Consider the following 144,179-nt stretch of genomic DNA (forward strand, 5'->3'; position numbering starts at 1 on the left):
CTTACTTAATCACCAAAGTGATTTTGAATTAGTTTTTTTCATCACATATTGTGCTTCACATTAGTAAGAAATTGTGGCTTATTAAGTTTGCATTTATTTATTAAAATAAATTATTAAAATTTTTTTGAAATTCACCATTTTAAAAATTCGAAATTACCTAATTTTTTGTCACTTTTTTTACTACTTTATTTAAAGAAACATGTATAATTACAACATGGGTATAAAGAGTTTCCAAGAAGCATATAAATAATTCATAAATACAGGCGGTCCCCTACTTAAGGACACCCGACTTACAGACAACCCATAGTTACAGACAGACCCCTCTGACCTCTGGTGAAGCTTTCTGAATGCTTTACTATAGTCCCAGGCTGCAATAATCAGCTGTAAGGTGTCTGTAATGAAGCTTTATTGATAATCCTTGGTCCCATTACAGCAAAAAATGTTTAAACCCCAATTGTCACTGGGGCAAAAATTCTTTTTGTCTGGTTCTACAATTATAAAATATACAGTTCCGACTTACATACAAACTCAACTTAAGAACAAACCTCCAGACCCTATCTTGTACGTAACCCGGGGACTGCCTGTATCCATCAACTTATTGACTTCCTTATTTCCATACTATACTTCTTAAATTAAATTATCACATTAACATATTTACTATATATATACACACAAGTATAATCCAAGTTTTTCAGCACAAAAAATATTGGCTTATACTTGAGTCTATGAAATAAAAAAAACGATCTACTTACCTTTCCGGCGCCCCCCACAGGACATCTTCTATCTTCTGATGCTCTGGCTACGTCTTCAGATCCGCTTACTGACATCATAGTGTGTACACCGCAATCGGCACACACTATTGCTGACATCACAGTGTGTGCCGATGGCGGCGTATACACTACGATGTCAGCAAGCGGCTGACGTCATGGTGTGTATGATCCAGCAGGCGGGGATCTGAAGATAGAGCCGGTGTATGCGACGGCAGCGCATGGGGACCCAGAGCCTGAGCCAGAGAATCAGAAGACAGGAGAGGACCCGTGGGGGTGTCGGAAAGGTGAGTAGAGAGTTTTTATTTTATACTCTGGGCATACTCAGGTCAGGGGGCTGCTGGCTGTATACTAGGTGGGTACTGGCTATATACTAGGGGCATGTGCTGCTAACAATATACTGGGAAGCAGGAGCTGCTGGCAATATACTTGGGGCAGGTGCTGCTGGCAATATACTGGGGACAGGGGCTGCCTGGGCTTTCTACTGGGGGGGCATGTGCTGGCTGGCTATATATTGGGGGCAGGCTATATAATAAGTGGCGTCTGTGACCAATGAATTTTCCCAGTTTGTTATGTTAAAATTAGGTACCTAAACTTAGGTACTCGAGTATATATACGGTACATATTATTCAATATTAAAGGGCACTTCCCCAGCACGGAGACTCCCAATAATTAATATTCCAACATCTCCACAACCAGTGAAGGGAATTAAAAAAATAAAGAGAAAGAAAGAAAGAAAAAAACAAAAAAAAACAAAAGAAGAAAAACAGAAAAAAATAAAAAACAACATCGTTTTGGACATTTATCAAATAATAATTACTAGTAAGTTTACAATAAGCACAGACCAGTCATCCCTTCCAATCATTTAAAAGGAGTTTCTTTTGAAATCATACCAAGCTTTAATAAAAACTTAAATTCATTATTTGTCATCTGCATGTTCTAAGAGGTATTTCTGCCCGGGGCTTACCAATCTATACGGCATCGGGACTTTATCAGGCACACTTATCCACATTTGGTGGACCCCAGTACCTGATCTTCTAACAGCAATATTTATTTTAGTTTTTTTCATTCTGCTCTATGTCACCATTGGTAACCACAATTCTAATGCCCCAGGAGCTCTTTATATCTTCCTCCTTTCCATTCATAACATCCAAGCCTGTTACCAGATAGATTTACAACTCAAATCAGTTACTGAATAACATTAACCATATGTCTCCTGTATGCTTTCATCATTTTACACAACTCAAATCAAACATCGGTTTTTAAGTATTTTCAAAGAGATTTCAGAATTGACTTTTTTGGGGATCATAATTGTTTCTAAGGATATTTGGAATATATAATATTAGCAATCACCTATATACAGATTTTCAAATCTGCACCCCTCCAACTATCCGAAAGAGCTTTTAGGAAGTGTGTTAACGCTGTCAGTAAACCTAAAATTTACACATTCACAAAGGATAAAAATAGAAAACCCACCTTAAAATGTGTTATGTAATTTTGCATGGAGACACCCCACATGTGGACGTTACTTGTAGGGGCGCACAGAGAGGCGCAGAAGGGAAGGAGGGTCATGCAGTAGCCTGTTTAGCATCATAGAATTAAGTGAGTTTTAGCTGGTTCAAGGGCACTATAATGTTTCCATGTAAGGGCTTATTTTTGGTAGGATGAGATGCATTTTTCAGTGGAATGATTTAGATTTTTTCCTTTTTTTTGGGTGTTCACGTATACCCTAAGTAACATGTTAGATGTATTCTATGGGTCAGTACGGCAGCGGCAATACCAAATTTATATATTTTTGCTTATGTTTTACTAATTTGGTAGACTAACACATAATGTGGCACAAAAAGTATATAATTTTTGCATCACCATTAATAGAGTGGTGTAACTCTTTTAATTAATGGTCTAAATAGTTTGTTTTTGAAGGAAATGTTGAACTTTACAACAGTAGAATTTTTTTTATTAATATGCTTTTTTTGTTCACTTTTGATTGCATTTTATGTTGGACAAGATAGGTAAAAATGTTATCTTTTTTTTACATTTTTTTTACGCACGTTCATTGTGCGTTTTGTTTTATTGTACAGGTGAGTACAGATGTGGTGATATTATACATGCAGGGTTTGTATGGTGAATTTCACTTTTTTTTAATTTTGTATGTAAGTGTTATACGTAACAGGCTTTGGATTAATTTATTAGTTTTTTTTTTATTTTAAAACATTTTTTTTTACTTTCTTTTGCTTTCTTACTTGTTCCCCTATGGGACATGAAAAAGCAATTGTTTGATCCGTTGCTTGTTCATTATAATACCCTGCAATGCTGATGTATTACAGGGTGTCAGAACTGTCATCTTATGCTGATGCCATGTCTTCTATTGCCAGTTCAGCTCTGTTGAAGAGCTGCCGCCCCATTTATGTTGCCAAGTCCGACAGACATGTGGTGCACACGCCTTGAAGTGAGTGCACATTAGGCGTGTGCAGCGAGCAAGCTCCGGTCTTCATGAATGCGTCGCCTGCTGCACGATAGTAAGGCAAACTGCAGTAAATGTGGGCCAATATTTTACTATCGTTTAAGAAATACAATATACAGGCAGTCCCCGGGTTACGTACAGGATAGGTTCCATAGGTTTGTTCTTAAGTTGAATTTGTATGTAATTCAAAACTGTATATTTTATAATTGTAGATCCAGACAAAAAAAAAATTTGCCCCAGTGACAATTGGAGTTCTTTTGAATTAAAAACGTCCTTCAGAGCACAGCACTATGGCCACGATGATACATATTTTGTTTGTGGGAGGGTGTTATGTAATACTATATATACTATATATTTTTATACTAAATATTATTATATATAGTTGATATCATTTTTTATAATGATATTTTTGTTTATTTATTTGTTTGTATTTTTTGAACTTTGACTTATTGTATTGTCACACTATACTATGGATGCATTTATCCCTTACACAATACATTGTAGTACTTCTGAACTGTGATGTATTGTATTTGTTAGGGTTTTACTGACAGTTTGCCTATTAGAACCAGCCTTTTACTGGGCCTAACAGGCCACCATAAATGGCCGACACACAGGTCTTAAGCCATAGCAACCCTCTGGCACTCCCCAATTGCATTAAAGCGGCCAAGGGGAGTGACAGATGTAACCCTGTTCCCTCTGTCTCTTTCCTTAGCTGCCATGATCTTGCTTGATCATGGCAGTTAAGGGGTTAATCTGCCCAGCAAGTAGAGTATGTAACAACTGGTATCCTGCTGCAGATCATGCTGGCACACTGATAGTGCCAGAGTGTTCCAGAGGAGGAAATAGATTGTCCACATGTGACAACAGCTCTCTAATTAGGACAATCTTTTCCGTCCCATGTCCTCAACCAGTTCATAGGGATGTCCCAGATGTACTGTAAACCCTCATCAGCAGTATATGTGATATATACGTCGTCTCCATAGCAGCCTCCACTCGTCGTCCTGATAGCTGCCTACACATGTCGTCTCCATAGCAGCCTCCACGCGTCGTCCTGTAGCTGCCTCCACACGTCGTCTCCAAAGCAGCCTCCAGACACCGTCTCCATAGCTGCCTCCACACGTTGTCTCCATAGTAGCCTCCACATGTCGTCTCCATAGCTGCCTCCACACGTTGTCTCCATAGCTGCCACCACACTGTGTCTCCATAGCAGCCTCCAAAAGTCGTCTCCATAGCTGCCTCCAAAAGTCGTCTCCATAGCTGACTCCACATGTCGTCCCCTTAGCAAACGATCTGTGCCAGGCTCATTTTTCGGGTGTTTCACCAGATACGTTATGGAACTTGGTCACTCTGTTGCCGCCATGCTATGTTATCAACTAAATATACCATCAACCTTTTGTTCACATAGGAAATCATTTCAGCGCTTCTTGCTCACCTCCTTTGGTTCCTCTCTGCCGCCATAACCAGGCCAAATATTGATACGTACAGTGCTACACGTTACCTCGCCAAAAGGAATTTTTTAAATTGGTTTGAAACCTGAGTCCATTTGGGGTATGTCGCCAAGCCACTCTCTAGCCTGCCGCTGCTGCCGCTGCCTCTGCATGCCATCCCCTATAGTGTTAGGGTCAATTATTGGGTGTTTTAGATGCTATCTCGCCTCACTCGGTCACTGCTGTTGCCCATAATTTTGGCATAATGGTGTGATTAAGCAGCCTCAGAGGCATCCATGCATGCTGCCCCTGCTGTTTCCTGTCCATTTCCGGCCAAGCTTCCCTGTGCAGAGCCTTGGTCCCCTTGAAAAATGCACTCGAGCATTTTAGTGCTCGCTCATCTCTAATTGTAGTGCTTCTGTACTGCGATGTATTGTATCAGTTAGTGTTTTACTGACAGTTTGCCTATTAGAACCAGCCTTTGATTGGGCCACCGTTTATGGCCGACACACATTATGGCGGCCAGGGGGAGTGACAGAGGGAACCCTGTTCCCTCTGTCTCTTTCCTTAGCTGCCATGATCTTGCTTGATTGTGGCAGTTAAGGAGTTAATCTGCTGCGGATCATGCTGACACACTAATAGTGCCAGGGTGTTCTGGAGGAGGAAATAGATTGTCCAAATGTCCACAGCTCGCTAATTAGGACAATCTTTTTTGTCCCATGTCCTCAACCAGTTCATAGGGATGTCCCAGATGTACTGTAAAAACTCATCAGCTGTATATGTGATATTAATCTGAATGTCACAAGAACAAGGGTGCCATGTTTACTAATAAATGGCATGGCCGCTTCCTAACGCTTATTTTTATATAATGGGAATTTCAAAATAGGCTTCGAAAGGCTAAAGAGTCTATAGAGAGCTTGTGTATCCTGTGTGAGAGAATGCAGAGAGTCCTGTGCTCACTCCGGGTCTTGTATAGTTATTGGATATAACACCAGAATGTGTGTCCTACCTGCAGCACCAACCAATGGTGGGAACTGGGCTGTTTTCAAGATTAGTGTTGGTCTCAGCAGTCAGACATCCACTAACCTCATTGTTATTCCATATCCTATAGATAAACTATGACACTAAAAGGTAGGAACAAAAGCATTCTTGCTAGATACTGTACCTGATGAAAGTTGAGTCGTCATGTTAGAGGCCAATGATGTCCTAGAAGTCACCATCGTGGCTGGTTGTGTAGAATTAGGAGGATGTGAGGTAAGACTTGTAGCAGTAGATGATGAAGTAGTCACATTACTTGCGGACACTGGGGACACTGTGCTTGTACCTTAAATAGGAAAAAAAATATGACTCTCTCATAGATTCTAAAAATATCCTTAAATGTAGTAGAAATTAAATGCTCTACTAACTAAGCCACAATCATGAACACCCGGTCTAATATATTGAATGTGAAGATGAGTTAGAGGAGTTGTCCAGGTTTGTATTGTAGAATAGAGGCAATATGAGGGTGCGCTCGTGAACCACTAGTTAGACCAAGGAATGATGCAGTAGGATCAAATCAACTGATTTCTATTTTCAGATAAAAACATCCAGAAGGTAAAGTGTTTCGGGTTTAGTACCCTTCGTCATAGCAACTATAATAAGATAACAACACAAATTGTAGACGCAGAGGCAGGGGAGAGACTGGAATATAATTTACACAAATCAAATCAAATAAATTGAATAATGTGCATATAGTGAGTAAAAGGGTTATGTATATGGTAAGTAAGAGGAGCATGGTGAATGAATAGTACAAGTTAGAAAATTGGTATCATATGGGACAAAGATGGGAAAAGGATGAAAGCATAAAGAGGCATGGTAAATGAGAGTATGGAATTTAATGAACTACAAAGCTGATCGGTGATGGTGTGGGACATATATATATATATATATATGGGGACAGATGAATGTAGTCCTGGGTGGGTGCTAGTAGAAGAGTCGGAGAGAAGAGTTGGAGCAGGCGGAAAAAGTAATTTTTTTGGCGCCGCCAGCTAATAAATAGGTCGGAGAGCAGAACATGCGGTGTAAGCGCCACAAAACTGGCGGATGCCCCATAGTAAATGTCCCCCAATGTTTACACTACATTTATGTAGATACCATGAGAATACAATGTTAGGCTACATTCACACAAACGTATGGGGGACATATATACGGCGTATATACTGTATGTCCCCTATACATTTTAAAGGCCTCTCGGTGCCGTACGGGAGTGGTACGGTGCGGCACACATTTGGCAACGTACCGTCCCATAGCCTGTAGAAGGATAGGACATGACCTATCTTTTCTACGGAATATGGCACCGTGCGCTGTATATTCCTATGGAGAGGGGCGGGGCTGAGCACCGCTCTCCCCTCCTCTACCCAGGGTCGATGTGTGAATGTAGCCTTAGGCTGCGGTCACACAGTGCATTTACATACATTACATAAATGGGAATTTCGAAAAAGGCTTTGAAAGGCTAAAGAGTCTATAGAGAGCTTGTGTATCCTGTGTGAGAGAATGCAGAGAGTCCTCTGCTCACTCCGGGTCTTGTATATTTATTGGATATAACCAGAATGTGTGTCCTACCTGCAGCTCCAACCAATGGTGGGAACTGGGCTGATTTCAAGATTAGTGTTGGTCTCAGCAGTCAGACATCCACTAACCTCATTGTTATCCATATCCTATAGATAAACTATGACACTAAAAGGTAGGAACAAAAGCATTCTTGCTAGATACTGTACCTGATGAAAGTTGACTCGTCATGTTAGAGGCCAATGATGTCCTAGAAGTCACCATCGTGGTTGGTTGTGTAGAATTAGGAGGATGTGAGGAAAGACTTGTAGCAGTAGATGATGGAGTAGTCACATTACTTGCGGACACTGGGAACACTGTGCTTGTACCTTAAATAGGAAAAACAGATTCTAAAAATATCCTTAAATGTATTGCTGTATTGCTAACATAAGATTTAACATCTTAAAGGACACCTGTCATCAGGTCTCTGCCACTAGTCCTGCCACTACTACCATTTGGAGCAGCTCACAAGGATCCATCCCAGCCTTTATCTAGTTATTTCATACATGAATCATTGTAATATAATCATTTCTTTATTATGTAAATGAGGCTGGTCACATGGTCAGGGGCAGTGATGTCACCCCTATTCCCCCTCCCCTCTCCTCCCCCTGCTCATGTCTGTGTGTAAAGTCTAGTAATGTATAGTTAGTGTCTGTGCTGCATCCGCTGACATGCTGCATGCTCCTAATACACATGTGAGAGACACAGACATCAGCTACACAAGTACCTGACATGTTCTGCTATATCATGGCTGCCTGGAGCTGTTGTATCTCTCCTATACACACACAGTCTGCAGGGGGCACCAGCACCAGGAAGCACCAGGAGGAGCCATTGCACCATTATACAGCCTCACACCATTATACAGGCTGTCAGTCAAGCACTGGGGGTGTGGCTGTGCCTCCCACTCATGAATAAGGTGGACAGCTTGAATATGCTAATGCCTCATTGGACATTTCACAGGTCATTTGCATACAGCTTTAGGACCTCATTGCTTAGGTTTACAGCCATGTAGAGGGACAATGAAGGGGCAGAGGCAATGCTCTCTAATGGCAGTTTATAAAAATATATTTAGTTTAGGGGGTTATTTTGCATGACGGGTTCTCTTTAAGGACACGGCCTAAAACGTCCTTCAGAGCACAGCACTATGGGCACGATGATACATATTTTGTGTGTGTATGTGTGGGGTTATTTTGTACTATATATACTATATACTTTTATACTAAATATTATTATGTATAGTTGATATCATTTTATATATTGACTATTTTGTTTATTTATTTGTATGTATGTATTTTTTTTAAAACTTTAACTTTTTGCATTGTCCCACTATACTTTGGATACATTTATCCCTTATACAAGACATTGTAGTACTTCTGTACCGCTATGTGTTGTATATGTTAGTGTTTTACTAACAGTTTGCCTATTAGAACCTAACAGGCCTAACAGGCCACCGTACATGGCCGACACACAGGTCTTAAGCCATAGCAACCCTCTGGTACCCCCCAATTGCATTATGACGCTTATTTTTATATAATGAGAATTTTCGAAATAGGCTTTGAAAAGCTAAAGAGTCTATAGAGAGCTTGTGTATCCTGTGTGAGAAAATGCAGAGAGTCCTGTGCTCACTCCGGGTCTTGTATAGTTATTGGATATAACACCAGAATGTGTGTCCTACCTGCAGCACCAACCAATGGTGGGAACTGGGCTGATTTCTAGATTATTGTTGGTCTCAGCAGTCAGACATCCACTAACCTCATTTTTATCCATATCCTATAGATCAGTGATGGCGAACCTATGGCACGGGTGCCAGAGGTGGCACTCAGAGCCCATTTTGTGGGCACCCGGGCCATCACCCCAGCACACCAGACAAGACTCAAAGAATTTTCCTGCAGTTCCAAGCAACTTAAAAGATGCTGCTTTCAGTCATATTTTGATACTTTCTTCGCTACTTGGGACTGTAGGAAGAGGGAGATTTAGACAGGGTTGAATTATTTTAGGACCTCCTGCTGGCCCTCCGATCCTGGGTACAGAGGGACACTGGAAAGAAGCTAAAATGATGAAAGTTTTCCATCTTTCTACTGTGTTGCTGTCCTCAGGAGGCCAATATGATTGAAAGTTGTTGAACAGGGAACAATAGGTTACTGTTTTAATTTTTGGTTGGCACCTTGCGATAATTAAGGGGGGTTTTGGGTTGCAGTTTGGGTACTAGGCGTCTAAAAGGTTCGCCATCACTGCTATAGATAAACTACGACACTAAAAGTTGTACTGTACCTGATGAAAGTTGAGTCGTCATGTTAGAGGCCAATGATGTCCCAGAAGTCACCATCGTGGTTGGTTGTGTGGAATTAGGAGGATGTGAGGAAAGACTTGTAGCATTAGATGATGAAGTAGTCACATTACTGGCAGACACTGGGGACACTGTGCTTGTACCTTAAATAGGAAAAAAAAATGTGAGTCTCATAGATTCTAAAAATATCCTTAAATTTAGTAGAATTTAAGTTTTCTACTAACTAATCCACAATCATGAACACCTGGTCTAATATATTGAGTGTGAAGATGAGTTAAAGGAGTTGTCCAGGTTTGTATTGTGATCTGTAGGATACAGGATAAATATCTGATTTGTGGGTGTTTTTTTTGCTGTAACCCCCATTGTCACATAAACAAGGGTCCAATTCTAATTGATGGATTGGCCACGATTTCTTCATTTTATTGATGGAGTGGCAGGTTGTGCAGTCTTCCTCCATTGGGAACGTTACGGTACAGTGTTACAGTATCTCCAGTCATCTCATATATGAGAGTTCTCGCCAACTTCCAGGTCTTGTAAAGTTATTTTTATGTAAAGGCATATCTATATATATATATAAAAACCTGCCGCTCCATTCATGAGCATTTACACAGCATTTACGTAAACGCAATGTTTTGATTGAATTTAAAGAAGTAACATGGGAACGCGACATGAGGCTGTTGTTTTTACATTGCGTCTACAATAAGTTAACATCTCGTTGGTTTAAAACACATTTGCGTAAACGTAATATTTTCCTATCATTTAAGAATTGCAATATGAAAAGAATGTTAGACTGCAGTCACATGTGTTTCTATCACATTAACACTGCATTGAGCAATCCACGTTTACATAAATGCAATGCTGCAAAGCGAACATGATAATTACACCACAGTAAATTCTGTGTGAATGCTGTATCAGGCTGCATCCACACAGTGCATTTACACTGCATTTACATCAAGTTAACATAATAGCGTATTTACGGTAACTTAATTTAAACACAATGGCCGACATTTATGAAAATGTTTCCCCCAGTTTTCTTTCTGACTATGCACTGGAAAGAAAGTGCAAACTTCTTGTAGATGTAATTATGAAGTGTTACAGCTGCACTGTGCCCGACAAGACGACTTTACATTTAGGCACTGGCGCACCCAAGTGAGGCTACGTTAACACATTAAGGTCTTCAGACGCAGTTTTTGCTGTCCATACTAGGAGAGGAGTAAAAACAAGAGAAGGAGTAGCATCTTTCCATTATTTGTTCTCACCCATTAGCTACTGATAGAAGTATAATATGGCCTAAGGGATGTATAAAATGTCCATAATATACATGGAGTATAATCTAGCCCAGGCCAAAATATACCCGGGGTAAAATCCAGACCAGGCCAAAATATACCTACGGTATAATCTAGCCCAGGCCACTTTAATACTGTGTATAGTGTGAGGGCATTCTCTGGTCTGTTACACTGGAATTTTTTTGTCATATGCAGAATAGGGGATAACAATCTGATTGGTGGGTGTCTTACTGCAGGGACCCCCATAATCATGAGAACAAGGATACCATCCCTACAAATTAATGGAGCTGCAAGTTTAACATGTACTTTATCGCAACATATCAAACTGTTAGATTGTTGAAAACTTGATGAGCGCTACATTTCAGTACCTCCAGAGATCTCATGTATCTTCTGTGAGAGTGCAAATAGTAATGTGCTCACCAAACTCCAGATCTTGTATAGTCTCTGAATGTAACAGCAGAATACATGCTCTACCTGCAGCTCCAACCATTGCTGGGACTGTTTTTATCATTAATGATGGTCCACGTGGTTAGACGCCCACCTAACTGATTGTTATCCCATATCCTGTGGGCTATAAGAAAAAAAAAACTTAGGAAAACCTCTTGAAAGAAACCAATCTTGCCAGATGACGTACCTGAGGATGAGTGACTGGTCGTGTTGGAGGCCAATGATGTCCCAGAAGTCATCATCGTGGTTGGTTGTGTAGAATTAGAAGGACGTGAGGAAAGACTTGTAGCATTAGATGATGGAGTAGTCACATTAGTGGTAGACACTGGGGACGCTGTGCTTGTAACTGAAACAGGAAAGAAAATATTACTTAATGGGGCCCATTTAGAGAAGAATGAGCATACTCGTCCAAGCTTGATGCTCGTTCGAGTATTAGCGTACTCAAAATGGCTCGTTGCTCTGACGAGTATTTTGCCTGCTCGAGAACAAGCTTTCACTTAAGGAAACGCAGTGAAGAACACAGTGAACACAGGATCATTTAAGGATCATTTTAGTGAAGAACACATTGCAGATGTATAACACGGGTCATTCTCCTTTTTGAAGTTCCATGAATATTCCATTGAATAAAAAAAAAACAAGAAACAGGACTGACTTCCTTATTTCTCAATAAAATGACGGACGCAGGTTTTTTTTGCTCGTTTCTCGCTCTCCACCTTCAAAAATCCATAACTTTTTTTGAGGGCCTATTTTGTGCAGCACACATTTGGCAACGTACCGTCCCATAGCCTGTAGAAGGATAGGACATGACCTATCTTTCTACGGAATATGGCACCGTGCGTTGTATATTCCTATGGAGAGGGGCGGGGCTGAGCACCGCTCTCCCCTCCTCTACCAGGGGCCGATGTGTGAATGTAGCCTTAGGTTGCGGTCACACAGTGCATTTACATACATTACATAAATGGGAATTTTGAAATATGCTTTAAAAGGCTAAAGAATCCATAGGAGAGTGTGTGTATCCTGTGTGAGAGAATGCTGAGAGTCCTGTGCTCACTCCAGGTCTTGTATAGTTATTGGATATAACCAGAATGTGTGTCCTACCTGCAGCTCCAACCAATGGTGGGAACTGGGCTGATTTCAAGATTAGTGTTGGTCTCAGCAGTCAGACATCCACTAACCTCATTGTTATCCATATCCTATAGATAAACTATGACACTAAAAGTTAGGAAAAAAACCATTCTTGCTAGATACTGTACCTGATGAAAGTTGACTCGTCATGTTAGAGGCCAATGATGTCCTAGAAGTCACCATCGTGGTTGGTTGTGTAGAATTAGGAGGATGTGAGGAAAGACTTGTAGCAGTAGATGATGAAGTGGTCACATTACTGGCAGACACTGGGGACACTGTGCTTGTACCTTAAATAGGAAAAACAGATTCTAAAAATATCCTTAAATGTATTTCTGTATTGCTAACATTAGATTTAACATCTTAAGGAAACGGCCTAAAACGTCCTTCAGAGCACAGCACTATGGACACGATGATACAGATTTTGTGTGTGTGGGGGGGGTTATTTTATGCTATATATACTATATATTTTTATACTAAATATTATTATGTATAGTTGATATCATTTTATATATTGATTTTTTGTTTATTTATTTGTATATATGTATATTTTTTTAAACTTTAACTTTTTGCATTGTCCCACTATACTTTGGATACATTTATCCCTTATACAATACATTGTAGTACTTCTTTACCGCTATGTATTGTATATGTTAGTGTTTTACTGACAGTTTGCCTATTAGAACCAGCATTTGACTGGGCCTAACAGGCCACCGTACATGGCCGACACACAGGTCTTAAGCCATAGCACCCCTCTGGCACCCCCCAATTGCATTATGACGCTTATTTTTATATAATGGGAATTTCGAAATAGGCTTTGAAAAGCTAAAGAGTCTATAGAGAGCTTGTATATCCTGTGTGAGAGAATGCAGAGAGTCCTGTGCTCATTCCGGGTCTTGTATAGTTATTGGATATAACCAGAATGTGTGTCCTACCTGATGCTCCAACCAATGGTGGGAACTGGGCTGTTTTCAAGACTAGTGTTGGTCTCAGCAGTCAGACATCCACTAACCTCATTGTTATTCCATATCCTATAATGTCCATAAATGTCCATAATATACATGGAGTATAATCTAGCCCAGGCCAAAATATACCAGGGGTAAAATCCAGACCAGGTCAAAATATGTTTGGGGTACAATCTAGCCCAGGCCACTTTAATACTGTGTATAGTGTGAGGGCATTCTCTGGTCTGTTACACTGGAATTTTTTTGTCATATGTAGAATAGGGGATAACAATCTGATTGGTGGGTGTCTTACTGCAGGGACCCCCATAATCATGAGAACAAGGATACCATCCCTACTAATTAATGGAGCTGCAAGTTTAACATGTACTTTATCGCAACATATCAAACTGTTAGATTGTTGAAAACTTGATGAGCGCTACATTTCAGTACCTCCAGAGATCTCATGTATCTTCTGTGAGAGTGCAAATAGTAATGTGCTCACCAAACTCCAGATCTTGTATAGTCTCTGAATGTAACAGCAGAATACATGCTCTACCTGCAGCTCCAACCATTGCTGGGACTGTTTTTATCATTAATGATGGTCCACGTGGTTAGACGCCCACCTACCTGATTGTTATCCCATATCCTGTGGGCTATAAGAAAAAAAAACTTAGGAAAACCTCTTAAAAGAAAACAATCTTGCCAGATGACGTACCTGAGGATGAGTGACTGGTCGTGTTGGAGGCCAATGATGTCCTAGAAGTCATCATCGTGGTTGGTTGTGTAGAATTAGAAGGACGTGAGGAAAGACTTGTAGCATTAGACGATGGAGTAGTCACATTAGTGGTAGACACTGGGGACGCTGTGCTTGTACCTGAAACAGGAAAGAAAATATTACTTAATGGGGCCCATTCAGAGAAGAATGAGCATACTCGTCCAAGCTTGATGCTCGTTCGAGTATTAGCGTACTCAAAATGGCTCATTGCTCGGACGAGTATTTCGCCAGCTCGAGAACAAGCTTTCACTTAAGGAAACGCAGTGAAGAACAGTGAAGAACACAGGATCATTTAAGGATCATTTTAGTGAAGAACACATTGCAGATGTATAACACGGGTCATTCTCCTTTTTGAAGTTCCATGAATATTCCATTGAATAAAAAAAAAAACAAGAAACAGGACTGACTTCCTTATTTCTCAATAAAATGACGGACGCAGGTTTTTTTTTGCTCGTTTCTCGCTCTCCACCTTCAAAAATCCATAACTTTTTTTGAGGGCCTATTTTGTGCAGCACACATTTGGCAACGTACCGTCCCATAGCCTGTAGAAGGATAGGACATGACCTATCTTTCTACGGAATATGGCACCGTGCGTTGTATATTCCTATGGAGAGGGGAGGGGCTGAGCACCGCTCTCCCCTCCTCTACCAGGGGCCGATGTGTGAATGTAGCCTTAGGTTGCGGTCACACAGTGCATTTACATACATTACATAAATGGGAATTTTCGAAATATGCTTTGAAAGGCTAAAGAATCTATAGGAGAGTGTGTGTATCCTGTGTGATAGAATGCAGAGAGTCCTGTGCTCACTCCGGGTCTTGTATAGTTATTGGATATAACCAGAATGTGTGTCCTACCTGCAGCTCCAACCAATGGTGGGAACTGGGCTGATTTCAAGATTAGTGTTGGTCTCAGCAGTCAGACATCCACTAACCTCATTGTTATTCCATATCCTATAGATAAACTATGAAGTTAGGAAAGAAACCATTCTTGCTAGATACTGTACCTGATGAAAGTTGACTCGTCATGTTAGAGGCCAATGATGTCCTAGAAGTCACCATCGTGGTTGGTTGTGTAGAATTAGGAGGACGGGAGGAAAGACTTGTAGCAGTAGATGATGGAGTAGTCACATTAGTGGTAGACACTGGGGACACTGTGCTTGTACCTTAAATAGGAAAAAAAATATGACTCTCACAGATTCTAAAAATATCCTTAAATGTATTTCTGTATTGCTAACATTAGATTTAACATCTTAAGGAAACGTCCTAAAACGTCCTTCAGAGCACAGCACTATGGACACGATGATACATATTTTGTGTGCGTGTGTGGGGGGGTTATTTTGTACTATATATACTATATATTTTTATACTAAATATTATTATGTATAGTTGATATCATTTTATATATTGATTTTTTGTTTATTTATTTGTATGTATGTATTTTTTTTAAACTTTAACTTTTTGCATTGTCCCACTATACTTTGGATACATTTATCCCTTATACAAGATATTGTAGTACTTGTGTACCGCTATGTATTGTATATGTTAGTGTTTTACTGACAGTTTGCCTATTAGAACCTAACAGGTCTAACAGGCCACCGTACATGGCCGACACACAGGTCTTAAGCCATAGCACCCCTCTGGCACCCCCCAATTGCATTATGACGCTTATTTTTATATAATGGGAATTTCGAAATAGGCTTTGAAAAGCTAAAGAGTCTATAGAGAGCTTGTGTATCCTGTGTGAGAGAATGCAGAGAGTCCTGTGCTCATTCCGGGTCTTGTATAGTTATTGGATATAACCAGAATGTGTGTCCTACCTGATGCTCCAACCAATGGTGGGAACTGGGCTGATTTCAAGATTAGTGTTGGTCTCAGCAGTCAGACATCTACTAACCTCATTGTTATCCATATCCTATAGATAAACTATGACACTAAAAGGTAGGAAAAAAACCATTCTTGCTAGATACTGTACCTGATGAAAGTTGACTCGTCATGTTAGAGGCCAATGATGTCCTAGAAGTCACCATCGTGGCTGGTTGTGTAGAATTAGGAGGATGTGAGGAAAGACTTGTAGCGGTAGATGATGAAGAGGTCACATTACTTGCGGACACTGGGGACACTGTGCTTGTACCTTAAATAGGAAAAACAGATTCTAAAAATTTCCTTAAATGTATTGCTGTATTGCTAACATTAGATTTAACATCTTAAAGGACACCTGTCATCAGGTCTCTGCCACTAGTCCTGTCACTACTACCTTTTGGAGCAGCTCACAAGGATCCCATCCCAGCCTTTATCTAGTTATTTCATACATTAATCATTGTAATATAATCATTTCTTTATTATGTAATTGAGGCTGGTCACATGGTCAGGGGCAGTGATGTCACCCCTGTTCCCCCTCCCCTCTCCTCCCCCTGCTCATGTCTGTGTGTAAAGTATAGTAATGTATAGTTAGTGTCTGTGCTGCATCCGCTGACATGCTGCATCCTCCTAATACACATGTGAGAGACACAGACATCAGCTACACAAGTACCTGACGTGTTCTGCTATATCATGGCTGCCTGGAGCTGTTGTATCTCTCCTATACACACACAGTCTGCAGGGGGCACCAGCACCAGGAAGTACCAGGAGAAGCCATTACACCATTATACAGCCTCACACCATTATACAGGCTGTCAGTCATGCACTGGGGGTGTTGCTGTGCCTCCCACTCTTGAATAAGCTGGACAGCTTGAATATGCTAATGACTCATTGGACATTTCACAGCTCATTTGCATACAGCTTTAGGACCTCATTGCTTAAGTTTACAGGCATGTAGAGGGACAATGAAGGGACAGAGGCAATGCTCTCTAATGGCAGTTTATAAAAATATATTTAGTTTAGGGGGTTATTTTTCATGACGGGTTCTCTTTAAGGACACGGCCTAAAATGTCCTTCAGAGCACAGCACTATGGACACGATGATACATATTTTGTGTGTGTATGTGTGGGGTTATTTTGTACTATATATACTACCGTATATTCCGGCGTATAAGACGACCTGGTGTATAAGACGACCCCCCTACTTTCCTGTTTAAAATATAGAGTTTAAGATATATTCGCCGTATAAGACTACCCCTTTTCCAACGCATACAAAACACCGGTAAAAATTAAAAAAAAAAAAAACTGATTTGAATTTAACATGGTCCTTTTTTTAATGTAAATTCTTATGACATGCAGGTATATAGCAGGAAAACTGTCGCTCATAAACATAAGGCATACAACAACAACATTACCATTACAGCACAGCCCCCAGTAGTATACAGCACAGCCCCCAGTAGTATACAGCACAGCCCCCAGTAGTATACAGCACAGCCCCCAGTAGTATACAGCACAGTCCCCAGTAGTATACAGCACTGCCCCCAGTAGTATACAGCCAGCCCAGCATTAATAGAAAATAATAAACTTATATACTCACCCTCCGGTGGCCCCGACCTGCAGCGCTGCTCCCCCGATGTCCGCGTGGGTCCTCTTCTGGCTTCGGCGCCCGTCTTCTGTCTTCACTAACTTCGTGCCGGGCGCCGCCATTGTTCTCCCCTGGACGGCGCCTAGTATGACGCGCCGCTGCTGACGTCATACTAGGCGCCGCCCCGGGGAAAAGCATGGCGGCGCCCAGCAGAAGAAAGAAGACTAACGGAGGGTGAGTATGCACCCCGATGTCTTTTTGAGGCTGCTGGCAGCTTTTTGAAGCTGCCGGCAGCCATCGCTGTGCAAACACACGCGATCAGTGCTAGCACCGATCGCGGGTGTTACCGGTAAGACTTTGCTGCAATATGCAGCAAAGACTTACCGGCTATGGAGAGGGCTCAGCCCGTGAGCCCTCTCCATGCACCGGGACTCGCCGTATAAGACGATTACCGGCGTATAAGACGACCCCAGAGAAGACAGAAGATTTTTCTGTCTTCAAAAGTCATCTTATACGCCGGTATATACGGTATATATTTTTATACTAAATATTATTATATATAGTTGATGTCATTTTATATATTGACTATTTTGTTTATTTATTTGTATGTATGTATGTATTTTTAAAAAACTTTTACTTTTTGCATTGTCCCACTATACTTTGGATACATTTATCCCTTATACAAGACATTGTAGTACTTCTGTACCGCTATGTATTGTATATGTTAGTGTTTTACTAACAGTTTGCCTATTAGAACCTAACAGGTCTAACAGGCCACCGTACATGGCCGACACACAGGTCTTAAGCCATAGCAACCATCTGGCACCCCCCAATTGCATTATGACGCTTATTTTTATATAATGAGAATTTCGAAATAGGCTTTGAAAAGCTAAAGAGTCTATAGAGAGCTTGTGTATCCTGTGTGAGAGAATGCAGAGAGTCCTGTGCTCATTCCGGGTCTTGTATAGTTATTGGATATAACCAGAATGTGTGTCCTACCTGATGCTCCAACCAATGGTGGGAACTGGGCTGATTTCTAGATTAGTGTTGGTCTCAGCAGTCAGACATCCACTAACCTCATTGTTATTCCATATCCTATAGATCAGTGATGGCGAACCTATGGCACGGGTGCCAGAGGTGGCACTCTGAGCCCATTTTGTGGGCACCCGGGCCATCACGCCAGCACACCAGACAGGACTCAAAGAATCTTCCTGCAGTTCCAAGCAACTTAAAAGATGCTGCTTTCAGTCATATTTTGATACTTTCTTCGCTACTTGGGACTGTAGGAAGAGGGAGATTTAGACAGGGTTGAATTATTTTAGGACCTCCTGCTGGCCCTCCGATCCTGGGTACAGAGGGACACTGGAAAGAAGCTAAAATGATGAAAATTTTCCATCTTTCTACTGTGTTGCTGTCCTCAGGAGGCCAATATGATTGAAAGTTGTTGAACAGGGAGCAATAGGTTACTGTTTTAATTTTTGGTTGGCACCTCGCGATAATTAAGGGGGGTTTTGGGTTACAGTTTGGGTACTCGGCAACTAAAAGGTTCACCATCACTGCTATAGATAAACTATGACACTAAAAGTTGTACTGTACCTGATGAAAGTTGACTCGTCATGTTAGAGGCCAATGATGTCCTAGAAGTCACCATCGTGGTTGGTTGTGTGGAATTAGGAGGATGTGAGGTAACACTTGTAGCATTAGATGATGGAGTAGTCACATTACTGGCAGACACTGGGGACACTGTGTTTGTACCTTAAATAGGAAAAAAATGTGAGTCTCGTAGATTCTAAAAATATCCTTAAATTTAGTAGAATTTAAGTTTTCTACTAACTAAGCCACAATCATGAACACCTGGTCTAATATATTGAATGTGAAGATGAGAGGAGTTGTCCAGGTTTGTATTGTGATGCCCCATCTGGAGGATACAGGATAAATATCTGATTTGTGGGTGCCTTTTTGCTGTAACCCCCATTGTCACATAAACAAGGGTCCGATTCTAATTGATGGATTGGCCACAATTTCTTCATTTTATTGATGGAGCGGCAGGTTGTGCAGTCTTCCTCACGCTCCATTTGGAATGTTACGGTATAGTGTTATGGTATCTCCAGTAATCTCATATATAAGGGTTCTCGCCAACTTCCAGGTCTTGTAAAGTTATTGAATGTAAAGGCATAACACATGCTCTACCTGCCGCTCCAACCATTGGTGGGACTATTTTTATCATTAATGATGGTGCAAGTAGTTAGACGCCCACCTACCTGATTGTTATCCCATATCCTGTGGGCTGTAAGATAAAAAAAATTAGGAAAACCTCTTGAAATAAACCAATCTTTCCAGAGGATGTACCTGAGGATGACTGACTGGTCATGTTGGAGGCCAATGATGTCCCAGAAATCATCATCGTGGTTGGTTGTGTAGAATTAGAAGGACGTGAGGAAAGACTTGTAGCATTAGACGATGCAGTAGTCACATTAGTGGTAGACACTGGGGACGCTGTGCTTGTACCTGAAACAGGAAAGAATATATTTAAAGGGGTATTCTCGCCTGGGCATTCACATTCAGTTTCACTAATCTTCCATTTATAAACATTTCTTCAATTAGATGTTATTAAAAAAAATATTCCTGTGTGAAGATAATTTCTCATAAATGTAGTCATTCTGTCCCTTAGAAACGAAATGGCTTCCTCGGTTACGACCACGTCACACTCTGGCAGCAGTGGCCAGACATGAGCTATTGAGTCTTGTCTGACCTCCTGGATTCAGCAATCATTACCACAGGACGGCTGTGGGTCATGTAGTAAATCCCGGACATTTCATATATAAAAGCAATTTGTTTCTTTGTGCAATTCCTCCAGCAGACGTGGCCGTATCCGAGGAAGCCATGTCGTTTCTAAGGGACAAAATGACTACATTTACGAGCAATTATCTTCACACAGGAACATTTTTTTTAATAACATCTAATTGAAGAAATGTTTATATATGGCAGATTTATCAAACTGAATGTGAATGCCCAGGCGAGAATACCCCTTTAACTTAATAGGGCCCATTTACTAAGGCTTTGCACCACTTTGCGACACACTTTTTTCAGACTGTGCTCTATTTTCAATAGGAAATTCTCTTGCACAGGTATGTAAGTAGCAGGTGCGTTGCGATTGTGTCGCACGTGACCCTTTTGGCGCAGCTGCGTTGGCTTCCATGCAACACAGTTTACTGATTCGGGCTGAGCGCGGGATTTAAGTTTCAAATTGTGTCACAAGCCCTAATTCTAACATGCACCACTAAAAAGATGGTGAACTCTGTCAGACCTGAGCGGTGACAACAAAGACAAGTTTCTTAAAAATACTCAGGATAACAAATTAAAACATTCTCTAAGTCAGTGGTTCTCAACCTTTCTAATGCTGTGACCCCAGCAATACAGTTCCTCATGTTGCGGTGACCCCAAACCATGTACAAGAATATAACCACTATAATACTGCCCCCCTATGTACAAGACTATAACTACTATAATACTGCCCCCTATGTACAAGAATATAACTACTATAATACTGCCCCCTATGTACAAGAATATAACTACTATAATACTGCCCCTATGTACAGGAATATAACTACTATAATACTGCCCCCTATGTACAAGAATATAACTACTATAATACTGCCCCCTGTGTACAAGAATATAACTACTATAATACTGCCCCCTATGTACAGGAATATAACTACTATAATACTGCCCCCTATGTACAAGAATATAACTACTATAATACTGCCCCCTATGTACAAGAATATAACTACTATAATACTGCCTCCTATGTACAAGAATATAACTACTATAATACTGACCCCTATGTACAGGAATATAACTACTATAATACTGCCCCTATGTACAAGAATATAACTACTATACTACTGCCCCCTATGTACAGGAATATAACTACTATAATACTGCCCCCTATGTACAAGAATATAACTACTATAATACTGCCCCCTATGTACAGGAATATAACTACTATAATACTGCCCCCTATGTACAGGAATATAACTACTATAATACTGCACCCTATGTACAGGAATATAACTACTATAATACTGCCCCTATGTACAAGAATATAACTACTATAATACTGCCCCTATGTACAAGAATATAACTACTATAATACTGCCCCTATGTACAAGAATATATCTACTATAATACTGCCCCTATGTACAAGTATATAACTACTATAATACTGCCCCCTACTTACAAGAATATAACTACTATAATACTGCCTCCTATGTACAAGACTATAACTACAATAATACTGCTCCCTATGTACAGGAATATAACTACTATAATACTGCCCCCAATGTACAAGAATGTAACTACTATAATACTGCCCCCTATGTAAAAGGATATAACTACAATTATACTGCTCCCTATGTACAGGAATATAACTACTATAATACTGCCCCTATGTACAAGAATATAACTACTATAATACTGCACGATATGTATAAGACTATAAGTACTATAATACTGCTCTATATGTACAAACCTATCACTACTATAATACTGTCCCTATGTACAAGACTATAACTACTATAATACTGCCCCCTATGTACAAACCTATCACTACTATAATACTGCCCCCTATGTACAAGACTATAACTACTATAATACTGCCACCTATATACAAGAATATAACTACTATAATACTGCCCCCTATATACAAGGATATAACTACTATAATACTGGCCCTATGTACAAGAATATTTCTACTATAATACTGTCCCCTATGTACAGGAATATAATTACTATAATACTGTCCCCTATGTACAGGAATATAATTACTATAATACTGCCCCCTATGTACAGGAATATAACTAATATAATACTGCCCCCTATGTACAAGAATATAACTACTATAATACTGCCCCCTATGTACAAGAATATAACTACTATAATACTGCCCCCCTATGTACAAGAATATAACTACTATAATACTGCCCCCCTATGTACAAGAATATAACTACTATAATACTGCCCCCCTATGTACAAGAATATAACTACTATAATACTGCCCCCCTATGTACAAGAATATAACTACTATAATACTGCCCCCTATGTACAAGAATATAACTACTATAATTCTGCCCCCTGTGTAGAAGAATATAACTACTATAATACTGCCCCCTGTGTAGAAGAATATAACTACTATAATACTGCCCCCTATGTACAAGAATATAACTACTATAATACTGGCAACTATGTACAAGAATATCACTGCCATAATACTGCCCCTATGTACAAGAATATAACTACTATAATACTGCCCCCTACTTACAAGAATATAACTACTATAATACTGCCTCCTATGTACAAGACTATAACTACTATAATACTGCCCCTATGTACAAGAATATAACTACTATAATACTGCCCCCTATGTACAGGAATATAACTAATATAATACTGCCCCTATGTACAAGAATATAACTACTATAATACTGCCCCTATGTACAAGAATATAACTACTATAATACTGCCCCTATGTACAAGAATATATCTACTATAATACTGCCCCTATGTACAAGTATATAACTACTATAATACTGCCCCCTACTTACAAGAATATAACTACTATAATACTGCCTCCTATGTACAAGACTATAACTACAATAATACTGCTCCCTATGTACAAGAATATAACTACTATAATACTGGCAACTATGTACAAGAATATCACTGCCATAATACTGCCCCTATGTACAAGAATATAACTACTATAATACTGCCCCTATGTACAAGAATATAACTACTATAATACTGTCCCCTATGTACAAGAATATAACTACTATAATACTGCCCCTATGTACAAGAATATAACTACTATAATACTGCCCCTATGTACAAGAATATAACTACTATAATACTGCCTCCTATGTACAAGTATATAACTACTATAATACTGCCCCCTATGTACAAGAATATAACTACTATAATACTGCCCCCTATGTACAGGAATATAACTACTATAATACTGGCAACTATGTACAAGAATATCACTGCCATAATACTGCCCCCTATGTACAAGAATATAACTACTATAATACTGCCACCTATGTACAGGAATATAACTACTATAATACTGCCCCCTAGTTCTAGTTCCCCCTCCTACCAAGGGCCGGCTCCAGGTTTTAGTTAGGCCCCTGGACGACAGAGCCTCAGGGGGCTTCTTTGCAGTGAACTCACGTGACAGTATTTAAAATTCAGAATCTCAAACAGTCTCCTGTTCCCCGAAATATTCCCTAGTTTATCATCCCAAACAGCCGTATCATGGTCAGGGCAGTTTTGAGGTCATTTAACCAACAGGACGAGCCTATAAATGTGTGCCCCTCCCCTCTGCCAACTAATTAAACTAAGGCTTCAACTCAGCTGCTGCAGAACCTCATAATACACCCCTGAGCTGCTGCGAAACCTCATAATACACCCCCTCAACTGCAGCAGAACCTCATAATACACCCCTGAGCTGCTGTGGAACTTAAAAATACACATCTCAGCTGCTGCGGAACCTCATAATACGCAGTTCAGCTGCTGCAGAACCTCCTAATACACATCACTGCTGACACAGAACCCTCTCTCCTTTTCATGTACATACAAACCAACAGACAGTCATTCATGCAGCAAGTATAGCTACATGCAGATACATACATACAAGCATGGAGACAAACACACACAGACAGATACATACAGATACACATGCAGGCAAACACATCATCACACAAACCATACACTCACTATATGGATCAGTTATACACATCCATACATGTCACATACCATCACACTCCCTGTTGTGTCTGCAGCAGCCCTGGTATCACACGGAGGAGTCTTCAGGCTTTACTCCTCCACCTCTTTGTCCTGATTTCTGAGCTGCCAGACTTCTGCTTTACTGCAGCTCCGCTAGTTTTCATCCCACCTCCTGCCCCCAATTCAGGTCCCCCCTCCTGCCCCCACTTTTGGTCCCCCCTGCTGCCCCCAGTTCTAGTGCCCCCCTTCTGCCCCAGTTCTAGACCCCCCCCCTCCTGCCCCAAGTTATGGTGTGTCCCCCTCCTCCTGCCCCCAGTTATGCTGTGTCCCCCTCCTCCTGCCCCCAGTTATGGTGTGTGTCCCCTGCTGCTTCAAGTTGTAGTTTCTACTCATTATGAGCAGAGCAGCCCTGTTCGCGACCCACAGGTTGAGAACCGCTGCTCTAAGTCAATGTTATTAACAAAAATAAAGCGTTTCACAAAAATAATTCAAAACTGTCCGTATCAGTCCTGCTGTACACAATTTTGGTTACTCTTAGGAGATCCGGGTCAGGTATAACTTTGTTCATCTGTCTGACACTGAGAGCTGCTCTCTGCCTCTAACCCTCACCCTTGAATTTACGACACGCTTACACACAAACACACACTCACATTCTGTTGACAGCTGCATGAGGAGAATACAGCTACAGACAGATAATGTCTTTATCCAGGGGAGGGGGAGCCCCAGCAGATCTGACAGTGTGTGTTATAGATGAGCTACAACAGTATGTGTATGTTTGCCTATAATAGTAGAGCTGAGAATGTCATGTGTAATATCCATCTCATGGATCTCATCTATCTCTCTTTCTATGTTTCAGATACTAGTAAATGTTAAGAATCTAAATAAAAAAGTGTATATAAACCTGTACCCTGATAAGCTAAGCACATTGTCAGCACACAGCATCTCATAGCACTAGAGGGATCATGAAGTGTCTGCTTAGAAAGTCTCTGCTCACACTCTGTCATTTTACACTGGCCATCACTGAGAGAAAGGAGCTAAAAAGCAATAGAAGTGAGTAAATTTGTAAAGGGGTTTAAAATCATCTTTATTGTGAAAACATCACTGGGGAATTGAAAATTGAGTATTTTCTTTCATGGGCAAACCCCTTTAATGGAGGATTTGGCTCTGTTAAGTTAAGCAAGTCTTTTGTATATATGCTGCTGATAGTAGCATAATATGGCCTATGGCCAAAATATACCCGGAGTATAGTCTAGCCAGGGCCAAAATATACCCGGGGTATAGTCTAGCCAGGGCCAAAATATACCCGGGGTAAAATGCAGACCAGGCCAAAATATACCCGGAGTATAATCTAGCCCAGGCCAAAATATCCCCGGGGTAAAATGCAGACCAGGCCAAAATATACTTGGGGTATAATCTAGCCTAGGCCACCTTAACACTGGGTATAGTGTGACTGAGGGCATTCTCTGGTCTGCTACAGTGGAATTTTTTGATGAGCGCTATATTTCAGTACCTCCAGAGATCTCATGTATCTTCTGTGAGAGTGCAGATAGTAATGTGCTCACCAAACTCCAGATCTTGTATAGTCACTGAATGTAACAGCATTCTACCTGCAGCTCCAACCATTGGTGGGAATGGGACTGTTTTTATCATTAATGATGGTGCAAGTAGTTAGACGCCCACCTACCTGATTGTTATCCCATATCCTGTGGGCTGCAAGAAAAAAAAACTTGGGAAAACCTCTTGAAAGAAACCAATCTTCCCAGATGATGTACCTGAGGATGAGTGACTGGTCGTGTTAGAAGCCAATGATGTCCCAGAAGTCACCATTGTGATTGGTTGTGTAGAATTAGGAGGAAGTGAGGAAAGACTTGTAGCATTAGACGATGGAGTAGTCACATTAGTGGTAGACGCTGGGGACGCTGTGCTTGTACCTGAAACAGGAAAGAAAATATTACTTAATAGGGCCCATTTACTAAGGCTTTGCACCACTTTGCGACACACTTTTTTCGGACTGTGCTCTATTTTCAATGGGAAATCTACTTGCACAGGTATTTAACTATACCTGTTGCTATTGTGTCGCACGTGACCCTTCTTTTAGCTCGGCTGCGCTGGCTTCCATGTGACACAATTTAAGGGAGTTGCCGCCAAATGATCTGACTGGTTCGGACTGAGCGCAGGGTTTAACTTTCAAATTGTGTCACAGGCGCAAGCATTTACATGCACCACTAAAAATAAAATAAATACACCTTTATGTAATAAATACACCTTTATGTAATAAATACACCTTTATGTAATAAACATGGAGTTTTCTGCTAATAAAACCTCATGCAATGATTGATGTATCGTTTCCCCCTGTAACTGAGGCTCTTATAAGATGCCCCAGTTATAGGAGAAAAAATATAAATAAAAAAAAAGAAAATTTAAAAAACAAAAACAAATGGGGGACATTGAAAGTAAAAACACATACACAAAAAATATTGATAAATATTCATAAAAATACATTCACATTTCCCCATATAATAAAAAAAATTCCCATGCTACACTAGAAAAAACTAATAACTTTTTCATACTTTGATATACAGAACTGTGAGGGGTGTATTTTTTTTGATGTTTTCAATGTTATAATTTTTAGGACTGTGCTACCTTTTGATCAATTTTTATTGAATTGTTTATATTTTTCAAAATTGCAAAAAAGTGCCATTTTCGACTTTGGGCACTATTTTCCAGTACATGGTTAAACACAGTGATAAAATGTTATTATCTTTTGATAGATTGGGCATTTTCGGACTTAATGGGGCACATTTACTAAGGGTCCTGCGGCAGCGTATTCCTGAATATTTCCGTTTTGAGCTGAATTGCCCCGGGTCTTGGCGCACGCGATCGGATTGTGGTGCATCGCCACTCCGGCTTTCATGCGACAGAAAGCGAGGGGCATGGCCATCAGACAACCTGGCGGATTCGGACAAACCGTGGAATTTAAAAAAAGAATTGTGTCACATGATCAGCACTCACATGCATCAGGAAGAAGAAGGTGAACTCCGGCGGACCTCGGTGCAAAAGCCTGCTGGATATCTGGAACACAACCTTATTGAATCCCGGCAGACCTGAATCCACGTCCGACAATGCGCCGCGGGATCGCGACTGGATCGGGTAAGTAAATGTGCTCCAATGTGTTTGTGATTTTTTTATTATTATTTTTTTAAAAACTTTTTTTAATTTCTATTTTTACTATTTTCAGACTTCCTAGGGCACTTTAACCCTGCAAATCACCCATTGTAATGAATGGGTTAAACCTGGTCTTCGGAAAACCCAAAGCTGTCATGGCGACCGATCCCCAATGACGTCACAGGGTGCAATGATCGTCACGGCGCCGCCATCTTTTTGTGCAAGCACCAATATGCAGCAAAGACTTACCGGTTATGGAGAGGGCTCAGCCTGTAAGGGGATAAGGGGCTAAATTACCTATATCATTTGAAAAGATCATTGAGTTGTATATTTTTAAAGATCTGTTTTGTTTGTCCTTTTGCTTTGTTGTGTATTTTGTAGTGATGTGTTTTGTAACACTGTGGAAGAATTATACTCCCACACAAATTATATATTAACCCTTTAACGCTCTGCGCCGTAGCTCTACGGCGCAGAGGTATAGGGAATGTATGAAGAGGGCTCACGGGCTGAGTCCTCTTCATACAGAGGTGGGGTTGTTGCATATTGCAGCAAACCCCCACCGCTAATAACCGCGGTCGGTGCTTAATGGCTTCTGCAGATTCGTTACAATGAGCCAGTGGCTCATTGTAATGAATAAGCCGCAGAAATGCCATATATTGGAATACTGTAGTATTGCAGTAAATGGTAGGAACGATCTGACCATCTAGGGTTAATGTACCCTAGATGGTCTAGGAATTAGTGAAAAAAAAGTTAAAAAAATAAAAAAAATTAATAAAATATTAAAAATTCAAATCACCCCCCTTTCGTTAGAACTGATATAAAACATAATAAACAGTAAAAATCACAGACACATTAGGTATCGCCGCGTCCTAAAATGCCTGATCTATCAAAATATAAAAACAGTTACGGCCGGCGGTGACCTCCGAGACGGGAAATGGCGCCCAAATGTCCGAAATGCGACTTTTACACCTTTTTAGATCACATAAAAAATGGAATAAAAAATGATCAAAATGCAGCACAGACTTTAAAATGGTAGCAATGCAAACGTCGGTTCATTTTGCAAAAAATGACCCCTCACACAGCTCCGTGCGCCAAAGTATGAAAAAGTTATTAGCATCAGAAGATTCCGAATTTTTTTTCTTTTTTGTACACATTCGTTTAATTTTTGAAAATGTATTAAAACACAATAAAACCCGTATAAATTTGGTATCACTGCGATCGCACCGAACCAAAGAATAAAGCTGAGGTGTTATTTTGAGTGCACTGTCAAAGTCGTAAAAACTGAGGCCACAAGAAGGTGACGCGTTTTTTTAAAAAAAATTTTCCACATTTGGAATAAATAACATTACGGGAAAGTAAAATGTATTACGCACAAAATAAGCCCTCACACTGGTCTGTACACGTAAAAATGAAAAAGTTATGGATTTTTGAAGGTGGAGAGCGAGAGATGAGCGAAAAAACCCTACGTCCTTAAGGGGTTAATAGATATATATGGTGTACACTAAATAGGGTTTTCCTGACACTTCATGACATTTGTTCTCTGTTTGTAGAGTTGTGTTGGATGTTTTCCATATTGAACCAGAACCCCCCTTTAAATGTAAGAGTATGGAGAAAATTTCATTAAGAATTTGTAAAACTTAATTTTTAAATGTCTCCTTGTGATTCTAATTTTGTAGTTATAAAATTATTCTTTACAGGAACTATTACATATTAAGTGTAGTAAAGGTTGTGAAATTGCATAGACAATGGTAAGATCTGGTGGGATTTGCTATTTGGATAAGGATACATAAATGGCTAACTACCGTATATACTCGTGTATAAGCCGAGATTTTCAGCACAAAAAATGTGCTGAAAAACCTCGCCTCGGCTTATACACGAGTCAATGATAAAAAATAAATACATTAATACTCACCCTCCGGTGTCCCCGATGTTCCTCGCGGCTCCCGATCCCTGTCGCGGCTCCCGCTAGGAGCCGCGATGTGGATCGGAAGCCGCCGGGAGCCGCGACAAACATCGGGACAACGGAGGGTGAGTATTAAGTTTATTTCTTTATCTGTATAGGGGCTGCTGTATACTACTGGGGGCTGTGCTGTGTACTACTGGGGGCAGTGCTGTATACTACTGGGGGCTGTGCTGTATACTACTGGGGGCTGTGCTGTGTACTACTGGGGGCTGTGCTGTGTACTACTGGGGGCTGTGCTGTATACTACTGGGGGCTGTGCTGTGTACTACTGGGGGCTGTGCTGTATACTACTGGGGGCTGTGCTGTATACTACTGGGGGCAGGCTGTATACTACTTGGGGCAGGCTGTATACTACTGGGGGCAAGCTGTATACTACTGGGGGCAAGCTGTATACTACTGGGGGCAGGCTGTATACTGCAAGGGGACAAGCTGTATACTACTGGGGGCAGGCTGTATACTACTGGGGGGCAGGCTGTATACTACTGGGGGCTGGCTGTATACTACTGGGGGCTGGCTGTATACTACATGGGGGCTGGTTGGCTGTATGCTACATGGGGGCTGGCTGTATACTACACCCTCGGCTTATACTCGAGTCAATAGGTTTTCACAGTTTTCAGTGGTAAAATTAGGGGTCTCGGCTTATACTCGGGCGGCTTATACTCGAGTATATACGGTAGTTTAACTTTATATAACAGTCATGTATTACATTTTTCTATGGAGAAAAGTTACTGATTAGTTATTGTTATGTCTTTAAATGACTTAAATATAATTAAGAACCGGTTGGACTCACTTTGTGAGATGTATGGTGGTGTATCCAATTTGAAAAACCAGCGTCCGGTAAAGTTGACGTTACTGGTGGAGGAAATATTGATCATGGCCGGTGTCATGGAGCCGGGGATTGTGTAATAGCTGCTGCCGTCAATGTTGTTTAGCCCAGCCTGAAATACAAAATATTTTGTATTATAAAGAATAACAGAAGTTTATCCATCAACATTAAACTGCTAAACTAACTCATAACATCAACTGAAAAATACTGAAATATCAATACTCAAGTTTCCCACTAAAATGTATTTCATTAATATTTTATGAGATTGAGAAACACAAGTATCAAGTATTTGTCAAGTAAGAAAAGAAAGTGCAAGAAAATACATTTTTGTACAATAAAACATGCGCTCCCTTCACTTGTAAATAACGTTCATACTGTACGATCTCCCTCACTTGTTGTGACTAGAGATGGAAGAGTTCTGAGTTGCAGGAAAACTTCGATTTGCCACAAATCCAAATTTTGTGGTGAATCGTGGGAACAAAGTTTTTTTCCCCCTTTATAAGCAAAATGGGCGCAAGCACAATGTGTTACATGGGGCAGAGATTTCTGGGAAGAAGAAAGGAACAACCTTGATGACATCTGCAGACCTGTAAGCCAATCAGCGACCAGCAGGTTTATGTGATGTCACAGCCCTATAAAAACAAGCAGCCATTTCCAATCTCCTCATTTCACATTGTATGTGCTGTCTGTAGTGTCCAGCTGCTTGTCCTGCTGCTGGAGTGATTTTTCTCAAAGTCTAGGGTGCCAGTTCTTGTGGTTATGTATACTCCACATTTCAAGTGTTTTTTGTTGATAAAGTAGATATCAAGAAATACGTGTCAAATCTACATAGTTGATTAACTACATTTTTAGATAGAGAGGTGGCAGGTAAAGCAGGCACAGGTCACAGCACAGTAAGGGGATGTTGCAGTAGGGGTGACTCTGATAGGCCAGAACTGCCGGTGTCATCTAGTGGCAATGTGTTGATGAACAACCCAAAGGTTCTCTATTGGTTGACTAGGTCATTCATTTCCTCCCAAATGATATCTGACAACCCCAGCCAAGAGTCCGTGGGTTCGTCAGATACAACCCTTAGTTGGCATGGCCCAGGAACAGGTCAGCGGTGCTCACCTGTCCTCAACCAAGCTCTGTCCTGCTAATTTCCCTCGGCCAGAGATCTACAAGTTGGTCTTGGCTCTGCGCCACTATACAGCGAGGACGAATTCTTTGTGGACAGTAAGCAGCTGCTTGGCAGTGAAGAGGTGAGGAAGACATACTGCTTCAGGCAGTAGGCGGGAAAGTAGAGATGTGGAGAGTGGTACAGGAGGTTATGTTGCACTTGCAAGTAGTCAGGCTGTACGTACTGAGACCATTGAGGAGAATAGCAGTGACAGAAACAAATCGATGATGATTTAGCCGATCGCTCTTGGGAGCCGGTGAAGGCAGGGCTTCACCATCATCGTCAGAACTGCCGGTGTCATCTAGTGGCAATGTGTTGATGAACAACCCAAAGGTTCTCTATTGGTTGACTAGGTCATCCACTTCCTCCCAAATGACATCTGACGACCCCAGCCAAGAGTCTGTGGGTTCGTCAGATACAACCCCTAGTTGGCATGGCCCAGGAACAGGTCAGCGGTGCTCACCTGTCCTTAACCGAGCTCTGTCCTGCTAAATTCCCTCAGCCAGAGATCTACTAGTTGGTCTTGGCTCTGCGCCACTATACAGTGAGGACGAATTCTTTGTGGACAGTAAGCAGCTGCTTGGCAGTGAAGAGGTGAGGCAGGCATACTGCTTCAGGCAGTAGGCGGGAAAGTAGAGATGTGGAGAGTGGTAAAGGAGGTTATGTTGTACTTGCAAGTAGTCATTCTGTGCATACTGAGACCATTGAGGAGAATAGCAATGATAGAAACAAATCGATGATGATGTAGCCGATCGCACTTAGGAGCCGGTGAAGGCAGGGCTTCACCATTATCGTCGGGAGAAGAGAGTGTCAGCTTGCGCTTTAGGCAGGGAAGCAGGCAGCAAGTCGCTACTGTGGCCATTAATCAGCAGAGTGGCAGCAGTGCGAGGACGGGAACCAAACGGTAGCGGGTTATAAAATCTGATTTGCAGGTCCAAGTAAGCAGTGGTACAGGGACTCAGTGAGACAGCAGCGTTACTTTGCTCTAGCTTTGACTAAGGGCATGTGATTTTTCTAAGGGCTGCTGCTTAGTATAAATAGTCAATTTATTTAAAATGTCTTAATAAATGAAGTTACTATTTTTAATTGCAGAGATGGGGCCGATCATTTTCTACCCGAAAAAGTATTTAGTCAGCCATAAATTGCGCAATTTCTCCCTATTAGAAAGATGAGGCCAGTAATTGACATCATAGGTGGAACCTCAAATAAGAGAAACAAAATGAGAAAACAAATCCAAAAAATCACATTGTTTTATTTTTAAAGAATTAATTTGCAAATTATGGTGGAAAATAAGTATTTAATAAAAAAAAGAAAACTTCTTCTCGATACTTCTTTTGTTGGCATTGATAAAAGAAGGGGAATCGTCAACGTCAAAAGTCTTCACAAGGTGTACACACACACTTTCTAGTATGTTGCCCCATTCCTCGAGGCAGATATGCTCTAGTGCAGTGATATTTTGGGCTTTCACTGGGAAACACAGACTTTCATCTCCCTCCAAAGGTTTACTATAGGATTGAGGTCTGGAGACTGGCTAGGCCACTGCAGGACCTTGAAATGCTTCTTAGGAATCTGCTCCTTGCCCTTGTGGTTTGCTTGGGATCATTGTCATGCTGAAAAACCCAGCAACGTTTCATTTGCAGTGTCCTTGCTGATGGAAGGAGGTTTGCGCTTGAAATCTCACAATGAATGTCCCTAATTATTCTTTCATGTTCACAGATTAGTTGTCCTGGTCTTTTTGTAGAAAAACAGCCCCAAAGCATAATGTTACCCAAAGCCCCACGTTTCAAATTAGGTATGGAGGTCTTCGGATGCGACTCAGCATTCATAGTGTAGTATATACATAAGGCTGGAAAAAGACACAAGTCCATCAAGTCTTACCTTTAAGCAAAGTATTCACTCTCCTCCAAACATGATGGCTTGTGTTTCTATCCAGACGTGCTACTGACCATATGTCTCGAAACACTCTTCTGGAACATCTAAATACTCTCTGGCTAACTTCAGATGGCTCGGATATATGTACCGGCTGAAGCAGGATGACACGTCCGGTGAAAGTCTATGTTATGTTGATCCCCGCTTTCTGCTGGTCACTCACTAGGTCCCCCATGATATTTTGCATGGAACCCCTGATCGAAGGAAATTATAAATGGTCTTGTAGGTCTTATTGCACCCACAGTTGATTTCTTCACATCAAGCTGCTGCCTATTGCAGTCTTCTAAGTCTGGTGCAGGTCTACAATTCTGTTTCTGGTGCTTTTCGACAGCTCTATGGTCTTCACCACAGGTAATTTTGGAATGTGATTGTTTGAGGTTGTGGACAGGTGTCTTTTATACCAATAACAAGTTCAAACAGGAGCCGTTACTACAGGCAACGAGAGGAGGACTGAGGAGACATTACTACAGGTAATGAGAGGAGGACAGAGGAACCATTATTACAGGTAATGAGAGGAGGACACAGGAGCCATTACTACAGGTAATGAGAGGAGGACAGAGGAGCCATTACTACAGGTAATGAGAGGAGGACAGAGGAGCCATTACTACAGGTAATGAGGGGAGGACAGAGGAGCCATTACTACAGGTAATGAGAGGAGGAAAGAGGAGCCATTACTACAGGTAATGAGAGGAGGACAGAGGAGCCATTACTACAGGTAATGAGAGGAGGACACAGGAGCCATTACTACAGGTAATGAGAGCAGGACTGAGGAGACATTACTACAGGTAATGAGAGGAGGACAGAGGAGCCATTACTACAGGTAATGAGAGGAGGACAGAGGAGCCATTACTACAGGTAATGAGAGGAGGACACAGGAGCCATTACTACAGGTAATGAGAGGAGGACACAGGAGCCATTACTACAGGTAATGAGGGGAGGACACAGGAGCCATTACTACAGGTAATGAGAGGAGGACACAGGAGCCATTACTACAGGTAATGATTGGAGGACAGAGGAGCCATTACTACAGGTAATGAGAGGAGGACAGAGGAGCCATTACTACAGGTAATGAGGGGAGGACACAGGAGCCATTACTACAGGTAATGAGAGGAGGACAGAGGAGCCATTACTACAGGTAATGAGGGGAGGACAGAGGAGCCATTACTACAGGTAATGAGAGGAGGACAGAGGAGCCATTACTACAGGTAATGAGAGGAGGACACAGGAGCCATTACTACAGGTAATGAGGGGAGGACAGAGGAGCCATTACTACAGGTAATGAGAGGAGGACAGAGGAGCCATTACTACAGGTAATGAGAGGAGGACACAGGAGCCATTACTACAGGTAATGAGAGGAGGACAGAGGAGCCATTACTACAGGTAATGAGGGGAGGACAGAGGAGCCATTACTACAGGTAATGAGAGGAGGACAGAGGAGCCATTACTACAGGTAATGAGAGGAGGACACAGGAGCCATTACTACAGGTAATGAGGGGAGGACAGAGGAGCCATTACTACAGGTAATGAGAGGAGGACAGAGGAGCCATTACTACAGGTAATGAGAGGAGGACACAGGAGCCATTACTACAGGTAATGAGAGGAGGACACAGGAGCCATTACTACAGGTAATGAGAGGAGGACACAGGAGCCATTACTACAGGTAATGAGAGGAGGACAGATGAGCCATTACTACAGGTAATGAGAGGAGGACAGAGGAGCCATTACTACAGGTAATGAGAGGAGGACAGAGGAGCCATTACTACAGGTAATGAGGGGAGGACACAGGAGCCATTACTACAGGTAATGAGAGGAGGACAGAGGAGCCATTACTACAGGTAATGAGGGGAGGACAGAGGAGCCATTACTACAGGTAATGAGGGGAGGACAGAGGAGCCATTACTACAGGTAATGAGAGGAGGACAGAGGAGCCATTACTACAGGTAATGAGAGGAGGACACAGGAGCCATTACTACAGGTAATGAGAGCAGGACTGAGGAGACATTACTACAGGTAATGAGAGGAGGACAGAGGAACCATTATTACAGGTAATGAGAGGAGGACAGAGGAACCATTATTACAGGTAATGAGAGGAGGACAGAGGAGCCATTACTACAGGTAATGAGAGGAGGACAGAGGAGCCATTACTACAGGTAATGAGAGGAGGACACAGGAGCCATTACTACAGGTAATGAGAGGAGGACAGAGGAGCCATTACTACAGGTAATGAGAGGAGGACAGAGGAGCCATTACTACAGGTAATGAGGGGAGGACACAGGAGCCATTACTACAGGTAATGAGAGGAGGACAGAGGAGCCATTACTACAGGTAATGAGGGGAGGACAGAGGAGCCATTACTACAGGTAATGAGAGGAGGACAGAGGAGCCATTACTACAGGTAATGAGGGGAGGACAGAGGAGCCACTACTACAGGTAATGAGAGGAGGACACAGGAGCCATTTCTACAGGTAATGATAGGAGGACAGAGGAGCCATTACTACAGGTAATGAGAGGAGGACACAGGAGCCATTACTACAGGTAATGAGAGGAGGACAGAGGAGCCATTACTACAGGTAATGAGGGGAGGACACAGGAGCCAATACTACAGGTAATGAGAGGAGGACACAGGAGCCATTACTACAGGTAATGAGGGGAGGACAGAGGAGCCATTACTACAGGTAATGAGAGGAGGACAGAGGAGCCATTACTACAGGTAATGAGAGGAGGACACAGGAGCCATTACTACAGGTAATGAGGGGAGGACACAGGAGCCAATACTACAGGTAATGAGAGGAGGACACAGGAGCCATTACTACAGGTAATGAGGGGAGGACAGAGGAGCCATTACTACAGGTAATGAGAGGAGGACAGAGGAGCCATTACTACAGGTAATGAGAGGAGGACACAGGAGCCATTACTACAGGTAATGAGAGGAGGACACAGGAGCCATTACTACAGGTAATAAGGGGAGGACACAGGAGCCATTACTACAGGTAATGAGAGGAGGACACAGGAGCCATTACTACAGGTAATGAGAGGAGGACACAGGAGCCATTACTACAGGTAATGAGAGGAGGACACAGGAGCCATTACTACAGGTAATGAGGGGAGGACAGAGGAGCCATTACTACAGGTAATGAGAGGAGGACAGAGGAGACATTATTACAGGTAATGAGAGGAGAACACAGGAGCCATTACTACAGGTTATGAGAGGAGGACAGAGGAGCCATTACTACAAGTAATGAGAGGGGGACAGAGGAGCCCTTACTACAGGTAATGAGAGGAGGACAGAGGAGCCATTACTACAGGTAATGAGAGGAGGACACAGGAGCCATTACTACAGGTAATGAGAGGAGGACACAGGAGCCATTACTACAGGTAATGAGGGGAGGACAGAGTAGCCATTACTACAGGTAATGAGAGGGGGACAGAGGAGCCATTACTACAGGTAATGAGAGGAGGACACAGGAGCCATTACTACAGGTAATAAGAGGAGGACAGAGGAGCCCTTACTACAGGTAATGAGAGGACAACAGAGGAGCCATTACTACAGGTAATGAGAGGAGGACAGAGGAGCCATTACTACAGGTAATAAGGGGAGGACACAGGAGCCATTACTACAGGTAATGAGAGGAGGACACAGGAGCCATTACTACAGGTAATGAGAGGAGGACAGAGGAGCCATTACTACAGGTAATGAGAGGAGGACACAAGAGCCATTACTACAGGTAATGAGAGGAGGACAGAGGAGCCATTACTACAGGTAATGAAAGGAGGACAGAGGAGACATTACTACAGGTAGTTAGAGGAGGACACAGGAGCCATTACTACAGGTAATGAGAGGAGGACAGAGGAGACATTATTACAGGTAATGAGAGGAGGACACAGGAGCCATTACTACAGGTAATGAGAGGAGGACACAGGAGCCATTACTACAGGTAATGAGAGGAGGACACAGGAGCCATTACTACAGGTAATGAGAGGAGGACACAGGAGCCATTACTACAGGTAATGAGAGGAGGGCACAGGAGCCATTACTACAGGTAATGAGAGGAGGACACAGGAGCCATTACTACAGGTAATGAGAGGAGGACAGAGGAGCCATTACTACAGGTAATGAGAGGAGGACACAGGAGCCATTACTACAGGTAACAAGGGGAAGACAGAGAAGCCATTACTAGACGTAGTGAGAGGAGGACACAGGAGCCATTACTACAGATAATGAGAGGTGGATAGAGGAGCCATTACTACAGGTAATGAGAGAAGGACAGAGGAGCCATTACTACAGGTAATGAGAGGAGGACAGAGGAGCCATTACTACAGGTAATGAGGGGAGGACACAGGAGCCGTTACTACAGGTATTGAGGGGAGGACACAGGAGCCATTACTACAGGTAATGAGAGGAGGATAGAGGAGCCATTACTACAGGTAATGAGGGGAGGACACAGGACCCATTACTACAGGTAATGAGAGGAGGACACAGGAGCCATTACTACAGGTAATGAGGAGAGGACACGGGAGCCATTACTACAGATAATGAGAGGAGGACAGAGGAGCCATTACTACAGGTAATGAGAGGAGGACACAGGAGCCATTACTACAGGTAATGAGAGGAGGACAGAGGAGCCATTACTACAGGTAATGAGATGAGGACAGAGGAGCCATTACTACAGGTAATGAGAGGAGGACAGAGGAGCCATTACTACAGGTAATGAGAGGAGGACAGATGAGCCATTACTACAGGTAATGAGAGGAGGACAGAGGAGCCCTTACTACAGGTAATAAGAGGAGGACAGAGGAGCCATTACTACAGGTAATGAGGGGAGGACACAGGAGCCATTACTACAGGTAATGAGAGGAGGACACAGGAGCCATTACTACAGGTAATGAGAGGAGGACAGAGGAGCCATTACTACAGGTAATGAGAGGAGGACAGAGGAGCCATTACTACAGGTAATGAGGGGAGGACACAGGAGCCATTACTACAGGTAATGAGGGGAGAACAGAGGAGACATTACTACAGGTAATGAGGGGAGGACAGAGGAGCCATTACTACAGGTAATGAGAGGAGGACACAGGAGCCATTACTACAGGTAATGAGAGGAGGACAGAGGAGCCATTACTACAGGTAATGAGGGGAGGACAGAGGAGCCATTACTACAGGTAATGAGAGGAGGACAGAGGAGCCATTACTACAGGTAATGAAAGGAGGACAGAGGAGACATTACTACAGGTAGTGAGAGGAGGACACAGGATCCATTACTACAGGTAATGAAAGGAGGACAGAGGAGACATTACTACAGGTAGTGAGAGGAGGACACAGGAGCCATTACTACAGGTAATGAAAGGAGGACACAGGAGCCATTACTACAGGTAATGAGAGGACAACAGAGGAGCCATTACTACAGGTAATGAGAGGAGGACAGAGGAGCCATTACTACAGGTAATGAGGGGAGGACAGAGGAGCCATTACTACAGGTAATGAGAGGAGGACAGAGGAGCCATTACTACAGGTAATGAAAGGAGGACAGAGGAGACATTACTACAGGTAGTGAGAGGAGGACACAGGCTCCATTACTACAGGTAATGAAAGGAGGACAGAGGAGACATTACTACAGGTAGTGAGAGGAGGACACATGAGCCATTACTACAGGTAATAAGAGGAGGATAGAGGAGCCATTACTACAGGTAATGAGAGGAGGACAGAGGAGCCATTACTACAGGTAATGAGAGGAGGACAGAGGAGCCATTACTACAGGTAATGAGAGGAGGACAGAGGAGCCATTACTACAGGTAATGAGAGGAGGACACAGGAGCCATTACTACAGGTAATGAGAGGAGGATACAGGAGCCATTACTACAGGTAATGAGAGGAGGACAGAGGAGCCATTACTACAGGTAATGAGGGGAGGACAGAGGAGCCATTACTACAGGTAATGAGAGGAGGACAGAGGAGCCATTACTACAGGTAATGAGAGGAGGACACAGGAGCCATTACTACAGGTAATGAGAGGAGGACACAGGAGCCATTACTACAGGTAGTGAGGGGAGGACACAGGAGCCATTACTACAGGTAATGAGAGGAGGACAGATGAGCCATTACTACAGGTAATGAGAGGAGGACAGAGGAGCCATTACTACAGGTAATAAGAGGAGGACACAGGAGCCATTACTACAGGTAATGAGAGGAGGACACAGGAGCCATTACTACAGATAATGAGAGGAGGACACAGGAGCCATTACTACAGATAATGAGAGGAGGACAGAGGAGCCATTACTACAGGTAATGAGGGGAGGACACAGGAGCCATTACTACAGGTAATGAGAGGAGGACACAGGAGCCATTACTACAGGTAATGAGAGGAGGACACAGGAGCCATTACTACAGGTAGTGAGGGGAGGACACAGGAGCCATTACTACAGGTAATGAGAGGGAGGACAGAGGAGACATTACTACAGGTAATGAGAGGAGAACACAGGAGCCATTACTACAGGTAATGAGGGGAGAACACAGGAGCCATTACTACAGGTAATGAGAGGAGGACAGAGGAGCCATTACTACAGGTAATGAGGGGAGGACACAGGAGCCATTAATACAGGTAATGAGAGGAGGACAGAGGAGCCATTACTACAGGTAATGAGGGGAGGACACAGGAGCCATTACTACAGGAAATGAGAGGAGGACACAGGAGCCATTACTACAGGTAATGAGAGAAGGACAGAGGAGCCATTACTACAGGTAATGAGAGGAGGACAGAGGAGCCATTACTAGAGGTAATGAGGGGAGGACACGGGAGCCATTACTACAGGTAATGAGAGGAGGACAGAGGAGCCATTACTACAGGTAATGAGGGGAGGACAGAGGAGCCATTACTACAGGTAATGAGAGGAGGACAGAGGAGCCATTACTACAGGTAATGAGAGGAGGACAGAGTAGCCATTACTACAGGTAATGAGAGGAGAACACAGGAGCCATTACTACAGGTAATGAGAGGAGGACAGAGGAGCCTTTACTACAGGTAATGAGAGGAGGACAGAGGAGCCATTACTACAGGTAATGAGAGGAGGACACAGGAGCCATTACTACAGGTAATGAGAGGAGGACACAGGAGCCATTACTACAGGTAATGAGGGGAGGACAGAGGAGCCATTACTACAGGTAATGGGAGGACAGAGGAGCCATTACTACAGGTAATGAGAGAAGGACAGAGGAGCCATTAATACAGGTAATGAGAGGAGGACACAGGAGCCATTACTACAGGTAATAAGAGGAGGACAGAGGAGCCATTACTACAGGTAATGAGAGGAGGACAGAGGAGCCATTACTACAGGTAATAAGAGGAGGACAGAGGAGCCATTACTACAGGTAATGAGAGGAGGACACAGGAGCCATTACTACAGATAATGAGAGGAGGACACAGGAGCCATTACTACAGGTAATGAGAGGAGGACACAGGAGCCATTACTACAGGTAATGAGGGGAGGACACAGGAGCCATTACTACAGGTAATGAGAGGGAGGACAGAGGAGACATTACTACAGGTAATGAGAGGAGAACACAGGAGCCATTACTACAGGTAATGAGGGGAGGACAGAGGAGCCATTACTACAGGTAATGAGGGGAGGACACAGGAGCCATTACTACAGGTAATGAGAGGAGGACACAGGAGCCATTACTACAGGTAATGAGAGGAGGACACAGGAGCCATTACTACAGGTAATGAGGGGAGGACAGAGGAGCCATTACTACAGGTAATGAGAGGAGGACAGAGGAGCCATTACTACAGGTAATGAGAGGAGGACACAAGAGCCATTACTACAGGTAATGAGAGGAGGACAGAGGAGCCATTACTACAGGTAATGAAAGGAGGACAGAGGAGACATTACTACAGGTAGTTAGAGGAGGACACAGGAGCCATTACTACAGGTAATGAGAAGAGGACAGAGGAGACATTATTACAGGTAATGAGAGGAGGACACAGGAGCCATTACTACAGGTAATGAGAGGAGGACACAGGAGCCATTACTACAGGTAATGAGAGGAGGACACAGGGGCCATTACTACAGGTAATGAGAGGAGGACACAGGAGCCATTACTACAGGTAATGAGAGGAGGGCACAGGAGCCATTACTACAGGTAATGAGAGGAGGACACAGGAGCCATTACTACAGGTAATGAGAGGAGGACAGAGGAGCCATTACTACAGGTAATGAGAGGAGGACACAGGAGCCATTACTACAGGTAACAAGGGGAGGACAGAGAAGCCATTACTAGACGTAGTGAGAGGAGGACACAGGAGCCATTACTACAGGTAATGAGAGGTGGATAGAGGAGCCATTACTACAGGTAATGAGAGAAGGACAGAGGAGCCATTACTACAGGTAATGAGAGGAGGACAGAGGAGCCATTACTACAGGTAATGAGGGGAGGACACAGGAGCCGTTACTACAGGTATTGAGGGGAGGACACAGGAGCCATTACTACAGGTAATGAGAGGAGGATAGAGGAGCCATTACTACAGGTAATGAGGGGAGGACACAGGACCCATTACTACAGGTAATGAGAGGAGGACACAGGAGCCATTACTACAGGTAATGAGGAGAGGACACGGAAGCCATTACTACAGGTAATGAGAGGAGGACAGAGGAGCCATTACTACAGGTAATGAGAGGAGGACACAGGAGCCATTACTACAGGTAATGAGAGGAGGACAGAGGAGCCATTACTACAGGTAATGAGATGAGGACAGAGGAGCCCTTACTACAGGTAATGAGAGGAGGACAGAGGAGCCATTACTACAGGTAATGAGAGGAGGACAGATGAGCCATTACTACAGGTAATGAGAGGAGGACAGAGGAGCCATTACTACAGGTAATAAGAGGAGGACAGAGGAGCCATTACTACAGGTAATGAGGGGAGGACACAGGAGCCATTACTACAGGTAATGAGAGGAGGACACAGGAGCCATTACTACAGATAATGAGAGGAGGACAGAGGAGCCATTACTACAGGTAATGAGAGGAGGACAGAGGAGCCATTACTACAGGTAATGAGGGGAGGACACAGGAGCCATTACTACAGGTAATGAGGGGAGGACACAGGAGCCATTACTACAGGTAATGAGGGGAGAACAGAGGAGCCATTACTACAGGTAATGAGAGGAGGACACAGGAGCCATTACTACAGGTAATGAGAGGAGGACACAGGAGCCATTACTACAGGTAATGAGGGGAGGACAGAGGAGCCATTACTACAGGTAATGAGTGGAGGACACAGGAGCCATTACTACAGGTAATGAGAGGAGGACAGAGGAGCCATTACTACAGGTAATGAGGGGAGGACAGAGGAGCCATTACTACAGGTAATGAGAGGAGGACAGAGGAGCCATTACTACAGGTAATGAAAGGAGGACAGAGGAGACATTACTACAGGTAGTGAGAGGAGGACACAGGATCCATTACTTCAAGTAATGAAAGGAGGACAGAGGAGACATTACTACAGGTAGTGAGAGGAGGACACAGGAGCCATTACTACAGGTAATGAAAGGAGGACACAGGAGCCATTACTACAGGTAATGAGAGGACAACAGAGGAGCCATTACTACAGGTAATGAGAGGAGGACAGAGGAGCCATTACTACAGGTAATGAGGGGAGGACAGAGGAGCCATTACTACAGGTAATGAGAGGAGGACAGAGGAGCCATTACTACAGGTAATGAAAGGAGGACAGAGGAGACATTACTACAGGTAGTGAGAGGAGGACACAGGATCCATTACTACAGGTAATGAAAGGAGGACAGAGGAGACATTACTACAGGTAGTGAGAGGAGGACACAGGAGCCATTACTACAGGTAATGAGAGGAGGACACAGGAGCCATTACTACAGGTAATAAGAGGAGGATAGAGGAGCCATTACTACAGGTAATGAGAAGAGGACACAGGAGCCATTACTACAGGTAATGAGAGGAGGACAGAGGACCCATTACTACAGGTAATGAGAGGAGGACACAGGAGCCATTACTACAGGTAATGAGAGGAGGACACAGGAGCCATTACTACAGGTAATGAGGGGAGGACAGAGGAGCCAATGCTACAGGTAATGAGAGAAGGACAGAGGAGCCATTACTACAGGTAATGAGAGGAGAACAGAGGAGCCATTACTACAGGTAATGAGGGGAGGACAGAGGAGCCATTACTACAGGTAATGAGGGGAGGACACAGGAGCCATTACTACAGGTAATGAGGGGAGGACACGGGAGCCATTACTACAGGTAATGAGGGGAGGACACGGGAGCCATTACTACAGGTAATGAGAGGAGGACAGAGGAGCCATTACTACAGGTTATGAGGGGAGGACAGAGGAGCCATTACTACAGGTAATGAGAGGAGGACAGAGGAGCCATTACTACAGGTAATGAGAGGAGGACAGAGGAGCCATTACTACAGGTAATGAGAGGAGGACAGAGGAGCCATTACTACAGGTAATGAGAGGAGGACACAGGAGCCATTACTACAGGTAATGAGAGGAGGACAGAGGAGCCATTACTACAGGTAATGAGAGGAGGATACAGGAGCCATTACTACAGGTAATGAGAGGAGGACACAAGAGCCATTACTACAGGTAATGAGGGGAGGACACAGAAGCCATTACTACAGGTAATGAGAGGAGGACAGATGAGCCATTACTACAGGTAATGAGAGGAGGACAGAGGAGCCATTACTACAGGTAATAAGAGGAGGACACAGGAGCCATTACTACAGGTAATGAGAGGAGGACACAGGAGCCATTACTACAGATAATGAGAGGAGGACACAGGAGCCATTACTACAGATAATGAGAGGAGGACACAGGAGCCATTACTACAGGTAATGAGAGGAGGACACAGGAGCCATTACTACAGGTAATGAGAGGAGGACACAGGAGCCATTACTACAGGTAATGAGGGGAGGACACAGGAGCCATTACTACAGGTAATGAGAGGGAGGACAGAGGAGACATTACTACAGGTAATGAGAGGAGAACACAGGAGCCATTACTACAGGTAATGAGGGGAGGACACAGGAGCCATTACTACAGGTAATGAGAGGAGGACAGAGGAGCCATTACTACAGGTAATGAGGGGAGGACACAGGAGCCATTAATACAGGTAATGAGGGGAGGACACAGGAGCCATTACTACAGGTAATGAGAGGAGGACACAGGAGCCATTACTACAGGTAATGAGAGAAGGACAGAGGAGCCATTACTACAGGTAATGAGAGGAGGACAGAGGAGCCATTACTACAGGTAATGAGGGGAGGACACGGGAGCCATTACTACAGGTAATGAGAGGAGGACAGAGGAGCCATTACTACAGGTAATGAGGGGAGGACAGAGGAGCCATTACTACAGGTAATGAGAGGAGGACAGAGGAGCCATTACTACAGGTAATGAGAGGAGGACAGAGTAGCCATTACTACAGGTAATGAGAGGAGAACACAGGAGCCATTACTACAGGTAATGAGAGGAGGACAGAGGAGCCATTACTACAGGTAATGAGAGGAGGACAGAGGAGCCATTACTACAGGTAATGAGAGGAGGACACAGGAGCCATTACTACAGGTAATGAGAGGAGGACACAGGAGCCATTACTACAGGTAATGAGGGGAGGACAGAGGAGCCATTACTACAGGTAATGGGAGGACAGAGGAGCCATTACTACAGGTAATGAGAGAAGGACAGAGGAGCCATTAATACAGGTAATGAGAGGAGGACACAGGAGCCATTACTACAGGTAATAAGAGGTGGACAGAGGAGCCATTACTACAGGTAATGAGAGGAGGACAGAGGAGCCATTACTACAGGTAATAAGAGGAGGACAGAGGAGCCATTACTACAGGTAATGAGAGGAGGACACAGGAGCCATTACTACAGATAATGAGAGGAGGACACAGGAGCCATTACTACAGGTAATGAGAGGAGGACACAGGAGCCATTACTACAGGTAATGAGGGGAGGACACAGGAGCCATTACTACAGGTAATGAGAGGGAGGACAGAGGAGACATTACTACAGATAATGAGAGGAGGACACAGGAGCCATTACTACAGGTAATGAGAGGAGGACACAGGAGCCATTACTACAGGTAATGAGAGGACAGAGGAGCCATTACTACAGGTAATGAGAGGAGAACACAGGAGCCATTACTACAGGTAATGAGAGGGAGGACAGAGGAGCCATTACTACAGGTAATGAGAGGACAGAGGAGACATTACTACAGGTAATGAGAGGAGAACACAGGAGCCATTACTACAGGTAATGAGGGGAGGACAGAGGAACCATTATTACAGGTAATGAGGGGAGGACACAGGAGCCATTACTACAGGTAATGAGGGGAGGACACAGGAGCCATTACTACAGGTAATGAGGGGAGGACACAGGAGCCATTACTACAGGTAATGAGAGGGAGGACAGAGGAGACATTACTACAGGTAATGAGAGGAGGACAGAGGAGACATTACTACAGGTAATGAGAGGAGGACACAGGAGCCATTACTACAGGTAATGAGGGGAGGACAGAGGAGCCATTACTACAGGTAATGAGTGGAGGACACAGGAGCCATTACTACCGGTAATGAGAGGAGGACACAGGAGCCATTACTACAGGTAATGAGAGGAGGACACAGGAGCCATTACTACAGGTAATGAGAGGAGAACACAGGAGCCATTTCTACAGGTAATGTGAGGAGGACACAGGAGTCATCACTGCAGGTAATGAGGGGAGGACAGAGGAGCCATTACTACAGGTAATGAGAGGAGGACAGAGGAGCCATTACTACAGGTAATGAGGGGAGGACACAGGAGCCATTACTACAGGTAATGAGGGGAGGACACAGGAGCCATTACTACAGGTAATGAGAGGAGGACAGAGGAGCCATCACTACAGATAATGAGAGGAGGACAGAGGAGCCATTACTACAGGTAATGAGGGGAGGACAGAGGAGCCATTACTACAGGTAATGAGGGGAGGACACAGGAGCCATTACTACAGGTAATGAGGGGAGGACACGGGAGCCATTACTACAGGTAATGAGGGGAGGACACGGGAGCCATTACTACAGGTAATGAGAGGAGGACAGAGGAGCCATTACTACAGGTTATGAGGGGAGGACAGAGGAGCCATTACTACAGGTAATGAGAGGAGGACAGAGGAGCCATTACTACAGGTAATGAGAGGAGGACAGAGGAGCCATTACTACAGGTAATGAGAGGAGGACAGAGGAGCCATTACTACAGGTAATGAGAGGAGGACACAGGAGCCATTACTACAGGTAATGAGAGGAGGACAGAGGAGCCATTACTACAGGTAATGAGAGGAGGATACAGGAGCCATTACTACAGGTAATGAGAGGAGGACACAAGAGCCATTACTACAGGTAATGAGGGGAGGACACAGAAGCCATTACTACAGGTAATGAGAGGAGGACAGATGAGCCATTACTACAGGTAATGAGAGGAGGACAGAGGAGCCATTACTACAGGTAATAAGAGGAGGACACAGGAGCCATTACTACAGGTAATGAGAGGAGGACACAGGAGCCATTACTACAGATAATGAGAGGAGGACACAGGAGCCATTACTACAGATAATGAGAGGAGGACACAGGAGCCATTACTACAGGTAATGAGAGGAGGACACAGGAGCCATTACTACAGGTAATGAGAGGAGGACACAGGAGCCATTACTACAGGTAATGAGGGGAGGACACAGGAGCCATTACTACAGGTAATGAGAGGGAGGACAGAGGAGACATTACTACAGGTAATGAGAGGAGAACACAGGAGCCATTACTACAGGTAATGAGGGGAGGACACAGGAGCCATTACTACAGGTAATGAGAGGAGGACAGAGGAGCCATTACTACAGGTAATGAGGGGAGGACACAGGAGCCATTAATACAGGTAATGAGGGGAGGACACAGGAGCCATTACTACAGGTAATGAGAGGAGGACACAGGAGCCATTACTACAGGTAATGAGAGAAGGACAGAGGAGCCATTACTACAGGTAATGAGAGGAGGACAGAGGAGCCATTACTACAGGTAATGAGGGGAGGACACGGGAGCCATTACTACAGGTAATGAGAGGAGGACAGAGGAGCCATTACTACAGGTAATGAGGGGAGGACAGAGGAGCCATTACTACAGGTAATGAGAGGAGGACAGAGGAGCCATTACTACAGGTAATGAGAGGAGGACAGAGTAGCCATTACTACAGGTAATGAGAGGAGAACACAGGAGCCATTACTACAGGTAATGAGAGGAGGACAGAGGAGCCATTACTACAGGTAATGAGAGGAGGACAGAGGAGCCATTACTACAGGTAATGAGAGGAGGACACAGGAGCCATTACTACAGGTAATGAGAGGAGGACACAGGAGCCATTACTACAGGTAATGAGGGGAGGACAGAGGAGCCATTACTACAGGTAATGGGAGGACAGAGGAGCCATTACTACAGGTAATGAGAGAAGGACAGAGGAGCCATTAATACAGGTAATGAGAGGAGGACACAGGAGCCATTACTACAGGTAATAAGAGGTGGACAGAGGAGCCATTACTACAGGTAATGAGAGGAGGACAGAGGAGCCATTACTACAGGTAATAAGAGGAGGACAGAGGAGCCATTACTACAGGTAATGAGAGGAGGACACAGGAGCCATTACTACAGATAATGAGAGGAGGACACAGGAGCCATTACTACAGGTAATGAGAGGAGGACACAGGAGCCATTACTACAGGTAATGAGGGGAGGACACAGGAGCCATTACTACAGGTAATGAGAGGGAGGACAGAGGAGACATTACTACAGATAATGAGAGGAGGACACAGGAGCCATTACTACAGGTAATGAGAGGAGGACACAGGAGCCATTACTACAGGTAATGAGAGGAGGACACAGGAGCCATTACTACAGGTAATGAGAGGAGAACACAGGAGCCATTACTACAGGTAATGAGAGGGAGGACAGAGGAGCCATTACTACAGGTAATGAGAGGACAGAGGAGACATTACTACAGGTAATGAGAGGAGAACACAGGAGCCATTACTACAGGTAATGAGGGGAGGACAGAGGAACCATTATTACAGGTAATGAGGGGAGGACACAGGAGCCATTACTACAGGTAATGAGGGGAGGACACAGGAGCCATTACTACAGGTAATGAGGGGAGGACACAGGAGCCATTACTACAGGTAATGAGAGGGAGGACAGAGGAGACATTACTACAGGTAATGAGAGGAGGACAGAGGAGACATTACTACAGGTAATGAGAGGAGGACACAGGAGCCATTACTACAGGTAATGAGGGGAGGACAGAGGAGCCATTACTACAGGTAATGAGTGGAGGACACAGGAGCCATTACTACCGGTAATGAGAGGAGGACACAGGAGCCATTACTACAGGTAATGAGAGGAGGACACAGGAGCCATTACTACAGGTAATGAGAGGAGAACACAGGAGCCATTTCTACAGGTAATGTGAGGAGGACACAGGAGTCATCACTGCAGGTAATGAGGGGAGGACAGAGGAGCCATTACTACAGGTAATGAGAGGAGGACAGAGGAGCCATTACTACAGGTAATGAGGGGAGGACACAGGAGCCATTACTACAGGTAATGAGGGGAGGACACAGGAGCCATTACTACAGGTAATGAGAGGAGGACAGAGGAGCCATCACTACAGATAATGAGAGGAGGACAGAGGAGCCATTACTACAGGTAATGAGGGGAGGACAGAGGAGCCATTACTACAGGTAATGAGGGGAGGACACAGGAGCCATTATTACAGGTAATGAGAGGAGGACAGAGGAGCCATTACTACAGGTAATGAGAGGAGGACAGAGGAGCCATTACTACAGGTAATGAGAGGAGAACACAGGAGCCATTACTACTGGTAATAAAAGTAGTAGTGTAGATTTGTACCGTGTTAGCCATGGAGAGCTGGAGAAAAAGAGTGAATAAATCAGGCGATACCTTTTTGAGGCTAACTGCGTATATTTGATAGTGAGCTTTCGAGAATACGAAATCTTTTCATCAGACATTTTAGTAATGAGAATAGGACAGAGGAGACATTACTACAGATAATGAAAGGAGGACAGAGAAGCCTCTTAAAGAAGAAGTTACAGGTCTGTGAGAGCCAGACGTCTTGCTTGATTGTAGGTGACCAAATACTTATTTTCCACCATAACTCAGAATATGTTTTATAAAAGTCAGACAATTTGATTTTTTGGATTTGTTTTCACATTTTGCACAATTGGTGGCTGACTAATATAAGTTTCCCCCAACTGTAAATGTTTTATTATAATATTACCAGTGCTGCAGTTCCACCAAGTCCTGTAGAACTGTTTCCTCCATCGTCTGTGCCGCTCGTCCACTGGATGTCCGCATAGTTATATAGAGTATAAGTAGAATTTCCATCTGTGATCAGCACGGCCTGAAATGTATTCACCTAAGATGAAGAACAGAAAAGTAGGTTCCACTTTATCAAAAAAAAAAAAAAAAGAAACAAAATCCTAGTTATAGTTATACAATAAATACCATAGAGTTAAACTATAAATATAATATTTGTAATTTTTATATTCAAAGGGGTTTACCCCTTCCCGCCACAGCCCTTTTTCATTTAAATAAATGGCCTTTATATATATAATAATTTGGGAGAAAACTTTGTGGTTGAGCCTTACGCATTACACAATTATTACCAGTAGATCTCTCTAATCCCTAGTCTCTTTAATCCCAATTTTCTAAAAACTTTACTTTTTGCTATAATGACAATGGGAATGGTTTTGTCTAGTTTTTAATGTGTTTTGGATCAAGAGCCCCTCTAAGCTCCAGCATCATAAACTGCCCCCCCCCCCCGTGTCCTCAGTACCCCCCCCCCCGCCCCCTCTTTCTGCCTGATGTAATCTCACTGCAGTAGAGGAAATTTCATACCCTATTACTTGTTGATCCATGATATGCAACACGGTCCCACGTAGCCACAAACACCCACTGGGCCTGGAAGTTCTGATCCTGGGTGTAATTTCTAATGTCTGATGTTGCCCGAGCCAGAAGTCCTGTGTCCTGGCTCTGCCGATAATAGATGTTACCCACTTCTGTGTTGTTCACATCTGCCCAGAAAACAGCTAGGAATGGAGTATAAAGTAATAATGGGAGCGGTCGTGGTGTCCATTGTATAATTTGATTCATGAATGACAATAATCCATTGTTATTCACCTGTTGATACAAAATCAGTAATGTTACACAACCTTCACCTTTTTAAACCACAGAGTCTACTGAAATTCAAGGATCTTTAGATGTTCATAGAAGAAACCCTGTCACTTCAACCATTCTCATTTAGAAAATTATTCATTTTAAGAGCAGAAATAATAAGAATAAATGTGGTCAATAAACACCTATAACCAATATATCACCTCTCATATATACTCACATAAAGATATGAATAATTGCGTCCAAACAGAGGAAGAGTTACAAAGAGATTTATACGTAGTGACGACCCATCATCAGAAAATGGACATAGAGCATCTAGAGTAGGTCCATATGGGTAGAGTAGATCTGGTGGGGAAAATAAATGACTGACCAATGAGATTAGAGGTCTTTATGCCTTCTGTGTTGTTATCCTCAATAAATAATTCTCTTATGGCGTAAAGACAATTTATGGCAACCCCAATATTTTCTTGCTCATAAGCCAATTGCAACTTAAACAGGAGATATTTATTAGCTTTGTACTAGAAGTGGGAAAGTCCATTCCTGATCATCCTGACCCGTATATTCGTGAGCCATAATATTTTATTCTTACTGGCAATTGTTTAGTAATGCTAAGCCATCCTTGGAGTTAATAGAGAAGATAAGTTGTTGATGAGCTACATGATCAGACAGGACATCCGAGACCCGACCAATCTACAATATGGAATGTGAAGGATCATTTAGATAAAAATAATAAGAATAAAACCTGTTAAATACATACCGGTTCTAAAAGGAGCTGGCGAAACAGTGGTCATATTGGAGGTGGTATCCAGGGGGACATCTGAAAAAGTAAATCAAGATGAATCTATATATTCAAAAACCTGGATTGGAATGGCTGCAGTGGATCCACCAGTGGTCCCTGATACCTGCTGTATCCACAATCTATACTAATGGACTTTGCCCTTATTCTTCCATCTGGACAATTCTCTGTGTGCAGTAAAGGCCTGTCACATTACCTCCCTCACCCAGCATGGGAGAGGGAGGTGTACGGGCGTGCATAATTAGTAGCCGGATGTGCCAGACTGATTTCCTTTAAGGGTACGTCTTCTCACAAGATTGCAGGACATCGGGCCCTAACCCATTTTGTACCTCCACATCCGTACCAACCCAGGATACCACAAACTAGAATGGAATTTATCGTGCACAAGAAAAAACTGTAAAAAAAATTCTTAATCCTTTATCACACAATAAAGTAATATTAATCGCAATCAAAAAATGTTATGACCCCTAGTGTGTACAAATAAAATCTACAGGTCTTTTCGTAAAAATAATAAGCCCTCATACAACCAAATTGACAAAAAGTTTCAAAAGTTATGGAGCTTGGAAGGTGGCGATACAAAGTTTTAATTTTTTTTGTCCCTCAAAAGTATTTCAATATGCAAAAGAAGGTAATTTAAAAACCCTATAAATTAAATATCGCTGTATATCTATTGTGTATTATCGCATCAAGGGGTAAGGGGCGTCTTTCTATAGTTTGCCTCAGGCAGCAGGGAGGCTAGGAACACCCCTGGGGACAACTTGGAGATATTCCTTCTCTGCACCAAAGTGAAAATAGAAAGACGAAGACAGGACAAAACAAACACAGAAGAATAGTCTCCAGATCCAGGTCACAACAAGGACAGCAACATAGTATAAAATTATAGACAGAAGGTCAGTCAATACAAGCGTAAGGTCAGAATACCAGAATTCAGATCAGAGAAAACAACACTTATAAATAAGTAGCTCACTACTAGATGTATAGCTTCTTCTGAAAGAAGTATTAGCAGATGATTTGAGAGAAGCTAGAGTCCCTGCCCCATGAATGATTGAAGCAGTACTCTGTCAGTCACAATAGGTTAACTGTTTATGAACTGCAGAAAAGCTGCAGCCGGATATGGTTGTGGTGCAATTAAATCCAAACAACCCACAAGAATAAGCCCATGTTCATAATGACAATGTATAAGAGAGACATAATGACCGAATCAGAGATGCTCAGATGCACTCTATGGACAAAAGATGATGCTGACACAGATGTTACAGAACTCCCTCCCCTCATTTTCCATGGGGCCACTGGAACATCATTAGTTTGGAAGCATTCTGATGATGGCTTGAACTGAGGAGGTGTGAAGCAGAAAGATCCTTGATAGGGACCCATATCCATTCCATAGGGCCATGTAACCTTCCAATCTACCAAATACTGGATGGAATTTTGAACCTTAGGAAAAACTAGGATTTTTTTCTACTTCAAATTTCAATTCATTCTTAATTAATCTGGAGATGGCAGATTAGACACTGGAAAAACAGAAAGAACATATTTTTTCAACAAAGATTTATAAAATATGTTGTGGAAATGGAGGTTGCATGGTAATTGTGATCTGAAAGAAACTGGACTTATGACTTCTGTTATATAATCTGGACCAAGAAAACATGGAGCTAACTTCCCAGGTGGAACCTTGTAGTGCAGATTCTGGGTAGATATCCACAACATTTCCCCCAAAACATACTCAGGATTGGCAGAACGTTTATTTGTCTAAGGTGTTTGTGTGTTGTGGGCTTTAATCAGATTTTGGAGCCTGACAGTGCACAGTAGTTGATGGGTAGTTTCGGTCTGGTATTGAAAAATAACATGAATCTGTTTAGCCAGTTCAGAAACAAGGCCCACCAACCCCTCCACCTGGTTCACAAGATCTAGAATGGTGGTCATACTGAACAGAACAAGGAAAGGATTTTTGGGGGGTTTGCTATAATGTAATGTAAGACAATGGGTCCTAAGGCTAAGCCCACTTCCTAGTTTTCCCTATTTGACTACCTCACAAACCATAGCGCTAAAGGTCAACTAGGAAATATTACCTCTATGCACCAAAGTGCATGATTGGGAGGCGAAACAAGACGCAGAAGAATATTTGCCAGAGCTGGGTTAACCAAGAGAGCAATGCAGTAGCATATCACAAAGAAGAAGGACAGTCTGAATACAGGCAAAAGGTGGGGAAACATAGATCAGAGAAAACAACACCTAGAACAAGTAGCTCACTACAAACCCAGGTCTATAGCCAGCTCTGAACTCAATATAGTGGATGATTTATGTGGAGCCAAATACCCGTCCCCAGAATAATTGGAGCAATGATCATGACAGTCACAATGGGTTAACTGTTCATTATCTGGAACAGAGCTGCAGGAGGAGATGGGTGCAGTTCAATGAAATCCAAACATCCATTAAGCCTAAGCCCATGTTTATACTTAAAATGTACAAGAGAGACATAATGACACAATCTGTGCATCCTCAGTCATACTCCAAGGAAAGAGAATGATGTTGCCATAGATATAACAGCTGCACTAGTGATCAGATCCCTAGATGCACTTACAACTCCAATACAGAGCAAAATTCAACCCCATAAATTATATATACCACTGTGCTGTGATATTAACCACCTCTGGAACCAAATTCTGCATTCATACAATAAGTAGGATAGATCCCAGACTAGGTAATAAATAATATGGGAGACTCCCAGAGTAAACTAGTACTGGAGACCCACAGAGCCATTTAATCCTGGTGACCCCAGAGTAAATATAAATAATGGAGACAGTCCCATAGCAAATAACCGATAACAGATAATAATAGCCAATAATTCAAAGCAGACTAAAATATGCAAGTCTCCAAGCTGACAAATAATGGAGACCCCCAGAGCAAAACAATAAAACCTATGGAGACCCCAGGGAAGATTACAATTCTGAATACCCCATACTGATAATAGACCAGACAAATAATAAGAGAGACCCCAGAGATGGTTAATACTGAATGAGACTGAATGAGCAGATGCATATTAACCGTGGAGACCCCAGATCAGACTAATATTCACTGTGGAGACCCCAGAGCAGTCTAAGGTTGAAGGGGACCTGTCAATAGGTTTTCACCTTTAAACCAGGTTTCTGCTGGAGTCTTCAAATGGTATATAGTAGTTGGTGCCCTTACATAATATTTACCCCAGTCACAGGGGTGGCTCCTATCTTCAAGAGAGTCACTGATTGACTCAGCCAACATCTCCAGTAGGTACTTATTCCCCTCTCCCCTCTGCCGACGTCATCCGCTTTAATATCGCTAGTGCCATGGATATCCACTCTGCTTCTGGCTTGTGTCTTGCACAATGAGCAGGCAAAAAGTATCCACTCATCGCTCATAATGAGACATGTCTGGAGCGGAGTGCACAAGTGTGGCTATAACTATTGAGGAATTAGCAATATCTGGCATAATAATGGTCCCTGAAATGAAAGGGTTAATTGAACCAGAACTCTATAAAGGCTAAATTGTAGATTCAGCAACAAATGAAGGAAAAAGCATTGGGTCGTGGATCGCACTTTAGTCGGACTGTTCACGGTTTTCGGGATTTGCGCTGCTGTGACAGCTATTCAACTTGGGATTGTGTCGTACGCGATTGAATTGTGGCACAGCTGCTTTGACTTTAATGCGATAGAAATCGGGGGGTGGCCGACGGATGATCCAACTGATTTGGACTGAGCGCGATTTAAGATTCAATTTGTGTCACAAGACAATGCAGTTACATGCACCGGGAAGAAGAGGAAGGTGAACTCCGGGGACCTGAGCTGGGAAGCGACACATGCAGGATATCGGGCGCACCATCTTAGTGAATCGCGGCACAGTGCATTCTCGTCGGACACTCTCGTACCTCGAGAACTCCAGCGGCCGGGTAAATAAATGTGCCCCAATATATTTTGTAATAATTACAGAATTTTTGTTTCGGAAAGAAGAACTCTTTCAATATTAAAGTAACTATAGGATATACATTGGTCAGATCTATCCGAAATTTGCCAATCTGATCTGGATTCATAGATGGCTCAGCAGTTAAAATAGTTACAATAGTTGTCCGACTGTTTTTAAAATTCTGCAAGTGGGCTGGGTAGGGATTTAAAAAAAAAATCCATCCCCATAACTCAACATCTGATACAGTACTGGCCGGACAGAAACTGAACTCAGCGCGGCTTCCCTGCCCCTGTAAACACGCCGGGGCACAGCACGGCGAGACTGCAACAGAGGTTTTTTTAATCCCTACCCAGCCCGCATGCAGAATTTTATAAATAGTCTGACAACCCCCTTAAACTTAGAACTGCAGCCATGTATTAGATTTTTTTATTTTTTTTTTATGGAGAAAAGTTTCTGGTTATTTTCGTGTATAAATATGATATGAAGATGATGATAAACAGATGGACTGACCTTGTTTTCTTCTTAATGGTTTATCCACTTTAAAAAACCAGCGTCCGGGAAAGTTGACATTACTGGTGGAGGAAATATTGATCATGGCCGATCTCATGGAGCCGGGGATAGTGTAATAGCTGGTGCCATCAGCATTGTTTAGCCCAGCCTGAAAAACACATTAGGTTTTTATTATGATGAAATATTAAATTTTACCCACCAACATTAAACTACTAAAGTAACTGGAAACACAACCTAAAAAAACTGTAGATAAGAAATATTTCCCTGTCATTAAAGTTGGGAATTAGACGTGGTTCATTCAGACTATTGTTTGCAGTCTACTGATTTGGTTCTTTTTCTGAAAACTTTTATCTCTTCTTTCTAATTACACAACAATTCTTGGTGAATGCACTTCCTCTGACTGATTGGAGTCCATGAGTGATGTTGAAGTCCATATGAAGTTAAACCCTACGCAGGGCTAACACATTGGAGGAGATTTATTGACCACCAGAAAACTGTCTACAATACCTTGAGCCACATTTATTAAGGATTTTAGATCGATTTGAAACACTTTTTTCGACTAGTGCAGAAAAGGTGCCCAAAATTATGCAAATTTGAATCATTATGGGTAAACTTTTGGCATTGTTTTCTGGTGTGAACTAGAACACTTAATAGATGTTGCAAAGTAAGACTCCACAGTCTTAAACTACAAATTTATTATCCAGCATCAGGCTGAGTTACTGATTTGGCTTAGTATAAGTGCTCTTTGACACTGGCATTGTTTTTCACATCCGTGGTTCAGTGATTTCCCGGATGCCTCACAAAGCCATTTATTTCTATGGGTTTTCACATTGGTTTGTGTTTTCACTGATCCGTTGTTTGTGGGAAAATTATAAAAGTTGTCCTTTTTTTTTTTTACTGATGTGGCTCATGGAAGACAATAGAAGTCTATGGGTCCACAAAAAAATGGATGAAACATTTTTATTTTACTGATGAGACTGAAAAGGTGTGATGTTTTCAAAGCAATGTTACATCTTCAGTATGTTTTGCGGACATGGAGACAAAACGGATGCAGTCGCCTCTTGATGGAGAGAGGCCGTAAAGGAAAGCAACATCATAATAAAATGTGAGCAGATTACTCTTCCCTGCTTTAAGATTATATGTATATGTACTACATACATTATATTTGCCTTTTTATGACTTTTTTTTGAAGACACTTATAAATTTATTGACTTCTATAACCACAACTTATAGAAATGGACTAAACGGTTTTTTGAAGTGTTTCTAATTCTTGCCATCCTTCATGCATCACAGACAGTGTTTGTTTAGTAGAAAGAAGATGTTGGTCGCTTTCACACTTTTTGCAAATGAATAGTGGATTGTGCATGTACAAAGCCTCCTGAGTGCTGTATGTAGTTATAGGCGGCTGTATATAGTTATTATGCGGGGCTGTATATAGTGATTACTGGGAGCTGTATATAGTTATAATAGTGAGGTTGTATATAGTTATGGGGAGGCTGTATATAGTTATTATCAGGGGACTGTATGTAGTTATTATAGAGAGGCTGTATATAGTTATTATAGGGAGGCTGTATATAGTTATTATAGGGGGTGCTGTATATAGTTATTATAGAGAGGCTGTATATAGTTATTATAGAGAGGCTGTTTATAGTTATTATAGGGGGCTGTATACAGTTATAATAGGGAGGCTGCATATAGCTATTATAGGGAGGCTGTATATAGTTATTATAGAGGGCTGTATATAGTTATTATAGGCAGGCTGTATAAAGTTATTATAGGCATCTATATATAGTTATTTATAGGCGTCTATAAATAGTTATTATAGGTGGCTGTATATAGTGATTACTGGAGGCTGTATATAGTTATTATAGGAGGGCTGTATATAGTTATTAAAGATGAGTGTATATAGTGATTACAGGGGGACTGTATATAGTGATTACTGGGAACTGTATATAATGATTACTGGGGGTTGTATTTAGTTATTATAGGTTGCTGTATATGGTGATTACTGGGGGTGTATATAGTGATTAGTGGGGGCTGTATATAGTGATTAATCGGGGCTGTATACAGTGATTACTGGGGGGACTGTATATAGTTATTATGCTGTGCTTTATATAGTGATTGCTGGTGGCTGTATACTGTGATTTCTTGGGGGCTGTAAATAGTATATAGTTATTGTTGGGGGCTGTAAATAGTGATTGTTGTTCCCTGTCTGGACTTCATTTAATGGAGGCCCCCACCATATTTTGATCTCAGGGGCCCCCACCAACCTTAATCCGGCACTGCATGAGAACAGCACACAGGAAAGACAAACAGGACGACGTTAAAGCTACACTAATTAGCATTTGTCATGGAGCAGAGAAAGATAGGGGGAAATATTTAGCCAAGTGTGAACTATTATTTTGGAAGTCAATATCCTGTTGGTGCCCCATAACCTATTACAGGAAAGTTTTGGAGGTATAGTTAATTTTTATTTTGTTTAAGGTTAATACTATGAAATTCATATAATGTTACCAGTGCTGGATATCCACCAGTGATCGTCCACTGGATGTCCGCATAGTTATATAGAGCATAGGTAGAATTTCCATCAGTGATCAGCACGGCCTGAAATGTGTTCACCTAAGATGAAGAAATGATACTAAAATTATTTAAAAGATAAACAGGAAAAAATCCTAGATTATGTTTTATAAAAAGGACATACTAAATCCTCTGTATGTCTACAATTCATTCATATAAAAGTAGTGATGATATAAAAACGTGATGATTAGAGATGAGCGAGTATACTCGTCCGAGCTTGATGCTCGTTCGAGTATTAAGGTACTAGAAACAGCTCGTTGCTCGGACGAGTATTTCACCTGCTCGAGATCGAGCATTTAATTAAAAAACACAGTGAAGAACAATGAAGAATAGAATAAAAACAGTGAACACAGTGAACACAGGATCATTTAAGTGAAAAACACAGTGAAGAATAGATTACAGATGTTCGGCACATCTGCTTACTTGTTGGAAGATACGCGCGGAACGGTGCGAACAAAATAGTATGTGAAGAACAATATATATGTGTGAAGAACTAGAGATGAGCGAGTATACTCGTCCGAGCTTGATGCTCGTTCGAGTATTAAGGTACTCGAAACGGCTCGTTGCTCGGACGAGTATTTCCCCTGCTCGAGATCGAGCATTTAATTAAAAAAACACAGTGAAGAACAATGAAGAATAGAATAAAAACAGTGAACACTGTGAACACAGGATCACTTAAGTGAAGAACACAGTGAAAAACACGGTGAAGAATAGATTACAGATGTTCGGCACATCTGCTTACTTGTCGGAAGATACGCGCGGAACGGTGCGAACAAAATAGTATGTGAAGAACAATATATATGTGTGTGAAGAACAATATATATGTGTGAAGAACTGTGTGTTGTTCTCTAATTTTGGTCTATGTGTATACATATACAGCACCTTGTGAAATTATTCAGCCACCTTGAACTTTTCTATCTTTTGACATATTTCAGACTTCAAACATAATAATATAAAATTGTAATTCTTTGGTGAAGAAGCAATAAGTGGAGTGAAATTTATTGGATATTTTCAACTTTTCTAAAAAATTATAAACTGAAAAGTGGGGGGATATAATATTATTCGGCCCCTTTACTTTCAGTGCAGCAAACTCCCTCCAGAAGTTCAGTCTCTGATCTCTGAATGATCCAATGTCGTCCTAAATGACTGATGATGAAAAATATAATCCACCTGTGTGTAATCAGATCCCCCTATGATTCCACCTGCTCTGTGATAGTCTCAGGTTCTGTATCATGAAGGAACACACTAGGCAGGTCCGTGATACTGATGTGGAGAAGAGTAAAGCCAGATTTGGATACAATAGGATTTCACAAACTTTAAACATCCCAAGGAGCCGTATGAAAGCATCATATTGTAACGGAAGGAGCAGACCCTCAAATCTACCAAGACCCTGCCCTCCCTTTAACCTTCATCTCAAACAAGGAGAAGACTGATCAGAGATGCAGCCAAGAGGCCCCTTATCCTTCTGGATGAGCATCAGAGATCTACAGCTGAGGTGGGAGAGTCTGTCCATAGGATAAAAATCAGTCGTACACTGAAAAAATCTGCCTTAATGGAAGAGTTGAAAGAAGAAAGCCATTTCTCAAAGATATCCTTAACAAGTCTAAAGTTTGCCACAAGTCACCTGGGAGACACCAAACATGTGGAAGAAGGTGCTTTGGTCAGATAAAACCAAAACTTTTTGGCCACAATGTCAAACAATGGGGCACATTTACTTACCCGGTCCAGTCACGATCCAGCAGCGTGTTCTCCGACGCTGATTCGGGTCTGACGGGATTCACAAAGGTCCGTGCGCCCGATATCCACCAGGTGTTGCTGCTGCGCCAAGGTCCGCCGGAGTTTACCTTCTTTGTCCCGGTGTATGTGAGTGCTTGATCTTGCGACATAATTCTTTTTAAAATTCTGTGGTCTTTCCAAATCCGTCGGGTTGCCCGACGGCCACGCCCCTGATTTCTGTTGCGTGAAATCCGGCGCCAATGCGCCAAATTTCAATCGCGTGCGCCAAAATCCCAGGGCAATTTGGCGCAAATAGAAAATCTCTGGGAAACCCGACGCAAATACGCTATTCCCTTAGTAAATGAGACCCAATATGTTTGGCGTTAAAGCAACACAACTCATCACCCTGAACACACCATCCCCGATGTCCCACATGGTGAGACATGGTTTCTTTAGCAGGAGCAGGGAACATGGATGGAGCCAAATACAGGACCATTCTGGAAGAAAACTCGTTGGAGTCAGCAAAAGACCTGAGACTGAGATTTATATTCAAACAAGACAATGATCCCAAACAGAAAGCAAAATCTACAACAAAATAGGTTCACAAATAAAAGTATCCAGATGTTAGAATGGCCAAGTCACAGTCCAGACCTGAATCCAATAGAGAATCTGTGGAAAGAGCGGAAAACTGCTGCTCACAAATGCTCCATGCAACCTCACTGAGCTCAAGCTGTTCTCCAAGGAAGAATGGGAAAGAATTTCAGTCTCTCGATGTGCAAAACTAATAGAGACCTGATACCCCAAGCGACTGCAGCTGTAACGCGGTACCGCGGTATCGCGGTTTAAAACACTTTTTAAACTTTATAGCGGGCGCAGGCAGGTACGCGCTCGGCGCTTACCGTGCACGCGGCTACATAGGAAGTGAATGAGAGCCGCGCGCATGGTAAGCGCCGAGCGCGTACCTGCCTGCGCCGGCTATAAAGTTTAAAACGTGTTTTAAACCGCGATACCGCGGTTTAAAACACTAACGAAAATAATCTTTGGCACCAGTTCACCCTGAGCTGGTGCCCGGTATTTCCATCAGAAACCTGCCACTACAAGTGGTAGGTTTCCTTTAACTTAACCCCTTACCGATATGTAACAAAGTACTTTGTCATGTGTCGGCTGCAGGTGAATGGAGAGGGCATATTGCAGTAAACACTTACTGGTAACACCCGCGATTGGTGCTAGCACCGATCACGGGTGTTAACCCATCCATCTCCACCGGCAAAGCTGTCGGCGGCTTGAAGGAAATCTTGGTGAAGACCATCACACCCCATGACATCATTGGGGGGCTGCTATCGGTTCCCATGACAGCCTCAGGTCTTCCAAAGGCTCGTTTGAGCCCATTTATTACAATGTGCGTTTTGTACATTGTAATGAATGAGGAGAAAAATCCCCAAATACTGCTATACTGTAGTATAACAGTATATGGTCGGATCAATCAGACAACCTAGGGTTAAAGTACACTAGGGGGTCTGAAAAATAGAAAAGAAAATTATATTTAAAAAAAACTAAAAATTCCCTAGGAGTCATATAAATATAAATAAACAGCAAAAATCATAAAAACATTAGGTATCGCCGCATCTGAAAATGCTCGATCTATCAAAATATAATAATGGTTTTTCACTGTGTTTAACTGTGTAACGGAAAATAGCGCCAAAGTCGAAAATGGCCCTTTTTTGCCATTTTGAAAAATATTAAAAAACAGTCCTAAAAAGAAGAATTGAAAACATCATCAAAAGGCACAAAAAATTACACCACCCACAGCACTGTACACCGAAGTATGAAAAAGTAAGCGACAGATGGCAAAATAAAAAATGTTTTGTTTTTTTTTGTATAGGTTTTAATTCTTGTAAATATATGGAAACATTAATAAACCTATACTAATTTGGTATCCCCGTGATCATACACACCCAAAGAATAACGTAGGCATGTCTTTTGGGGCGCAAAGTGAAAACTGTAAATTTCACTGCATTTGGAATTTTTTTCCAGCTTCCCAGTACACGGCATAGAATATTTAATACTGACAATATGAAGTGCAATTTATTATGCAGAAAACAATAAAAACGTTTTCGATTTTAGAGGGTGTGAGAATGAAAATGCAAAAACGAAAAAGGGCCTCGGTGGGTTAAGGGGGCAAATAATATTACACGCCCCACTTTCAGTTTATTATCTTTTACAAAAGTTTAAAATATCCAATAAATTTTATTCTCCTTCACAATTGTGTCCTGCTTGTTGCTAAATCTTTACCTCAAATTACAATCTTATACCTTTATGTTTGAAGGCTGAAATGTGAAAAAAGGTAGAAATGGGGGCCAAATACTTTTGCAAGCTAGCATTGTTTGTTATAACAAATATGATACCTTATTACTTATAAATCCATAATAAGCAACATGGTCCCACGTAGCAACAAACACCCACTGGGCCTGGAAGTTCTGATCCTGGGTGTAATTTCTGATGTCCGATGTTGCCCGATCCAGAAGTCCTGTGTCCTGGCTCTGCCGATAATAGATTTTACCAGCTTTTGGGGTGAAGATGTCAGCCCAGAAAACAGCTAGGAATGGATTGTTAAGTGATAATGGGAGCGGTTGTGGTGTCCATGATGAAATTGGGGCGCTGAATGACAATAATCCATTGTTATCCACCTGTTAATACAAAAGCAGTAATGTCACACAACCTCCACATGCATGAGACACTGAGTTCTACTGAATTTCTAGGATCAAATTAGCGCTGGAGGCTACTGGTAGTGTTTTCGCCTAGAAGCTTGCTTTCAGCGTGCTTCCTCCTGCGGCTGCACGCACTTGTCTGTGAAGCCGCCAGCCACCCTCCTCCTCATAGTCTATGCCTACACGGATCTCCGGCTTCGCAGATGAGGGAGGAAGCGTGCTGAATCATCAATATGGGCAGTGTGACTGGAAAACTTCTTAGATTTGTTATCCAAAGCCTCTTGACTTCTAAATTCAAAGTTTAAAATTTTACTAATTAGGCACAACGGCTCTAGGGTTTTTTTTTTTTTTTTTAATAGAGTCCCTTAGTGCTATAGCTTCAAAGTCTGTTACACTGTGCTGGAGCATTTTTCCTCTCACACGTACCCCACGTATATTTAAGAGGGAACTTGAGGGAATTGAAGGATCTTTATCAATGACACTTATGTGCGCCTGGAGAGATTGACGATGGAAGGCTAATTCAGGAGATGTAGGGGCTTATTTACTAAGGGTCCACGGCTGCACTTTCGACGGCTTGTCTGATGCTTTCGGGTTTTGCACAACTGCGACGGGTGTTTCACAGGAGATTGTGTAAAACGTGATCGGATTTTGGAGCAGCTGTGCTGGCTTTCATGCGGCAGGGATCGGGGGGCATGCCCCCGGACAATCCGACTGATTTGGACTGAGCGTGGGCTTTAACTTTCAAATTGTGTTGCAAGATAAAGCACTTACTTGCACCACGAAGAAGAAGGTGAACTCTGGAGGACCTGGGCAGGGAAGCGACACATGCACGATATCGGGCGCACGATCTTAGTGAATCGCAGTAGAGTGCAGGATTCTGTGCACCTCTTTTGGACAGGTAAGTAAATGTGCCCCATAGCGTTAAACACCTTGGTCAGGAAAGGGGTTAGGGACTCTCAAAATTTTTTGTAAAATGCGGGAGTAAACTCATCAGGGCCAGGACTTTTACCAACTGGGGATTTTTTTATAGCCTCCGAAACGTCTGCCTCTTTAATTTCTTCCTCCGGATTCTTCCTCAATACTGGGCGTAGTTCTGCAACCCGTTCAGTATGGGAATTTGGGCTCATATCGGAGAATTGGCCTTTAATATTATACAGCTGACAGTAGTAAGAATGAAATCTTGCACTAATATCTGCTGGATCATAGGTGTCAATGCCCTCCAATCACTATTTTTAATCTGTGGGAGGAAGAAAAAGAAGTGTGCTACCACAGACTGAAAATATTGTTTAATTCAATCTTTATTGGTACATCAATTTAAAAAAAAAAACACACTGGGTAGAAAAAGTACAATAGCTTTCATCCATCCACAACCCCTAACCACAAATGTTGAAGCGAGTACAAACTACAAGGAATAATTGCCCAATTATAGACCAGTATTGATGACCACAGTACACAATAAATACAAGTTCATATACCCACAAGATATAAATACCTGGCTGCCAAAAAACCAACAGCTGCCAATGTTAAAAAAAAGTTATGCAAACAACAACCAATAAAGTGCAAGTGCAAAAATGTTGCTGATTAGAACATCTCAGGCAAGCTGGGCTAAACCCACACGAGGCCTAGCGCCCAGGTAAGCAGCAGGAAAACAATGGTCACAATACCCATCAAAACACCTGAAACTGGTAGGGGTGGGAGGCTCCCCATACGTTTCGTCGCTGAAAGCGACTTCATCAGGGGTATGTAGCCTCTAAGAGTGAAAGCTCATCTTAAATGCACTGAGACGGCAGACCCTCGGCCGAGGAACTAAGTATTGCGTGGCTAAGCTAACCATGAAATTTCACAACCAGTGGGTCGATATTCATAGGATTTTGATCAAAAACTGGAACATCTTGAAATCGGAGCCATGCTTATCCACATTTGTACCGCAGCGTCCACATATAGCGGCGAAACGGGCCCCAAATCTTAAAGATCAATTGTCTAATAGTAACTTTTGTAGACCTACACAAAGACTGGGGAGAGGGGTGGTACCCCAAGGTTCGTTTCCATGTGGGGACTGCTCTGTGTGTCCATTAATGCAACAAACAAAACAATTGGAGACCCCAAAAAATCACAAATCATTCGTTCTTCGACATTACATCAATTGTAAAGTAAGGAATGTGATTTATGCTCTGATTTGTCCTTGAAACAAATTATATGTTGGACAGACCACTCAACAACTAAGAAAGAGGATTCAACAACACATGTCCAGCATAATTAACGCTCAGTCCCATTTTCATCAAGGCAAGACTCTCTATTTAGTGGCCCTCGCATTTCAGGTTACATCATGGAGGCAAAATAAAAGGACTACGAGTTGTTGGACTGGATAGGGTGTTTACAAACATCAGGGGTGGAAATGCCACACTTGAACTCCTACGAGGTGAAGCCCAGTGGATCTACGAGCTGGGCACTCTTTCTCCGCTTGGAATGAATGAGGATTTATTGTTTACTGGTTTTTATAAACAAAGATAATGCGGTTGAGAACATGGCTGGGGTAAGTACAATTTTGTTATAATTATTTTAGCATGATTGTTCATTTTGTGGCACGTTCATTTATATTGTTCTTTTATTGTGTATTATCTTTATTAGATTTAATGCAGGTCTTTTATGCCTGTTATCCTCTTTATCTCACCTACTTGTAATGTGGGGCTTTTCCTCACCGGTTTGACACTTTTTTCACAGACAGTGACCACTTTAGGGTCTCCTGTAGTCTTTGGGTCCCGCTGACCCCTTTTCACATTTCCTCACTCTCGCAATAGCACCATGCACGCACTTTCTTATTTAATTTTTTCACTTATCAATTTGTACACTTCACTTCCATGTGTATTGTGATGTGCATGGCCCACAGCTTATATCCACTATACAAATAGTATAAAATTTGTTGATGCACTGATTTTCACTTTTTAATTTCACAGCATTCAATTACAATTCTAAGATAATTTGATTGATTGATATTTGTTTTCAAAATTCCTTGATAACCATACATGATGACGATATACAAGATCTTCAATTTCAACCCGTTATCTGTATTAACATCCAGCAACTCTACCCAGTGGAAGAACATCCTCTTTTTATTGTTGTTTCTAGAGATGAGCGAACATACTCGTCCGAGCATGATGCTCGTTCGAGCATTAGCGTACTCGTAACTGCTTGTTGCTCGGACGAATACTTTGCCCGCTCGAGAAAATGGCATCTCCCGCCGTTTTGCTTTTTGGCGGCCAGAAACAGAGCCAATCACAAGCCAGGAGACTCTGCACTCCACCCAGCATGACGTGGTACCCTTACACGTCGATAGCAGTGGTTGGCTGGCCAGATCAGGTGACCCTGGGATAGACTAGCCGCTGCCCGCGCTGCTCGGATCATTCTGTGTCTGGATGCCGCTAGGGAGAGAGCTGCTGCTGGTCAGGGAAAGCGTTAGGCTGTTCTATTAGAATAGTGTTAGGCAGGAGTGATTCTACAAGAACCCAACAGTCCTTCTTAGGGCTACAATAACGTTTTATTTTCCTTTTTTTTTGGTTTGCTTGTGGCTGGGCTTGCTGGCATTAGTAGTGCAGCTAGTACCATATTGTGAGGAATTTGCAGGGAGACTTGCTACCGTTGTGTTTAGCTCTTAGTGACACACATATCCACCTCAATACAATACAATAGCGTTATATTTTCCTTTTTTTTGTTTGCTTGTGGCTGGGCTTGCTGGCATTAGTAGTGCAGCTAGTACCATATTGTGAGGAATTTGCAGGGGGACTTGCGACCGTTGTGTTTAGCTCTTAGTGACACACATATCCACCTCAAACACCGAAGTGGGACAATTTATTAGGGGTTCGATTTGAATTACGCAGAGTCTGCTGATATATTTTTTTTTTACGTTAATTTCTTTTTAGAACTCACAGTAATCTGCCAAAGCAGTGTGCTTTGAGTGTGGGCTAGAAAATAGCCATAGGAGAACCCCAACGGCTTATTTAGGCCTACAATAGCGTTATATTTTCCTTTTTTTTTTAGTTTGCTTGTGGCTGGGCTTGCTGGCATTAGTAGTGCAGCTAGTACCATATTGTGAGGGATTTGCAGGGAGACTTGCGACCGTTGTGTTTAGCTCTTAGTGACACACATATCCACCTCAAACACCGAAGTGGGACAAGTGGTTTGATTTGAATTACGCCAAGTCTGCTGATTTATTTTTTTTTTACGTTTATTTCTCTTATAACTCAAAGTCATCTGGCACAGCACAAAATCCAGTTGTGTGCTGTCAGTGTAGGTTAGAAGCTAGCCATAGCAATAGGATAGCATCGTTTTGTTTAAAAAAAAAAACACACAAAAAAAAAAAATTTGAAGTTTACACTTTAATTTTGAAAATGTTTAACCCGAGGGCTAGGGGTAGAGGATGAGGGCGTGGACGTGGGCGTCCAACTACTGCAGGGGTCAGAGGCCGTGGTCCTCGGCGGGGTGAGACACCACCTGCTGATGAGGGAGCAGGGGAACGTTGCTGCTGAGCAATTTTCCGATGCCCAGGTTTTCCAACAGTCGCAGTCTATGGGTGATGATGACATTATTGACGTAGTGGAAGAAGTGTGTAAAGAGGTGTCGGATGATGAGGAGACACGGTTGTCAGACATTGGTGAAGTTGTTGTCAGGGCAGGAAGTCCGAGGGTGGAGCAGACTGAGGGATCGGAGGATGATGAGGTGACAGACCCAAGCTAGGTTGATAGGCCGGGTGAACACAGTGCTTCTGAGACGGAGGTGAGTCCTATAGCAGAACAGGTTGGAAGAGGCAGTGGTGGGGCCAGACGGAGAGGCAGAGCCAGAGCTGGTGCATCAGCGCCAAATGTTGCCCGTAGTCAAGCTCCCGTGGCAAGGGCTAGATTTTCAGAAGTCTGGAGTTTCTTTAAAGAAACACCGGATGACCGACGGACTGTGGTGTGCAACCTTTGCCAAACCAGGATCAGCAGGGGTTCCACCACTACTAGCTTAACTACCACCAGTATGCGCAGGCATATGAATGCTAAACACCCCACTCAATGGCACCAAGCCCGTTCACCTCCAGCCGGGCACACCACTGCTCCTTCCCCTGTGTTATCTGCTAGTCAGCCCCCTGCCCAGGACCACGGCCCAAACACCTCCCGTGCGAAAACCCCATCTTCGCCTCCACGATCCTCCACAGCATCCAGAAGCGTTCAGCTCTCCATACCCCAGACGCTGGAGCGCAAAAGGAAGTATAGCGCAACCCACCCACACGCCCAAGCCCTTAACGTCCACATCTCCAAGTTGCTTAGCCTGGAGATGCTGCCCAATATGCTGGTAGAGACCGAGGCCTTTTGAAACCTCATGGCGACGGCCGCCCCTCGGTATTCGGTCCCCAGCCGCCACTACTTTTCCCGATGTGCCGTCCCAGCTCTGCACAAGCTTGTGTCAGAGAACATCATCCGTGCCCTGACCAACACCGTTTCTGACTAGGTCCACCTGACCACGGACACGTGGACGAGTGCTGCCGGGCAGGGCCACTATATATCGCTGACGGCACATTGGGTTAACTTGGTGGAGGCTGGGACCGAGTCTGACCCTGGGGCTGCTCATATACTGCCGACGCTGAGGATTGCGGGGCCTACCTCGGTCCAGGTCTCAAAGGCCTACGATGCCTCCTCCTCCTCGCACCCCTCCTCCACCTCCTCCTCCTCCGAATTACCATCCGTGGGCATGGCGCCATCAGTCGGTAGCTCTAGGCACAGCAGCAGTGCCATCGCTAAGCGACAGCAGGCGGTGCTCAAACTGCTGAGCCTAGGCGATAAAAGGCACACCGCCCAAGAGCTATTACAGGGCATCACGGCGCAGACTGATCTGTGGCTGGCACCGCTGAACCTGAAGCCAAGCATGGTTGTGTGTGACAACGGCCATAACCTGGTGGCGGCTCTGCAACTCGGCAGACTGACACATGTCCCATGCCTGGCCCATGTGTTAAATCTCATAGTTCAGAGTTTCCTCAAGACATACCCCAATCTGTCTGATTTGCTCACGAAGGTGCGCCGCATCTGTGCGCATTTCAGGAAGTCCAGCACAGATGCTGCCACTCTCAGGGCAGCGCAGCGCCGCCTCCAACTGCCCGCTCACCGACTGTTGTGCGACGTGCCCACGAGGTGGAATTCAACATTAACCATGTTATCCAGAGTTTACCAGCAGCGCAGAGCGATTGTAGACTGCCAGATGTCAACTTCCACCAGAACTGGTAGTCAGGTCAGTCAGCTTCCTCAAGTCTACAATGATGAGTGGACGTGGATGTCTGATATCTGCCAGGTGCTGAGTAACTTTGAGGAGTCAACACAGATGGTCAGTTGCGATGCTGCCATCATCAGCCTCACCATCCCGCTGCTTGGCCTGTTGAAAAACTTTCTGGTCAGCATGAAGTCGGAAGCTTTGCGCTCGTCACAAGAGACGGGGAAGAAGATTCCCTTGTTGATAGCCAAAGCACCCTTAGGTCTGTTTCTCAGTGCATATCGGAGGAGGTGGAGGAGGATGAGGAGGAAGAGGAGGAAGAGGAGGAGAATGTTGGCGAGACACAAGAGGGGACCATTGTTGAGTCCTTCACTGTTCAGCGTGTATGGGCAGAAGAAGAGGAGTTGGAGGAGTTGGAGGAGGAGGAAATGGGCAGTCAGGCCAGTGAGGGGAGTGAATTCTTGCGCGTTGGGACTCTGGCACATATGGCAGATTTCATGCTAGGCTGCCTATCCCGTGACCCTCGCATTCAAAGAATTTATTCCAGCACCGATTACTGGGTATTCACTCTCCTGGACCCACGGTACAAGCAAAATCTTTCCACTCTCATCCCTGGAGAGGAAAGGAGTGTGAGAATGCATGAATACCAGCAGGCCCTGGTGCACAAGCTGAAACAGTATTTCCCTTCTGACAGCGCTAGCGGCAGAGGGCGTACTTCTGTGGGACAAGTAGCAAGGGAGAGTTGGCGAGCAGGCAGCTTTTCCAGCACTGGCAGGGGTACGCTTTACAAGGCCTTTGCCAGTTTTATGTCACCCCAGCAAGACACTGTCACCTGTCCCCAGTCTCGGCAGAGTAGGGCTGATCTTTACAGAAAGATGGTGAGGGAGTACGTAGCTGACCATACCATCGTCCTAAATGATCACACAGCTCCCTACAACTACTGGGTTTCAAAGCTGGACATGTGGCACGAACTGGCGCTGTACGCCTTGGAGGTTCTTGCCTGCCCTGCCGCTAGCATGTTGTCCGAGCGGGTTTTCAGTGCAGCTGGTGGCATCATCACCGATAAGCATACACGCCTGTCGACTGACAGCGCTGACAGGCTGACGCTTATCAAGATGAATAAAGCCTGGATTTCTCCGGATTTTCTTTCTCCACCAGGTGAAAGAAGCTCAACCTGAATAATGTATGCACTCCTCCTCCTCATTGTCCTCCTTCTCCTCCTCTTTGTACACGAAAGCATAGGAAACTGGCTATTTTTTGCCAGGGCCAACTGGCTCTAGCTATAGTACTCTATGTATTTAATTTTTCTGGAGGGCCACCTACCCGGTCCTCTGTTTTAAGCAATTTTTGGGAGTGCCACATACAGGCACTCAATCTATTTAATTTTTCTGGAGGACCACCGACCTACTCCTCTGGTTTGAAAACTTTTTTGGACTGCCACATACAGGCACTCAATTTATTTAATTTTTCTGGAGGACCACCTACCTGCTCCTCTGGTTTGAAAACTTTTTTGGACTGCCACATACAGGCACTATCCAAATTAAATTGTCTCCATAGCAGCCTCCACATGTCGTCTTTTTAGCTGGCTCCACACGTTGTCTCCATTGCTACCTCCACACGTCATCGCCATAGCTGCCTCCAAAAGTCGTCCATATAGCTGCCTCCATACATGGTCTCCTTATCAAACGAACTGTGTCAGGCAGAATTTTGGGTTCTTTTCATGGATTCCACATCAAACTTGTTAACTTTGTCGCCACCCTGTGTAATCCACAAAATATACTGGCAAACTTTTATCATTTACTGATATTATTTCAGCGCTTCTTGCGCATCTGTTTACATTCCCCTCACCCGCCATATCCTAAACTTATAAGAACGCTACTACACTTGATCTTATACAAAAGGTTCTTAGAAGTGCTGTTTGGGGAGTAGCCTAGAGACAGGGGCTTGGATTGGCAAAAGCTCGCCTGGCAGCGGAGCGCCAGCTCCATCTCAAGATCCAACTAACATAGTTTTAACTGCAGCACCTTTAATCTACTACTAGTTCACTGCCTCCATACATCGTCCCCTTATCAAACGAGCTGTGTCAGGCAGAATTTTCAGGTGTTTCACCAGATACATAGTGGAACTCGGCCCATCTGTCGCCGCCATGCTGGAGACCTGAAGTTGCAATCATAGCAGCGCAATATGGATGCCCCATACTGTCGCTCTTAATCATGGAACCATTTCCGTAAAAACAATTAAAAATAGAACCACTATGCTATTCCATTATTCCTAGGTGAATTATTCAAACGACCCGGCCTGCTTTGAAAATTATAATTTTTTCAAAGTAAACGCTTCTGGCCCCCAGGCCCATTTTGGGTGGGGAGGAGCCGAGAGACAGGGGCTTGGACAGGCGAAAGCTCGCCTGGCAGTGGACCGCCAGCTCCATCCCAAGATTAGGAAGCCTCAGAGGCATCCATGCATGCTGCCCCTGCTGATCCTCCACAGCCTCCACCAATGTCTCCATGCGCAACTCTCTATACCCCAGACGCTGGAGCACGTGAGGATATGCAGCACATCATCCCCTTATCAAACGAGCTGTGTCAGGCAGAATTTTCAGGTTTTCACCAGATACATAGTGGAACTCGGCCCATCTGTCGCCGCCATGCTGGAGACCTGAAGTTGCAATTATAGCAGCGCAATATGAATGCCCCATACTGTCGCTCTTAATCATGGAAGTCGTCTCCATGGCTGCCTCCACATGTCGTCCCCTTATCAAAAGAACTGTGTCAGGCTCATTTTTCGGATGTTTCACCAGATACGTTATGGAACTTGGTCACTATGTCGCCACCATGCTGTGTTATCGACTAAATATACCGTCAACCTTTTGTTCACATAGGAAATCATTTCAGCGCTTCTTGCTCACCTCCTTTGGTGAAGCCTGAGTCCATTTAGGGTATGTCGCCATGACACTCTCTAGCCTGCCGCTGCTGCCGCTGCCTCTGCATGCCGTCCCCTATAGTGTCAGGGTCAATTATTGCATGTTCTAGATGCTATCTAGCCTCATTCGGTCACTCTGTCATGGCCATGCTGTTGCCCATAATTTTGGCATAATGGTGCGATTAAGCAGCCTTAGAGGCATCCATGCATGCTGGTGTTTCCATCCTTTTCTGAGGTTCCCAGGTGTTTGGCCAAGCTTCCCTGTGCAGAGCCTTGGTCCCCTTGAAAAATCGGGAAAAGTTCATCTCGAATAACGAGTACCAGAGCATTTTAGTGCTCGCTCATCTCTAGTTGTTTCCTTACCTTTACCTGTGTAGTCCCATTTGTTTTTTCTTGTGAATTTTTCCGTTCAGGCATAGAATTCTATTGGAATTCTAAATGTATTTTTTTTTTTCCCGAGTGTACATACATATTTTTCTAATTATTATGTCAATATCTTCGTTACTTTTTGTCATTTTGATGAATAACACACTTGTGAATTATCATCAGAACTCTGTATCAACTATATATATCAAACGTTTATTGTAGAATTTAAGTCATTAGCTCACCTTGGTAGTGTTCATTATTATGTTACATCCATGAACTACACGTTGGGGGGATTTACTAATTGTGCCGCAAGGACGACTGTCGGCACCAGAGATCGTTCTCCGCAAAGCACAGCCCGATGTTTTAAAGTGGTGCACGGCTGTTAATGATTACTGGGTAGACGGAACTAATCAGAAGTGTGAGCCCAAATGTTACATGCACTGGGCCGTAATTTTGCACTCAGACCAATTTTTTCCTGGTCTATTGTGCGTTTAAATTTGCACCTAAAAATGCCGGCAAGATACACAGAAATATGGAGGATAATGTGGAAACGTTAGGCCACGCCCACTTGCGCCAAAAAAACCTGAAGGTGTCAGGATAGTCGGAAACATTTGTTCTTTCTGGCGCAAACTCATTATAAATGATGCGCAACAATTCTGCGGCCAAAAATAAGTAAAATCCCTGCATTTTTTGGGCACAGATATGATAATACATGTCCCCCACCATATGTCAAAATTACTTATTTGCATGATCGAAGGCATCCTGTTTTGGCTTATTGATGCTATATAACTAACGTGTGACGTCACTTAATTGTATCTCAGCATATAGCAACCAGTTAGCTTAGCCACGCAATACTTAGTTCCTTGGCCGAGGATGCACATGCGCAAATAGCTAGCCAGACGTGACACTGTGGGTTAACACTTCCGAATTACTGTCATACTTCCAGTTTCGGACGCACCGGATTCGGGAGATGCCGTCTCAGTGCATATAAGGTGAGCTTTCGCTCTTAGAGGCTACATACCCTTGAGGTAGTCGCGTTCAGCGACGATACGCGTGGGGAGCCTCCCACCCCTACCAGTTTCAGGTGTTTTGATGGGTATTGTGACCATTGTTTTCCTGCTGTTTACCTGGGCGCTAGGCCTCGTGTGGGTTTAGCCCAGCTTGCCTGAGATGTTCTAATCAGCAACATTGTTGCACTTGCACTTTATTGGTTGTTGTTTGCATAACTTTTTTTCACATTGGCAGCTGTTGGTTTTTTGGCAGCCAGGTATTTATATCTTGTGGGTATATGAATTTGTATTTATTGTGTACTGTGGTCATCAATACTGGTCTATAATTGGGCAATTATTCCTTGTAGTTTGTACTCGCTTCAACATTTGTGGTTAGGGATGGTGGATGGAATAAAGCAATTGCGCTTTTTCTACCCAGTGTGTATTTTTTGTGTACTTATGCACTTTTAATTGATTTTAATCCTTGTGTAGTTGTAAATTGATGTACTAATAAAGATTGAATTAAACAATATTTTTGGTCCGTGGTAGCACACTTCTTTTTCTTTCGAATTCTAGTTTGCTCAATTGTTGGCGTCTGGACCCTCTTATACTATAGCTGTGCTCGCCCCAATTGTTTTGTTAGGTGAATCTGTGGGATGAAGGTAACCCCATCCCTCGGGTGTAGCAGCCTCGATAGCGGCCTTCCAAATTTATATGAGTGCTCACACAAATGTCCCCTAAACCTCATGCGTTGTGAGAGATATTTCTGGTCTAGTAGGGAGACTCTATTGAGTCTCTGATTACTACTAAATCTGCGAAGAACCCTGCCGAGGTGGATTGCTTGTGTTGAGTTTCTAGAGAGTGTATGTGGAGTAGAGCAGTCAGTTTTGCCCACTTTTCTCTTTTCAAACACATGCCGTGTTCAGTGAACCAACTTTGCAGGAGACACTTGAGAGCTTGCTATTTCATCGGGAGCATACTAGGGTTCATGTCTACTGACTGTATTTAAGAGGTGAGGGTCTGAAGCAGATCCTCAGTGCAGAACGCATCCTTCAACAAGTTGTCGTTATGACACCAGCTCTAGGGGCATTGGGCATGGAGGGAAAAGTAAGGGATAAATATGTGTATATAGGAACATGGTCAGAGTGAACAATATTCCCAATGGAGACAACAAGATTCAAGGTAAGGGCTCTATGGCTGAAAATAGAGGTCAATCTGGCTATATGAGTCATTAGCAGGAGAGTAGAATACGCCAGATGTCTACTATTTGTAGATTTTGTAAATCTCCTCTAAGGGATATAGAGCCCCTGTGAGCGGAGCAGTCTAAGGAAAGATCCAAAATAAAATCCAAGTCCCCTTCTACTACTAATGTTCCCTCCAGAAAGTCCAACAGCTCGACTAGATATTTCCTACAAGTGGGAATTGGAGAACAATTGGACAGGTATAATGTTGGAAAGGTAAAAGTCTGCCCAAATATCTGGGCTTTTAGAAAAACATATCTACCCATCTCATCCATCTTCTAGTCCAGGAACACGTGTGGGAGCAACCGATGAATGGCTATATAGACACCCTTAAAGTGGGATTCGGGGTATGGAACCATTTGGAGAAGTATCGGTCTTTGAAGACTGGAGTATGTCCCATCTTAAAGTGTGTTTCCTGAAGGCTTCAGAGATCTCCTTTTCAGTAGAGTCTGCCGTGAAAGGTGTGGAAGAAGCTGTATGGTTGTACCTTGAAAGTCTATGGATTCAGACTGCCGAGCCTTGGCCATGATAGAGTAATAATCAACCCTACAGATGACTATGTAGGCCCTGGCTGCCAGGTGAGCTTGTAGAAAGTGGTGTGCTCTATCTAATTCTAAGGGAGTCTCTGCAGGAACCTCCAATAGCTCATTGAATATCAGTCATAGCGTGTCATGAAGCATTTACGGCAAAGTCTCAGGCAGTCCCCGAACTCTGATGTTATTGCGCCATCCCCTATTCTCCGCATCATCTTATTTGTCAGCCATATATTGCAATTGGAAAGAATGTGTCTGTAACGTAGTAGAGTGATCAGCAAGTTGAACTTGTACAGAGTTATTAGTAGTTGTACATCTTCCCACACTGCATTGAGTTCAGTGCTATATGATTGCTCTAGGCGTGCCAAATAGCACTCCATTTCTTCTTTTGTTGGAATTGCTTTGAGATGAGACTTAAGGGTGTGAAGGTCAGATAGAGCTTCCAGGGTGTGGAGTAGTAGGGCATGTTGTTGTGGGGTATCTGCCATGGACACGCCGCCATTAGAGTCAAAGTCAGCTTTAGGCATAGGATTAATGATTGCTGATTCGTGGCCTGGAGAGTGGTATGGAAGTAGTCCCTGCTGGATTGGGGACTGATCTGGGGAAGCATTCCAGGGCAAGCCATTCTTCATTATATCTGGAGGTGGTCGAGGGGCTGGAATATGGGTATCGGAGTTTCTTCCCTGTGAGGAAGGCGTGAAAGCTGGCAAAGTCATAGCCCATGGTGTGGAGGTAGTGGGAATGTTGCACGAGCCCTCTTTGAACAGCAGCTCAGACTAAGGCCTCTTGTCTTTCCAGAGGAAGGGAGTTTCTGAGGTTTGGCCCCAAAGGAGGTGAGTGGGGGCGCTGGACAGTGCACCAGAAGCATGTGCTTCTCTGGCTAGTGAGTAGTGCAATGGAATAGGAAATGGCTCTACTGGTCTCTTCTCTTCAGGCAACCTGCAGCGCTTAGGACCTGCAGTCCCTGAGGGTCTGGGAGAGGTGGCAGTAAATGGGGTACATGCTGAGGAGTCTTGTGTCATAGCGGGGCCCCCCATCACGGAGCCGGCAGCAGCTCCCAATAGACATGTAAGCTGTGCTGGCTGGGGTTCCTGCAGCCATGGAAATGATGGTCCTGCTGGAGGCCTAAAGTGACCAGGGCCTGCGGACCCCGAGGGTCTAGAAGAGGTGGCAAGGATCTGGGTATATTATGGGAAGCCCTGTCCTATCGCGGGACGCTCTGTTATGGAGCCAGCCCCAGCTTCTGATGGATATGTAAGCTCCCTCACGGCGATAGGCCCTTGCTGATGGCCTATCACCGTCACTGACCTGCTCTAACTCCCCTCGGCTGGTGCTGATGCGCCCATGCTCCTCCTCCGACTGTGGTAATGGTGAAGTCGGCAGTGAAGGGAGCTGCCGGTGTGGCCCGTGTTCATGCCGTACTATGCCCCTCATTCTCGCCGTACTTATCTCTCCATCTCTAGTGGAATAGATATCTTCTCCCCGCTGGGGGTATGGCCATAGGTCCCAGGCCCTCTTGTCTCAGAGCACTTGCTGCTGATGCGGGAGTGCAGGAGCCTGTGGTGTGTCTGTAGATAGGGCCGCCACATGTGATGCCACCATCGAGATGTCACCGGCTCAGAGCTGGACGATAAAAATCTGCTCATTCCCCGGGCCGAGGTACGCAGGAGAGCTGAATTGGGTGGTTTAAGGGTCTATCTCGGCTTTGGTCCCATGAAAAGCCATTCAAAGATACTGAGGAGTGGGTTAGGGTGGCAAAAACCCCAGATTGGTGCAGGAACTCAGCTCACACGTGCATGGCAGGCCACGCCCCCGCAATGCATTTTTAACGCAAAATTTTATCATTTCTTTAAGTTATTAAGACATATATGTATACCATGTATAAATATGGTATCTCTGAGATTGGACTGACCCAAAAGAATAAAGAGGATGAATCACCATACAAGGAAAATAAAAAAAAAATAGAAAATGGTGCAACTTTGCCTGATTACCAATTTTACAAATGTGGAACGTTGTTTTTTCCCAAGTTTCCAGTATATGGCACAGATTATTAAATGGTGCCACGAGGGGGTACAATCTGCCCCCAGAGATAATAAGCATCAAAAAAACAAGAAACAGGAGAGTAAAACATGGAAACTTAAAAATGTCGAAAAACTTGTTACTGAAAGGGTTAACATGACTGATCTAGAAAACTATTCATTTTAAGTCCAGAATATATTTTAATAAATGTACACAACTATAACCAAGGACCTATATCATATATACTCACATAAAGATATGAATAATTGTATCCAAATAGAGGAAGAGTTACAGAGAGATTTATACGTGGTGAAGACCCATCATCGGACACTGGGCATAGATCATCAAGAGTAGGTCCATATGGATATAGAAGATCTGATGAATAATTTAGAAAAATAAATTACTGCTAACGAGATGTTGTTGTGATGAAATGTAGAAAAGCAAAGCAATTACCAAAGTAAAAACAGGAAACTGTGCTGTTAGATGATTATGATTGAGTAGTCCTGTTAGAGATTGACATTGTTGTTGACTGCATAGAATTATTAGTATGTATTAAAAAACTGTGATGTAACAATATGTGATGGAGTAGTTATATTAGTGGTAGACACTGGGGAAGCTGTGCTTCTATCTGAAAAATTAAGACAATATAGTAATTCATTTACTTTCAAAATATGTACATTGTAGTCAATGGGGCAGATTTACTTACCTGGTCCTATTGCGATCCTGCGGTACATTGTTCAACAAGGATTCGGGTCCGTCGCGATTCACTAAGGTCGGGCGTCCAATTTCCTGCAGGTGTCGCTGCTGCTGTGCTGAGGTCTGCCGGAGTTCACCTTCTTCTTCCTGGTGCATGTAAGTGCTTGATCTTGCGACACATTTCGTTTTTTAAATTCTGTGGTTTTTCCGAATCCGTCAGGTTGTCTAACGGCCACGCCCCCTGCAAGCTGGCGCCGAAGCGCTACAATCCAATCACATGCACCAAAAACGGGGGAAAATGGAAATATTAGGGGAAAACCTAGTGGAATCGCGGTATGTGGAATGTTCCCCAATATGTCAATATTTCCAAATAATTAGAACTAGAAGGTCATCATAGTCAGTGAATCCCCATCGCCTTATTATTTCAGTCTGAAGGCAGATGCAGAGACTTATCTATTGTAATGTAAATAATTCACATGGCCTACAAAATAGTGGCCTTCTTGGTGCTGTCCATAGAAAGAAATGCTGGTGTTTGCTTTGTAGCTACTGTACAACTGTCCGTGTACGTAGCATTTTTTGAATAGGAAATTGTAATACCTGGCATAATAATGGAGCCCGGAATGGAAGGGTTTACTGAGGAAGAAATCTCTGATATTTTAGCTGCATTAACATACAGTATGTAGAATAAAACGCAGCTAATGCTAACTGTTGTAATCAATAAATGATTTGTTTCAGTAACAAGAATAGTTACAATATTGTGGTTAGAATATGACGTGACACCGGATTCCGGATGATGAGATACTCAGAGATGTGTCACTTGGATCTGGTGTCATAGATGAGGTGACGGCTGACAGTAAATCTTTGTGTGGGAGTCATGTATTAGAAAGGAACATTTTCCTGTCGTAAAATGATTTATCTGGTAAAGAACAGGTTGGACTCACTTTGTGAGACGTTTATTGGTTTATCCACTTTGAAAAACCAGCGTCCGGTAAAGTTGACGTTACTGGTGGAGCCAATATTGATCATGGCCGATGTCATGGAGCCGGGGATTGTGTAGTAGCTGCTGCCGTCAGCATTGTTATACCCAGCCTGAAAAAATTATAGACTTTTATTACACAGAGAAATATGATAATTTAGTAGCCAACATTAAAGCTGTAACTCAAAACAAACACTGAAAAATGGTCATAAAAATATTTCTTTGCCTTTGCTGCTGCATCTGTGCATTAGATTTCAAGCCTCCAGAAATGTTTTGTGTAACTGCTGATTTGCGCTTTCACTGTAAGTTTTCTATGTTCTTCATGTTAGGTCCTTGTATGAATATCGCTTGTATGGTCATATGGGTTGGACAGTTTTTTACCTTGGGCTTCACGGGATATGAGAATAACAAACATATAGTCACCTTTGTGGCCTCTGGACTAAAGCAAGGAGGAGCCTGCATATTGCATATGTGCTACCAGTCAGATATAACTTAGTGCCCCCCTCCCAGAATATTCTAAGTATTATAGTGTTGTGTCACCTCTGGGCAAGAAAAAATGATTATCATTTGCAGCCAAATAACCTTTAGTTGACCCTTGTATTGCTGTTTCTGGTACGCTGCTATTCAGATAGAGCGCAGAGGTCACTTCTAGTGTGGGGCGAACCTAAACGGCAAAGTTCATCCGGCTTCATCCCAGCCCCCCCCCCCCAATGAACGCCCACAATTCTGGCCTAGATCGCAGATGGTAACTCTTTAAATGCTGCTGGGGCATGGAGAGCCACCATTTTCGGGAGGATCACCACTGATGATCTGTGCTACCGGCATGTTGCTCCTAGTGAGTGCTTCTCGGCAGCCTGGTAACTTTTCCAGAGGCATTTAAACAGGTGACACCCATGATTGGTGCCAGCACTGTTCCCGGGTATTGCTGGTTGGGGTTGCAAATCTGATCCCAAAAAGGATATTTCAATTCGGATGATCACTAGCTGATCACTAGCCACTACATGGAAAGGGAGGGATTTAAGAACCAGCAAGCAGGCCACGTGCACATTCAACTTTTTCAACTTTTATCTTCCAGAAGCCAATAGTTTAGAAGCCCCCAGTTGCTTATAGTTAAAGAAGAGCCAGTATTCAATACGTGCGGCAGATAAGTCCTCTTATAGGCAGGTCTGATACAGTATATAAATGTACCTCAAAGAGAGAAACAAACAACAATGATTTCCTATAATATTACCAGTGCTGCATTTCCACCAACTCCTGTATAACTGTCGCCCCCATCGTCTGTGCCGCTCGTCCACTGGATGTCCGCATAGTTATATAGTGTATAAGTAGAATTTCCATCAGTGATCAGCACAGCCTGAAATGTATTCACCTAAAATAGAGAAATTGTTTGAAAAAATAAACAATAACTGGATGTCATGTTTTATGATACAAATAATCTGTGTCCGTTCTGACTTTATCGTCATCCTCTCTCCATAAAATATGGCAGAAGATGCGCTGCTATATTTTTACTCCTGGATTCTTAATTGATTTCCCCCTTTACTGTGTTTTGGGATCCAGGCAGTTAGACTAGCCTTGATTTACAGAAGCCTCCTCCACTTGCATTCCTTCCCTACTGGTCTGGATATCAGGGAACCACCTTCTCTGTGTCTCTGTTTTCCCTCTAGCAGTTGATAAATATGCTTTATCTAACAAAAAAATGCTAAATTCTGTTAGCTGCGTAGTTATACTGTTCTTTTTAGTTCATTCTCATGCTAAGTGCCTTAGTTTAGTTCTTTATCATAATTAACATCCGTGCATCTGCAGTAAATGTTTGAAGTCATTTGGTGCAGTTAATCTTTTCCCCCATACGAAACAATTTCCAATAAACAGATGTATTGTCACGGGTGGACCCGCGACCCACATCGCGGGTCGCGGGCTCACCCGTGCCTCTCGCTCCCCGCAGGCGCCACGCCAGCGCATCTCAACTCTCCCCGCTCCCGAGTCCCGGCCTCGCTCCGTGCGCGCGCGGTCCCGTGCCTCTGGGCGCGCACGCGACTCTTCTAGGAAATTTAAAGGGCCAGTGCGCCATTAATTGGCGCTGGCCAAATTGTCCAATTCTATTTAAGCCTGCCTCTTCCTGCAAGCCCTGCCGGATCTTTGTGCCTTGCTCCCTAGAGAAAGCTGTTTTGATGCCGTGTGCTGTTCTTGAGATTTCCCGTTGTGACCCCTGCTCCGTTTCTGACTACGCTCCTGTGCCGCCTGTCCTGACCTGTTGCTACGACTCTGACTACGAACCTGTGCTGCCCGTCCTGACCTCCTGCCTGACCCCGACTACGAGATTGCCTGCCGATTCTGTACCCCGACCTTGGCTGCCACTGCGGACAAGTCACGCCTGCGGAACGACCTGGTGGTACCACGCCGCAGCAAGTCCAACCCGCTTTGCGGCGGGCTCTGGTGAAAACCGGGTGCCACTTAGACTCCGGTCCCAGGTAGTGGCTTGTGCCATCGTCCGCAGTGGTTCAGAGGATCCACAACCTCTAAGCCTGACAGCAAGATCCGGCCATGGATCCCGCCGAGGTTCCGTCTCCTAGCAAGCCTGACCTCGCTACTATTGTGATCCACCAATCCCGGCAGATTGCTGCGCAGCGTGACCAGCTGGAGCAGGTCACTGCCATGTTGCAGCAACTATTGGCCAACCAACAACCGCAACAGGTCCCGGAAGCTGCTCAAGCGATTTCTACAGCTCCGACTCCTCTCCCTGCTGTTGAACCCAGGATGCGCTTGTCCATGCCCAGCAAATATGATGGTGATCCTAAGATGTGCAGAAGTTTTTTAACTCAGTGTTCCCTGCATATTGAACTTATGCCGACCCAGTTTTTTTCGGAACGATCAAAGGTGGCGTTTTTAATCAGCCTACTCTCTGGGAAAGCCCTGGCCTGGGCTACACCCCTGTGGGACAGAAGCGACCCGGTTACGGCTTCTCTCTCAGCCTTCGTGTCCGAATTTAGGGCCGTGTTTGAGGAACCAGCTCGGGTCTCCTCCGCTGAGTCTGCCTTATTGAACTTGCGCCAGGGGAATTCCTCCGTGGGAGAGTATGCGGTCCAGTTCCGTACTTTGGCGTCAGAACTTGCCTGGAATGACGCCGCCTTGTCTGCCGCTTTCAAGAAGGGTCTCGCCTCTCATGTGAAGGACGCCCTGGCCGCTCGTGATCTTCCGTCTACTCTGTCTGGTCTCATCACCTTGGCCACTCGGATAGACGTGCGATTTAGAGAGCGTGCAGAGGAATCTCGCTTCGAGCAACCTCAAGTCCGTCCTCGACGCCTTCCCCGCCTGGCCCCGGTCTTCCAAAGACCACTCCAACCTCAGGACTTACCATCCGCAGAGGAGCCTATGGAGGTGGACAGAGCTAGACTCTCCTCCCAGGAACGCATCAGAAGGCGCCAGGGTAACCTTTGTCTTTATTGTGCTAGTCCGGAGCACTTCATCGGGTCCTGTCCCATCCGTCCTCAGCGTCCGGGAAACGCCAGCACCTAGGGTTCTTGGGAGAAGCGTCCCTAGGTGTCTGCCAAGCTTCTCCACGTCTGTTGATTCCGGTGCTTCTCAGCGTTGGCGCCAGTCCCCAGATCCAAGTCTCTGCATTCCTGGACTCCGGCTCTGCGGGGAATTTCGTGGATGCCGCTCTGATCTCCCGGCATCACATCCCAGTGGTTCGCCTTGAGAAGCCGTTGGTCATCTCATCCGTAAGTGGCCAGATCCTCTCTGACCCGGTCTTGTACCGCACCAAGCCTCTGTCCTTGCAAGTCGGAGTGTTACACAAGGAGAGACTGTCCTTTTACGTGCTACCTCGCTCCACGTCCTCTATCCTGTTGGGTCTTCCGTGGCTGCAGCTCCATGCTCCTGTTCTCAATTGGATGACAGGGGAGATTCTTCATTGGGGTCCTGAGTGCCGGTCCCGCTGTATGGGAGCTTCCCTGCCTGTACCTGTATTGGCCTCCTCTCTGTCTAAGAAGCCTTTGGAGGGTTTACCCGCGTGCTACCAGGACTTCTCTGACGTCTTCTCTAAAAAGCAGGCTGAGACTTTGCCACCGCATCGACCCTACGATTGCCCTATTGAGTTATTGCCGGGCACTTCTCCTCCCAGAGGTCGAGTGTATCCACTCTCCGTTCCTGAAACCACAGCCATGTCTGAGTATATCCAGGAGAACTTGCAAAGAGGTTTCATACGGAAGTACTCCTCTCCTGCGTGTGCAGGATTCTTCTTCGTTACTAAGAAGGACGGCTCCCTGCGTCCTTGTATTGATTATCGTGGACTTAATAAGATCACGGTTAAAAACCGCTACCCTCTGCCACTGATCACTGAACTGTTTGATCACCTGCGCGGTTCGAAGATTTTCTCTAAGTTGGATCTTCGCGGGGCCTACAACCTTATTCGTATCCGCAAGGGCGACGAATGGAAGACAGCATTCAACACCCGAGATGGTCACTTCGAATACCTTGTGATGCCTTTTGGATTATGCAATGCTCCAGCTGTCTTCCAGGAGTTTGTCAATGACATCTTCAGGGACCTTCTGTATACGTGTGTAGTGGTCTACCTGGATGATATCTTGGTGTTCTCTCCAGATCTCAAGACTCATCAATCTCACGTACAGCAAGTCCTAGGCCGCCTTCGAGCCAATTGTCTCTACGCTAAGCTCGAGAAATGTCTCTTCCATCAACGGAGTCTACCTTTTCTTGGTTACATCATCTCCGACAGGGGTCTCCAGATGGATCCTACCAAGCTGTCTGCCATTCTTCAGTGGCCTCGTCCAGAGGGTCTTCGCGCCATTCAGAGATTCCTGGGCTTCGCAAACTACTACCGTCAGTTCATTCCTCATTTCTCTACCCTTGTTGCCCCCATCGTGGCACTAACCAGGAAGGGCGCTAATCCACGCCTTTGGCCTCCAACGGCTGAAGAGGCCTTTGCAAGGTTAAAGTCCGCCTTTGCTAAAGCTCCGATCCTTTCTAGACCTGATACTGAGAAGCCTTTTATCTTGGAGGTGGACGCATCTTCTGTCGGTGCAGGGGCTGTGCTTACCCAGAAAGGACCCAGGGGGCGAACTCTTACGTGCGGTTTCTTTTCTAAAACCTTTTCTCCTGCAGAGAAGAACTACTCAATTGGTGACAAGGAACTTTTGGCAATCAAACTTGCCTTGGAAGAATGGCGTTATCTTTTGGAGGGTGCTCACTATCCAGTCTGTGTTTATACGGATCATAAGAACCTTTCGTACCTCCAGACTGCCCAACGTCTTAATCCCAGACAAGCCCGTTGGTCACTATTCTTCTCCCGCTTCAATTTGATGATTCACTTCCGGCCAGCAGAGAAGAATATCAAGGCAGACGCCCTTTCCCGTGCCTCAGATGTTGTTGGAGAAGAGCCGGTTCCTCAGTACATCATCTCTCCGGAACAGTTGGTTGCAGCCGCTCCTGTGGATCTTCGGCAGCTTCCCCCTGGCAAGACGTATGTCCGACCTGCTCTGCGGAAGAGGATTTTGTTTTGGGGACATTCTTCCCGCCTGGCTGGGCACCCTGGGGTGCAACGCTCCGTGGCCCTCATCTCCCGCTACTACTGGTGGCCTGACTTGGTCAAAGATGTTCGGGACTTTGTGGGATCCTGCACCTCCTGTGCTCGAAATAAGCCTTCTCGTCTAAAACCAGCTGGTCTCTTGCTTCCGTTGCCGATACCCAGTCGCCCGTGGTCTCACGTGGCTATGGACTTTGTCACGGATCTTCCATCTTCTTCGGGCAATACTGTCATCTGGGTGGTAACAGATCGGTTTTCGAAGATGTCTCATTTTGTTCCTCTTCCAGGTCTACCGTCTGCTCCACGTCTTGCCAGTCTCTTCTTCCAACATATATTCCGGCTACATGGGCTTCCTCTGCACATTGTCTCTGATCGTGGAGTTCAATTTGTCTCCCGTTTCTGGCGCTCACTCTGTGGCCAATTGCAGGTGAAGTTGGACTTTTCTTCAGCCTACCACCCTCAGTCCAATGGTCAAGTGGAGAGAGTCAACCAGAGTCTGGGCTGCTATTTGCGTCATTTTGTCTCTGCCCGTCAGGACGACTGGTCCACTTTGTTGCCCTGGGCAGAGTTCTCCTACAACTCTCTGGATTCTGAGTCTGCTGGTGCTGCTCCATTCTTTGTTGTCTATGGAAGAATTCCACGCCCTCCACTCCCTCTCTCAGTTCCCTCGGATGTTCCCGCGGTGGAAGAATTGGTGCAAGACCTCAGCTCCGTATGGAGACAGACTCGTCTATCTCTACTTCGGGCATCTGCTCGCACTAAAATCCAGGCCGACAAGAAACGCAGATCTCCTCCCGTCTTCTCTCCTGGGGACAAGGTCTGGTTATCTTCCAAATACATCCGGCTGAAGATACCTGGTTACAAGCTCGGTCCTCGTTTCTTGGGTCCTTTCGAGGTCCTGACCCGTATCAATCCTGTATCCTACAAGTTGCGCCTTCCTCCCACCATGCGCATCCCGAACTCCTTCCATGTCTCCCTGCTCAAGCCTGTCATCCTGAACCGCTTCTCCCGGCAAGTACCTCCTCCTTCCCCTGTGGCTGACTCCACCGACACCTATGAGGTAAAAGACATCCTCGATATGAAGACTGTAAGGGGGAAGCGGTTCTTCTTAGTCGACTGGAAGGGGTTCGGTCCAGAAGAAAGGTCTTGGGAGCCGGAGGACAATATTCTGGACCGTGATCTTCTGCAGAGATTTCTTCAACCAAAGAAGAGAGGGAGGCCGAAGGGGGGGGGTACTGTCACGGGTGGACCCGCGACCCACATCGCGGGTCGCGGGCTCACCTGTGCCTCTCGCTCCCCGCAGGCGCCACGCCAGCGCATCTCACCTCTCCCCGCTCCCGAGTCCCGGCCTCGCTCCGTGCGCGCGCGGTCCCGTGCCTCTGGGCGCGCGCGCGACTCTTCTAGGAAATTTAAAGGGCCAGTGCGCGATTAATTGGCGCTGGCCAAATTGTCCAATTCTATTTAAGCCTGCCTCTTCCTGCAAGCCCTGCCGGATCTTTGTGCCTTGCGCCCTAGAGAAAGCTGTTTTGATGCCGTGTGCTGTTCTTGAGATTTCCCGTTGTGACCCCTGCTCCGTTTCTGACTACGCTCCTGTGCCGCCTGTCCTGACCTGTTGCTACGACTCTGACTACGAACCTGTGCTGCCCGTCCTGACCTCCTGCCTGACCCCGACTACGAGATTGCCTGCCGATTCTGTACCCCGACCTTGGCTGCCACTGCGGACAAGTCACGCCTGCGGAACGACCTGGTGGTACCACGCCGCAGCAAGTCCAACCCGCTTTGCGGCGGGCTCTGGTGAAAACCGGGTGCCACTTAGACTCCGGTCCCAGGTAGTGGCTTGTGCCATCGTCCGCAGTGGTTCAGAGGATCCACAACCTCTAAGCCTGACATGTATTGTTAGCACACAACGCAGGTATTACAATTAAGAGATGGGAGAATTTGTTAAAATTCGTGGTTTGGTCTTCAAACAATGCTGTGTTTTAGTATGACATGCACATGACTTCACTCTTCACTTCCATGGGCACTTACAGAGGCCAACTTGACCAAACAAGGTAACGTCTGTGCCAGCTCGAAAGGACTGAGCTGAGGGCCAAGATCCCACTATAACATCAAAGAGTGCACTCTTTTTACACTGACATCAGATGATTCCATAGATTACAACAGAACCTGTTCTGTTAAACGTGAATACATGTAGAATGTATCTGCATGACGTCACTGATCATTTTGCCCTTCTTTTCATCCATCAGTGCCTGTTATCAATCGGTCAATAATCCATCATCAGTATTGCTAAAGCCAAAAAGAAACAGGAGTTGATCCAAAACAGAGGTGACTAGTAAACGGGATACTTGCATGTCCTCTGTGTTCTGTATCCACTCCTGCTTTTGGCTATCAATCCTGAGGCTTTTCATTCCTCCTGACAGATGAAATGAAGGGGAAAACCAAACATAGTGGAAACGTGATAGAGCAATGGAGAGTGAAAACAGCATTATGAAAATCACAGGGAGACAATGGTCAGTTGGCAGCAGCATGAGTAGGCCGCAGAGTGGAACAATGAAAAATTATGGAGGTTGTGGAAACATGATAGGCCACAGAGTGAAGTTGATTCGGAGCTTGCCGGGATTCACTAAGGTCGTGCGCTTGATGTCCACCAGGTGTCGCTGCTGCTGTGCTGAAGTCCGCTGGAGTTCACTTTCTTCGTCCCGGTGTATGTGAGTGCTATTCTTGCGACACAATTTTTTAAAAAATTCTGTGGTTTTTCCGAATCCGTCGGGTTTTCTGAGGGCCACGCCCCGATTTCTGTCACGTGAAAGATGGTGCCGATGTGCCACAATCCAATCGCGTGCACCAAAATCCTGGGGCAATTCGGCGCAAATCGGAAATATTTGGGAAACCCAACGAAAATGCGCGATTTCGACCCTTAGTAAATGAGCCCCATCGTGACACAATGATGAAGTTGAATGAATGAATTCGAAGTTGAAATTTATTGACTAGTCTGTTTGGATTGTGATTTGGTTATTGATATTCCCGCTGTTGCTGACTCGGATTGTATACCTTGCCTTATTGTGTTTGTTTGTCTGTATTGTTACGTGTTTACACCTTATCCAGGGAGGGAACGTCACCCAGTTATTGGCCTCCGTTTTGGGGGAACCCAATAAGTAGGTAGGGACAGATTGGGGGTCTCAGTGTCTGGGCTCACTGTCCTTGTTTGTGTCCTGCCATTACATTTTGACCAGCCCAAAATAATATCATTGGGCCAGTATTATAAAGGCAATTAGCAACCAGATACATGGCTTAGTTCAGATGGTACAGAACCTTGCTGAGCAGGTTCAGTTGCAGGAACAGCGCCCCCCTGCTACCTCAGGTTTGTCAGTGTGTGAACCTAAAGTCAAGCTGCCTGATCTCTTTAGTGGTGATAGGAAGCTTTATTTCTCCTTCAGGGAGAGTTGTAATTTGTATTTTTATCTTAGGCCCCAGTCTTCAGGAAATGAAGTTCAAAAGGTGGGCATCATCATTTCACTCCTGCGAGGTAGCTCCCAAGAGTGGGCATTCTCGTTAGCCTCTGATGCACCTGAATTGACCTCTGTGGATCTTTTCTTTTCAGCCTTAGGATCTCTATATGAGGAACCAGACAAATCCAGTTATTCTGAGGAACAGTTGACTGCCTTACGTCAGGGTAAACGTGCAGTGGAGGACTATTGATCTGGAGGGGGTCATCCCAACGGGTTGGGATGTTCGTGCTCTTAGGTACTAATTCAGATTGGGCCAGTCTGATGCCCTTAAAGATCTGCTAGTGGGACATCCCGAACCTAACACTCTAGAACAGGCAATGTCTCTGGCAGTCAGAGTAGACAGGCGCTTTAGGGAACGTAAGAGTGAGCGTGTGTGTCTACTTTCCATGTTCCTACCTCTCTGCCTTCTTTCTCTGTCAATCTTTCTAAAGAATCATAGGGGAATGCAGATGAACCCATGCAAGTTGGCGCCATCTCTCCCCGTGTTCGCAAGGAACACCGTAAAAAGAATTTGCTCTGTTTCTACTGTGGGAACTCCGGTCACCTGATAAAGACGTGCCCTGTAAGACCAACGCTGGAAAACTCCAGCGGATAGGGGGCCTTCAGGAAGGTCGCTTAGGTGCACAGGTATTTCCCGAATCAGTCTCAAAAATTTTGTTACCTATAACCCTCTCAGTCAATGAGAGATCTGTTTCTGGCAAAGCCTTTGTGGATTCAGGGGCTGCAGCAAATTTAAATTAATTTAAATTTTGTTATGGCCCTCGGTGTTGATTTGATAAAACTAGATGCTCCATTCCAGCGTACTGGTGCTTATTCCTCTCCGCTAAAGGAGGGTAAGATTGACTCTTAAATTTCTCAAATTTCCTTGCAGGTTGGCTCCATTCACACTGAGTTGTTGCAATTTTTTGTGTTCAAAAATTTATCTGCTGATATCATCTTGGGTCTTCCTTGGTTAGCTCTACACAACCCAGTCTTTGACTGGACCTCTGGTGAATTGACAAAGTGGGGTCAGAAGTGTTCCTCTCATTGTTGTGCCCTGCTTGTCACTGAAATTCAGTCTGAAGATGCCATTCTGCCAGAGTACATTTCAGACTTTTCTGATGTTTTTGATAAAGGTTCTGCTGAGTCATTACCCCCACATAGGCCTTATGATTGTGGAATTGATATCCTGCCCGGGGTCAAGTACCCCAAAGATAGGATATTCAGTTTATATCCCCCAGAGCGTGAGGCCATCCAAGAGTACATCCGGAACAGCTTACAAAAGGGACATATCCGCCCGTCTAACTCTCCTATGGGGGCAGGATTCTTCTTTGTCGGAAAGAAGGACGGTGGTCTCAGACCTTGCATTGACTATCGTGAACTTAATAACCTTACTGTAAAGAATCAATACCCGCTCCCATTGATCCCTGACTTATTCAATCAGATAGTGGGTGCCCATCCAAGATTGATTTGCGTGGGGCCTATAATCTGATTCAAATCAGGGAAGGAGATAAATGGAAGACGGCGTTTAATACCCCAGAGGGACATTTTGAGTACCTAGTTATGCCTTTTGGGTTGTGTAATGCCCCTGCTATCTTTCAACAATTTGTAAATGATATCTTTCATGATCTCCTGGGTCAATATGTTGTGGTTTATTTAGATGATATTTTGATCTTCTCTCCAGATTGGGCCACTCATGTACAACATGTCAGAAATGTATCGTCTAGACCTCGCCAGAATCAGTTGTTCGCTAAATTGTCTAAGTGTTTGTTTGGAGTCCAAAAATATCATTGCTGGGTTATATTATCACTCCTGAGTCTTTTTGTATGAATCCCGCCAAGGTCACGGCTATTGAAAATTGGGAATAGCCCATAAGCTTGAAATCCCTACAATGTTTTTTGGGTTTTGCTAATTACTATACACAATTTATTAAACATTTTTCTGTTTTGGCCAAGCCGTTAACAGATCTCACTAGGAAAGATGCTGAGTTAGCATTCATGCAATTAAAAAAAAGTTTCATGAATGCTCCTGTTTTGATCCTGCCTGATTTGATTCGACCTTTTATTGTAGAGGTTGAGGCATCTGAGTTTGGGGTTGGGGCCGTTTTGTCTCAGGGTCCTGAATCCCTTACTAATCTTTGTCCTGTAGCATTTTTCTCAAGGAAGTTCTCCCCTACTGAGCGCAACTATGATGTTGGTAATCGTGAACTCCTGGCCATAAAATGGGTGTTTGAGGAGTGGAGGCACTTCCTTGAGGGGCTAGACACTAAATTACAGATATAACAGACTACAAAAATTTGGTATATTTAGTTAGTGCTAAAAGGTTAATCCTAGACAGGCTTATTGGGCTTTGTTTTTCACTTGTTTGGACTTTATTATAACATATCGTCCTGGGTCTAAACTAAGGCTGATGCTTTATCTCGTAGTTTCTCCAGCAACACCCCTGAGACAGTTCTACAAAAGATCCTGTCGCCCGGTGTTGTAATTTCTGTCATTGACCAGGATTTAGCCGCTGTCATTGCTAATGCCCAGGATTCTGCTCCTGATAATGTACCTGTACCTGCACGCGACAGAAATCGGGGGCGTGGCCATACGAAAACCCGACGGATTCGGAAAAAACGCCACATTTTAAAAAAGTGTCGCTTGACAAGCGCTTACCTGCACCCAAGATAGGATGGTGAACTCCGATGCAATCCAACGGACTTCAGTGCAGCAGCGACACCTGGTGGACGTTGGAGGAACTGCCTTAGTGAATCGCCGGAAGACCTGAATCAGCCACAGAGAACGCGCCGCTGGAACACGAATGGACCGGCTAAGTCAATCTACCCCATTGAGTTTGATCGAGGTGTTCAGTTTGTATCCAAATTCTGGAGGGAGTTCTGTGGTCGTCTGGGTGTCTCTCTGTCCTTCTCTTCCGCCTTCCATCTGGAGACCAATGGCCAAACTGAGAGATTAAATCAGACTCTGGAGCAATTTCTAAGGTGTTATGTCTCTGACTCTCAGGAGAAATGGAAACAATTCCTTCCCCTTGCAGAGTTTGCCCTAAACAATAGGGTAAATTCCTCCACCAAAGTTTTGCCGTTTTATTGTAATTATGGGTTTAATCCTAGGTACTCGTCATGTAGAGAGAGATTGAATTTGTTAATCTATCCGCTGAAAGTACATTCCAAAGGCTAAGCTTAGTCTGGGCTCGGGCTCTTTCGAACCCGGTTAAAGCCCAAGATACCCAACAACGTCAGGCTAACAAAAAACGGTCACCTGGTCCTGAGTATGTCTTGGGGGAACGTGTGTGGTTGTCAACCAAAAACCTACGTCTTAGAGTGCCATCATGGAAATTTGCTCCCCGCTATGTGGGTCCATATTCTATTACCGAAGTGATAAATCCAGTGGCATTCAGACTACAGTTACGCCGTACCCTCCATATCCATAATGTCTTTCATAAATCTCTACTGAAGAAGTACGTCCTCCCTGTCCTGCCTAGATCTGAGCCACCGGCTCCCATTGTCATTCAGGGAGAACTGGAGTTTGAAGTTGAGAAAATTCTTGACTCTCGCAGAGTTCAGAACTCTGTCCAGTATCTTGTACATTGGAAGGGCTGAGGATCCTTACATGGGTTGCTAGCAGAGATTTTCATGCCCCGCGCCTCCTCAGGCAATAAAATCAGCGAAACCCCTCCAAACCTTATGGTCCTAATGAGGGTCCAGTGGCCCCTCGTAAAAGGGGGGGTACTGTGACGTCTGCGCCTGCTGTCTCCTCTAATCATGCTGGTAGGCAGGGCCGGATTAAGGTTGGTGGGAGCCCCTGGGCGCAAAACCTGGTGGGGGCCCCCCTACAGAATATAGCCCATTTATCATCCATAGAATAGGTAGGGTCCCCCCTTAGTCAGTAATCCATGTAAGACAGGTTTCCCCCTTAGGCATCATGCACAAAAATGCAAATGCAAATACAGCCCCACAGTTATAATTACAGCCACCAAGTTATATATACAGCCCCCAATTTATTTATACAGATCCCCAGTTATACATACACATCCCCCATATGTATATACAGCTCCCCAGTAATATACAGCAGCCCCCCATGAATATAAAGTCCCCCATCTATACATACACCCCCCGATTATATCCAGCATCCCCCATGAATATACAGCCCCCCAATAGTATACAGCAGCCCCCTAAGAATATACAGCCCCAGTTATACCTACAGCCCCCAGTAATATACAGCAGCCCCCCATAAATATAGAGCCCCCGAGTTATAAATAAACCCCCAATAATATACAGCAGCCCCCCAGTTATACATACAGCCCCCATCAATATACAGTAGCCTCCCATCAATATACAGCATCCCCCCATGAATAAACAGCCCCCAGTTATAAATACACCCCCCCCAATAATATACAGCAGTCTCCTATGAAAAAACATTAGTCACCCATGACTATACAGCAGCCCACCAATAATAAACAGCAATACCTCCATGAATAGCCCCCCATTCACATGAATGTATACCAGTTATACATACAGCGCCCCCGGGTGTGTATACAGCCCCACATAATTCATAACAAGTCCCCAGTAAAATAATAAATCTGTACTCACCTCCCATTCCCACGATGCGCGACGGCCTCCTGCTCCTCTTTCGGGATGCCGCCAGTACATTTGTGTCTATGGCAGCCACCATAAAACACAGCGCACAGGATATCTGCATCCTCCGGCAGGTGGAGCGGAGTGTGACGTTACACTCCGCGTCGCCGGCACAGCGAAGCCGACATCCCATGCGCTGTGTTTTATGGCCGCTGCCATAGACACAAATGTACTGGCAGCCGCCGCACCACTAGGGCGGCGCGGCAAGCTGGATAATGAGCGATTGCGGGCACATAGTGTGCGATTGCAGGCAATGTGACCGCCCGAATCGCCACACTTGGTGGGGGCCCATTTTAGGGGGCGAAGTGGTGGGGGCCCCGGGGCGCGCGCCTCGTGCGCCCCCCCCTTTAATCCGGCTCTGCTGGTAGGATTAGGAGACACTCAGTGTTTTATCATCCTGCAGTCTGAACTAGGTTCTATGGCTGTCTGACCTGATGTCTGCTACTCCCCTCACTGATTCTGTCTTGCAAGGGTTAACACTGTGGATCTGTAACTCCTTGCTCATTCCACCTGTGGCAGGACTGAGTTCCCTATAAGTGTCCAGTTTAGCTTTGACTCCTTGCTGGTCAAACTTCTATCTTGCTGTGTTCTCTAGCTCTCTTGTATTTCTGATTTCTGGTTTCTGAATTCTTGCCTGTTTATTGACTAGTCTATTTGGATTGTGATTTGGTTATTGTTCTTCCCCGCTGACTCGGATTGTTTACCTCGCCTTATTGTGTTTGTTTGTCTGTATTGTTATGTGTTCACACCTTACCCATGGCAGGAATGTCGCCCAGTTATTGGCCTCCGTTTAGGGGGGACCCAATAAGTAATTAGGGGCAGATTGGGGGTCTCAGTGTCATGGCTGACTGTCCTTGTTTGTGTCCTGCCATTACAGTGGCACAATCATATACTGTAGAGGTGGCGTCAGAAGCAGCAGGAGCAGGATCCCACATAGTGGCACAATGATATAGTGTGGAGGTGGCAGCAGCAGGAGCCCACAGAGTGGCACAATGATATATTGTAGAGCTGGCGGATGATTCCAGTCCCTGGTAAATATGGAAGGAGGCAGATGGAGCAACTGACAGCAGACGTAAGGCATCAGGCGGGTGGCAGCATCAGAATAGTGGATGAGGCAGGTACTGATAACCCAGACTCATTTCTCAACATTTGGGGGAGCCATCATGGATGATCTAATCTGATGCATTAGGTATTGGTGTGTTGAAATCCTGGCCAATCAAAGCCTGATTCATCTTGAAAAAGTAAGTCTCTCCACATTACGGGTGGACAAGCGGGTTCTGCTTGGGGAAACGATGGCCACGCCGCACTGAACACCCGCTTTGATGCCACACTACTGGCCGGGCAGGAAAGCTTCTCTACTGCAAACTCCACAAGTTGCAGGCCAGTAGTCCATGGGATCCTCTACCTGAGGTGGTAAAGTGCTGTCTAAGTAGGCCACCACAGCAGGGTCTGCTCCATGTCCTGCTGCTGCTGCTGGTGGCGGCTACCCTCCTCACTAGGCAGGTGTAGGAATTTGCTCATTAAGGAATCCAGACATAAGCTGCTGCTGATTGAGCTGCTACTGCTGCTACTGTCGTGGCAGTAGTATGTGAGCAATGACTGCCAGGAATCCCCCAGTCAGACCTGACAGAGGATGGATTGTCACCTGAGTGGAAAAACCACTGATTTCACTTGACTCTGCTTGTGCTCCAATGTCCTTCTCCTCCTCCAGTTCAGCCCCCACCGGACTCATGTGGCCATGAGATTTAGTCTCCTCTTCTCCAGTGCCCTGACCAGACAGATTTTGCAGCATGAGTTCCAGGACATGAAGCAGTGGAATGACGTTATTCATCCCACAGTCCTGGCGACTGACAAATAACGTGGCCTCTTCAAAGGGCATGAGCAAACGTCAGGTGTCACGCATGAGCTGCCAGTGGCTGACATCAAAGTTACATCATCAGCTTGAATCATCAAAAAATCATTAATGGCTTTTCTCTGTTCATAAAGGCAGTCTAACATGTGGAGGCTGGAATTCTAATGGGTGGAAACATCGCATATCAAACTATGTTGGGGTAGATCGTTCTGACGCTGCAACTCGAGGAGGGTGTGCTTGGCTTCGTAAGAATGGCTGAAGTGCATGCCCAGTTTCCTGGCTTTTTTTAGAATGTCTTGCAGATAGGTGGAAGACTTGAGGAATCTGTTGACAACCAGATTAAACAAGTGTGCCATGCAGGGAACATGGGCCATCCCTTCTCGCTGCAGCGCGTAGACCATGTTCTTCCCATTGTCTGTCACCTGTCACGCGGAGCAGTTCCTCCCCTGTGTGACTTTGTTCGCCCCGGCAAACCAGTTGTAGAACTGTGTGACATTGCTGTGCCCTGCACATGTGGTATGATGAAGCAGCACTTGTGGAGGCTGAGGTGGTGGTGAAGAAAGAGGAGGTGGACACTGGCGCAGTAGCTGCTGGTTGACAACGCGGAGGAGAAAGCAGCGTCTTGTCGAAGTGTGGCTGCGCGGAAAGCACATTCACCCAGTGGGCTATAAAGGACGTGTAATGGCCCTGAGCGTAGCTCCCTGGCCACGCTTCACATTATGGCCGCAGATTCTAACTTTCCTCAAACATTTCGTACTCGCTGAATAGTGGCACTGAGCCCAGACTACCGAGTAGATCTCTGGCTGAGGGAAATGAACAGGCAGGGGCGCACCTGCCATGAGGCGAGTTGAGCATCTCGCCTCAGGCGGCGCGCTTCCCACTCAACGAGGTGGTGGCACCGGCCGACACTGAGCTCCCGGGCTGCACGCCGTACGGGACCGCGTTGCAGCCCTCCGTCAGTCCACCTTGCCCCCCGGCCTGCCTGCATCAAACTCCTGCCGGCAACACTTTCCAGTGCTCTGTCTGGCACCATGCTCCCAATGTGCTGCCGCCCCCCACTCCCCGCATACTTTCGCTCCCGCCCATACCTCCGCTCCCGGCTGCTCCTCCATTCCCTTCTCAACCCCTGCTCCGCTTATGACTCCCACCCTCCAGGCTCTCGGCTCCCGGCTCCCTGCTTCCCCCGCTCAAGCTTCAGGCTCCCTTCCCGCTCTCCGCCCCCTCCAGGCTCTCGGCTCTCCGCTACCGGCTCCCCCTCCATCCAGTCTGAACCCCCGCTCACGTCTCCCCCCGGCTCTCGGCTATCTGCTCCCCCGTTCCCGCTCAAGCTCCAGGCTCTTTCCCGCTCCCGGCTCTCGTCCTACCTGCTCCCGACTCCCGCACCGCGCCACCGCCGCTGCAGGACAAGGCCCCAATTTTTCCAAGAACAGGTAAGGTTACTTTATCCTTATATATATATATATATATATATATATATATATATATATATATATATGTGTAATATGTATATATATATGTAATATGTGTGTATATATATGTAATATGTGTATATATATATATATATATATATATATATATATATATATATATATGTATATATATATATATATATATGTGTAATATGTGTATATATTTATAATATGTATGTATATATGTATAATATGTATGTATATATATATATGTAATATGTGTACAGGACAGAGGCTGGTTTAGGACTGGTTAGGGCCGCTGACCTGCTACTGGGCCATGCCAACTAATCGTTGCATCTGGCGAACCATGGACGCTTGGCTGGGGTTGTCAAATGTTATATTTGAGGAATTGGGTGACCTAGTCAACCAATCAACAACTTTTGGGTTGTTGATCAACACACTGCCGCTAGACAACTGCAGTTGTGGCCTCACAGAGTCACTCCTGCTGTGACGTCCACTTACTGTGCTGCGCCCTGTGCCTGCTCCACCTGCCACCTTTCTGTCTGAAATAATGGTTAATCAACTAGATCAACTCTATATACTACATGGATTTGACACATAAATCTTGCTCTGAACTTTAGCAACAACAAAGAACTGCTATTTGGGGTATGCAGATCACCCAAAACGGACACCCTGGAATAGAAGCAGAAATCAATACAGAAAGAATGTGGATTACACACTGATTTCTTTCTCTTCACTTCAGAAACAAAAAAGAATTGCTATTTGGGGTATACACATCCCCCAAAATGGACACCTTTGGAGCAAAAATCACAACAGCACAACAGTACAGTAGAAGCAGCTGTACGCTACAGGCAGCACATGCAGTGTGAAAATGGCTGCCTCTTTTATACTCTGTGTGATATAAGCCTGCCGGTCACTGGCTTACAGGTCTGCACATGTGATCGGGGGTGTTCCTTTCTCCTTCCCAGAGTTCTCTTCACCATGTGACATGTTGTACTTGCGCCCATTTTGGTAATAAAGGAGGAAAAAAAAACTTTGTTCCCATGAATTCCCGGAAACTTCGGCTTCATGACGAATTGCATTTTTTCTGAAATTCTAACTGCGATTCGCCCATCTCTAATTACAATAGTGTGGCTTTCACTTGTTTTCAGTTGCATATATATATATATATATACAACAAAGGAGAGTCCAAAGCAGCACAGGTAAGTTAGGGTGCAGCAGCCGTAGGTCCCCTGGCCAGGGTCCGTTTAGATAACTGTAGGAAAGAGGCAGCACTCCAAGGTAGGTGGAAACGGGTGAGGTTTTATTCCATGTGCAACGTTTCGGCGTTGAAACACGCCTTTTTCAAGCATAAAGTGCAATGTGCATGTCCAAACATTTAAGGACCAAACAAGTCGTTGATTGGTCAGAGTACAAAGTGACAATCAACATGATACATAGTAAAAAACAATGCATTGTTAGAAGTGCTACATTAGATATTGGTATATACATTAGTAGATATATAATTAGTGTCATTATTAGGGCAAACAGTAGTGTAAAAAAGCATAGTAAAAAATATTAAAATACGGTCCTCCCACCAGTATCTCGACCCCGCCCACGTCTCCTCCTTTTCATTCATACATTCAGTGGCTCATCTCCATCCACCTGTTATTGGGCGCCGTTTCAGTCGCTAACCGGAAGTGACGTGCACGACCTCATGTGCGGACCGGAAGTAGAATCGGTTAGGAGCGCGCATGCGCTCTGGGGATGGAAAGATACGGCGGCCATTTTGGGTCTGGGCAGACCTATTCCAGGAGACATCAAAGTGCCAAAAATGCATAGAGGTGTGCATATAGCAGAAAAATATAGCACGGACCGTAGCGGTACCTGTGGTGAGTACCTATAGTGGTTAATGCTCCCCAATGTATTTAAAACCACAGGGGAAACCACCAATGAATTCAAAGTGAGAATAACACACCATAAATATACCATCAGAAAGGGAAAACGGGATCTACCCGTTAGCCGACATTTTAGTGAAGCGGGGCATCTCGACTCGCTTTACACTCATTGATCACATTCCCCCCCTGAGAAGAGGAGGAGACAGAAGCCTGTTATTAAGAAAACGTGAACTCATGTGGATTCACCGACTCAACACTTTACAACCACATGGCCTCAAAATCGAATATAACCTTACAAGTGTCATATAAGTAAGATTGGGTTCATATATGGCTACGTATCAATTGTATACTGCATGTTCTAACTCCTCATAAATCATAGGTGTAAACTATTACTGGGAGATACCCTTATGTCCAATTTAATATGTTTTTTCTCTCTTTTGTACTAGATATTTTCTTATACTATCACTCCCATCCGACCGACGATCTCTTTTCCACGTCTCCAACAGATGATTGGCTTACTTTCCCCATCCACCACTATTTTTGTCCTTGCATCGAGGTGGGATTTCCATGTTCTTGCACTTCAGGACGTTGGTACCAGTACCGCAATCCCCAAATGGAACGGGCTGGTCTGAAAACTAGCTCCGCCCCTGACGGGAGGTACAACATATAGCGAGCATTAACCACTATAGGTACTCACCACAGGTACCGCTACGGTCCGTGCTATATTTCTCTGCTATATGCACACCCCTATGCATTTTTGGCACTTTGATGTCTCCTGGAATAGGTCTGCCCAGACCCAAAATGGCCGCCGTATCTTTCCATCCCCAGAGCGCATGCGCGCTCCTAACCGATTCTACTTCCGGTCCACACAAGAGGTCGTGCACGTCACTTCCGGTTAGCGACTGAAACGGCGCCCAATAACAGGTGGATGGAGATGAGCCACTGAATGTATGAATGAAAAGGAGGAGACGTGGGCGGGGTCGAGATACTGGTGGGAGGACCGTATTTTAATATTTTTTACTATGCTTTTTTACACTACTGTTTGCCCTAATAATGACACTAATTATATATCTACTAATGTATATACCAATATCTAATGTAGCACTTCTAACAATGCATTGTTCTTTACTATGTATCATGTTGATTGTCACTTTGTACTCTGACCAATCAACGATTTGTTTGGTCCTTAAATGTTTGGACATGCACATTGCACTTTATGCTTGAAAAAGGCGTGTTTCAACGCCGAAACGTTGCACATGGAATAAAGCCTCACCCGTTTCCACCTACCTGGGAGTGCTGCCTCTTTCCTACAGTTATATATACATATAGATAGATATATATAGATAGATAGATAGATATATAGATATATGTCTCCATGGCCATTCATTTAAATGATTGTTTGTGACAGAAAACTTTCTGGAAGAGCCTTAGACATAGCACAATCTTTAAGATACATGTCTCTCTTATCCCAGTTTTCAAAAATTTTTAAACTTCGTGATATAATGACAATGGAAATTGTTTTGTCCGGTTTATCGTTTTTACTAACTGAATGGAAAAAAAAATTATAAGCCACGTTTGGATATGCCAGATTATTTCTATGTCATGAAATTTAGTACGAAAAGAGTGTCAAGAGGTGTCTGGAGCAGAAGTGGATTATAATAGAGGTGGCTTGGGCGGTTGCCCGGAGTCCACGCCTTCTATTTGGCCCATGGCCACCCAAAACACCCACCAAATTTTAGACAAGCTCTTTCCACATTTTCACCCTTGAAATCCTTGTTCATCTGTTCCTGCTCTCAAAACACATGTACACATGAGCCATTTCAGGTTGATTGGAAGCGGGCAGAAGGGAGGCATCCTCCAAGAAGCTTGATTCTAGTACCATATGTAGGAAATGAATTCCTGGCTTATAAGGGAGATAATATTCATACAGCATTTGCTATCTTAGTGGATTTCTTGACAGTTTCCAATGCGTTAGGATTGTACAATAACAAATCACGAATCAAGAATAGAGAACCTTATTCATGTTCTGCAAGTATATAAGCCACTTTATATAAGATTTCCTTTAAGCTACATATCATATGTCTTACCCTATTACCGGTTGATCCATGATATGCAACACGGTGCCATGTAGCCACAAACACCCACTGGGCCTGGAAGTTCTGATCCCGGGTGTAATCTCTAATGTCCGATGTTGCCCGAGCCAGAAGTCCTGAGTACTGGCTCTGCCGATAATAGATGTCACCCGCTTCTGCGTTGTTCATATCTGCCCAGAAAACAGCTAGGAATGGATTATTAAGTGATAATGGGAGCGGTTGTGGTGACCATAATGAAATTGGATCTTTGAATGACAATAATCCATTGTTATCCACCTGTAAATACAAAAGCAGTAATGTTATAAACCCCCGACCTACATGATTCTCTGTCTACTGGGTTTCTAGAATCTATAGATAACAAAATCCCTGTCACACTTACCTGACAGATTTAGAAAACTACTCATTATAAGTGCAGTATGAATAATATATGTTGTCAATGCACATCTACAACCAAGGGTCTATATCATATATACTCACATACAGATATGAATAATTGCGTCCAAACAGAGTGAGGTTTACAGAGAGATCTATACGTGGTGACGACCCATCATCAGATACTGGACATAGATCATCAAGAGCCGATCCATATGGATAGAGAAGATCTGGTGGGAAAAATAAGTTACTGACCAATGAGATTGAAGCTCTTTATGCTTCATATGTTACTAACTTCAAGAAATGTAGCCACAATATTTTTTGCTCCTAAGCCACTAAATAAGAGGATATTGATCAGTTTGGTACTAAATGCGAGAAAGTCCATTCCTGCTCCTCATTACTACTTGTAGAAGACACTACTTGAAGGACACACAAGAACTACTGGTTCCGATCCACCAATCTAATAGATGGAATGTATATAAGCAAATAATAAGCAGAAAACGGTGATAATTACATACCGCTACTAAAAAGAGATAAGTTATAGGAACCACTGCCGCCAGATGATGGTTGAGTAGTGAAGTTATAGATTATTGTTGTTGGTTGTACAGAATTATTGGCGTATATGGAAAGACTTGTAGCAGTAGATGGAGGAGTGGACACTGTAGTTGCAGACACTGGGGACGCTGTGCTCATACCTGAAAAATGAAGACAAATCACGTTTTTATCAAATCACTAATTATTTTAACAGAATGGAAAATTTTAGGGTTTATATACCAATATTGGGGCTCAATTACTAATGTACTCATTTACTTTGTAAATACAAGAACAAAAGAGGGTAAAAGAAGAGCAGATCCTACCAGAGGGGACAGACACCACTGTCAGTATTCTTGGTTTACAATCCTTCATCCTGGTGGTAGATGTTCTTTAATAATTACATTTTGTTTATACATATTATTATTTTGCTCACAGTTATTTATCCTTGAAAAATTAAGGTAAGAATACGGAAAAGGAAAACGCCATTGTCTGGTGATCATTGCTGATTGTTGTTCATCATTGTTTGGAACTGTTGTAATCAGTAAATAATTAGTTTCAGGAACAAGAATAGTTCCAATATTGTGGTTAGAATATGAGGTGACACAGGATCCCGGATGATGAGATACTCAGAGATGTGTCACTTGGATCTGGTGTCATAGATGAGGTGACGGCTGACAGTAAATCTTTGTGTGGGAGTCATGTATTAGAAAGGAACATTTTCACATCTTAAAATGATTTATTTGGTCAAGAACAGGTTGGACTCACTTTGTGAGATGTTTAGAGATTTAGACACTTTGAAAAACCAGCGTCCGGTAAAGTTGACGTTACTGGTGGAAGAAATATTGATCATGGCCGGTGTCATGGAGCCGGGGATTGTGTAGTAGCTGCTGCCGTCAGCATTGTTATACCCAGCCTGAAAAATATATAGACTTTTATTATACAGGGAGATATAATAATTTAGTAGCCAACATTAAAGCAGTAACTCAAAACAAACACTGAAAAATAATCTTAAAAATATTTCTATGTCTTCGCGGTTACATCTGTGCATTAGATTTGGGGCTCCAGAAATGTTTGGTTACTGCTGATTTTCTCTCTTTTACTATAAGCAAGACAGAATTATTATCATATGCTGCCAAGTAACCTACAGTTGCCCCTTTTATTGCTATTTCTGGTATGCTGCTTTTCAGACAGAGAGCAGAAGTCACTTTTAGTGTTGGGCGACCTGAACCACAAAGTTCATTAGAAGTTTGCATCCGGCTTCATCTCAACCCCCCCTCTATGAACACCCACAATCCTAGCGTAGATCGCAGATGGTAACTATTTAAATGCTACTGGGGTATGGAGCGCCAATATATACGTGAGGATCGCCACTGACGACCTGTGGTGCCGTCATGTCACTGCCAGTGAGTGTGTTCCATGGCCTGGTGACTTTGCCAGAGGCATTTAAACAGTTGACACCCATGATTGGTGCCTGTTCCCGAGTGTTACTGGTTGGGGTTGCAAATCTGATCCCAAAAGGCTGTTTAAATTCTAACAGATGATCACAAGCTGATCACTAGCCACTACATGGAAAGGGAGGGATTAAAGAACCAGCAAGCAGGCCACGTGCACATTCAACTTTTTCAACTTGTATCGGGGCATCTTCCAGAAGCCAATATTTTAGAAGCCCCGGTAACTTATAGTCAGGAAGAGCCAGTATTCAATACTTGCTGCACATAAGTCCTGTGACAGGCAGGTCTGATACAGTATATAGTAGTTCTTCAAAGAGAGAAACAAATAACAGGCAGGGGTTCAGAGTATTTTATTAGTTAGATTACAATAATTCATTGATTTTGATATAAGTGAGTTGAATTTAATATTGGCTACGTAGGACTAGGTGACTTGACTGCTGAGGACAGTGTGAGTATTGGCTACTAAGGACAGTGTGACTATTGGCTACTGAGGACTGTGTGACTATTGGCTACTCAGGACTGTGTGACTATTGGCTACTGAGGATAGTGTGACTATTGGCTACTGAGGACAGTGTGACTATTAGCTAGGGGGGTGAATGGCCATTGGCTTCTCTTTGGAGGCATGTAACTTGGCTTTATAGATGCCCTTTTTATACCAGTGTTTAAGTCAATGTTAGATTTCTCTTAGATTGAGGGACTTCTTTGATCACACACACAGAAATGTAGTTACTTCAATAACCAGCACCAACATAAATATGGGGCATATTTATCCCAAATTATCCCAAATGTAAAAATTGTGCCATGTGCATGCACTCAGCCCCCTGTACTCTGATACTCTAAATAGAAGTTTCATGACAAGTCACCCCATTAGAATGTATTGCGACTGTAAATTAAAATAGTGAATAGATTAACATATTTAGCTAGAATACATTGTTGGATTTATGTTTCAGGACACAGATATGGGAACGTTAAAATAGAAATGTTATCTTTTAATTATTTAACATATAATGACAATAATTCCCTATAATATTACCAGTGCTGCAGTTCCACCAAGTCCTGTTGAACTGTCGCCCCCATCGTCTGTGCCGGTCGTCCACTGGATGTCCGCATAGTTAAATAGAGTATATGTAGAATTTCCATCAGTGATGAGCACGGCCTGAAATGTATTCACCTAAAAAAGAGAAAATATTTTTAAAAAATGTTTTATGAAACAAATAATCTGTGTCCGTTCTGACTTTATCGTCATCCTCACTCCATAAAATATGGCAGAAGATGCACTGCTATGTTTTTACTCCTGGCTTCTTAATTGATTAACCCTAACCCTGTGTGTTCCCTGTCGACTGTGGTTTGGGATGCAGGCAGTTAAACTAGCTGTGATTTACAGAAGCCTCCTCCACTCACATTCCTCCCCTACCGGTCTGGATATCAGGGAACCACCTTATCGGACATGACTCTGATATCTCACAAGAGGTTTGTCTGCCCACTTCCCAGTGCGTGCAATAAGTCACACTGGGAGTCTGCTAGCATTTTCGGGACTTCAGCGTTTTGGAATCTTAGACCTACTGGCTGTCTTTTTACTATCTGTTTGCCGTGTCCTACTCAATGCATTGTTCTCTTGGTTTTAACAAGTATATGTACAACTATTTTTCTGTGTTTCTATTTTCCTGATTGTGTCTCTGTTTTCCCTCTAGAAGTTAATAAATAAGTTTTTTGATAAATTCTATTAGCTGCATAGTTATGCTGTATATATCTATTTAGTTAGTTCATTCTAAAGCTAAATGACTAGAATTTAGTCCTTCATCATAATCAACATCTTTGCATCTGCAGTAAATGTCTCCATGGTCATACATTTAAATTATTGTTTGTGCCAGAAAACTTTCTGGATGAGCCTTAGGGTACACACACATGGTGTATGTGTACCACCATGCGCTGGAGAGGAGGAGGAGGTGACCCCCCCAACGCCATAGAAAACAGCGGCCGCATGCTCTATCTTTTCCCGGTTAACGACATAGAAAGGTTCCACACATATATGGCACTGTACCGCCAACGGGCCACCATTGCCATCTATGGAGACGTATATGTGGCTGCAAATATGCAGCCACATATACATCCCCACAGACTGGCGTGTGAATGAGGCCTTAGATATAGCAAAATCATTAAGAAACATTTCTCTCTTACCCCAGTTTCAAAAAGTGTTTAAACTTTGTGCTATAATGAAAATAGAAATCATTATGTCCAGTTTTTAATTAGTTTAAATGAAAGGCAAAACAAAAATAATTTATAAGCCACATTTGGATATGACAGATTATTCCTATGTGATGATATTTAGTAAGAAGAGATGTCTGGAGCAGTAGTGAATTATGATAGAAGTAGTTTGTGCGATAGACTGGGGTCCAAGCCTTCTATGGGGCCCATGGCCACCCAAACCACCCACCAAATTTTAGAAAACTTTTTTCACACCTTCACCCTTGAAATCCTTGTTCTTCTGTTCCTGCTCTCAAAGTATATGTACACAAGAGCAGGACCTCCAAAGGTCTTGAAACCTCCGATTGGAATCAGGCAGAAGGGAGGCATTCTCCAAGAAGCTTCATTCTAGTACCATATGTAGGAAGTGAATTCCGGGCTTGTAAAGGAGATAATATTCATACAGCCCAGGGCACATAGCAGACTGAATCCACTGGACTGGAGCTGCCAATTATTCATATAGTTACAGGTACAAATAGAAAGTGAGATATTTCTCAGAATTTGCTATTTTAGTGGATTTCTTGACTGTTTCCGAAACATTAGAATTGTACAATAACAAATTCCCAATCAAGAATAGAGAACCTTGTTTATGTTCTGCAAGTATATAAGGTATAACACTTTTTATATAAATTTCCTTTAAGCTACATATCATAAATCTTACCCTATTACCGGTTGATCCATGATATGCAACACGGTGCCATGTAGCCACAAACACCCACTGGGCCTGGAAGTTCTGATCCTGGGTGTAATTTCTAATGTCCGATGTTGCCCGAGCCAGAAGTCCTGTGTCCTGGCTCTGCCGATAATAGATGTTACCACCTCTTCTGTTATCAGCATCTGCCCAGAAAACAGCTAGTAATGGATTATCAAGTGATGTTGGGAGCGGTTCTGGTGTCCATAAAAAAATTGGATCTTTGAATGACAATAATCCATTGTTATTCACCTGTTAATACAAAAGCAGAAATGTTACACAACCTCCACCTGCACAAAACACTGAGGTCTACTGAGCTTCTAGGATCTATAGATAAAAAATCCCTGTCACATTTAGCAAACTACTCATTATAAGTACAGTATGAATAATATATGTTGTCAATGCACATCTACAACCAAGGGCCTATATCATATATACTCACATACAGATATGAATAATTGCGTCCCAACAGAGAAAGAGTTACAGAGAGATTTATACGTGGTGACGACCCATCATCAGATACTGGACATAGAGCATCAAGAGCCGATCCATATGGATAGAGAAGATCTGGTGGGAAAAATGAATTACTGACCAATGAGATTGTAGCTCTTTATGCTTCGTATGTTACTAACTTCAAGAAATGTAGCCACGATATTTTGTGCTCCTTAGTCACTTAATCAGAGGATATTGATCAGTTTGGTACTAAACGCGAGGAAGTCCATTCCTGCTCCTCATTACTACCTGTAGAAGACACTACTTGTAGGACACACAAGAACTACTGGTTCAGATCCACCAATCTAATAGATGGAATGTATATAAGCAAATAATAAGCAGAAAACAGTGATAATTACATACCGCTACTAAAAAGAGATAAGTTATAGGAACCACTGCCGCCAGATGATGTACTCGATGACGATGGTTGAGTAGTGAAGTTATAGATTATTGTTGTTGGTTGTGCAGAAATATTGGCGTATGAGGAAAGACTTGTAGCAGTAGATGGAGGAGTGGACACTGTAGTTGCAGACACTGGGGACGCTGTGCTCATACCTGAAAAATGAAGACAAATCACTTTTTTACCACATCACTAATTATTTTAACAGAATGGGAAATTTTAGGGTTTAGATACAAATAATGGGGCTCATTTACTATGGGCTGCGTGCTGCACATTTGTCGGGCTGTTCACCTTTTTTGGGGGTCACACGTCTTGCACCGGTATGTGCAGTGGGACTGGGGAGCACATGACCCTTTGTGGCACAGCTGGTGTCAATGCGACACGATTTAGCGGGCGTGCCATCAGACAGTCCGACTGATTCGGACGGAGTGCGGGATTTAATTTTTAAATTGTGTCGCAAGCCCAAGCCCTAAAATGCATCACTAAAGAAATGGTGAACTCTGTCGGACCTGAGTATGGAAGCGACGCTTGCAGGATTTTGAATGCACAATCTTAGTGAATGGCGGCACGGAGCTGTCATCTTATCTGAAAACTGGGGAAACATGAAGTCCTTTATCATATATTAAAATTATGCACAGAGTTCAATCCCCACCAAAGTGATCAGTCGGTGGCGCAGCAATTTTCACAGTGGAAATCCAACCTAATCTTGGTGCTGTTGATGAATATGTGCTTGTAAACCAATTTAATATATGTCTGTTAATAATTACTCATTGTTGTTTTATGATGTTTGCTGGATTTAAAGGAAATCTGTGACCTGGATGAATGATTGTAAACTAATTACACGTACGTGCTGGATTGTGACCTCTTCTGGCAGGATCTACTCATATTTTAGCTTCTTATGCCCTTGTTTTTACAAAAAAGGCTTTGCAAATTACGCATAAATGTCCAAGGGGCTCCAGGCTCAATTAACAGCTATTTAGCTCAGAACCCTTCAGGCATAATTGCATAATTTTGATACCCTTTTTCTTTTTTAAAAAGAACAAAAGAAGGTAAAAGATGAGCAGATCTCGCCAGAGGGGGCAGACACCAGTAGGTCAGTGTGCTTGGTTTACAATCTGTCATCCTGGTTGTAGATGTCCGTCAATAGTTATATTTTGTTATTACAGATTAATATTTTGCTAACAGTTATATATCCTTGAAACATTAATGTAAGAATACTGAAAAGGAAAATGCCATTGTCCGGTGATTGTCACGGTTTGGCTGGGCGAACCGACAGAGAGTCTCTGTAGAAAGAGTCTGTGAACCCTCTGGACCATCATGGGGAATGATGGTACTATCCGCATCCAGGGGCCCTGGTCTCTGCCACAGCCCACCTCAAAGCAGGATGGTCTTGCTGTGGTGGGGAGCCACCAGGTCGTTCCCCGGGTGCGATTAGGCCCGCGGTGGAAGCCAAGGTAGGGAAGCATGCAACAGGAACCAAAGGATGGCACAGGAACCACAGGGACGGATTACCGGAGCTGGACACAGGAACAGACGGCAAGATGGCAGGACCTCGGCTGGAAGGCAGGACCTTGGGATTACAGGGCCACAACAGGAGTACAGTTCTGCCACAGGAGTACAGGGCCACCACAGGAGTAGAGGACCGCCACAGGAACATAGGACCGCCACAGGAACACAGGACCGCCACAGGAACACAGGACCGCCACAGGAACACAGGACCGCCACATGAACACAGGACCGCCACATGAACACAGGACCACCACAGGAACACAGGACCACCACAGGAACACAGGACTCCCACAGGATCACAGGACTGCCACAGAAACACGGGAATACAGGTACTAAGAGGAACACTGGAGTACAGACACATTGAGGAAACCTGGGAACGCTGGAACACTAGGAAACACAAGAGGGCTATCACTTCAGGATAATGACTTGAAGATCCAGCAGAGAGTGAAGGGAGGGGCCGGATTATGAGGATGATCTGGATTAGACTCTGGAGCGACCTCTGGGAAGGCCGGAGACTCCAGAGCGGCCTCTGGGAAGGCCAGGGACTCTAGAGCAGCCTTTGGGAAGGTCGGAGACTCTGGAGTGGGCTCTGGGAAGGCCGTAGACTCTTGAGCAGCCTCTGGGAAAGCCGGAGACTCTGATAACACCAGGGCCAAGCAGGGCTTGAGGTTGTTCGAACCTGGACCAGATTTTTGCTGGGAACGTGGTATAGGTAGCCATGTCCAGATCGCCACTTCCCCATAGAGGAGTAGCCCAGACCAGGGCCTCTCCAGAGAACAAACAGAAGACAAATGCCACCTTAGAGTGTTCGGCAGTGAACTGGGAGCACATCGGTTCAATGTGCAGCGAGCACTGGAAAACACAGTTTCTGCACAATTCAGTGTTGCCATCACATTTGTCGGGCAAATCAGCCAGTAGCTGATGTGGATCCTTAACACAGTCCATGGATTTAGCCGAATTTATGACATTGGCGGAGTACATGGCCCTATCTTACTGTCACGGTTTGTCTGGGCGAACCGTAAGAGTCTCTAGAAAGAGTCTGTGGACCCTCTGGACCACTGCAAGGAATGATGGTACTAGCTGCAACTCGGGACCAGAGTCTAAGTGGCCATCGGCTGGAAGGCAGGACCTTGGGATTACAGGGCCACAACAGGAGTACAGTTCTGCCACAGGAGTACAGGGCCACCACAGGAGTACAGGACCGCCACAGGAACATAGGACCGCCACAGGAACACAGGACCGCCACAGGAACACAGGACCGCCACAGGAACACAGGACCGCCACATGAACACAGGACCGCCACATGAACACAGGACCACCACAGGAACACAGGACCACCACAGGAACACAGGACCCCCACAGGATCACAGGACTGCCACAGAAACACGGGAATACAGGTACTAAGAGGAACACTGGAGTACAGACACATTGAGGAAACCTGGGAACGCTGGAACACTAGGAAACACAAGAGGGCTATCACTTCAGGATAATGACTTGAAGATCCAGCAGAGAGTGAAGGGAGGGGCCGGATTATGAGGATGATCTGGATTAGACTCTGGAGCGACCTCTGGGAAGGCCGGAGACTCCAGAGCGGCCTCTGGGAAGGCCAGGGACTCTAGAGCAGCCTTTGGGAAGGTCGGAGACTCTGGAGTGGGCTCTGGGAAGGCCGTAGACTCTTGAGCAGCCTCTGGGAAAGCCGGAGACTCTGATAACACCAGGGCCAAGCAGGGCTTGAGGTTGTTCGAACCTGGACCAGATTTTTGCTGGGAACGTGGTATAGGTAGCCATGTCCAGATCGCCACTTCCCCATAGAGGAGTAGCCCAGACCAGGGCCTCTCCAGAGAACAAACAGAAGACAAATGCCACCTTAGAGTGTTCGGCAGTGAACTGGGAGCACATCGGTTCAATGTGCAGCGAGCACTGGAAAACACAGTTTCTGCACAATTCAGTGTTGCCATCACATTTGTCGGGCAAATCAGCCAGTAGCTGATGTGGATCCTTAACACAGTCCATGGATTTAGCAGAATTTATGACATTGGCAGAGTCCATGGCCCTATCTTACTGTCACGGTTTGTCTGGGCGAACCGTAAGAGTCTCTAGAAAGAGTCTGTGGACCCTCTGGACCACTGCAAGGAATGATGGTACTAGCTGCAACTCGGGACCAGAGTCTAAGTGGCCATCAGGTCTTCCAAGGGTGCAACTAGGCCTGCGGTGGCAGCCAAGGCAGGGAACCAGGCAACAAGAACCACAGGATGGCACAGGAACCACAGGAACGGATCAACAGAGCGGGACACAGGAACAGACGGCTGGATGGCAGAACCTCAGCTGGATTGAAGGACCTTAGGATTACAGGGCCGCCACAGGAGTACAGGACCGCCACAGGAACACAGGACTGCCACAGGAACACAGGACCGCTACAGGAACACAGGGCCGCTGATTTACATAATACTGCATGCTATTCACTATAATGAGCACTTTTATAATCCACTTATTAATACATTCTATTTAATTTCACGCAGAGGCGTAACTACAGCCGTAGCACCTGTTACAGGGCCTGTGAGCTGCAGGGGCCCGCGGCACAATCATAGGGGCTCATTTACTAAGGGTCCGCGGACTGTACTATTCCTGGATATTCCGATGATTTCCATCGCATTTAACTCGGGATTTTGGCCTACGTAATCACATTTTGGCACATCGGCGCCGGCTTTCATGCGACACAAATCGGGGGGAGGACCTTAACATTTAAATTGTGTCACAAGCTAAGCACCGGGAAGAACAAGATGAACTCTGGCGGACCGGAGCGTGGAAGCGACACATGCAGGATATCGGGCACACACTGGTAGGGGATCGCACAGGGACGCGTACGTAAATGTGCCCCATAATGTCTGACAGTCTGCCTAATGTCACTTCTGCAGTGCTACTGTGCCGCACTCCCGGCCCCAGCTCTTGCAGCTGCTACGCGGCACAACAGGGGCTGTGCTCGGAATAAACAACCATTCCTGCCTCTTTCCTTCCCCCTCTACCCCTCTCCGCTCTCCTCTGTCCCTCCCCTCTGCCCCTTTCTGCCACCCTCCATCCCCCTGTCTTCCTGTGACTGTCCTCTTGTTATTCACTTACCGCTTCCGCGGTCCACCCACTGTCGCCATCGCAGTTGTCGCAACGTTGTGTCAGCCACATGACCAGATGCGCATGGTGAGCCTCGGAAGAGCTGGAGGAGCCGATCGTGCCGTTTTTTTGGAGAGAAAAAGGAGAGAAGAGACAGGGAAAACCCAATCTCCACCTGTACACTGGAGGGTAACTTTATTATTTGTGAAGGGAGGCCACTGCTGTGGCATTTTATCTGTAAAGGGAGATTGCTTCTGGGACATGTTATTAGTGAGGTGAGGCTGCTGCTGTTTTTGGTAAGGAGAGGCCACTGCTGGACAGTGAGGGGAGGGCGCTGCTGGGACATGTTATTATTGACGGAAGGCTGCTCCTGGGACATGTTATTAGTGATTGGAGGCTGCTGCTGGGACATGTTATTAGAGAAGGGAGGCCACTGCTGGGACATGTTATTAGTGAAAGTAGACCCTTTTAAGTGTTTGATGCATTATTCCAAACATCTTATTGATAATACTTTTAAAGCTGTATAATTACTATAAAAAACTGTATATGTTGCAAATCGTCAGGGACATGTGATTAGTGTTATTAGTGAGAGGAGGCTGCTGCTGGACATGTTATTAGGGAAGCGGGGCCACTGCTGGACATGTAATTAGTGTAGGGAGGCTACTGCTGTACATGTTATTAGTGAGAGGAGGCTGCTGCTGGACATGTTATTAGTGAGGATAGGCTGCTGCTGTGACATGTTATTAGTGAAGAGCAGCCACTGCTGGGACATGTTATTAGTAAATGGAGGCTGCTACTGGACATGTTATCAGTGAGCGGAGGATGCTGCTGGACATGTTTTTAGTGATGGAAGACTGCTGCTGGACATGTTATTAGTGAAGAGAGGCTGCTGCTGGGACATATTATTAGTGAAGGGATGTCACTGCTGGGACATTTTATTAGTAAGGGGAGGCCACTGTTGGACATGTTGTTAGTGAAGGGAGGCTGCTGCTAGACATGTTAGTAGTGAAGGGAGGCCACTGCTGGGACATGTTGTTAGTGAGGGGAGGCTGCTGCTGGGACATGTTATTAGTAAAGGGAGCCAAAAGTTTGCTTTGGGGACAACTTATTCCTAGTCACGCCACTGATGACATGAGCAACTTTGTAATCAAGGATGATGATGTTTTATGAATTTTGCTAATACTCATCGAGTTAAGATGATAAGTTTCCAAAATCTGTTATATCCCCTACAGACAATTCCATTATTTTTCAATAGGTAGGATGTAGCACACTTACATTCATGGTTCACACAATCTGTATGACAAGGGGAAAAGAGGAAGAATCGCTGGTGCAACCACTTGTGATAGTTGGGATGAATTTCCTTCACATACATTATTGTAACCTCGTTTGCATAGGACGTCACAACCAAGATTGGGTATATAACAGAAAACTACTGCTCCAACTTTGCCCTTGAAAAAGTGATGGTGGAACCATATGATCTTACAGCTCTTTTCCACAGCCCATTTTCCATACTCCCCAGAGTAGATAACAAAAGGTCTTACTACGAAACACAACAATTGCCTGGAAGGTTCTTAGGTAAGAATACAAATTGCTATTTAAACTTTCAAAGCATGGGCCACTCCGACATCATGAGTGTTAACCAGAAATAACCAGTAGAATTTATACCATGAGGAAGCAAAATGGGATTGCCCCGGTCAGGCACATTTTACACCCGATAGAGGGTAGGTTGAAATCAATGGAATAGATTATCCAGGAGTTCGACCTCCCACAAACTGGCAGTTTCCATATATGCAGCTACAATCCTTCTGTAGAAGCCGACAACAACAACTGGCAGGCGAGACAAGACAATGGCCAACATTTACGGCAGTTTTCTGTCTGACTTTGCACTGAAAAGAATGTGCAAACTGCTTGTACATTTATTCATGAAGTGTTGGAACCATTTTTCTGTCCGATGCACCATATAGGGGCAGATTTATCAAGCTGTCTGAGAGTCAGAATATTTCTAGTTGCCCATGGCAACCGATTACAGCTGAGCTTTCATTTTACCAGTGGTCATGAATGCGCAAAAAAGGAGAAAAGAAAAGTTTTCACTCACCACTTCTTTAAAAATTTCTTCTTCATTTATTCATCTTTAAAATTGGTATACACAACAGAAGAGAGAGTTACTAATAAGGATGCGCTATCGGGACAAGTCGTTTCATTCTAGTCCTACGCTTCATCTTGCCACTGGTGGGAAATGCATTGGTCACAGCCCCCACCCAGCACATAGCTATTTATTTACCCAGCCCATGCCCCCCAAAAAGAGCCAGCCCATGCTCCCAGTATATAGCCAGCCCATGCCCCCATTATATAACTAGCCCCCCGCCTCCAGTTTATAGCTAGGCCATTACCCCAGTGTATAGCCAGTCCCTTCCCCAGTATATTGCCAGCCCATGCCCCCATTATATAACTAGCCCCCTGCACCCAGTATATAGCTAGGCCATTACCCCAGTGTATAGCCAGTCCCTTCCCCAGTATATTTCCAGCCCATGCCCCTAAATAAAGAGCCAGCCCACGCTCCTAGTATATAGCCAGTGCATGCCCACCAGCATATAGTCAGCCAACCCATGACCACCAGTAGAAAGCCAGCCAGCCAATGCCCCAGTATATACCCAGCCCATGCCCACCAGTATATAGTGAGCCAGCCCATGTCTCCAGTATATAACTAACCCCTGCACACAGTATATAGCCAGTCCCTTCCCCAGTATATAGCCAGCTCCTAGTACATAGCCAGCACATTCTCCCCAGTATATAGCCAGCAAGCCAATGCCTCAAGCCTATGCCCCCGATATAAAGACAGCCAGCTCATATATATATATATATATATATATATATATATGTATGAATATATATGATGTGTTTGCTGCCTGGCACTTATATGTTTTTGCTATGAAATCACCGATGACTGTTTAATGTTTTAAATGTATTGAATAAATATTTCATTTTTATCATTGCCATTAGCCATTAGTATATTCCCATGTAGGTTTTGTTTGTTCCTTGAGTAAGTGGTTTTATATTTATTTGTGTCCTTTCTTTATGTGGCATTTGCCCTTTCGCATTATTTTCTAGTACGGGTCCATTTTCTTTAACAGGAATTGCTAGTATATAGCCCGCCAGTCAATGCTCCAAGTATATAGCCAGCCAGCCCATGCCCCCAGTATATAACTATGCCATGCCCCCATTATATAGCTATCCCCCTGCCCCCAGTATACAGTATATAACCAGCCCCTTCCACCTAGTATACTGCCAAAACCCGGCCCCCAGTAGGCACATAACAAAAAACAAATTCCAAAACACCCTGCGGGTCCTCTTCTTGTTGTTGTTGGCAGCTGTTCCTTGCTGCTTGCTGACATCATAGTGTGTGCACTAAGACCTTTTTCTGTCCACTCAATTAACCATGCGCATTTTGTAGCACATATTAATGTTGACTCTGTTTTTTAAAAGTTATTATTTTATCTGTTAAATGTATAGTTACGTATCATTGTAACAATACCCATGACATGTGACTGTTGTCATGCTGTGAAACTTAAATTTTAAAAAAATCCATTATGATAAACCAGTCACAGTGCCTACATCTATGTCCCTGGTTTATAATGATGGCTTTTGATGGTAGGTTTCCTTCAGAGACAGCCCCCTTTACATCAAGCATACACTTTCTGAGTAATCTAATGATTTGTATTACACAGATGATAGAGTCTACATCAGATTATAGATCTACATTTGCATCAGGCCTGAATGGCTAGAGAATCCCTATAACTACTTTGAGAAAGTTAATACTGAATGACTTACCTAGAAAAAAAAGTATCACTAGGTCCATCATTTTCCAATATGACTGAGACTGCAAGGATCATATCATATATTTTTCTAGAAAGGAAAAAATCTGTGGTTATTATCAATAAATTACTTGTTCAATGATTTGTATTTACGTTCAAATACAGGTGGTCCCTGACTTAAGGACACCTGACTTACAGACAACCCCTAGTTACAGACTGTTAAGGAGATTGCACTGGTTTTGGACGCCATCTTGACTACTGTCCGCCATCTTGACTACTGTCCGCCATCTTAGATACAGCGGCCATGTTCCCTGACCATTGTCAAGTTAATGTCATGATTTAAACTTCATTTTATGTAACCTGTTTGCTGGCCTGTCAGCTAATACCCTGTGACATTTAATGAGAAGCCAGTCTGTCCTTGATGCTACATTATATTATGATTCTGGAGTCCAGTTATCTCCTTCTGGCAGAGGAAATTAGTATAAACAATATCTGTGTACAAGGTCTCTAAAAACTGAGCAAAATTAATTAACTTTTTCCCAGAATGTGCTGATGTCCAATAGTTTTGCAGTATGCTATTCACGCCCCTTTGATTACTCTTCTGTCTGTGATATTATGTGTTGGAGATATTAAACGGGAGAAGATCTTTACATACAAGAGATTGACGTGTCTTAGTTTTGTGTTGAAGTTCCTGGTACCAGGACAACCATGAAATGATTAATTAGGACTCACCTTACAAAAGTCAAGAGGGCTGTTGGGGCCCTGCATAAAAAAATCCCTATCACAGACGGACCTTTCATCCCACTGTAACCTCTCGGAAAGATCTCTGGATGCTAGCCCCTACTATATAGCCAGCCCCTACCCCAGTTTATAGCTACCCTGCCAATGTCCACGGCTAATGTAACCGGCTCACCCCTATCTCATCGCCAGCACGCCGCACATGCAACTTACCAGCGCCGGCACCTGCTTCATCCTCCTCAGATGTGCGCACGCGTCCCCGGCTCTTAGGGCGCATGTGCGCTGGCTTCAAAAGATTTAAAGGGCCAGCGTGTCGTTAATTGGCGCTTCCCATTTTCAGGCAATCTATTAAAGCCTACCTCTTCCTGATAACCCTGCCACATCTTTGTTCCTATGCCTGAGAGAAAGCTCCCCAGCGATATTCCTGCATTCCTGCTCCTGTTTTTCTGTGTTCCTCCATTCCTGTGTATGTCTGCTCCTGAGTTCCCTTATGTTCCTGCTCCAGAGTTCCCATGTCCTGCGTTCCTGTGTCCTGTATTCCTGCATTCCTGCGTTCCTGTGTGCCTGTGTCCCATCTGCCTGGACCTCCCATTGCTGACTCCGGATTGGACTTGACCTTGCATCTCTGCGGCCTGCCCTGGCCCTGTGCCTGAATCTGACCACGAGACTGTCTCCTGCTAAGGTAACTCGACCTCGGCTCCCACCGCGGGCTAGTCGCACCTGTGGAACGAGCTGGTGGTATCCCGCTGCAGCAAGACCATCCCGATGGCTCTGATGAAGACCAGGTGCCACTTAGACTCCAGTCCCAGGTGTCGGCTGGATCTTCCCACTTGCTATAAGGACTTTTTTGACGTCTTCTCAAAGAAGCAAGCCAAGATAACTATAACTGTCCTGTGGAGCTGCTGCCGGGTACGTCCCCTCCGCAGGGCCGTGTTTGCCCACTATCAGTACCAGCCATGTTGGACTATATCAAAGAAAACCTGCAAAGGGGATTCATACGTAAGTCCTCTTCCCTGGTGCAGGTTTTTTCTTTGTGACCAAAAAGGATGGGTCCCTCCGTCCATGCATTGACTATTGTGGACTTAACAAGGTCACAGTTAAGAATCACTATCCGTTGCTGTTGATCACGAAGCTCTTTGACCATCTTCATGGAGCCAAGATCTTCTCCAAATTGGATCTTCGTGGGGCCTACAACCTCATTCGTATCTGCCAGGGAGATGAGTGAAAGACCGCTTTAAATACCAGTGATGGACACTTGTACCTGGTGATGTCATTTGGACACAGTAACGCACCAGACGTCTTCCAGGAATTTGTTAATGACATCTTTAGAGACTTGCTTTATGTCTGTGTAGTGGTCGGTTTGGATGATATTCTGGTATTTTCTCTGGACCTTGAGACCCACTAAGTCCACGTACGGCAGGGTCCTGAGTCATTTAAGGGCCAATCGCCTTTACGCCAAACTTGAGAAGTACCAATTCCATCAGCAGAGTCTTCCATTTCTCAGCTATATCATCTCCAACAGAGATTTCCGGATGGATCCTGCCAAGCTATCTGCAGTTCTTCAGTGGCCTCGTCCTATAGGACTACGCACTATACAGCGGTTTCTGAGCTTTGTATATTACTCCTGGCAGTTCATCCCGCCAGCCAGTTCTTCCGTCACATTTTACGACTCCATGGACTTCCCCAGCACATCTTCTTTGACGTGGGGTTCAGTTCGTCTCTAACTTCTGGCATTCTCTCTGCAACAAACTTCAAGTGAAATTGGACTTTTCTTCCGCCTATCATCCCCAGTCTAATGGGCAGAGTTAATCAGACCCGGCCTGCTATCTGCATTCCTGTGTCCTGTGTGCCTGTGTTCCCGTTCACATCTGCCTGGACTTCCCGTTGCTGACCCTGCATTGGACTTGCATCTCTGCCGCCTGCCCTGACCCTGACCCTGTGCCTGAGCCTGACCACGAGAGTGTCTCCTGCTAAGGTACCTCGACCTCAGCTGCCAACGCGGGCTAGTCACACCTGTGAACGACCTGGTGATACCCTGCCACAGCAAGACCATCCCGCTTTGCAGTGGGCTCTAGTAAAGACCAGGTGCCACTTCCAGTCCCAGGTCTCAGCTGGTACCACCTCCTGCAGTGGTCCAGAGGATCCACTCATCCCGAATCGTGACTCCTGTTCTTTCATTTTTTTGTAAAATAAACCTATTATTATCCATAAAAGTTTGATATTCTGAAAAAGAAAAATCAGTGAGTAAGATTAAAGGGAATCTATTATGTTATTGATTATGCATAGATCCAGGCACCATGTCTGAAATAATCTTCTGGCCTCCTTCCTTTTAAAATAAACTTTTAAAATTATGCTAATGATCCAGAAGGGCTATGGACATATTATTGTATACCTTTGTGTTCTGGATTCACAAGCTGCTGTAACACTGCAGCAGCAGATCTCAGTCTCACCCTCCCACTTCCTGTAATCAGGACAGCACTGACGACACAGGGGGTGGGGGGGATGCTCTTTAGAATATAACAGCCTGTGAATCTGCATGCAGCACAGAGGGGCTCTGATAACAGACCCAGAGCGTCTGGATTATTATCATCATTTTAAAAGTTGTTTAAAAGGAAGGAGGCCATGGATGACAAATATAAGAAGCTTATCACATTCACAGTGCCTGGATCTACGAGTAACTGTGACTGGTTCATGATGATTGATTTTAATGGTAGATTTTCTTTAAAGCCCAAATTTACAACCGTAATAGATATGACTATTGGCTTACGATAAGGATCGCAGAGGAAGCACTCATGTGTAATTGATCTTCCATGATACTTTAGATTCGGATTCGATAAGGTGGCAAGATTTGTACCAAATCAAAAAATTGTTTAATAGATTTGCTCATGTCTAGATCTAACTTGGGATTTTAAAAATCTGGGGATTGCCTTGTAGTCTCCTCTCATTCTTCAATTTCTTCTATTTTGTCCACAGATTTTAACTTCCTATCTTCTACATGACAGTTTATGTAATCAAGCCCAGGCATCCAAAAACTATTGATAATTTAAATAAAAAAAGAGGAATCAATATCCTGCCCTATCTTTCTAGATGCATCTAGATCCAGCACACAAACCTTTAGGAATCCATATTGTATGTCCAAAAATAGATGTCATCTTGTTACTACTTTGTTACTTTGTTATTAGTTTCTTGTCAGAATTTGTTTGTTCAAGTACAACTATGTGGCACATAAAAAAATTAAAAAACAACGTGCAAAAATAAATAAATTAAGAAGTCCACCAAAACAGCACTTCTACTATCACATTATGCAGAAACAAAACACATAACTGGCACTGCCGCATCCATTACAATTTGTACAATAAATATTTGTGGTGAATTGCTACAAAAATATACAGGAAAAACTTTCCTGTTGTAGGATTGTCTGGGAGCGCAGCCGACAGCTGGATCTATCAGGAGGCCAAATACTTCTAATAGATCCATCATGATGGGAGGGGCAGGGTTAAATCATACCAGTATATTATTAATCTCCCCCTCAAAGTATTACTTTATAGTTGTACATTGAACGGTAAAAAAAAGCAATCCAAAGCAAAATTGATGATTTTCTTTTCCTCCACCCATAAAGAGTTAATACAATCTCCACAATAAGCTATAAACACAGCAACGTGCAGTATCTGTAATATACACTCACCGGCCACTTTATTAGGTACACCATGCTAGTAACGGATTGGACCCCCTTTTGCCTTCAGAACTGCCTCAATTCTTCGTGGCATAGATACAACAAGGTGCTGGAAGCTCCTCAGAGATTTTGGTCCATATGGACATGATGGCATCACACAGTTGCGAATCCATGATGCGAATCTCCCGTTCCACCACATCCCAAAGATGCTCTATTGGATTGAGATCTGGTGACTGTGGAGGCCATTTGAGTCCAGTGACCTCATTGTCATGTTCAAGAAACCAGTCTGAGATGATTCCAGCTTTATGACCTGGCGCATTATCCTGCTGAAAGTAGCCATCAGATGTTACAGGGTACATTGTGGTCATAAAGGGATGGACATGGTCAGCAACAATACTCAGGTAGGCTGTGGCGTTGTACCAAGGGGCCCAAAGAGTGCCAAGAAAATATTTCCCACACCTTGACACCACCACCACCAGCCTGAACCGTTGATACAAGGCAGGATGGATCCATGCTTTCATGTTGTTGACGCCAAATTCTGACCCTACCATCCGAATGTCGCAGCAGAAATCGAGACTCATCAGATCAGGCAACGTTTTTCCAATCTTCTACTGTCCAATTTCGATGAGCTTGTGCAAATTGTAGCCTCAGTTTCCTGTTCTTAGCTGAAAGGAGTGGCACCCGGTGTGGTCTTCTGCTGCTGTAGCCCATCTGCCTACCTTGGTTGTAACGGGTGTCGATTTGAGTCATTGTTGCCTTTCTATCAGCTCGAACCAGTCTGCCCATTCTCCTCTGACCTCTGGCATCAACAAGGCATTTCCGCCCACAGAACTGTCGCTCAATGGATGTTTTTTCTTTTTCGGACCATTCTCTGTAAACCCTAGAGATGGTTGTGCGTGAAAATCCCAGTACATCAGCAGTTTCTGAAATACTCAGACCAGCCCTTCTGGCACCAACAACCATGCCACGTTCAAAGGCCTCAAATCACCTTTCTTCCCCATACTGATGCTCGGGAGAACTGCAGGAGATTGTCTTGACCATGTCTACATGCCTAAATGCACTGAATTGCCGCCATGTGATTGGCTGATTAAAAATTAAGTGTTAACGAGCAGTTGGACAGGTGTACCTAATAAAGTGGCCGGTGAGTGTACATCTCATCCTGACCTCATATTACTGCATTAAAGAAAAACTTTAGTGCCCCTCTGTTAGTTTCTTCTTGTGTACCCATGCAGCCATTTCCTCAGGAATCAAACTTTGCATTTTATCATTTAATCCATTGTGAATGTGTCATTTTTGGGTCTGTATGAATGGATTCTCCAAAAAAAAAAATCCTAATTTCTAAATCGCACCTTCATTTCTTTTAATCATGTGAAGTACTTAAAAGGTTAAAAAAAACTTCTCAAAAATTGTTTTAAGTATTTTGAGGAGTTCAGTTACTAAATTTGGATAATCTATGGGATCGTTCTATTATATAGAATTTAGTCACTTGAATATATTCCTCAAAATATACATTTGGCAATTTTTTTATGAAAATGTAAAAAATTGCTCCTAAAGTTAGAAGCCATATAACAGCTTACATAAATGAGAGAATATTTAATAAGTAATAACTGCATGAAGCAGACATCTGGTAAATGGCTCAGCCAAAGAATAGAAGATTTTAAAAGTAAAAACACCCAGGCTATGGTTCATCTTCCCAATAAGAGTCCTTTTAACTCATTATCATTTTCTTCTCTTCTCGCCCTTCAGGTTAGTATTCTGACCCCTGAACATTTAACCTGTGATGACTATGAACAAATAATATCAATTAAATTGTCCTCCACAAGTTTGTATTACTATATGTATTGAGTTATGTAGGAATTTAGTAAATCCTTGTAGTTTGCCAAAATCAGTTGTTTAGAATATCCCAAAGATTATTAAAAATATAAAGTATAATCCTTACACAATCTGAAGAAGGTCCTGGTTTTGTTCTCTCCCCAGTCATCCAAGGCACAAAATGCTAGACGTTAGGTTAGCGTTCACGCTAAAATATTTTCTATTTGTTTCCTGGTATTACAGGTGTGTCTTAAAATGAAAAGTTAAAAATATCTAAAATATTTTTTTTAAAAAAACTAAAGTGTATTTACAAAATTGGCAGAATAGAAGTCAGAAAAAGGTCTCAAGGCAAAAATATTTACGGTAAGAACTTGTGTTATGCGGGTGCAGGGAGCTGGAGGCTACAAGGGGGTGGCAGAAGTCTGCGCTGCTCATTAGTTAGATAAACTATCTACAACTTTAAATAAAATCTGAATTTCTGATTCATTCACTCATAATGGTTCTCCTTCTAGAGGTGAGCAAGAAGGGTTACAAAAAGGAAACAATAAAAATTTAAATCTTCAAAGACCTCAAAGACTTAAGAAACACAAGTGTAGACATGGGAGTTATTTTACCAATTCACATCTTAGAAAATTGCGAACACAATTTTCTCTCGTCATGAACATCATCGACGCATCAACCTTTTATTTTGCCAAAGTTAACTAAAAGTGAACAAATTTAATAAATTTAACATAACCATGTGTTATTCTGATGATTATTATGAATAGTTCATAAGGAGTAATTTAAAGGGATTTTCCCACAAAAGAAAATTCTCACTTTTCAATCCCTTAGTGATATTAACACAATAAAGATCATTTTAACCCTTTACTTTACAATTTTACTCAGTTTTATTGCTGTTTTAGCTCCTATCTCTCTCTCAGCTGCTCAATACAAAATGCCAGGATGTGGGCGGGGCCCCTCCAAGGAGACACCACATTATGACCCATCTAGTTCTGTGGGGTGACAATGTGACTATATGTTCAGGGTACACTTGTATATACACTTTCATCTGGCTTCTGACATTTTACTAACTGACACATAGAAGGAGATATGAGACAGATCAGAGATGCATGAGATGCCTACTACACAGAGACTGATAGACCATTACACTGTTACGCTGTGAGCTCTGCAACATCTCACAGATATGTACCTGCCTCCCCCTACCCCTCGAATCACTTATCTCCCTGTAGCTTGTAGTTTGTAGCTTCTCTCTCTGCTCATGTGCTGACAGGATGTGATCAGTGAGTGTCTCTGAGCTCTGTGAGGGGGCGAGGCTACATCCACACAGCAGAGAGAGGCAGCAGAGAGAGGCAGAAATCTCTGCACAATCTCATCCAAGATGGCCTCCCAACCCTAAGAAGTTACAGGGTCGTGTCTAGGGGCAACTGAAATTCTGTACAGCAGGACTGATAGACAAAGGTTGGACTTATATTTGTGAAATAATGCATTTTGCTAATAACAGTAAATTATAGAATGTGTTATTTTACATATAAGAAACTTGTCTTCGTGGGAATACCCCATTAAACTTTCCAAAATGGAATTCAAACTTAATGAAGCATGAGTCCAAATTTTCTATGTGATTCTTGGTGACAAAGTCCTGAAACCAGGAGGTTGTGAAAGCTGTGAAACCTGTCTCTAATTGCTGTTCTGAATACAGACATGTGACCACTGCAGGCTATTTTCTTAACTTCTAGTTATATACTTTTAGACATCAGTATAGTCTTCACTCAAAAATATTTGTTTCCTGGTTGTAAAGGTGCATCCTCAAATGAAAGGTTTGATTCAGTTTCTACTAATCTCTTGGCTTTGTTCTACAGGTGCTCAACCTTTATCAAATGGATGGCCGCACTCTCAGACTGCTCAACTTCAAGGGGTGTATTTGTATCCAGTACCCAAGATGCACCAAGAACCACAGTACAGCATAAAAGCCACCTGTGAAACCAAATACAGCATTTGTAGAATAACTAATGAAGACCCAAGAGCAGAACTACAAATGCAGTTCTCAAACCAGACAATAACAATGTTGGAGTCCCCACCCCCAGAACAGACACCACTAATGGAGACCCCAGAGCAGATGTATAATACTGGGGACCCCAGATCAAATGGCTAATACGTCAGACCCCCAGAGCAGACCCCCAGGGCAGACACAAAGGGGGTAATTTACTAAGGGCCCGAAGCAAGTTTTTCCAATGGGTTACACGAATATTACTGATTTGCGCTGATTTTTCCTATGTTGCCCCAGGATTTTAACGCACACGATCGGATTGTGGGGCATCGGCGCCGGCATGCAGGGGGGCGTGCCGTAAGAAAACCCGATGGATTCGGAAAAACCGCCTTCTTTGAAAAAAAAAAATGTATTGCTTGACACGCGCTTACCTGCACCCAGGGTAGGACGGTGAACTTCAGTGTACTCCGACAGAATTCAGCGCAGCAGCGACACCTGGTGGACGTCGGATGCACTACCTTAGTGAATCGCCGGAAGACCCGAATCCTCCACTGAGAATACACCGTTGGATCGCGACAGGACCGTGTAAGTAAATCTGCCCCATTTTACTGAAGACCCCATAGCAGACAAATAATCCCGAAGACCCCACAGAAGACAAATAATACTGGAGACCACAGAGCAGATTTATAATACTGGAGACCTCAGAGCAAATGGCTAATGCTTAAAACTCTTAGGGCAGACATATTGTACTGGAGACCCCATAACAGACAAATAATACTGAAGACCCCTTAGCAGACAAATAATACTGGAGGCCTCCAGTAGATGTATAATGCTGGAGAACCCCTGAACTTATAATAATACAGGAAATGCCCAGCGCTGACTATAATTTAGGAGACCTTAGGAGTAGAGATGGGTGAATATGTAAAAATTAGATTCTTACAATCGGTCAATAAACCATCAGTATTGCTAAAGCCAAAAACAAACAGGAGTTGATCCAAAATAGAGAAGTCCAGTAAATGGGATATTTGCATGTCCTCTGTGTTCTGTATCCACTCCTGCTTTTGACTATCAATCCTGAAGCTTGATGAAATGAAGGGGAAAACCAAACATAGTGGCAATGTCATAGAGTGGTGGAGGGTGAAAACAGCATTATGGAAATCACAGGGTGTTCCAGGGAGACAGCGGTCAGTTGGCAGCAGCATGAGTAGGACGCAGAGTGGCACACTGACAAATTATCAAGGTGGCAGTAGCATCTAATACAGGTCAATGGGTGCATTACATGTCAGTGGTTTAATATTCGGAGGTGGGCTTAATTTTCGGGGGTGTGGTCACCCCTGTGGGCATAGTTTCAGCATATTCTAAGGTCCGTTGATGGAGCTGAGACCGGAGACTTCCATGCCTGGAAGTGTGACCGGTGGATGGCGGAATGTGATGCGGGTGATAGCGGCATGCTCTGACCGCTCGCCCAGGTGACGTGCCATGGAGGCTGAGGCCCAAGAGCATGCAACATGCTCTCTCAACCCGTCTCGAGGGCCTGGAGCTTGTCTATAGTATGAGCCTTGCCTGGACATGGTGCTGGAAGCGGCTGCTTCCAGGGTGGCCGGGAGAAGCATGCTCACCCCTGCCGGACTAGCAGCACCATTTAAATTTGAATTTGAAGATTAGAGACACCACATGCATCTTCCAATACAATTTCCCTGAAAATATTATGTTTTTGCTAAAAACGACAGCAAATGTGGCAGCAGCATGAGGTCAAAGAGTGGCAAAATGAAAAATTCTGGAGCTTGCAGCAACATGGTAGGCCACAGAGTGACACAATGACAAAGTGTGGAGGTGGAAGCAGCAGGAGGTCAGAGAGTGGCATGATGAGGTGGCAGCAACATCGTAGGCCACAGTGTGGCACCATGACAAAGTGTGGAGGTGGAAGCAGCAGCATGAGGTCAGAGAGTGGCACAATGACAAATTCTGGAGATGGCAGCAACATGGTAGGCCACAGAGTGACACAATGACAAAGTGTGGAGGTGGAAGCAGCAGGAGGTCAGAGAGTGGCATGATGAGGTGGCAGCAACATCGTAGGCCACAGTGTGGCACCATGACAAAGTGTGGAGGTGGAAGCAGCAGGAGGTCAGAGAGTGGCATGATGAGAGGGCAGCAACATCGTAGGCCACAGTGTGGCAGCATGACAAAGTGTGGAGGTGGAAGCAGCAGGAGGTCAGAGAGTGGCATGATGAGATGGCAGCAACATCGTAGGCTACAGTGTGGCACCATGACAAAGTGCGGAGGTGGAAGCAGCAGCATGAGGTCAGAGAGTGGCACAATGACAAATTCTGGAGATGGCAGCAGCATGAGGTCAGAGAGTGGCACAATGACAGAGTGTGGAGGTGGCAGCAGCAGGAGGTCAAAGAGTGGCACAATGACAAATTCTGGAGGTGGCAGCAGCAAAGTCATGAGGTCAGAGAGTGGCACAATGACAAATTCTGGAGCTGTCAGCAACATAGTAGGCCACATATTGGCACAATGAAGTGTGAAGGTGGTAGCAGCGGCAGGAGGTCAGAGAGTGGCACAATGACAGAGTGTGGAGGTGGGTTGCAATTACAGTCCCTGGTAAAGGTGGTAAGAGGCAGATGAAGCAACTGGCAGCAGATGTTTGGCATCAGGCGGGTGGCAGCATCAGAATAGTGGCTGAGGCAGGTAGTTAGAATCCAGACTCATTTCTCAACGTTTGGGAGAGGACCATGGCTGATCTAATCTGATGCATAAGGCATTGGTGTGTTGAAATCCTGGCCGATCCTTATCTTAACATAGGTCAGTCTCTCCACATTACAGGTGGACAAGTGGGTTTTCTTTGGGGTAACAATGGCCCCCGCTGTACTAAACACCCGCTCTGATGCCACACTACTAGACGGGCAGGACAGCTTCTCTACTGCAAACTCCACAATTTGCGGCCACACATCAAGTTTGGCTGCCCAGTTGTCCAGGGGATCCTCTACCTGGGGTGGTAGAGTGCTGTCAAAGTAGGCCACCACCTGCTGGTGCAGGGTCTGCTCCATGTCCTGCTGCTGGTGGCGGCTACCCTCCTCAATAGTTTGGTGAAGGTCGCTGCTCATTAAGGACTCCAGACTTCAGCTGCTGCTAATGGAGATGCTACTGCTCCTACCCCCATGTGGCAGAAGTACATGACCGATGACTGCCAGCATGCTACTGTCCATCTGCGCAAGTGACTCTGAGGGACTCCTGGCATCCATCTCCACTATATACTGCTACGGTGCTTCTGGGTCATCTGCCTCTCCTGTCAGCTGAGTATAAAAACCACTAATTTCACCAGACACTGCTTGTGCTCCAATGTCCTCCTCCAGTTCAGCCCCACCAGACTTATGTGGCCTTATGTGGCCATGTAGTTGTCACTTCTCCAGTGCCCTGACCAGCCAGATTTTGCAGCATCAGTTCCAGAACATGAAGCAATGGAATGCCTTTATTCATCGCCTTTATTCAGTCCTGGCGACTGACTAATCAAAGCGTCTGAGCGTCAGTGGCTGACATCAAAGTTACACAGGGGAGTTCTCCTGTCCGCAGGCATCATCAAAAAATTATTAATGGCTTTTCTCTGTTCATACAGGCGGTATAACATATGGAGGCTGGAATTCCAACGGATGGAAACATTGCATATCTGCTTATGTTGGGGGAGGTCGTTCTGCCGCTGCAACTCGAGGAGGGTGTGCTTGGCTTTGCAAGAATGGCTGAAGTGCGTGCACAGTTTCCTGACCATTTTTAGAAATGCTGATGGGTGGAAGACTTCAGGAACCTCTTGACACGTGAACACGTTCGCCATGAAGGGCACATGGACCATCCCTCCTCGGGAAGCACATTCACCCAGTGGGCTGTAAAGGACATGTACTGGCCCTGACCGTAGTTATGGCTCCACGCGTCCATGCTGCCGTGCACCTTGGAAGAAACCGATACGCTCATGGACTGGCCCACCTTCTGTTCTACATATTTGTGGAGGGCCTTTTTTGAAAAGAAGTTTTGGCTTGGAACTCTCCACCCTGATTCAGCACAAGTCATTAGTTCTCTGATTAGTTAGTTCAGAGTCCACAACTTGGAAAGGGAGGGACTGCAGTACCAACAACTTGGACAGGAGCACGGTCAGCTTCTGCACCTTAGGATGGCTGGACGCATAGAGCTGTCTCTTTGTAATCGCCTCCTTCAATGACTGCTGGCACCATGCGTAGCAAGGAGCATCTGGACCAAGAGATGATGTCAAAGACAAACAGCTCCCTCCGGCAGAGGTGACTGGCTGAAATGGCATGTTTACCACTAGGTGCTGCTGCTGTTGCTGCGGTGGCAGGATGGACCACCACATCTGAGCCAAGTATCTCCCAGGCCATTGGATGGTGATGTTGCATGTGTTGACGCAGTGCCGTGGTGCCAATGCTAGCTCCTTGGCCCGCTTCACTTTATGCCCACAGATTCTACATATACACACGCTCGGCTCCTCTGGTGTCTTTACAAAAACCTGCGACACCGCCAAGTTGGTGAATTTACAGCCAACACTCTGCACTGAATGACTACTAATGCTGCTGCCTCGCTGAGCCCCTGTGCCACTGCTTACTTGGACCTGCGAAGCGGTTTCTGTTCTTAGCGGCCATTCGGCTCCCGGCCTCGCACTGCTGCCACCCTTCTGACTCTCAGCCACAGTAGCGACTTGCTGCCTGCTTCACTGCCTGACGCACAAGCTGACACCCTCTTCTCCCGACAATGATGATGAAGCCCTTGCTTCACCTGGCTCCCAAGTGCAATCAGCTACATCATCATCAATTTGTGTTTCCCTGTCACTGCTATTCTCCTCAACGGTGTCAGTACGCACAGCCTGACTACTGCTCAAAGCGGAGGATGTCTGCCCCACCTCTTCACTGCCAAGCAGCTGCTGATTGTCCTCAAAGACTTCGTCCTTGCTGTATAGTGGCGCTGAGCCCAGACCACCTAGTAGCTCTGTGGCTGAGGGAAATGAACAGGACAGAGGCTGGTTGAGGACAGGTGAGGGCTGCTGACCTGCCATGCCAACTAAGTGTTGTATCTGATGAACCCACAGACTCTTGGCTGGGGTTGTCAGATTTTATTTGTGAGGATGTGGATGACCTAGTCAACCAATCAACAACCTTTGGGTTGTTGATTAACACACTGCTGCTAGATAACAAGAGCAGTTTTGGCCTCACAGAGTGACCCCTGCGACATCCCCTTACTGTGCTGCGACCTCTGCCTGCTCCAACTGTCACCTTTCTTTCTGACATAGTGGTTAATCAACTACGTGGATTTTACACATATTTCTTGTTATAAACTTTAGCAACAAAAAAAAAATATTGAAATTTGCGGTATACAGATACCCCACAAAGGACAACCAGGAATAGGAGCAAAAATCACTACAGAAACTACGTGGATTTGACACATATTTCTTGCTTTCAAGTTCAGCAACAAAAATACATTGAAATTTGCGCTATACAGATCCCCCAAAACGCCTGCAGGTTGCTGATTGGCTTACAGGTCTGCACATGTCATCGAGGGTGTTCCTTTCTCCTTCCCAGAGTTCTCTGCCCCATGTAACACGTTGTGCTCGTGCCCATTTAAAAAAGCGGGGGGACTTCGTTCCCACGAGTCACCATAAACTTTGGATTCATGACTAATCAAATTTTCCTTGAAATTCGGACCGAATTCCACTTTTTTTTAACACCAAGAGCAGAAAAAAAATACTGTACCCTCCCAAGAGCAGCTAAATTACTCGTAGTGGAGACTGCTAAAGAAGACATAAAATTCTGGAGACTCCAGCAATTTGAAAAAAGAAAACGTAAAAGTTTAAATAAGAGAAAATTGCGCCCAATTGTCTGAATTCCCATTTCTTTTCCTTTTAGCAACAGATAAAATAAGTGACCACAAGGTTTTTATCACACAATATGATAGCAATGATAATGATACAATGGCGTAGTATGAAAAGTTTGAGGAATTAGGGTAAGATAGCCAAGTTATTGGAGCCACCTGCAGCTCCCTCTCGTAACCGGTAAGATTCATCCTTTCTGTCCCCTTTTTGATGTAATATGACTGCACAGAAGTTTGATTTCTATGGGGGAACATATATCTTTGTTTCTTCTAGTTTAATTGTCTCATTTTTGCAACTTTTTTACTTTTTTTCTGATTTTTCACTGTGACTTTTGCTGTCGTTTTTCAGGTACCCCTTGGTCTGCACCTTTTGACTTATGTATCTTTATTTTCCAGACGTTCCGTGCAACTTTTCACTTACGTATCACTTTTTTTTGCCGGTGCAAAGGAAGGATTTATTTTTATGGACATTGGAATTATTTCACATGCTTTAAATGTTTAATATGTTGCACATAAACCTGTTGAGAAGTTAAAGTTTGGGCTGTGTTTTTTAAATATTTCATTCACATTTTATTGAAATTTATTGGTTAATTCTAAGGGCACATGGCATTAACACGTGCATTTGCTAACACATCACAAGATTCGAGCAATGCAGATTTTGCCTAATTACATTATTGTCAACATGGTGTTTACAAAATCCATGTGTTAATGCAATGTTAACATTGTGTTAACATGTGCATGCATCAATGTTATGTTAATGTGGGTGTTAACATTTTGTTAATATATGCATTTTGTAAATACCATGTTGACAGCAATGTAATTGGGCAAATATCCTCTTCTATGCTGAGAACATGTGTTTTTCAATGCATGTGTTAACACCAAGTGTGACCGCAGCCTCATATGTCATCTCCCTGGGGTGTTACTTGATTTCTTAAAAATGCAGGTCACGGCCTCACAGTACTGTCCACTCCCTACATGACCCCCCAATCAGATTACTTGATTCCATGTGGATTTGAGACATTTGCAACAAAAAGTCTAAAATGAAGCCAAAAGTTGCACCTGCTAGAACAGGAACAACTAAACATGTATCACAAAAAAATGACATGATCATATACTAAAAAACACCTGTGAAATGTCTCATTTCTACACCAAAGGAAAAAAAAAATAATATACATGTCCCCCAAAGTTGGGGAGAAGTAAGGTTTTTTTTAAATAAAAATGAATTATTAAAGTATTAATTTTAATGGCACCGTTCTGCTCTTTTCCATTGTATTTAATGCAGATCCATTTGCACAAGATCTGTTTTTCATTGATGTAGTGTGTATTCTCTAGTATGAAAAAGTAATTACCGTATATATACTCGTGTATAAGCTGAGATTTTCAGCACAAAAAATGTGCTGAAAAACCTCACCTCAGCTTATACACAAGTCAATTAAAAAAAAAAAAAGCTTAATACTCACTGGCGCCTGGATCCCTGGTGCATTTGCAACATTTTCTTGTCAACATTTTCTTGTATTTATGGACTTCAATTTCAACTTTAAATTGACACCTCTGTGGCTCCTCTTCTTTCTTCCCTAGCCAGCAGAGTCGCGTCCATGCAATCTCCCGGCCAGCGCAAACTATGATGCGGCGGTGTTGCCGCTGATGATGTCATCAATGGCAACACTGCCGCACCACAGTGTGCGCCCGCCGGCAGATCGAATGGATGCGACTCTGCCGGCTAGAGAAGAAAGAAGAGGAGCCACAGAGGTGTCAATTTAAAGTTGAAATTGAAGTCCATAAATACAAGAAAATGTTGACAAGAAAATGGGGGTCATTTACTAAGGGCCCAATTCGCGTTTTCCCGACGTGTTACCCGAATATTTCCGATTTGCGCCGATTTCCCCTGTATTGCCCTGGGATTTTGGCGCACGCGATCGGATTGTGGCGCATCGGCATGCACGCAACGGAAATCGGGGGGGCGCGGCCGAGCGAAAACCCGACGGATTCGGAAAAACCACCGCATTTAAAAAAAGAAATGTGTCGCTTGGGACGCACTTACCTTCACTTGGTCCGGCCCGGTGAACTCCAGCGTGTTCAGATGCTTTTCAGCGCAGCAGCGCCACCTGGTGGACGGCGGAGGAACTACCTTAATAAATCCCGGCCGGACCTGAATCCAGCGCAGAGAACGCGCCGCTGGATCACGAACGGACCGGGTAAGTAAATCTGCCCCACTGTTGCAAATGCATTTATTCATCATTTTTAACGCATTCGGAATTATTATTATTATTTTCCTACATCCCAATACATGGCATGGAATAATAAATACGATCACTTGGAAGTAAACATGTGAAATCCAGCCTTTGTACAGTTCTGAACAGTGAAAAAGAAGTTATGAATATTTTGAAGGTGGGGAATGAAAAATGGAAATAAAAATAGAAAGGGCTGTGGTGTAAGGGGAAAAACATGTTGGTATTTTTTTCAGAACACGACAATCTTTCTTACAATGTGTTGGAATGTAGATGTGTATGTGAGGACATTAATCATCTTTACTAGAGTTATAAAACAACGCTGCCCCCTATATTTATAAATTGTGTATAGTAAAACCTGATTAATCCCGCTCTAATTACAATCAGCACCGAAATAGCAATAGATGCAAAATATTTGTATTTGTGACAAAACAGAAGATCATTTTAAGAATAATTTAGCAAATTTTAAGATTTTTTAACAAAATTCAAATTTAAAAGAATTGCTAATTATTTTTAGGAGCCTCTCCTCATTATCACCACTATTATCAATTTTCCAGTTTTTGACGCCACAGTGAAAGAAAAGTGGTCAAATTGAATAAATATTACCTAAACATGTTATTACTTTAAATAATAAGAATAATAATAGTTGTAATTATTTTAATAGCCACATAATACTAATGATAATAATGGTAATGTTGATTGTATTTTATAAACATGTATTATAATCTAATATATAAAGCTGAGTGTATGTGTGTGTATGGGCACCGGTGGGCCCCGACATCTGCTGGCTCGCACCCTCGCTGCGCCGTCCGCGCCCACTCGCCACGCCGACTCCACCCCTTTTCACATTCGGGACTTTAACTATGCCTCATGGAGTCAGAGCAATGATGATGCAGAGAGCAATGAGCTCTCCACATCATCATTGTCCTCTCTACTGCTGTGTATAGCAGGTCGGCAGGCGCAATATGATGTTGACATCTCCTGCCAGCCTGTTGTACACAAATGGGCTGGAGGGTAGGTCACTGATTGTGCCACCCTATGTGTAAAAATGGGACGTCAGAAAGGCGCTGGTCATCAGGGTTAAGAGGTTTCCTTTTATTCAAAGATATTTTGGACAACGCGTTTCACACTCCAACGAGTGCTTCCTCAGGTCTAATACAATACACAAATAAATTAATTTTAATATTTATGGTAAGTTAAAAAAGAGAATAGCATGCAGAGGCTCTGTATACCAAAAGGAATAAAACATAGGCTTTAAAAAGTTCATATCAATAAATATTCCTATGGCCTCCTCTAAGGTAATTGGTGATCACATTGGAAGTGGAGGAGACAGATAATACATGATTAAAAAAAAAAAAAAAAAATTAAAATTAATAATAGTTTTTATATACATACACATATACATAAACACATACATATATACATATAGATGAATGAACTTATAGGCAAAAAACGACCAAATAGATAAATAAATAAAAAATATACCAATAACTGTGCTTTAAAATCATAGAATATTATATGGTACAACATAATAATAAATATAATGACCTGTGACAGAGAGTGTGCATCGGATGGCTTAAAGATGAGGGGCCCTGGAGTTGTGTTTAGCGGAGGGCCAATAGTCTATGTGGCTGGTTATGATGGATGTCTGTATAGAGGGCTGGAGAGACTCACCTAGGCTTGTTGTGCTGGAGAAGTGATTTTGGTTCCCCTGTTTTGGCGGAAATTTATAGGTGTGAGCGTCTAAATAAGTATCTGCGAATCCGGAAAAACTGTACCGACACCTCCACGTTCAAGTCCCAAGCAACGATCCTAAAAAAACGTTTCCAAGAAAAAGGGTATCCTGTACATATTCTTAAAAATGCATACAAGAGGAGCTCCAAACTCACCCAGGAAGAATGTCTCACCACCGGAGCTAAAAATAAAGACCCCATCGATCTGCCGTTGGCGTTCATCACGCGATACAACGACAAGCACAAACAAATCAAGGACATTCTTTACAAACATTGGCACATCCTAGAAGGTGATAATGTACTAAAGGAGATCATCCCCAAATACCATAAGATCACCTTCAGGAAAGCGGCCACTCTCAAGAATATTCTAGCCCCAAGCCAGATTAAACAACATGGGATCAAGAGAACAGTATCCACTGGACCAGTAGTCAACAGATGTGCCCAACTTCTATGCCTGTGTTGCCACAACATTAAACACAATGCTAATACCTTCCGGTCTAACACCACCTCTGAATGCTTTCAGGTTAAACACCATATGACGTGTCAGACCAAATACGTCATATATCTCCTGGAATGCCCCTGTGGACTCCAATATGTAGGGAGAACGACACAGGCCCTGAACAGAAGGATCAATGGCCACAGGGCAAACATAAAGAAGGGTTTCCAACTGCATGGGCTCTCTAAGCATTATCTCATGAGACATGCCAAGAACGAGAACTTGCTTACAATCATGCCTATCGACCATATTATGGAGGACGTCCACAACAGATATGAGACACTCTGCGAGAGAGGTCTTTTGGATTTTCAAACTTAACACCTTAAGCCCCACAGGTCTAAATGAAGTTACTGAGACTATCATTCATTGAATTCATCCCATTCTATTTCTCCCACAGCCCCAGATAATAATCCTTCATCTAATCAGACCTCAAATATATATATATATATATATATATATATATATATATATATATATATATATATATATAAAAAAAATTTTTTATTTATTTATTTATTTATTTTTAATTATAATAATAATAATAATAATCTTTATTTATATAGCGCCATCATATTCCGTAGCGCTTTACAAATCATAGGAAACAAATACAAATATGATATAACATGACAGAGCACAACATTTGTATGGAACAACAGGAGTGAGGTCCCTGCTCGCCAGAGCTTACGGTTTATGAAGATGATGGGGTAACACGAGGTAAAAGAATATTTAATGGTCAAGCCATTCTTCTTAGGGAATAGAACAAAATATAATAAATGGAATTGCTGTCGCTTGAACCACTCAGCCGTCATCATATATACCAGGTCCAGGGTGAATGGGACTGCAGAGAAGTCTGGTGCCTGTTGGTTGCTGGATAACAGATGGGAGGACGACGCAGGACGGGTTAGTAGAAGAGTTAAAACTTCATGCAGTTAATGAGTGTTATAGGCTTGCCTAAAGAAATGGGTTTTAAGAGCACGTTTGAAACTTTGGAGGTTAGGTATTAGTCTGATAGTCCGGGGCAGAGCATTCCATAGAATTGGTGCAGCTCTAGAGAAGTCTTGGAGACGCGAGTGGGAGGTCCGCACTAGGGTAGAGGTTAATCTAAGATCACTGGCGGATCTAAGAGCACGAGTTGGGCGATAGACTGAGATAAGAGAGGAGAGGTAGGAAGGTGCAGCATTATTCAGAGCTTTGTGGATGAGGGTTATTATTTTAAACTGTATTCGAAAGGAGACTGGCAGCCAGTGCAGTGACTGGCATGAACTGGAGGCATCCGTGTAGCGTTTAGTCTGAAAGACGAGCCTGGCTGCTGCATTGAGAATCGATTGGAGAGGAGAGAGTTTGGTGAGTGGAAGACCGGTTAGTAGGGAGTTACAGTAGTCTAGACGAGTGTGAATAAGAGCAACAGTTAGCATTTTACAGGTTTCAAATGTGAGAAACGGTCGGATTCTGGAGATGTTTCTGAGATGCATCCGGCAAGAGTAAGCAAGAGATTGAATGTGTGGCTCAAAGGAGAGGTCGGAATCCAACACAACCCCAAGACAGCGGGCCTTCTGCTTTGGGGTTATGGTGACCCCACAGACTGATATGGAGAGGTTAGGATAGGCTCTGTTAGTGGATGGTGGAAAGACAAGAAGTTCGGTCTTAGAAAGATTAAGTTTCAAGAAGAGAGAGGACATGATGTTAGAGACAGCAGAGAGACAGTCACTAGTGTAATTCTTTATTTAGATACAGCAGCATCACCTTTTTTTTTCTTTCTCTTTATTTAGAAACAATTCCTTTTTTTTTTTTTTATTTAGACGCTCACACCTATAAATTTCCGCCAAAACAGGGGAACCAAAATCACTTCTCCAGCACAACAAGCCTAGGTGAGTCTCTCCAGCCCTCTATACAGACATCCATCATAACCAGCCACATAGACTATTGGCCCTCAGCTAAACACAACTCCAGGGCCCCTCATCTTTAAGCCATCCGATGCACACTCTCTGTCACAGGTCATTATATTTATTATTATGTTGTACCATATAATATTCTATGATTTTAAAGCACAGTTATTGGTATATTTTTTATTTATTTATCTATTTGGTCGTTTTTTGCCTATAGGTTCATTCATCTATATGTATATATGTATGTGTTTATGTATATGTGTATGTATATAAAAACTATTATTAATTTTAATTTTTTTTTTTTTTTTAATCATGTATTATCTGTCTCCTCCACTTCCAATGTGATCACCAATTACCTTAGAGGAGGCCATAGGAATATTTATTGTATTTTCCTCAAATGTATCACTTCCTAACTTATATGAACTTTTTAAAGCCTATGTTTTATTCCTTTTGGTATACCGAGCCTCTGCATGCTATTCTCTTTTTTAACTTATCATAAATATTAAAATTAATTTATTTGTGTATTGTATTAGACCTGAGGAAGCACTCGTTGGAGTGCGAAATGCGTTGTCCAAAATATCTTTGAATAAAAGGAAACCTCTTAACCCTGATGACTAGCGCCTTTCTGACGTCCCATTTTTACACATAGGGTGGCACAACCAGTGACCTACCCTCCAGCCCATTTGCTATACGCCCTTGTTACCCAACCTTGGGGCGAGGGTGGGGACGCGGCAGCGGTTACTTGTCACATATGCCTGACCGAGCGTTGTGCCTGTCTCTAGCACAACCAGCAAAGGTGAGTACCGAATCTCACCCAAGAGCACCTCTTCCTCAAGAGCACCCCGGAACTAACCAAGGATAATCTTCCACTAGGTAGCGCTGTTTCTCTCTGTCCCCATCCCTTTTTCTCTGCATATCCTGTTGTACACAGCAGCAGAGAAGAAGAGGAGCTGCAGTGGAAACTGGAAAGGTGAGGTATGTGGTGTTTTTTTTTTTTTTAACTATGTTACAAAGTGCAGAGGGGGCTACACTAATAGGGGGGACATGAGGGTGCCCACAAAAAGAGATAAGAGGGGGCCACATTACAAAGAGGGAGATGAGAGAGGCCACAGAAAAGGGGAGATGGATTTGAGAGTGAGTCTAAAAAAAGGGGGAGATGAGAGAGGAAGATACCAGGGACCTCAGAATAAGAGTAGGGAGGTGAGTGGGCAATATATGAGGGGGTGAAAAGGGGAACAGAAGATAAGCGGGACCCACAAAGAGGGGGAGAAACCAGGGGCCCACAGTGAGAGGGGGAGAGACCAGGGGGCCCACAATAAGATGGGGAGATACAAGGGGACAACATTAAAAGGATGGAGGAGAGAGGAGCCATGAATGAGGGGGGATGCAGAAGATCAGGGTGGTCCACAAAGAGGGGGAGATACCAGGGGCACACAATAAGAGGTGGAGATACCAGGGGACCACAATGCGAGGGGGATATACAATGGGACAACATTAAGAGGAGGGAGGTGAGAGGGGCCATAATTGAGAGGGGTAGTGATAAAAGTAGTACAGAAGATAAGGGGGGCCCATAATGAGAGGGGGAGATACCAGGGGTGCACAAAAAGAGTGGGGAGATAAGTTGGATACAAAATGAAAGGAAGATTTAAGGGGGCCATAATAAGAGTAAGGGATACAAGGGGGCAACATTAAGAGGAGGGGCATGAGAAAACCACAAATGAGAGAGGGAACAGAAGATGAGGGGGGCAACAAGAAAAGGGGAGATGAGAGTGGGTTACAAAAGGAGGGGGAGATGAGGTGGATACTAGGAGACCCACGATAAGAGGGGGTGAGTGGATAAAAAAAGATAAAAAAAGAGGGGAAGGTACAAGGGGAAACATTAAGAGAAGGAAGATGAGAGGCGGCAAAGAAGATGTAGGGGCCCACAATGAGAGCTGGTCAGAAAAAGAGGGGGATACCAGGGGGCTCACAAGAGAGATGGCTACAAAATGAGGGATGGATAAAAGGGGATCCAAAATTAGAGGGCTATAAACAAGGGGGGACTAAATCAGAGGGTGGGGAGAGAAGGCCCACAATAAAAGGAGGGAAATAAGAGGGGACCAACAAGAGGGGCCTAAAAATTTACTGTATATACTGGAGTATAAGCTGACCCAAGTATAAGCCGTGGTACCTAATTTTAACACCAAAAAACTGGGAAAACCTATTAACTCTAGTATAAGCCTAGTATATAGCCGGCCAGCTCATGCCCCTAATATATAGCGAGAAGTCCCTTCTCCCCAGTATATAGACAGCCAGCTCATGCCCCCAGTATATGTCCAGCAGCCCCTGCCCCCTAGTATATATCCTGCAGCCCCTGTCTCCCAGTATATAGCCAGCAGCCCCTGTCCCTTAGTATATAGCCTTCAGCCCCTACCCCAGTAAATAACTTGTAGCCCCTGCCCCCCAGTATATAACCTGTAGCTCCTACCCCCAGTATACAGCCAGCAGCCCCTGCCCCCATTATAACCTTCAGCCCCCACCCCCCAATATATAGCCTGTATCCCATTCCCCCAGTATATAGCTTGTAGCTCCTGCCCCCCCATTATGTAGCCTTCAGCGCCTGCCCCCTAGTCTATAGCCTGTAGCTCCTGCCCCCAGTATGAAGCTGGCAGCCCCTGTCCCCTAGTATATAGCCTGTAACATATACCCCCAGTATATAGCCAGTGGCTCCTGCTCCCCATAATATAACCTGTAAGCCCTGCCCCCAGTATGTAACCTGTAGCCCCTGCCCCCATTATATAGCCTGTAGCCCCCTCCTGATGAATGCCCAGCCTATAACAAAAACAAAATGTGTACTCACCTTCCGACACCCCTGGCAGGTACTCTTCTTTCCATCTATGTTTTGGCTTCAGTTCTCCCACCTGATGCTATCCCTTGTGTCATGATGTCGGCTGCTCACTGACATCATAGTGTGCATCGATTGTAGCACACACACTAGAATGTCAACAAGCAGCTGACGTCATGACTCGAGCGATGGATCACACAGAGAAATGGAACCGAAGCCGGAGCATCGATGGAAAGAAGAAGACCTGTGGAGGAAGGAGGGGGGGGGGGGGTTGTCGGAAGGTGAGTACACATTTTGATTTTCTTTTTAAGACTCGAATGTAAGCTGACTTAGGTTTTTCATTTTTTTGTGAAAAACTTGGCTTATACTCAACTGTTTACGGTACATTTAATATTCCCAGATAGCAGTAGGTGGGCCCTTTGTCCGCCAGACTGACTGTGTGTGTGTGTGTGTGTGTGTATGTATGTACATATGTGTGTGTGTGTGTGTGTATGTATGTTTGCTAAAGGAATTTGTACCGTCGCGTTTACAGTCACCAAATTTTGCACAGTCATTCTCTGTGTCTCAGGGAACATCTTAGACAAGGTTTTGACCTGAAATTTTTACCCGGCACCTTCCAAAATCCACTTATTAACCACCTACTGATTAATCTCTACATAGACAAAGTGACAGTCGGAGACTGTCACTGAAAAGAAAGTGCCTAAGACAGCCAGTCATTAGAATGACAGTGCCTGAGACCGACAGTCACTGGAATGAGAGTGCCTGAGACTGACAGTTACTGAAATGAGAGTGTCCGAGACCCACAGTCACTGGAATGAGAATACCCAAGACCAACAGTCACTGGAATGAGAGTGACGGAGACACACAGTCACTGAAAGAGACGGTCACAGACAGATAGTCACTGAAAGAGACTGTCACAGACAGACAGTGTCAGTAGAAGAGACAGTCAGTGACAGATATAATCAGAGACAGTCTGAGACAGTCTAAAGATACATATAAAATTTTGTTAATATATATATATATATATATATTGTTAACCAATTCTATTTTGTTACAGCAGTTATTAAGTATCGGCTAGTTGTAAACAAGAAGCAAACAAAACAAAAATGAAAACCTCACTCTAGATAAATAAGCTGACGCAGAGTGAAAACTCACAGAGTGGTATATGTGCCTAAAACTTATCAATTGTTAAGAACACATTTAAAAATATATCCATACACCACCTATTGTAAGGATGGCACAAAAAGTCACTGGCCAGAAGCAGTACAGATGACAGTGCTCAATATAGAAGTCTTACAAGTCATAAAAACACCACTGGCCTAACAACGCAGAGTGCATGCATCATTTGTTAGATATTCAGGCGTACAGTGGTTAATTCTAAAGGGAGTAGAGGGCAAAAGGATTGTGTATTGTCCCTAGAAGGTCCCAAATAGCTCCTGACCTGACAAGGGCAGTCCCCAGATTGTGAAATGAGATTCCCACCATCCACACCAAACATCTGTTTTTATTGGCCCTCACTATAGCTACATTAAGGAACTGTCAATCCAACATATGATTAAAGCACTTTTAGTCCCATTATTTGTCAACCCTATGATTGGTGTAGCTAAACCAAAGGAAGATAAAATTCAGGAATAATACCATGAAATGAGTGTGATATATAAAAGTAGCAAACCTTATGGCAATAGCACAAGGGATAAATCTTTATACTGATACCAGGGGTCAAAACTGCCAAATTATACATTTTATTTAATTATACATTTCCCCTTGTAGGGGAACATGCCGAAGGGGACTACAGGAACCAACTGATGATTTAGACCCTTCGGCGATATGGTTTCCAGGGTATAGATCAATCTCGCTTCCTTTTACAATATCTGCTTATCTCAATCTCCTCCTCGTTCAAGATAGGAGACAATGTCAATCCCCATAAACCATAGCACAGATGCGTCTCCATTATGATAAGTAGTCACATGTTTGGAGAGAGGCTTATCCCTCCTATGAGTAACATCTCCCATGTGGTCGTTAGCTCACGAATGCTTTGTGCTGACGTGTGATATCACCCTGACTCGGCTCCATCTGAATTATGCTGGATGATATATCTGGAGTAGTTTATAACTGTGGAGTTGTACTTAAGCTTTTCCCATGAATATCTATAGGATAGGGCCTAACTTGTTGATCTGTGATAAGACCCCCACAGATCACATGGGGTCCGATGGGGCAGTAATGGAGCAGACGGCCTCGCTCTCATGGAGCAACGAGGGGTTCGATGGAGGTACGTGGGACCACATCGGACACCTCACTGTTCAGCAATTTAGGCCTTATCATGCAGGAAAGTGCCTAACTTGTATTTGTGGGAAAACCCCTTTAATGACTGAATTTAATAGCAGGACCAATATGGCAAAAACTCTGTATAGTGCTGTGTAATCTGTGTGCACTTTATCAATAAAGGAATTATTATTATTAGTACACAGAGTGAAATTTCTGGCGTCTGGCGCCTTTTTTAGACAAGTCACAACACTGCCCAAAAATGCCCTAAAACCTTCACTAAATGTGGCGTTTTATTTGTAAATAATTTTGGCATAGACAGATTTATAATATTATTTATAATATTACTCTTATTCTACCACAAGACTCCCTTCGAGATTTGTTCACTTTATTATAATAGTGTATAAGTGTAAAGTATTATCCAAATAAATGGGATATTGTGGGACATAAATATTATTACAGAACACAATAAATGCAAAAAAACACAAAAATTTCAGCTTTCAGTGTATGCGTTTTGATTTCACCGACTTTATTTAAACCATACAAGTATTTCTTTTTTACTTACAGAAGATTACAAAGAATACCAGAGGTGTAATTAGTCTGAAAATAAGCCAACACCAATAATCTACAATGCGCTAGAGATATCTACTCACAAAGATGGAGAATAATACATAATAAGTAACTGTGATATCATTAGTAGGTTTATGTGTATATTTGGATAAATGTGAAGGGTTGGATGATGAATAGTGTCATCCCTACGAGGGTGCATTGTAATCTGATACACTTATCATATGAGAAGACTAGAGAACAAAACTACCACTTATACTATCACTATGACCTGCTCTGTTGTAACCGTTGTTGTTGTAGTTGTGCTTGTAATATTAGCGTCATCAACTATAAAAGTCTGAGTTGTAGTTTTGGTCTGAGACGGCATACTAGAGCACAAATTAGGCTGGAAAAGCTGTTGATTTGGTGTAACAGTAACATTTTCTGTACGTTGGGATTCTGGGCTGTTAGTAAATGTCATTAGAAGACCAGAAACCATAGTCATTCCGGAGTGATATGATGTGACTGAGCTGCTGATGTTGGTTACAATAGTGTTGGGACTAATGGTCTTAACTTCCACATAGATAGTTTTAGTCTTATTCAGCTCTAAACTTTTAAACTCTGTTCCGTTTTCCAGTCTAGTCGAGGAAGTCACACTGATGATGTTTCTGCTTCTTAGCGTTGTCATTGTGATATTTTGTGCCAGCTGATTGGTAGTTTGTAGTGGTGTTGTTGTAATTAGTGTGGTAGTTGGTGTGGTGGTGGTTGGACTAGTAGTAATAGTAGGGGTGGTAATGGTTGCAGTGGTAGTGGTTGGAGTTGTAGTAGTAGGGGTGGTGGTGGTTGGAGTTGTAGTAGTAGGGGTGGTGGTGGTTGGAGTTGTAGTAGTAGGGGTGGTGGTGGTTGGAGTTGTAGTAGGGGGGGTGGTGGTGGTTGGAGTTGTAGTAGTAGGGGTGGTGGTGGTTGGAGTTGTAGTAGTAGGGGTGGTGGTGGTTGGAGTTGTAGTAGTAGGGGTGGTGGTGGTTGGAGTTGTAGTAGGGGGGGTGGTGGTGGTTGGAGTTGTAGTAGTAGGGGTGGTGGTGGTTGGAGTTGTAGTAGTAGGGGTGGTGGTGGTTGGAGTTGTAGTAGTAGGGGTGGTGGTGGTTGGAGTTGTAGTAGTAGGGGTGGTGGTGGTTGGAGTTGTAGTAGTAGTAGGGGTGGTGGTGGTTGGAGTTGTAGTAGTTGAGGTAGTAGTTGTTGTAGTTGGAGAAGTAGTTGGAACAATGAATGGATTTGGATCTGAAATGAAATAAATGATTTGATTATTAATAATAACACTATACAGAATTATGCCACATAATATTTAACATATTAAATTGTAAACTTTTGCCAAAATACAAACATCACGCAGATAACCGTCTAAAGACAATGGGGGGGATTTATCAAAACTGTCTGAGAGAAAAACTGTTCTAGAAGCTCATGGCAACCAATCAGAGCTCAGCTTTCATTTTATCACAGAAGTATATAAAATAAATGATTGGTTGCCATGAGCAACTAGAACAGTTCTTCTCTCAGATAGTTTTGATAAATGAGGCCCAATGTTTCCAAACCCTCCATTGCTATGCTCCAGGCAACCCCCAAGCCTGAGGGACTTTCCCCTGTAATGTCAGGAGCTGCAAAACCTCTTTCCTCTGATTATGACCACAGACAAAACACAGCCCCCCAAAGCAAAGCAGGAATGTGACATCCCAGCCACATTCTCATGTTTCACTTCTGCAGTCCTGACCATAACACCCTGGATATGAAGGTTATAGTATTAGTGCTTCCCCCAATGAAATCAATGAAAGCAGTTGCGTACAAGCAGAGAGCATAGACGTGCCTCTACCCACGGTGCTGGGGAGATGAAGTCCGGGCCGCAGGTGAAGAAGAGCACCGGATGTGAGTATCGATTTATTTTTTCCCCCAAGTGTCATATACCAGCGGTTTTCAACAGCTGCACTACAACATCTAACACATGTTATCCTGAAATAATGGGTTTTCAGAGACTCCAGATTCATTAACTTGGAAGCAATAAACCATCACACTGCTCAATATCCAATAGAAACCCATAGCAATCCTGAGTTAACCTACACATCCAGCGCCCTTTTCTCTTGTCTCCTGTCCCCACTCTATCATCACACTTCTCAAGACCTGTTGTCTTAACCGTGCATGACGGTTCTGATCCATACATCTCAATGGAGATGACGGAAATTGATGAGTGCAGTGTTCAGCGATCTCCATCAGCTCCATAGAGAAGAATAGAGCAGAACGGTTATGTGTGGCCGTCTGCTCCATTACTCTTCTGGAGCGACTGGGGTACGTGGGAACCCATTGGACCCCTCGTTTTTGTGAGTGGGGGGGTTTCATCACTCAGACCCCCACTGATCAGCAAGTTAGGCCCTATGTTGTGGATACCACCTAACTTGAACCCTTTTAAGCAGCCAATGACAGGAGACAAAATAGATGTTCATAAATATTTTCTTTTTGTATATATTTAGGACAGTTAATAAGTAAAAGTAATGGATTTCTGTTGCAGATACTGTAAATGGGAGTCACTACTGACACGTTGCTATACAGTCCTTGTTATACAGTCCTTGTTAAAAAAATGTTTTTCTCCGTTATAGTAGGGATTTACACACACTATACCACCATGGTCCATGGTGTTGGAACAAAGACATTGATTGGATAGGAAACGGCTGCAATGTTTTCCTGCTTATCAGATCATTCATTAGTTAAGAGTCAAACTGACTATCAACTTTTAGATTTTCCATTTTTGCCTACGTTATTACACAAGGATCTGAACCCGGTGTTTTTCCTCTATTTTCTGTCTTGACTTGAGTTGGATTTCCCTATACAAGGAGAACCTTCTGAGACCAAGATTCTAGGAAAGTGAAGTTCTTTATTGAATGTAAAGGCAATGTATATATTGAGGCACATTTACTAAGGGTCCATCAGATGCATCAGTCTGCTTCCTCCTGGCAAGACCTATGCCTGTCCAGCTATTCGGAAGAGGATATTGACTTGGGGACATTGCTCTCGTGTGGTTGAGCACCCCCGCCATCATTTCCCGTTTTTACTGTGTCCAGATCTGGTCAAAGAATTTTTTTGGGTTCCTGCACTTCCTGTGCCTGAAACAAACATCTCGTCTTAAACCAGCTGGTCTTCTTCTGCCATTACCCAGCTGCCTGTGGACTCACGTAGCTAAAGACTTTATCACAGATCTTCCATCTTCCTTGGGTAATACCATCATCTGGGTGGTTACTGACTGGTTCTCCAAGATGTCCCATTTTGTTCCTCTGCCAGGTCTACCGCCAGCTCCACGTCTTGTCAGCCTGTTCTTCCTCCATGTCAGCCTGTTCTTCCAGCTTCATGGACGTCACAAGCACATTGTTTCTGACCGTGGGTTTTCAGTTTGTTTCCAAGCTCTGGCTATCTCTGTGCAGCCAACTTCAAGTGAAACTGAACTTTTTCTCTGCATAGCATCTGAAGTCTAATGGACAAGTGGAAAGAGTTAATCTGGCTTTGGGCTGCTATCTCCGCAATTTTGTCTCCGCCCAACAGGATGACTGGTCCACCCTGTTGCCATTGGCAGAATTTTCCCATTGGACTCTGAATCTGCCCTCTCCGTTCCCTTTTTCATTGTTTATGGACAACATCCTCGTTCACCTCTCCCTCTTTCTGCATTCTCTGACGTTCCTGCTGTGGAGGCATTGGTCTGATATCTCAGATCCATCTTAGAGTGAAAAAGCGTCAG

General features: G+C 43.9%; 1 protein-coding gene across 1 annotated transcript; it reads right to left on the bottom strand.

Moving 5' to 3' along the window:
* Nucleotides 1-9,232: 9,232 nt before the first annotated feature.
* On the bottom strand, nucleotides 9,233-120,754 carry LOC140065866 (uncharacterized). The gene is made up of 31 exons (XM_072113426.1): nucleotides 120,708-120,754; nucleotides 114,374-114,448; nucleotides 105,895-106,086; nucleotides 105,482-105,606; nucleotides 105,010-105,291; nucleotides 103,138-103,275; nucleotides 101,419-101,566; nucleotides 100,638-100,814; nucleotides 100,225-100,349; nucleotides 99,742-100,023; nucleotides 80,067-80,204; nucleotides 78,801-78,948; nucleotides 77,414-77,538; nucleotides 62,557-62,838; nucleotides 58,373-58,477; nucleotides 55,859-56,006; nucleotides 51,374-51,433; nucleotides 50,837-50,961; nucleotides 50,341-50,622; nucleotides 49,721-49,858; nucleotides 30,248-30,395; nucleotides 26,102-26,260; nucleotides 19,896-20,054; nucleotides 19,143-19,301; nucleotides 16,078-16,236; nucleotides 15,110-15,268; nucleotides 14,046-14,204; nucleotides 12,518-12,676; nucleotides 11,452-11,610; nucleotides 9,516-9,674; nucleotides 9,233-9,264 (listed from the first exon to the last, which is right to left on the bottom strand). Exons 2-31 carry the CDS (start codon nucleotides 114,402-114,404, stop codon nucleotides 9,233-9,235), a joined length of 4,662 nt encoding a protein of 1,553 aa, XP_071969527.1. The 5' UTR covers nucleotides 114,405-114,448; nucleotides 120,708-120,754.
* Nucleotides 120,755-144,179: the final 23,425 nt, after the last annotated feature.

This window comes from Engystomops pustulosus, chromosome 6 (genome assembly GCF_040894005.1).
Source record: "Engystomops pustulosus chromosome 6, aEngPut4.maternal, whole genome shotgun sequence".
NCBI lineage: Eukaryota > Metazoa > Chordata > Amphibia > Anura > Leptodactylidae > Engystomops > Engystomops pustulosus.

Bases quoted from the DNA above. Each gene is read 5' to 3' on its own strand.
- LOC140065866 (XM_072113426.1), bottom strand. From the start codon at position 114,404: ATGATGGACCTAGTGATACTTTTTTTTCTAG. The intron at 20,055-26,101 runs GTACATCATCTG...TTCCTGTTTCAG, and splicing joins GACCAGTCACTCATCCTCAG to GTACAAGCACAGCGTCCCCA. The intron at 19,302-19,895 runs GTACATCCTCTG...TTCCTATTTAAG, and splicing joins GACCAGTCAGTCATCCTCAG to GTACAAACACAGTGTCCCCA.